The 144,179-nt window shown below is 40.2% G+C and overlaps 2 protein-coding genes across 3 annotated transcripts; one reads left to right on the top strand and one right to left on the bottom strand.

Annotated features, from left to right (window-relative positions):
• The first annotated feature begins 25,232 nt into the window (after positions 1 to 25,232).
• LOC308692999 (complement C2) lies at positions 25,233 to 82,550 on the top strand. Of its 2 annotated transcripts, none has more exons than XM_081369681.1 (19): positions 25,233 to 25,336; positions 55,779 to 56,006; positions 56,628 to 56,864; positions 63,855 to 64,040; positions 65,098 to 65,271; positions 67,148 to 67,246; positions 67,328 to 67,461; positions 68,538 to 68,676; positions 68,798 to 68,929; positions 70,438 to 70,542; positions 72,851 to 72,988; positions 73,174 to 73,277; positions 73,406 to 73,535; positions 73,795 to 73,942; positions 74,193 to 74,269; positions 74,418 to 74,509; positions 79,854 to 79,986; positions 80,065 to 80,114; positions 82,229 to 82,550. In XM_081369681.1, the coding sequence occupies exons 1-19, from the start codon at positions 25,270 to 25,272 to the stop codon at positions 82,385 to 82,387; spliced, it is 2,532 nt and encodes an 843-aa protein (XP_081225807.1). In that variant the 5' UTR covers positions 25,233 to 25,269; the 3' UTR covers positions 82,388 to 82,550. The 2 variants fall into 2 exon arrangements, with proteins under 2 accessions (XP_081225807.1, XP_081225808.1); XM_081369682.1 differs by having other exon boundaries at positions 72,947 to 72,988.
• A 45,313-nt stretch (positions 82,551 to 127,863) lies between these two features.
• LOC308693849 (zinc finger BED domain-containing protein 4-like) lies at positions 127,864 to 130,801 on the bottom strand (the record flags this gene model as incomplete). Its single annotated transcript, XM_081370941.1, has 2 exons — positions 127,864 to 128,954; positions 129,814 to 130,801. 2 exons carry the CDS (start codon positions 130,799 to 130,801, stop codon positions 127,864 to 127,866), a joined length of 2,079 nt encoding a protein of 692 aa, XP_081227067.1.
• Between the last annotated feature and the right edge of the window lie 13,378 nt (positions 130,802 to 144,179).

Here is a 144,179-nt window from a genome sequence, read left to right on the forward strand (position 1 = left end):
TAGGAAACATGCTGAGTTCACATACTCGTTTCTCTGAAATACACTTCTATAGCCAGGTGAAATGTGCGTTCTCACAGACTGCATCTTTAATGATTGGAGTAAACAAAAAATTTACTTTTATCCATCGTTTTTTATCATGTTTTTTTTTTCATATTAAGTTTAACTCATGTTAAAAATGTATCATAATTTGATACAACTGGTTTTTGAGGAACGTTTATTTGTACATCTCTCAATCATCATTGTATTGCATTGCATTACATGTTTTGACCCTCACAATTACAGAGCTTTGTTGACTAACAACATATTATCTGACTAAATACATATTATTGGGAGATATTGTCATGATCCTGTTTCTCTTATCTTTATCTGTCTCCATCTGCTGGCCTTTTTCGGTCATTACTTCCCCGCTCTTTCTCTTTGATGCATTATCTCCCTTTCATCTATCTCAGCTGTTTCTCATTTTCTCATCACACACCTGTTTCCCATCTCCTGTCGTTTGTCTCTCTATTTCTAGTTCTCTCTTTCTCTTCTGCTCTGTCGGATTATTTCCTACCGTCACGTATGTACTGACCATTGAGTTTACTCCAGGGGCGTAGCCAGAATTTTATTTTTGGGGGGGCCCATCTTAAAATGAGGGGGCAACTAATATATATATATATATATACACGACAGCATCAAACTTCTGTCACGCTGACACTTTGACCCCAGGGGATCTTTTGAAAAACTTTCAATTGTTTTACTCAAAGTCAACGAAAACCGAGCAGGACCAAGCCATTTTACAGCTGATCGCCGTCAAAAAAGTTCAGGAGGTATTTCTTAGCGATGGTGATTTAATGTCGGCTATTTTTAGTCCAGTGCCTGTAAGTTATATAAGATTAGTATTGGCCAAGTTCAGAGGCTGTCATATGTGGATCAACTTACTTTGTTGTGTATTTTCAACAGTTAAAATATGAAAAATAACTTTTATATTGATTCAATGGATTAATTGCATTTTGGAAAAAAAAGTGTCATGAATTTAGCCTTTTGCATTTTGGGGGGAAACTAATCCTTTCTTATAATAAATATTTGAAAATCAAAATCTGGTTTTAAATTTTTTTTATGTTATTATAACCTAAATATGCTATGTGAAAGTTTGAAACAAAAAATAGTGGTTTTCATCTTTCCACTCTCTTGGTAAAGAAAACACATTATTACTCAAATTAATCATAATGGATTTATCGCGTTTTGAAACCAAACTCTTCATATACAACAGATATAGGCTATACAGGAAATGTGGTCATCTCTGGTTGTGAAGGCGGTTCATCAATTGCAAACAAGTCATTGCCCATTGTGCCGATCTGAGTCGAAGTCTCACCGCTATTCCTGTGATGAAATATGTGCGTTTCTGTCTCCTAGCCGCTTCACTCGCTGTCGTCGTGTAGTAAGCTGAAACAAACTCAGATGTAGATGGCTTATTTTCTCCTTCTCGCTCATCTTTTCGTGCGTAATATTGTACTTTGCACAACGCTGCCATTCACCGCATGAACTCTCACGCGAAGATGACAGCGTAGGTTACGCACAACACGTCAAATTAAGTTTGAAAACAGTCGCATTTTACCGCGCAGTATTTTGATTGGTCAATCTATCAATTAGACTAACACATCAACAATTTCTTATTTTTATTATTTTAAGCAATCAGAAATCTGAGGGGGCCGGACATGTAAATGAGGGGGCCTAGGCCCACCCAGGCCCCCTCGTGGCTACGCCACTGGTTTACTCAGCTTAAAGAGTATTGTTTCTAGTCCCATCTTAGTCCAGTCCTGTCTTGTCCGGTCTGTTCGTTACCTGCTGTATTACCTGATCTGTGCTGTGCCCAGCTGCCTGCCGTGGAGAGTCGCAGAGTGTCCGACGCCTCACCAGTTTCCCTGGTCTCGCTGTGCACCAGTTATCCGGACCTGCCAGTTGAACTTCTCATAGTCTCTATCTGTGATCTCCTTATTTACGAACTGCCTTTGTTAACCGGCCATTGTTGGCTTTGACTTATTTCTATTAAAGAGAACCGTTTACCTGCCATTTCGCCTTTTGGATTCTCTCTGCATACCGTGACAGATATAGTGACAAATGACATTAAGGACATTTTTATGTAAGTAGACTGTTATGCTTTTATAAAAAAATATAATTGATTTACTGCATATTTTTACTTAGTTTTTTTCTCCTAAAGTTTAAAGCTCCATACTCTCACTATATCATGCTTATATAGGGCATAAAAGCAAACACATTTGCAAACTTTTTAAATAGACATTAATTATATTATATTTTGTCAAGGTTCAATAAACTGTTCTTTTAAAAAAAAGATTGTTCTTACCATTATTTCATATATCAGGCTTTACAGGGTTAAAAGCAAAACACAACCCCCCTCCCACTCTACTTTGGTTACTCGTCTCTTATGCTGCACTTAGAGAGACAAATGTTTGTTACAGCTTTCCTTCGGGAAACAGAGACCAGCTCCGTGACACAGTGAATAAACATTTGCTTACACAGACTCTTTTCTTACACGCCATTGTCTAACATAGCATTAGGTTCATTTTAATTAATAAAACAAAAAAGTAAGTTCTCGTTTATTGAATGATTACCAAATGCTTAAGTATTTGTTTATCTCTGTATTACCTTACTTTGTGACTGATGTTAGAAATGAATTGTCAAGAATTACTTACTTTTCTTTCTTGTCTATCTGTTGTTCTTGTCTCTGCCATTTTGTGAGGTTTAAGCAAATTATGATGCTGGTGGTCACTGTCTTTCATTCTAACACGCCTGTGAGGGCAGGGCTAGTTTTATAAAGAAACCTATTGTATAAAATAATATTGTGAGGGCAGGGCTAGTTTTTATAAAGAAACCTATTGTATGAAATTATATCGTGAGGGCAGGGCTAGTTTTATAAAAAAAATTATTGTATAAAATGATATTGTGACGGAAGGGCTGGTTTTATAAAGAAACCTATTGTATGAAATGAGATCGCATGGTTCAGCGAGGTCTGCAACAGGAGGTCACTCGCCAGTCAAGTGCAAATAACAAACACTTGTCTTGTTGCATTAATTGGCGTGACCGCTTAAAAGCCACAGGGAAAAAAGGGACTGGAGAGAAGGAATAGGCTATGTGCACGTAACTAAGGAGTTCTACTACTGCCGCCTTGAGTGTGCGGTCGACCATTTCCGGTTCGCGGGATTGCTATAGCAGCGAGACGGCAGGTTTTGATTGTGAAAAATGGCATATTTCACCCATTTCACCCGTTGTCTACAAGGCCTCCCGAAAATTGACGTGAACGACGTCCACAGGATTGTCGACCACTGTTCACCTGCACCCGGTTGCAAGCGTGAAAAAGGATTTAGATTGTACATATCAAGTTACATCCACAAATTTGAAAGTGAGTAGCGATACTTCAGATAGATCAGCTGTAAGCAGCTAGATCAGCTGTTAACGTTAGACATTGATTATCAACTGGTTGTGTGTATTTTTAATTTGGGGTTTGTATTTCCTCTCAGTGTCCAAGAAAGATCCAGTGACAGGAGTAGTGTTTGTGAGGGCGTTATGTCATCCGTCAATGGACAGATCTAAACCACCTCACAGTTTAAGTGTAGGATGAGTGTAGCGTTAAGATAGCGTTAAGATGGTTACCCATGTTCCTGGGTTAATCGTGTTCGTTTGGTTATTTGCTCTAGGTTAACCATGTTCATTTGGTTGACCATGTCCCCCATTCACGTTAAAAACGACCAGTGTACGCTTAGTGCTACGTTACTACTATGTTTTCAATAACAGCAATCAGTGGTGTAGTATAGTTTGTTTTTCCAGGTATGCTGAACATCCCAGGTGAAAGGGAAGTGAAACACATAAGATAGGTATAGAAGTTTATGTAAACCTGCTAAGTCTAAGTAGAAGTAGGCATACTGCAATCTTGGTACTTTTTAAGCGTACCTGCAAATCAAATAGACTGCTCCACTGACCACATTAAAAGAAAAAGATTATTAATCCCTTTACTAACAGTGTTTACAAGAAAAGTTTTTACTAGCTATTTTAACTAACAGTGTGCAAAAATAAATAGTAGCTTACTTGAGTAGTCCATATAAATATATGACAAATCAGTTATGCTACTCTTTTTTTTTAACATCTTGTTGCAGGTGGGGCTGAAGGACTCAATCCCTGTTGAGCTGGCCAATCACAGCTGTACATGTGTAGCTGGATCAGAGATCTGTAACCATTGTGTGGCTCTACTTTTCCAGTCTGCACATTATTCTCAGCTAGACATTCCAGTGTTTCCACCAGTGCTGAGCTGTACGGAAAGTGAACAACAGTGGCACAAGCCAAGAACCTTGGCAAGTCTTGGAATAATGTAACAATAATTTCAATACTACATCTACACACGCTCATCACTGCTTATGGCCTATATTCACAGGGTGTTAAACCAGGTCCCGTCGAGAAGATGGCTGTGATGTCTGCCAAATCAGAGGACCATGGCTGAGGGAGTAAGGTGAGAATTTGGCTAGTAGTTAGTAATCTATTAATTAATTTGTTAGGCGTACTTTTCTCAATCAAATCAAGAAAACTGTAGTTTTGTTACTTGTAGTTATGAAGTGATGTATCTTTTTCTCAATTTGTTTCAAATAGGTCTACACTGTACAAAGCCATCAGTGGAGAGTTGCTGGACCTCTCCATTCTCAGAGTGTCAGAGATCTACAAAGATATTCAAAGAATATACCGGGACAGTGGTGTGATGCAAAAAATAAGAGAGAGAGCAGACTTTTTTTCTACACATACCTACATAAATATCTGCTGTAATAAAATGAATGATCAGTAAACAATAACTTCTAAGAACTGTCTTGTTCTTGTTGATATCTCATTATAGTGTGAGGCCTTCAAGTGGGTTGTTTTAAGTTAATTTAAATGTGTCAAGTTACTAATCAGAAAATATGTGCTAAACAGAGTTGTAACACTTTTAGCATTGACCACTTGACTTAAAGTGTACACAGCAAAGGTGAACCCACACCAATGTATTGCTAGATGTTAAACTAATATTCAATGAATCAGGCCCACTTGAGGGGAAATTAAACAACACAAAGGGAGACCAAGTTAATATAGATTTCAAATAAATAATTGTGGTGTGAATCAGTATATTGTTTGTAAAAAGGAAAATGAGGAAGATGAGCAGCCAGCCATGAAGCAAACAGTCAGATTTCTACCTGGCTCTTATGTTCTCTCCAGTCTTTGAACAGAGGTCCATTTTGGTAGTTGCAAAAGATACAAGCTACAGTGAAAAGTTGGCTTATGCTCCCTGAAATAGACAAAGGGATTACAGTGTCAAAAAGTTTGTTCTCCTTAACAAATTAGTAAATAAATAAATAATCAAATTAGATTAAGCAAAGGGTGGCATAACTAGTATGGCATGAATTTCATCCAGTAGGTCTTTGATTAAAAACCCTTTGTCCACCATCACTGCATCGCCCTCTTGAAGAAGATCTAAAATGCCAGATGATTTGGTTATCTCTTTATCAGAAATGCATCCTGTGTAAAGACTGCTTACAGAAGTCATGCTTCCATCAGGTGAAATTCCAACCAGAGACTTGAGTGTTGTTGTGCCTTTGTAGTGTGAATAAGTTTCGGAGTTCAGTACCTTTGAGCTGTAGCCTGGATGCCAAACTTAGCCCCGCCCACAAATTTTTTAGGTCGGGAAGTTCGGTCTGGACTTGATCCGTTGAGGAGCTATTATGTCCGAACAAAAGCTGTTCGGACCAATCAAATTGTCAGGGCGGGCTTTATACGATGATGGACAGATGATCAACAGTAACGTAATCATCCACGTCACCAAAGAGCGCTTGGGTTGAATTCGTTTACAACAAAGATGACTGCCGCTGGAGAACTGAAATTTCACGAGTTCACACTTACAAATAAGTCAGATAGAATAAATGCATATTTGGCGTGCAGTCCGAGGAGAGGCTCCGGGATCGGTATTCGGCCCGAACCCAAAGTACTCCCCCCGTATTCCAGGCTGTGGAAGAACAGGCCAAGAGTGAGTGGAGGGATGCTGAAAGCTGTCAAGGAATGTTAGGTGAGGTGACAGAGTCAATAAATATATGCTTCCTCTCATGCTGATAGGGTAGACCTGGTAATTGTTTGATGACAAGTTGATTGGATTGATTATTTGAACGTGCTCCTCCCAAACTTTGTTTATGAAACATCGTGTAGATTCCGCCATCGCGTCTGTTATAGAAGATATCAACAGCGCATTCATTTTAAAAGAGGAACAGCGAACCGCGATCAAGGCATTTGTCGATCGGAAAGATGAATGAAGAACATACGTCACTTACTCCGTTGCTCTGATTGGTTGTAGGTCTATCCAATTGAGTGCAGAGGCATTTTCTTTCCTGGTTCGGTTGAAACACGCCCCATAATCACAGCCAAATGGAGCAGTATCAGACTCACATTCTGACTAGAATCTCAGTATGACGACGTCAGGCTATTTGAGCTGGCTGTTTGGACTCGAATTTCAGTACAGTCTAAGATGACTCTGGTTTTGGGGTAGAGAGTCTTAAAATGATCTGGCATTAGCTCATCAACTGCAGCTCTACTTGGCCATATTAGCAGACTCCCCAACATGATATACAAATAATTTGCCCACGTAACACAGGTTTGACTAACCTCAACTAAATAATATTAAGGTTTGTGAAACATTGAAATGCACAGCAAGATCTTGTTCAAGAAGGCCCTGTCTAATGTGGCAAAGAAACATGAAAAACTGATAAAACAGTGAGAGATGTTGTGCTTGGAATTCAAGCCTCAGTGTATGTTGGTTGGTTGCACTAATTCTTTGCACTTTAGCCCATGAGGCCATGCTCTCAGCTGTGGACTGTAGAGCCAAGAAAACAGCTTCCAAAGTCAGGGAATCCTGTGTAAAACTGGACGAGTTTTTGATTAAGCTGATAATGTTATATACCAAACTGTTGGTTTTTGAGCATTTCATTCAGCAGATAGACGAGAAATTTCCTCCCGTGCCGCCACAAGTTGCTCCTCAGAAGTCATGGGCTCCACAGAGTAGTCATGATCAGAGTGAGGCATCTCTGCCTATTAATAGCATGACTGTATATTGTTTTAATGCAGTTGTTTTGAGAGAGAGGGAGAGAGAGATGAAAGTTAAATCTAATCATCTAGACTATATATGAAGAGTTCAGATGCAAAAGCCTCTAAGTGCCATCTGAAATTTTCTTCTTGAATGATCATTTTTATCAAGCTTGTAGATTTAAGTTCAGTAATTTCACTTAAATAGCAATGAAAATTACCTATTAATTGTCATTTAAGTGAAATTACTGAACTTAAATATACGAGCTTGATAAAAATTATCATTCTAGAAGAAAATTCCAGATGGCACTTAGAGGCTTTTGCATCTGAAATCTTCATATGTCCAGTTTGTTGCTCACTTCATGGATTTATCTTAATTTTCTAGGATTCTAGGATTTGTGCTCACAAATCTTCATTGCTTGCAGTTCTTCTAATGATGGACCAGAGAATAGAAGAGAACATTAACCCTCTGGAGTCTGAGGTGTTTTCTGGGCACTGGAGGTGTTCTGACATGCTCTGACATTTGTGCTTTTTTCAGTTATTTATAAACATGTTAATGGCAAAGGTGTAAATTCACTCTATATAGCACAAACAGGGCTACCAAAATATGTGATCACCATGCATGTATATTTTTTTATTTTTAAGAGAATAATGCTTATGCGTGGTTATTGAAAAAATTAAAAATGAAAGTTGCTGAAAGAAGACCTCAAAACTCATAATAAATATGCATGAATAAGACTTTTGAGAAATGGATGTTCTTCCTTCGAGTTCTGGCTTCAAAATTATGTGAAAATAGTCTTGCTTTATCGTTCAGATAAAACAATACATTGATTTAAATTGATGTAAAACAGGTTTTGCTTGGAAATCCATTATGCGAGTGGGCGTGAACAAGGAGTGGTTTACACCTTGGAATACAAAATGTCCCACCCATTATGCATAATGACTCTGCATAATTAGCCATTCATTCAGGTGTGACTCTGACTGACTGAGCCACAATGCAAGGACAAAAAATTAGAAGAAGACTTATATTGACCATTTAAGATTTTGCTTACATCTATCTTGTAAATATGTTTTGCTATTTTATTAAAAAGGTTACAATTACAACAATAATTAAAATTTCAACAATATTTCAAGTGTACTCTTTCTTTGTAAAAAAAAAAAAGATTATAGGCCTACATTTTAGGCCTATGTATTCATTAGTTTGAATATAGCCAAAATTGGAACAGCTAACATCTTAGTTGATGACTTTATTTTATATATATATAAAAATTGCTAAACAAAAGCTTATTTGATATATATATTCAGTATATTCTACAGTAAAAACTGTAGCCTACTCAAATCTAGTCAACAAAATGTTGTCTTTCATATTTCGCCTGAGTGTAACGTTGTTTTTATGAAATATTAGGGCATATAAATGTTAATTTGCAGTTTAATACGTATTGCTTAAATACAAATAGCCTACATTTTATTTCAACATATTTCAGTCGATTTTTACTCATCTCAGTATAGTAATACAGTTTGCTAAAACATCATTCATTCACACACGCGATTTAAATTTCAACTGTCTTTTTGCGAGCTGTGGTAAACAGCGCGCATCTCTGCCGTTCATTCATCAAAAACAGAAACCCGATTCACGTGAGAAGAAAAAAAAACTTACAGTATTCCTCAGCTCGCTCCTCGATATACCCGCACTTCTGAGGTAGGCTACTTTTTTCATCAAAAGCTTATGTGGCAGTATATTCTACAGTAAAAACTGTACTCAAATCTAGTCAACAAAATGTTGTCTTTCATATTTCGCCTGACTGTAACGTTGTTTTTATGAAATATTAGGGCATATAAAATTGCAGTTTAATACGTATTGCTACGTACAAATAGCCTACATTTTATTTCAACATATTTCAGTCGATTTTTACTCATAGTAATACAGTTTGCTAAAACATCCTCATTCATTCACACACGCGATTTAAATTTAAACTGTCTTTTTGCGAGCTGTGGTAAACAGCGCGCATCTCTGCCGTTCATTCATCAAAAACAGAAACCCGATTCACGTGAGAAGAAAAAAAACTTACATTATTCCTCAGCTCGCTCCTCGATATACTGAGGTACTTTTTTCATTATTGTTATTGCTCACAGCGCTGCTGAGACGGTGTTAAAGTAATGATCTGAATAAACTGATAAGTGGGCGTTCACAGGTTTGCTTGGATTGCCTCATTCATTTGCGTTTGAATAGTGCGCGCTCTCCGTAGGCGGAGTCACATTACATTTGAATTAGCTCTAATGAGGTCGACTGGAATCGCTCTCTTTTAATACAGATTTCACAACATGAGAATATTTGTTTTTTATATAAATTACTTCATTTAAGAGAAGAGAATTCAAGCTTCATGCCTGTATGTCTGTTTGCCTGTTTGACTGAGTATTCGCAGAGTTATTGTTCATTTTCGGACGCGTTTCAGAATGGACGACACTGGCAGATAGAAGGCAGAACTCGCATCACGTTTATTTTTCTTTATTTGGCAAAAAGCACAACACTTTGTTTTTATTGTGAGTATACACAAAATAATACACATTTAACAGAATCGATTGATGTACAAAACAAGCATAAAAGATAAAAATTAGTATTTTTATTTTATTATTTTTTTGCACTCATACTACATACAATGGCCTGGTTTCACAGACAGGGTTTAGATTATACTGGGTTAGGCTTTAGTTCAGTTAGGACATATCTTTTTATAAAAAAGTATCTTTTATAAACGTGTCTTAGAAAAAAAAAAAAAAAAACAGCAGTAATTGCTGTGCATATTGAGATAAAACAATGGCACTGACATGTTTTAAGAGATACTTTCATTTAAAACAGTTCAAACATGCATTTTAGTCTGAGACTAGTGTGGCATGAGTTAGGCTGCAGCTTTTTATAATAGAATAACAGGCAGCTTTAAGAAAACCGACTACGCCACTCTGACATCACGCAGAGAATAATTGATACACTTTATCTTAAGGCACGCAAGTTGGTTGCATTAGGAAGGAGCAGAGACGTGAATATCATGCACAATAATTCTTTATTAACAATAAAAATCTCATTTAAAATCAACTGGACGTGCCAGGCAGGGCATGCCACAACAACTGATCATTTATGTGATCAGGGAAGGAAACATGGTCGTTTTAACAAACACTAAAACAAGGACATACAATGACACTACATTCAGAAGCTTTGGCTGAGGACTCAAGAGCAGGTAATACCTGGCTACACACGCACACACTCTGGGGCAACTCACACCACTGCACACAAAATCCGTGCGTCTCACTGCACACCACACCCTGTGTTCAAACCATCACCAATCCACAGAAAAGGAGAAGGAGGATTCCTGGCTGGAGCCCCCAGCATCTAGCAAAAGAAACACACTCAAACACACACACGCGCACACACACACACTTCCACAATAAAGAAATAATTTCAGAATATAAACAATAAATTACTAATATAACACTCGCCTGGGAACAATAGCTCCCACTAACAAATGATTTCCAAATAAAGAAAGAAACAAAACAAAAAAACAAATTATAACATCATCATTCCAATCATAAGACACAAACCATAACTATTAATCAAAGTGAACAGGCAAGGGAGAAATAGACTGTAGGACAACGGCGATTCCTCGCATTAAATAGGCCTTCTGAATCGAGGGCAAAAGATTTGCACAACAGATCTCAAACACCTTAAAAGGGGAAACACAATGGTTAATACCCACGAAAATGCTTAATGTCTCGACCCAATCAGGAAAAAGCTTACCAGACAATGAAGTCAGTCAATCGCTCGTAACGAACCACTTTTAGATGGTTTGGTTTCGCTTTGATCCTGTCACGTAAACTGGTCTGGATATCTCTGAAACAAGCTATAAAGCACCTCCTTTTAAAATAAATGCTCAAACACGCAGCGCCCATCACCTCCCTCGACCCAGACTTACCCGATGATGAAATCAGTCAAGCACCGAACCGCCCACCAGATTATTTGATCTCACTTTGATTCCGCAGTGTCGCATAAATAAGTTCACACATGCCTGCTACAAACTAAACGTCATACCCACAAGTCAGATTAATACCCAACCACAATTGTCATAAGACACTGCATTACAAGCTTACCGTAGACAATCGCCATTGTAAAAAGCACGCAACCGCTAGCGTAACACCACACTCGAAATGCCCGCACATGGGAGCGAAAAGGGAACCCCCGAGTCAACAGGAAGCAGCGTATCCTAACCGGCTGAAAGAGGCTATTTATGGCCAATCGGAAATGACGTGTCCCAATACTTAAAGGGAAATTGACGGCGGGAACCTCTAGCTTAATTTGCATAAGTGGGCAACATGGAAAAGAGAGCATTCGGTCACATCTACCCCCGACATTTTCATCGTCGACCCGACGATGAATACTTTGTTTTTATATATACTTTTTATCTGCGCCCCGACGATGACCCCAAGAAACTTACCTTTGCCATGGGACGCTAGTAAAGCGGAAGCCTTGTTACAAATCTTCTCGCCATACGGCTACACAAGAAACACAAGAGACACTTGCTACAAGTGCTCTGCCATGACGGCTACACAAACACAAGAGACACTTGCTACCAGTGCTCTGCCATGACGGCTACACAAACACAAGAGACACTTGCTACCAGTGCTCTGCCATGACGGCTACACAAACACAAGAGACACTTGCTACAAGTGCTCTGCCATGACGGCTACACAAACACAAGAGACACTTGCTACAAGTGCTCTGCCATGACGGCTACACAAACACAAGAGACACTTGCTACCAGTGCTCTGCCATGACGGCTACACAAACACAAGAGACACTTGCTACCAGTGCTCTGCCATGACGGCTACACAAACACAAGAGACACTTGCTACCAGTGCTCTGCCATGACGGCTACACAAACACAAGAGACACTTGCTACAAGTGCTCTGCCATGACGGCTACACAAACACAAGAGACACTTGCTACAAGTGCTCTGCCATGACGGCTACACAAACACAAGAGACACTTGCTACCAGTGCTCTGCCATGACGGCTACACAAACACAAGAGACACTTGCTACCAGTGCTCTTGGAACGGAATGGCTACGTCGCCTTACACCCCCCTGGAATATTACCGCCAGGCTGCGACTGTCCATGCACCCCATATTGTATAAAGTGTGCCGTTGGAACAGAATAGCTACGTCCCCTTGCGCCCCCGGGGGTCCCCTCTCGCTCCCAACGAATTGCCTCACTACGCACTTCAAGCAACGTACTATCGGGGCTACGTCGAACTAACTGTTTTAACTCACGTCTAAGTGTATTATCGCTAACATTTTCAACGAACTGATCTCGTAATAAGGCCCCAGTATTGGGCATTTCATGTGGCGCCTGTTCCTTAACCTTCTCCCATAAGCTCATCAGGACCAGGGAGAATTCCACAAGGGTCTCCCCTTCCTGCTGTCGCCTAGAGAAAAACAGTTCCTGTAACGCTACATATGATCGCGTACAACCATACAATTCGCGCAATGCTGCGATGATTTGGTCTGGATCTCGCCGCTCTACCCCCGAACGATAACGAAGCTCTTCACGTGCCTCGCCCTCCAAATGATCGATCAAAAAGAAGGCTTGGTCAACGGTAGCCATATGACGTGCCCTCATACAAGCACGTGCCTCCTCTAACCATTCATTAATATCAATGCCGGTCCTACCATTAAATTTTGGGCACTTATGATCCCTCGGAATAAACACAAATCGCTCGAGTGGGCCGGTATCAGGAAGTGAAAAACTACCTGCTGAAGTCGGTGCTGCAATAGATGGATTACTAGCTGAAGCATTAGGGGCTGGGAGCACTGCTGATGTCCCCTGGCGCAACTGCTCATTATCAGTCCGCAGCTGGGCCACCAGTGCCCGCAGCTCCTGCAATTCTTCCTCCATACCACAGGGTTACCTGAATGGGCCGAGACCAAATCCCCAAAAAAATAATGGCTACACCACCCGAGCACTACTGGCCGCACAGGGTCGCCGTTGTCCTATTCCTGTTCAACAAAGTAAAACAAAAACAAAAAAACAACAACACAAAATGAATATATAATTCACATCTCTGTCCCACACCAATGCGGTATCCTGCCGACTGCGCCACAATGTGGCATGAGTTAGGCTGCAGCTTTTTATAATAGAATAACAGGCAGCTTTAAGAAAACCGACTACGCCACTCTGACATCACGCAGAGAATAATTGATACACTTTATCTTAAGGCACGCAAGTTGGTTGCATTAGGAAGGAGCAGAGACGTGAATATCATGCACAATAATTCTTTATTAACAATAAAAATCTCATTTAAAATCAACTGGACGTGCCAGGCAGGGCATGCCACAACAACTGATCATTTATGTGATCAGGGAAGGAAACATGGTCGTTTTAACAAACACTCACAAGGACATACAATGACACTACATTCAGAAGCTTTGGCTGAGGACTAAAGAGCGGTAATACCTGTCTACACACGCACACACTCTGGGGCAACTCACACCACTGCACACAAAATCCGTGCGTCTCACTGCACACCACACCCTGTGTTCAAACCATCACCAATCCACAGAAAAGGAGAAGGAGGATTCCTGGCTGGAGCCCCCAGCATCTAGCAAAAGAAACACACTCAAACACACGCACGCACACACACACACACACACTTCCACAATAAAGAAATAATTTCGGAATATAAACAATAAATTACTAATATAACACTCGCCTGGGAACAATAGCTCCCACTAACAAATGATTTCCAAATAAAGAAAGAAACAAAACAAAAAACAAATTATAACATCATCATTCCAATCATAAGACACAAACCATAACTATTAATCAAAGTGAACAGGCAAGGGAGAAATAGACTGTAGGACAACGGCGATTCCTCGCATTAAATAGGCCTTCTGAATCGAGGGCAAAAGATTTGCACAACAGATCTCAAACACCTTAAAAGGGGAAACACAATGGTTAATACCCACGAAAATGCTTAATGTCTCGACCCAATCAGGAAAAAGCTTACCAGACAATGAAGTCAGTCAATCGCTCGTAACGAACCACTTTTAGATGGTTTGGTTTCGCTTTGATCCTGTCACGTAAACTGGTCTGGATATCTCTGAAACAAGCTATAAAGCACCTCCTTTTAAAATAAATGCTCAAACACGCAGCGCCCATCACCTCCCTCGACCCAGACTTACCCGATGATGAAATCAGTCAAGCACCGAACCGCCCACCAGATTATTTGATCTCACTTTGATTCCGCAGTGTCGCATAAATAAGTTCACACATGCCTGCAACAAACTAAACGTCATACCCACAAGTCAGATTAATACCCAACCACAATTGTCATAAGACACTGCATTACAAGCTTACCGTAGACAATCGCCATTGTAAAAAGCACGCAACCGCTAGCGTAACACCACACTCGAAATTCCCGCACATGGGAGCGAAAAGGGAACCCCCGAGTCAACAGGAAGCAGCGTATCCTAACCGGCTGAAAGAGGCTGTTTATGGCCAATCGGAAATGACGTGTCCCAATACTTAAAGGGAAATTGACGGCGGGAACCTCTAGCTTAATTTGCATAAGTGGGCAACATGGAAAAGAGAGCATTTGGTCACACTAGGTTTAAGCCTTGTCTGTAAAATCGGAGGAAAAACAATATTACACACATGACTTTTTTGTTTGTCTTTATTTGAAATTCACTGCTTACATATCACGTTTACTGACACAAAACTGATCAAAGAAATGCACTTACTGTTGTGGTTCAATTCTTTTCAGGGGAATGACTTCAAAGATATTTGACATCAGAAAAAATTAGACTTTATTAACAAACAAAGCCGAGTGTCCCTCTGCAGAAAAGACCCTCTCGAAAAATTGCCCAGCAAACGTATATACCCTCTCCTTGTCCCAAACATGGTAATACATTCTATAGGTATTTTGAGAAATAGTTTTGTACCATGTGACATTACTGAAATAGAATTTTCTGCTGCAACAACACCTTGTGCTTTCAGGTTCCAAAGTCAGCCAAAGTCACCCACAGACAAGGAAATAATAGTGTACAAAAAAACAGTTAAATTACTTATTTTCTAAATAATAAAATCTTCAACATTCCCTCCTCTGGGGCTTATTTAAGCCCCACATTCGCTATCCTTTCCAGAGTGTAGTTTCAAAATCCAGTCCCCTCAGTTATACTACCTTAGTGACTAAATTAAGTCACTCATTCTTATTTTCAATGACTGAAATTATGCCACCATACTCCGGAGGAGCAATCGAGCCAAACATCTTTCTCCATACATTTTCTTTCTTTCAGTTGTTTTTTCTTTTTCGATGGAGAAAGTAAAAGACTCGAATCCTCCCTAATCAAAAATCAAACATTGTTACAAGTGTGTGGATGAAATTGATTCAGCATTGTCTTATTGTCACAGTTATGTAGAACATGTCAAACACAAAAATCCCTTATACAGTTAAGAGTTCTCTTGCGGTGTAGATATCCTCTTCGACCCAGACACCCAGGATCTGGCTCATTCATTTTCTTCTTCATCCTTATCCGAGGTACTTCAATCAGCGTCCAATGATTGTAAATCTTAATTTGGTTTATAAGCTCAATCTTAATAATAAATTATTTATTTGCCCTCTAAAATTAGTTTTCATTATCTTCTTAATATGGGAAGTACACAACTGAATAATAACCCTCTTTTAATATTTCAACTCCAAAAAACATTTCTAATTTTTTTTTTAATCAAGCTTTCCTTAACTTTTTTTTATTCAATTGTAAAGTCATTCTACTTTTTTATGTAATTGTTTTCATTATTATAAAGTCAAATCATTATAATAAATCTCTGCTGATTATAATAGAATAAATGATTCAGTTTGCATGTTTATTTCGCATAATCCATATGAATTTTGATTTAAAATAGGGCTGGGTAAAAATAACTTTTTCTCTTTTTTTATTCGCTTCTTATTTTTATGAAGGAATATCAATTCTTAAATTTGAAGAATCCATCTTTTAGTCAGTCATGTTTAGTTGATTAACAACCATAACATTGTAGTGCAGCTACATTAAATCACAATTTTCTTCGTTATAACGTTTTACATTTCAAATTCTGTCTACTTTATTACCAAATTTAAACAATAAATATCTCACGTGTTGCAGCTTTTTCTCATTATAGTTCCTCAGTTCAAGCATACCTTAACTGAATACCTTTTCTTCCTTTCTACTAATTTCTAAATGAACTATCATGAATAAACTTAATTATGTCACATGTAATCACTCAAACTAAAAAAGCTTCAAGAGCAATGTTACATTTACTTCATAAAAGTCATTCAATGAACTCATTAGACAATTAGAAAAAATAACTCTCGAAAATAACTTTTTATACTATCCTACATATTCATTGTACGGTCATTTCTTTTTTCTGTATAACTAAATGAATCTATACGTTCTCAACCATTTCAAACATAAAGCATTATAACTTAATTATTGTTAAAACTTCCTTTCTGTAATTTACGTTTCTGCACACAATTAATGTTAATTTTCAATTTTTCTGGAATGACTGCTAAACCATTATTTAACTTAATTCTGATAGAATTTCAAATCTAAGAAATACTTCTTTGGTCTTAAATTTAATTACTTCTCTTGACCCTCCTCTGTTGATCTCATTGCTTTTACCCATCTCTATCTTGTTCATATAATTTATTACCAAGAGTTTTATTAGTCCTTCTGGTACTGATATATAGCCTTATTTGTGTTATTGTTCCTTTCCTACCTTTATTTTTGTCACAAATTTCTCTTGCGCACAGTCAAAAATTGCAAAAAATGCCTTTTATTTAATTTTCCTTATTCTTTTCCTTATTCTTAATTTAGCCTTTTAATTATTCTCCTTCCTTATTCTTTAATCCCTCCTTACTCCCCCCTTGCGCACTAGTTGAAAACTATGCGCGTTCAAAAAGTATGTTTTTGTGCAATAACCTGTCATTCTTACCCCCCTCTGGTACCATATAGATTGTTCATAAGGCAATAATCTACATGGTATTGGACAGTCTATATGCTATAACAATCTGTTTGTTATTGAATTTGAAAAATTTCCATCTGAGGTGGTCGTTCTATTAGCACCATAAATCAGTCAATAGCATATTGAATCAAATCATAAATCAAATCATAAATGAAATCAAATATTTGTTAATAGCCCGTGTTAATCTTTCTTTAATTTTCTTCTGTAGTCTTAAATTAATTTTGTATACCTGTTTTATTGACAAATTACATTCGAGTACCCATTATGATCTATTTTAAAATGTCATTTAGGCCTATTTGTATTTTCCTTCATGACTTGTCTTAATTCGCACTGTGCTATGACAGTTACTTGAATTAGTCGCTTATCATTCATTATTTTCATTTGTTTTCTGATTTTTCATTATCGTTTTTACGTTGTTTTTGATATATTCTTTAATTCAATAATTTTCTTTCTGGGGTTATTATTAAGTTGCTACTAGTATATTCAATGGCTTTAACATTACATTTAAAGACAGTTTGGTAGATTTTGACTATTGTTTGAACTTGTACTCATCTCTGTTGATTTTCTTCTTTGCACAACTCCTTGCAAGTTTCTTATTCTGCAACTTTTCATTTAAAGTTCTTCTTATCATTTGCTTCTTTTTCCATTCATGTTGATCATTCTGTTAGCCGTCTTAACAGTCATTACATGTTTCACCAGGGTGACTCTTTACGAGCCGTTGCATGGACTTCCCTCGGAGGTGAGGGGGCTGTTACTAGCACAAGCCCTCTTGATCCCTCACTTCCTGTTGTGGCGAGTAGAGGCTTGTTGGTCATTGTGAGTTGTTGCAATTCGCTTTTTCCTTTTCTCTCATTGGCAAGGGAAGGCCATCGTCAGCATGTCCTTGAACCCTCACTTGCTGTTGTGGGGGGTTCCTGGAGTCGTTTGGTGTATTTTAAGTTGAGAGCCATGGTCTCAAATGTCACTTTGCTGATCACTGGTTCTTTTTGTTTGAATCGTCCCAGAAACCTTCCTGGAACTGAACTGCTCTCATCTGCGAATGCAACCTTCATTATTTCTTTTTAGTTCAGTTAGTGACAACAACATATATTAGATCATCTGCTTATCTGCTCCATTGTCCTTCTTGGTGTCACCTGTAAAATGATCATGTGGGCTGAGTGGTGTTCTGGCCTCTTTTGTGTGTTTTCTGCTCATTAGCAGTAGGGCTTTACCCCTATCTTACTTTTTACAATTAGTCAATTCAGCTCAGTTATCTCATTGTTTTGAGTCCCACTATCAGCATACTAGTTATCAGGCATCTTGGACAACACTCAACCCACTTTGCAAAAAGACAAAAGTTACAAGACAATATTTCAGTCTTCTGACAAAACGTCAGCTCCATCATGATATGCTGAAAAGAAAATCAGATGTGTTATTCTCCATCATGATATTCTGAAAGGAAAGTCAGATGTGTTAGGCGCTGCGCAAAATATAGTACTGTTTTGTTTTCTTTTACAAATTTTTTCCCATTTTCTTTTTCTATTGTCACTACAGTTTCGACTTGGATATTAACCAAATCCATCCATGGTCATTATTTTATTGGGCAGAAAATGCCCTGTGGGCCCACATATGAAATTTAGATACAGCTGTAGGCAAAATAATTGATTTGCCTTAGTGTACAATCATTCATTCATAATCAGTCACTCATCGGCCGTCACACATTCTTCTTCCGCAGGTTGTGCTCTAAATGCGGAACTTACAAATTTAGCTGTGGAATTCCAAAGGTCTGACAGACAACGTCACAACAGCTATTCAAACACTATTCAGAAGTGTCAGTTATCTTAATGCTTAGTTTACCACTGTTGTTATAATCCCTTTTTTCTTTTTTTCTTTTCCCAAACTCTAATAGATTAAATATTTCAGAATAATAGGCCTTAGCATGGTGCAGTTGAGAGTAAGGCAGCCAATTGTAATTTCTCAAATGCATTTTGTCATTTGTTTGGTCTACTTATTCATATTCTTTTTGTTTTTGCTCATGAGCTTTCTTTAAGAATAAAATTGGAGATTTCTGTCTAATCTTGGATCCATGGCCAATAACATTTCCATCTCATTATCCCAGTTTTGACAGCATTTTTTAATTTCATAATTTTTGGACTTTTGGAGTTATTTCTTCTCCAATCTATCTCTAGAAAATTATTAAAACAAGATGGAGTGACCAGTATCTTTGTTTTGCAAACAAAAATAATAATTCTTTGACATTTTGTGTCTATCTTTTTCTTTGTCAGAGAATAATTCTATCATGTGTTTATCCCTATTGTTGTCTAATAGCCCTCTCTATTCCAAATCCAGCCTCAGTTTTAACTATTTGGTGAGTTGAGCACCCACTTCTCTGTTTTTTCTTTTCTAATAGAGCTGGACTTACCTATTGAAAGAGCAGAGAGGGTTAGTTTAGCAGAGAATATAAAGAATTGCCATGAGACCAGTGAATAATCAGAATGAATAATGCTAATATAATAATGAACTAAATTTGAAGCAGTCTCTAGAGTGTTCATAAGGTTTGTCACACCTGTGGTGCCGTAAGTGTCAGTTTCTTCTGTTTTTAGATCAGTGTTCGTTGACATGTTTTTCAGCCTTGCTGTCACTCAATGGTCATTGCAGAGTGGAATATAGGCTCTGCTGCTTCTCTGTCTCTTCTCAGTTTGGGATTTTGATCAATCCTTCTCCAGTTTTGCATCTCAGGATTTTTCTTTGTTTTCAGGAAAAGTCTCAAGTGAAAGATTCACCTTTTCCAGTCTTTCCATTAACTCAGTCTTTTTGGGTCTTTTTGAACTTCAGGAGGGGAGCTGAGAACCCCTCACCCACTCTCTTCTTCTCTGCGTCAGTGTCTCTGCATTCATGTCTTTGCCCTTTGCCCTCTTGTTGCTTCCACAGGGCTCTGTTTCCATCTGCAATTTGAACACTCAGAGATCTGTATGAGTCAAATTGAACTTTTACATATAAGCTATTAGCTCTTTATCTACATGCCACTTTTTTAACCTGCATCTTTTCACTATTTCTTTTATATAAAAATCTCACTGGTTGACCATAGCATTTCCCTTATTCTATTAGTAAGCAGTTCTTCATTGCAGGAAAAAGCAAGCTAGTTCTGTTTTTCTATGTCAGCAATAATATAACTCTGATGATCTGAGAATAATTCAATTAAATAATTTTCCCTATCATAAAATCAGACTTCTTCTATATTTGCATGCTGTGTTCACAATAATCTAGTATGTTTCTCAACAATCATCAAGGAATTCCTCTTATTTTTTACTCTCATCAACTTCTGTAAAGTATTTTTGACTTTTCAAACTTGGTCACTCAATCTCGCTAACCTTCAGCACACTGCACCAGTTATTTTTCTCTTAACACAAACTTATTAATCTGCAATGGAATACTTTTTCCACACTGTCTTCAGGGATAATGAGATACAAATTTTAGACGTCTTCAGATATAATATATTAAGCACGTGCAATCTTATTTATATTCATCTATTAATATTCATCATTACATTTATTGATTAACTATATATCTTATTATTTTAACTTATTTTATACTACAATATTCTGCTAAGCTAATATCTTGAAACAATTGTTTTCCCTTACTTTTCTTTCTTTTTTAATACACACCATTTCAGTCCCTTCATTCACAGGTCAGTCACACATTCTCTGTCCCTTCAAGCAACCAGGGTCAGAGGTCACTTATTTTCAACCACAGGCACAGTCACAGGATCCTACAGGCACACCAACATGATCTAACACACTTATTTTTTTCCCTTCTCTGTCAGATCTGAACAATACATTAAAATATTCACTAATCAACACAATGACACTTTTAACTATCCTATTCCATAAACCTCTGTGATTCACTTCCTCAACACAACAGAGTGAAATAAGACCTTAATTCCCCTGAGCAGACTCTTATTAGATTAATAAGGTACCCGGAAATTGACTTTATCTGCAATCATGCTCATTTGTATCCTTCAAGGCCCTCTTACAAATGTCTGCAGATCAACCATCTATAGGCTATAAGCTAAACTACACCTGTATCAATCAATGCCCACTTACAGGTATAACACATCAATAACTGATATCCTTATATCAGTACGCTTGTCATCCATCGAGGCCCTCTTGACAAGTAACACAAAACTTAACTGATATCCTTATCAGTGAATTCAAACCCTCTGTGTGCATGCTTTTTGCTCATCATCCATCCAGGCCCACTTGATGAACAGACACAGAACCTTACGTACGTACGTCAAAACTCTTTGCGCTAAATCAGCATCACCAGTAGTTATAGAATCCACTCAGGATTAAACAAGCACTAGCAAACACTATCGGGAGCTCCTTTACCAACTACTTGACATACAAAGACAATACATGCAATTTTTCTGATATCAAACACTCCTTTTCACTTTTTAAGTTCTTTAAATTTGGAGAAGCTTTTCTTACCACATCCGGGCCACTGGTGACTAACACACACCTTATTCAAAAGCAAAAACTGCTCACCTCAAAGTACAGCGGCCACTGTCTGTGTGAGTCACCAGCGATCCCCCTGTGGCTCCTTCAGCTCCTAAGCCAAGCCCCACGTTGGGCGCCATTTGTTGTGGTTCAATTCTTTTCAGGGGAATGACTTCAAAGATATTTGACATCAGAAAAAATTAGACTTTATTAACAAACAAAGCCGAGTGTCCCTCTGCAGAAAAGACCCTCTCGAAAAATTGCCCAGCAAACGTATATACCCTCTCCTTGTCCCAAACATGGTAATACATTCTATAGGTATTTTGAGAAATAGTTTTGTACCATGTGACATTACTGAAATAGAATTTTCTGCTGCAACAACACCTTGTGCTTTCAGGTTCCAAAGTCAGCCAAAGTCACCCACAGACAAGGAAATAATAGTGTACAAAAAAACAGTTAAATTACTTATTTTCTAAATAATAAAATCTTCAACATTACATGTTCATTTAAAACCACTTAGTTTAAACAGTATTCACTCATTTTCCCCATTTCTGCTCACCTTTCATCTTCGTCACGTTCTTCCTCTAAATGAAATTTTCCTTGTATAGAGCCGAACAGAAACAGAAGCAGGATTAATTCCTAACAAAATAATAACATCTTGTACATGATTATGAGATTTCAAACAGGGTTTTACCTCTGACAATGCGTACACAATAAGCTTTCACATTGATTATAAATTATGAACCAGCAATACGACCTTAACCCTGCTTAACTGTAAGGCCACAACTTAAACTGTTGTAAATATTGGATTACAGACCTAAACTTGGTCCCATGTTTATGGTTTTGGTAAAATGTTCATCTTAATTCAATAAAAGGTATGAACGTTGAATGTCATTGACGATTGTAGCTAAATACTCTTGTCACAAATTATTAAACAACTTTTGCTGTATAATATCTTTTGTAAAACATATCTTATCTACTTATGATCACATGGATGTCCTTTCACACGATTGTCAAGCCCACGTAAACACTGACGGGACTGAACCTTCTTTTAGCTTCCTGATCCCAGTCAACGTTCTTGAAAAACTTTCTAGAGGAAAATGTTTGGAACACACTCGTGTTCTTTGTAATCTATACTGTACGAATAGGATATATTAGCACTTAGTTGTTGTTGTTGTTGTTGTAAAATATCATGCTGTAGCAACTAGCAATGTATTAGTGTTTAAAGGAAGGTGAACTTGCTTAAAACATAGAAATTAGTGATTAGCCAACAGGCTAATATGCAGAACTGATATTATATAAACAATGCAGTACTCTTACCTGAAAATTAGGTCCAATGTCGCGTCTAATTTTAACAATCCATGTTTTCTGAAGTTCTTTGTCCTGTGGAATTTTGTGAAATGATGTATTTTATTTATTTTGATGGCTGAATGACCGCCATTCCGGTACACAACAGTACGCCATATGAACGCTCTATCCCTCACAGCCTCGTTCTGGAATCAAAATGGAGTCAGGCTGAATAAGGCGTATTGGCCAGCCAATCCATACTCCCAAACTAAACTAATCAGATGATAAAATTGCTTATTCTGCCACAATAATATTACATTATTAAGTAAAATAATAAGTACATTAGCAGTCAATTTCACATGATTTACAGTAGCCTTGTGATATTGTAGCATCAGTATTATGACAATCTGTTATTCAAAGTTGTTTTAAGTCATTATACAGAACATATTGTGACCTGTGTTTTTTTTTAGGCGCACAGAGACATCAAGAATCAACATTTGAATCTCAACAATGGTGACAATAAACAAAAAAAGTAAAAATAAAAATTTTATTGTCACCATTGTTGAGATTCATACGCTGATTTTTGATGTCTGTGTGAGTCTACATGACATTTGACAGAACATTTTCTGCATAATGACTACATAAAATCTTTCAGAGTATCACGGCACTGCATGAATTTCTGCAGTAGTACTGGCATGTGAAATTAACAATTCATATTAAACAATGTAATCAGAGACTCTGATATCAGTGAATCAGGCAACTAAAAGATTACTATACAATCACTAACAAGTGACCAACATCATCTGAGTTGCTCTTGCATTTTTTGCCATAACTAGAGGTGGACAAAGTACACAACTTCCTTGCTTGAGTGACAGTACAAATACTACTGGTCAAATATTACTCCATTACAAGTAAAAGTTGTAGAGACCAATTTTTACTTTCTGTACAAGTAAAAATACAAAAGTACTTGTTTGTAAAAGTACTTAAGCATCACAAGTAAAAAGTAAATGTCAGTGCATTGTATTATTATTGTTGTATGTAATACTAACAGTACCTTATGCTTCTGAATCTATGCCTGCCTACCTACCCTCATATCAATATCAGATTTATTTCTAGAACACAGTTCCTGTAGTGGGATTGAATGTAAGATTGAATAAGTGCACTCAATAACGTCCTCAATGGTTGAAAATGAAAAACGGGTTGACGTCAGAAACCAACATCAGTCGGGCGCTGACATCAACCTGACTTTCATTTCCAAACAAAAAATAACGTCTGTCTGACGTTGGATGTTGACGTCAATATGACGATGGTGTTCTGACGTCAGGCCGACGTCTAGTTCTGACATCAATCAGACGTCTAGTTCTGACGTCATGCCGATGCCGGGTTCTGATGTCAATCGGACTTTCATTTCCAACCAAAATGGAACCCCTGCAACTAAAATCAAGGACCTTGACAGAAATGTAGTGCAGTAAAAAGTACGATATTTCTCTTTCAAATGTAGTGAAGTTAAAGTAAAAAGTTTCCAGAAAAAATAATACTCAAGTAAAGTACAGATACTCAGAAAGTGTACCTAAGTACAGTACTCAAGTAAATGTACTTTGTTACTGCCCACCGCATTCGTGTATCAGAAATACACAGTTACAGCAGCTAGAGACAAACTAATGATAAGACGTCAAGGGTCAAGAGCCCAACTAAAGCAAACACGGATAACCATAATTTATTTTCAATAAAACATCAACATCTAAACCTCTATTAATTCTCAATAAGAACTTTAGGATAATAGAAGTAAAGTATAGATTGTAATAAGTGAATATGCTGATATCTTGAGAGATCTGTTAGTGTTTATTGTTCTTTTGGGATTTAAAGGGTTTCAGTATCGTCTGTTTTGTGTGAAATAACATAGCTGTAAAATAATAGTGTTTTCCATAAAAAGTTTAATAAACATTTCTCTCAAAGTTTTTTTTTTTTTTTTTGCACTTTATTTAAATTAGGACACTTTCATTTTACAGTGTTTTTTTGCAGCTGTAGCAGCCATTGACCGGTTTTGTAATAATTTTTTACAGTGTAGGTAAGGCTCAGGTGTGGCTCAGTTTTGGGATTTCTGGTTTACCTACGGCTGATAATTGGTACCAACACTAAAACCTATTCAGGCCCAGTGCAGGAGCATTTAAGGGTTAATAATTGGCTGAGACTCTGGCGACTTATGACCCATGTGTGGCCCTTGTCTTTAATCCAGATCTGACTCACCGAAATTGATTACTTTATAGAATTTACCAGAATTGCATTAAAATGTTAATGTTTAATCACTCCTCAAATACACGTTACAAAGGTTCATATTGGTATTTCACCCAAAGCGGAGAGTTAAAAGAAGCCAGCACTGATCATGTCAGCTATGCACTACACTACTACATGTATCATTACTTTTTTCTTGTACATCTCTGTATCTGAAGGTAAGTCCCCAATTATGACAAAGTTTGAGAATGATAATGTGTTCATCCGTGTTAGAAATATGAAGAAGGTCTGTAGCTGAAACTTCTGTTTTTTTTTTTTTTTTGTTTGTTTTTTTTATCATTATGTGGCTGTTATTATGCATTACATTTTTTCTCAGTCGCTTTGGTAAATATTTTGAATCACCCTTAAGATTTGCAAACCAGTAAGTGCATTTCTCAAAACAATTGACCCTGTTTGAATCCTTGTTCTTTCACGGTCAGAATTTGTAACCCTCTGTCTATATACGCTTGCCAAGATAAGCTTCATGAGAAGCACTCTAAGATATTTTAGATAACTAGTTAAACCATTTTGCATTTAATGACTTATGCAAGGAACTAATTCCTAGATGTTTTGAGGTTTAAGACTATTCACCAGGGAACCATATACAGAGGTGGGTACATTCTAAAAAGAGATATGTTAAAAATGACACATGTTGTGTCAGTTTTAACACATGTAGTGAGTGTGCTCAGGGACAACACATGTTGTGTCAAATTTAACAATAAATTTGTAAGTCATTTTAACACACAAAAAATAAAGCGAAAGGGCCAGATGCAAAAATATTAACCGTTTAATGCATTGCACATATGCATGTGCACACAAAGTAAGTACAAGACAATATTTCAAGCTCAATGACTGGACAGACTTACTGTACTGGACATTATTCAGTTATTCACACTTCAACCCCTAATTGATAATGCTGTTTTTGACAAAAGTTCATGAAGAGATAACAGTTAACAGAGTTTTCACTTTAAATTTAATTAAAATGTAGCAACTGACAAAATATTGTATATAAATATCATGTATTTACACTGGCCTGTTTGTTTGAGAACATCGCAAACACTGCATACCATTCACAGTGATGGTGAGTGTCAGCACGCTCTTATAAAATGATGAGTTGAAAACAACACAACCTCTAAAAAGAGATGTGTTAAAAAAATGACACATGTTGTGTCAGTTTTAACACATGTAGTGTGTGTGCTCAGGGACAACACATGTTGTGTCACATTTAACACACAACCTGTGTCGATTCTTAAAGGGGTCATATAATGTCATTTTTGTACAAGCTAATATGATTCTTTAGGGTCTAAATAAAAAGTTTGTAATATACTTTCATTTTAAGATCTAATTAAGAAAACACTCATTTTACCTGGTCAAAAACAGCTCTGTTTTCAGCACGCCGTTTAAGTGCATGCGTCTTTAAATGATAATGAGCTTTGCTCACCCCGCCCCTCTGTTCTGTGCGTACACCGTTTGTAACACAATAACCATAACACATTGTTCATTATAAACGTGGGATTATTAATTATATTGATAACGTCGTACATAGAAAACATGCAGTAATGTACCTGAGTGTAAAAATAGTCGCATTCATTGTGAAGCGTGCAAGCGATTTGCAAAGATTAATATAAAGATCAATAAAACGTTACACTCACTTCTTCTTCTGGAGGTGCAGCAGGAACACGAATAGTTGGTACTGATCCTTTTTTCAGGAGCAGCTTCTTAGCAAATAACCAGCTTTTTACTGATCCTCGTTTGTAAAGCAGTCTGGTGTGTGAAATGATTCGCGCAAACATGAAAGCATTGATGTTGATCGTGGGGAATATTCCCTTCGAAAACAAACTCAGCCACTGCGTCTTCAGTGGTTCGGATTTAGGAACATCAAAATGACTGCTGTGTTCGTTATTACACCCAAGAACAGAACACCACAATCGCTTAGACCGACGCCATTCTACTCGGGTCTGTGTTGAAACGCTGCTGTCAATCAACCATTGTGGGAGGGGCGTCCGACCGTGTGACGTCACACGGTCAAACGGCTTGATTTGAAATGGGAGGAAACATATAAGAAGATTAAAAAAAAACACTGGATGGATTTTTATCATTTTATGATGGTTGTGTACAGGCACTGCCAACACACATTTCAGTACAATAAACTTGTAAAAGTGCATGTACCATTATATGACCCCTTTAACACATCTGTGTTTATAAGGACTACACATTTTGTATTACCTTTAACACAGCTAATGTTTTATTCCTCTTACACAGAAGTGTGTTGAAACCTTTTACACACTAAAGTGTTATAGTTACACAACTTGTGTCAGATATGTGTCACATGTGACTGTAGTTGGTGTGTATTTGCCAGAGTTACTTCCTGTGTTTTTACAACTGAGTGTTTGGATGAAAACTGAAACGTATTGTTAAAGGAGCTATATGTAAGAAATGTATTTCAATTAATCATAAAATGGCCCTGATATGTCAGTAGACATTAAGAAATCATGTTCATTTCAAATACTTATATCACTGACAACAGTAGTCCGGCCAGAATATTGTCATTTAAAAGTGATAGTTGCAGCCCTCAACTGATGTTGATGTTGTCATGTTGTGTTTTGGCCTGATGCTCCACCCTCCACCTATCTACCAATCACGAAGTCAGTTGTGTTTCGGCATCTGGGTTGCCAGATCTGCTCTAGATACCACAGCTGCAGCTACAAACGTGTCAGCCTACGTTCCTGCTGGATCCTGCAGCTTATCTGGCAACCTTGAGTCAGGGGGGAGGGGGAGGGGATACACCGCTCTACAGTAATTTGAAAGTGATTGCAGTACCAGTTTTGGCCACAATCTTACATACAGTTTCTTTAACTTGTTTTTATGTAGTCCAGTGACGTTTAATAAAGAGTTTGTTTGAACATTTGGTGGTTTAGACATCATGAATCTACATAGACAATCTCTTATCGAGAATTAACTGAGTTTTAGATGTTGATGTTTCATTGAATGTTTTATTTGAAGTCACCAGAATCGTGATCAATGGCTCCTTTATTTGAGCTCTTGACCCTTTACTCTTCTTTTAGTTTTTCTCTGGCTGCTTTAACTGTATTTTAATAAAATACATTTGTTATGGTGAGAGAAAATATGATCAGATGTTTCTTGATGTCATAATCAGCAAGTGCTGATCTGATCAAGTTTATGAGTATATGGATGGTGCGCACTTTATTTATTTATGTGCTGTTAGTTATAACAATCTTGTGACACTACATCATGCTATCCAACAGTGCAGAATAAAAAAAATGTTTTCTGAAAATTTTAATCTGCAGCAGAAACTAGTCAAACACAGACCTCAAGAATCAGCGTATGAATCTCAACAATGGTGACAAACGAAAAGCTCAAGGATGAGATTTGTACTATGGTGGCACCCAGCATGCATTGCGGCATGAAGCTTTTCGTTTGTCACCATTGTTGAGATTCATGTGCTGATTCTTGATGTCTTTTTGATACCATAGTCTGTAAGGTTCTGTACAAACTGTGTATTTAAAATTTTATTTTAAGTTAATTGCAATATGCTAATCTTTTTAAAAATCATCTTTTATATATTACACTCATATTTCAAATATTAAACTCTTGCTGAGCTTAACACTCTTACATGTCCATGATGATAATATTATCATCTGAGCATATTTTTCTCATGACTATTTCTGCTGTTTCATATGTGTTAAAATAAATACACATTTACAGCAATCAGAGAAAACTAATGTTAAAGAGTCAAGGGTCAAGAGCCCAAATAAAGCTGACACTAATCACGATTCTGGTGAAACATTCAATGAATCGTCAACACCAAAACCTATTAATTCTCAATAAGAGCTTCTGTAGACATCTGACAGAAATAAAGTTAATCTGGTTATTAATAACAAGTGAAAGCAGCATTTGAAAAATACATTGAAAAAGAGGCGTGATGTGATTGGCTGCAAAAAAAACAAAAAAAAACACCCGTTAATCTTTAAGTTTTCATGAATTAAGAGTTAATTTATTTATCTGAATGTATTGCTTTATTTATTTTAGAGTATTTTATGGGATACCATATAAAATATACCTATATATTTTTTTCATAAACACAAACGGCCCTCCACCCATGTCTATTCTATCCAGAGTTACATTTTAACACACAATGTGTGCTAAAATCTACACGTGTCAAAATGCTATCTACACAGTCACATGTTGTTTTCTGACATCTCTTTTTGCAGTGTAGAGTATCCAAAAACTGTAATTATTAATAGTTAGTTGAGTAAGTGTAAAAAAAAAGTATCCAATGAAAAAACTACTCAAGTAGCTAGTTTACTAATATATATATATATATATATATATATATATATATATATATATATATATATATATATATATATATATATATATATATATATATATATGTGACCTTTGGTTTTCTTATTCGACCCGGTTTGTCCCACCCTTCATTAGCACACACACACACTGGAAATGTAGTTGACAGCCGACTTTATTCTCCTGCACACAGAGCAGTGAAAGAGAGAAGATGATGAATCGTAAAGTTGTATAAAGCTCCACAGCAGTTCTCTTTAGCTCTGCTGCTCTCAATATCACAGTATAGTGTACTTAACAAAACCGTAAACAAAAATAAAATAAATCTGAAGTGTAATAATCTCTCTAGGAAAATTACAGACTTTGTAAACAATTCAATACTGTCTTTTCTTTCTCAAACTTTGGTTTGTGATCGTATATAACTGATTACACAGCTTACATCATCCATTTTATGTTACTCTTAAATGTATGAAATTAATGGAAATAACATCTAGTATTTTTAGTAAAACCATGAATTAAGTACTTTATAAAACACAGTTCGTACCAAAAATTTCTTAACAATACAGAAAATACAACTTCATGAACAGAGTTAATTCTTAAACACTATATGATAAAAACATTTACCTGCACACAGAGCAGTGAAAGAGAGAAGATGGTGAATCGTAAAGTTGTATAAAGCTCCACCTATTCGAAATACATTTCACCGTTAGAAAGCACATGGAAAATGACGCAGTTAGAAAGATCGTTGAGTGCATCCAAACTGATATAAAACGATCAAAATACTCATAAATATAAACAGATAACACTCTCTACAAAGCAATCAGTGTCTATTGTGAGCAATCCTTGCATACAGTGTCAGACATCTTATATGAAATTACATATTTTTTACTTTTAGTGTGGAGCAAACACAGAACCAACTCACCCACAGCAGTTCTCTTTAGCTCTGCTGCAGATTACTCGAACACAGTGTCCTATAGCGCCACCGATGCAGCCAATAGGAAACGCAATCCCATTATTGCAGGATTTACTTAAAGGGACCTCAACTTACAATATTTATCTCGTTACATACACCCCCCTTAAATCCTGCTTAATGGGGACACACAATAAGAAGAAAAACCAACAGCAAATAAAGGGAAAGAGAGAGAAAAAAAAACGGGGTATTGAACTCCCACTTCATGTTTTCAATCAATAAAGAAGAGAAGAAAATGTACATGGAGTATGATTAACTGTCAATCAATTGATTCTCCCATAAGGAGTACGTAAAGACAAGGAAGGCGCCTACTCCCGATCTTACAGTAGACTAAAGAGATGCCTGTTACACCTCAAAATTTCATTATATACTAACTCCCATTTTGATTTCAAATCTCTGTATCAATATGTTCTCTTTATGTTCTCAACTATGCATGAAATCAAATGTCACTGTTTATGTGAAAATGCTTTTAACTAAATAAACAAAAGAACTCACTGTAGAGTCTGAACTTTCTATGTGTTGTTTGTTCATTTCATAAATCAGTCTTTTAGGAGGCTTAATGACTCTGCCAAGTCTTGTTTGAGTTACTACGGCATCAACATGTCTTGGCTGTGTGCACACCACAGGTTCCTTTGCAGCCTCATGCTCAAACTGTCCTCCTTGAGTCGAATCAGTGTCTTGACCATCCACTTCAGGTAAATTTATATCACTTGTTACATTTTCATCACTTCTTTCGACATCACTTTGCACTTTGACTTCACTCCTTTCATTCGGGTTCCCAGTGTCAACACTCACGGAGTCCAAGATTTCCGACACACAATCTGACACATCAGGTAAGCCTGTTCGGTTGGTATGACCATCTTCCTCAACAAATTCATCAGGATTACTCAATACCCAATTTGCAGTTCTGTTATCATGGTCAACATCTCCTTGAGCAATTTCATCATCATGCTGAACTTCGTCTCCTTGAGCCAGGTAATCATTCACGTCATTGCACCTTTGATCCTGCTCCTGAGGTTCATCAATCGGTAGGAAGTTCACAGGTAACAAAAGATTTCTATGGACTACCCTCACTTTGTCTGAGTTGATTGACCGGATCCTGTAAACATTGATGTCAGGGTAGACAATCATGACTTCATAAGGAGATGACTCCCATTTGTCAGAAACTTTTCTTCTCCCTTTTTCACCTCTGTTCGCAACCAGCACTCGATCACCAACAGCCAGTGGACATCCTTTCACCTTTCTGTTGTAAAGTCTGCCATGTCGTTCCTGTTCTTTCAAGGCGTGTACCTGTGCTATACGTGCTGCTTCACGCAAGTCATTCTTCAACTTAGACACAAAATCCTTTACAACCACCACATCCTCATTTAAAAGCACATTCTGAAACAGAACGTCAATTGGGAGACGAGGAACTCTGCCAAACATAAGAAAGAATGGTGCAAAACCTGTCGTCTCATGTTCTGTGCAGTTGTAACAGAAGGTAAGTTGCTGTAGCATCTGTGGCCATTTTGATTTTGCTTTAGGAGGCAATGTTCTGATCATGCTTCCAAGAGTCCTATTGAACCTCTCAGCAATACCATTACCCATGGGGTGGTATGGTGTTGTGTGTGACTTGTCAACACCCGCCATGGTCAATAGTTCCCTGATAAGCTTGCTTTCGAAATTAGCCCCCTGGTCAGAGTGAATTCTCTTGGGGAATCCATAAACTAGAAAGAAGTCATTCCAGAGTCTTTTTGCAACTTGTTTGGCTGACTGATTCTGGCATGGAAAAGCATGGGCCATTTTTGTAAAATGATCTGTCACAATCAGCACGTCCACAGACTTGACTTCTCTGAGCTCTGCAGACCAAAAGTCGATGCAGACCAGCTCCAGTGGCTCTGATGTTCGGATACTTTCTAACGGAGCACAGGCATTGGGTTCTGAGGTTTTACCAACCACACAGCGGCAGCAATTCTTCACATAATCATCAACATCTTTTCTCATTCCAATCCAGAAAAATCGTTGTCTCGCTAGTGACAGTGTTCTACTACGTCCTTGATGTCCTGTTGCATCATGGATTCCATGGAGAACTTGTGCTTTTAAGGAAGCAGGCACAACAAACAGGTACAGTTTCTTGTTCAGCTTCGGATCTCTTTTCACCTTGTACAGTACACCATTGCAGATGACAAGTTTATCGTGGTGCTTCAACAATCTACGCACACTTTTTGATTCTCTTGCTTGTTCTTTCTTAGATGGTTTCCGACATCTTTCAATATAGTACCGAATCCGACACAAGGTGCTGTCCTGCTCCTGCTCATTAACAATGTTGCTGTGCTGTAGCGGAGGGCTTAACTGTTGCGGTTGTGAGATGACTGGTACAGTCCCCATGACTTCACTCAAGCCGCCAGTAGAATGAGCTGCCAACACCGCAGAAACTTCCTGGCTCCCGGAAGAACCTGAAGGCAACAGTCCATCACTGTTTGGGTCACAAGAAGCTTTGTCACCCTTAAGCACCACCTGATGATTGCTTGTGCACTTGAAAGCATTTTGGACCGAATTGTCAACAACACCACTGACATCCTTCAAGAGAGACAGGTATGGTTCAGTGATAAGGCGATGTCCTATACAAGACTGGACAAATGGCTCACGACTCAGAGCATCCGCAACAACATTTTTCGATCCTGGGACATACTTAAGATCAAAACTGTAAGAGGCTAGTTTTGCCACCCACCTCTGCTCACATGCATCTAACCGTGGCTTAGTCAGAATATATGTAAGAGGGTTATTATCGGTCCACGCTGTAAAGTGTCTTCCTCTTAGCCAATGGCTAAACTTCTCACAGATAGCCCACTTTAAGGCAAAGAACTCTAATCTGTGAGCTGGATAGTTCATTTGTGAGCGAGACAGAGTTCTACTTGCAAAGGCTACAGGCCTGGCAATCTCTTCACCTGGCAGAACTTGCGACAAAACAGCTCCCACTCCATCAAAAGATGCATCTACAGCCAGAATGAAATGTTGGTCAAAGTCTGGATGAGCCAATGTCACATTTCTTGTCAGTTCTAGTTTTAGGGTGCGCAAAGCTTCCTCACAATGGCCCTCATTTATCAATCTTGCGTAGAAACGGGCGTATATATTGGCGTAAGATTATGCTTACACTCTTCTCATCGCCTGATTTATGAAGCTGTGCGTACCTTTGAAATTCTGGTGTACGCAATACCTTCCCTTGATAAATGCCGCGGCTGAAATCGATCGTCATTAGAATAACACGCCCCTATATATTCAAGTCTCCGCTTCCCCCACGCCCTCATTTTACGCCATGGACACACGGAAGACGGCAAAGAAGAGAAACTTCTTTGAGAAAGAGAAAGCGAAACCAGGGAAGTGGAAAGAAACAAAATTGATTTCTAGATTTTTATTATTAATGACGCTTATTGTTATTTAGAAGAAGAATGTCGTTATTATTATTATTTGTATTATTATTATTATTTAAAATAAGAAGAATGACATTTTTATTATTTTGTCAGTCTGAATTATTTTTTTGGTCATTGAAAGCCTTTCATTACTAAACCCAGTCCGTGCACACCTGCCGGGCCTAACCCTGGCCTAACCATCGTTTCAAAGGATGGTACAACGGCGAGCGCGTCGAGTATAAACACCTCGTTCGTTTGGGGAGGTGCGCGCGCAGTCTGCGGAGACTCGCGCTGCGGAGCCAGGCGAAAGTATGTAAGGCTTGAAACGTCAGGTATGCGCACAGTCTCGCAACTTAAGGAATACATATGCCTACAATTCAAATGCTTTGGTAAATTCACACAAATTAAACATTGAAGTCCATGTTGCACAAAAATAAACACTGAAGTTTATAATTACTATGTTGTTGTTTTTTTTACAGTGGGTCATAATATATTATATCTTTTAGTTTGTCAGTGCGTTTTGTGGTGTTAGGAATTGTTTTTCTGCGCATTCCCGCACTCAAAACGTGCGTACACCACCTCCTGAGCTGGCGTAGGATTTGAGCGTGCCGTACGCCAACGTCCATATTGATAAATCTCAAAGTCACCGTGGTTTTGGGTGTACGGCAGGTGTTCGCTGGAAATGTGGTGTACGCACTTTTGATAAATGAGGGCCAATCAGTTGTCCAATCAGCTGGAGAAAGTTTGAGGTAACTAATTTTCTTTCTTGGTTTGCGTCCTTTCGTGATAGGAGTCTGTTTGACTGAACCCGATGTTAACTTGAAAAGAGGCTTAGCTTTTGCTGAACATCCTTCAATAAAATGTTGATAATATAGAACCATTCCAAGAAAGGACCTTATCTTTTTCTGACATGGTGTTTTTCCATCGGGTTCCATCAAATCAGAAGCTTGTATGTTGTTAATTGCCTCAACTTTACCAGGATCAGTCTTAATCCCTTCTTCACATACAATGTGTCCAAGGAATTTCACATATCGTCTCAAGAAAAAACATTTTTTCGGAGCCAGCTTTAGATTGTGATGTGCCAACCACAAAAGGACCATCACAAGGCGTTGAAGGGCTACTGACTCAGAAGGAGCAAACACCATCAAATCATCAAGGTAACAGAGAACACTACTGAAATTCTCATCTCCGAAAATAGACATCATCATTCTCATGAAAGTGGCTGGGCTATTAGAGAGACCCTGAGGAAGCCTATTGTACTCATGGAGACCAAATGGCGAAGAGAAAGCAGTGTACTTTTTGTGTTCTTCCTCTAAGGGGACATTATAATACCCTGAGGTAAGATCCATGGTGGAAAAGAATATGTTGCCACCCAATGCCGCCAACACATCGGACTGGTGTGGTAATGGGTAGGCATCTCTGACAGTCCTCGCATTTAACCACCTGAAGTCAGTGCAGATCCTGAGATCGCCAGTCTTCTTCCAGACTAGTACGAGAGGGGACGCATAGTCACTATGTGACTTGCGGATGATACCTTTTTCCTCCATCTCATTTAATGCTGTCCTCAGTTTAGCATATTGGCTCGGTGGTATGCGTCTGTAAGGAAAACGGAAAGGTCTGTCATCTGTGAGGTTGATTCGATGGACAACGCCTTTGGCCTCTCCACAGTCCATTTTGTCTCTTGAGAAAACGGACTCATGCTTCTCAATAAGCTGCAACAACTTGTCTTTCCAGTGGGCAGATACTTCACATGACTCCAAGTCAAGTTCACCAAGGTTCAATTCACTCAAGACACGCTTCATCTCTTCACCGGATCTAGGTGGTAAGGGTTCCTCAATACACTGTAGATTTGACTGAATCTGTTTTGGTAGCAGCAAATCTTGCACTGCAATACAAGGCGACACGTCAGCTATTTTTGCATTTCTCTTCAACACAACTCTGTGATTAGTGGGGTTGATGACTTTCAAGGGTATAGAACCATCCCCCCATAGTGGTGTTATGACCCTACCGACCAATATTTGCCTTGGTCTCGATCTAGACTCTGTTGGTTCCACGATGACAGTGCTGCCAACTGACAAGACAGAAGACTGAGGTAGCTTACCCCAAACTAGATGTTCAGATTGTGGCTCTAACGTCACACTCCTCTGCAACTTTACAGTACCGACTTTCTCAGGTATGGATTCACCTCTCCACCTCTCGGCATTTGAGAAAAGGGATAGAAACATACAGCACTCATCACTCTCATTGTTACTTGACTTAGACATGAGCCTCCAGTAACCGTCAGTTTCTCTTAATTGCATCAGGACTCTCTTTATGACGTTCGTGCCCAAAATCATCTCTTCAGTCTGTCCAGGCACAACCAAAACAGGAATTGTCATGTAGCAGCCGTACACTGTAGCATTAAGATCATAGATTGCAGTAGGGGAAACATGATGGCCACCACAACCAACAATGACAATATCTTGTGCTGACTGTCTCGTCATATCTGGGTTACTTTTCAACAATCGTTCTTCCGCAGACTCACTAAGAGTACATGCCATTGATCCACTATCAATTAAAGCTTTGAAAATGAGATCAGTCTCAACTGAAACGGATGTGTAAAACAAGCTATCAGCTTTTTGAACTCTCTGAACACTCTGAACGATGACTGTTTTGTCTGAAGTTACATTACTGAACATTTCACATAAGGACTCATAATCTCTCATCTCACCAAAACTGGATAGGGGAGCTTCACTCTCAAGATCTACGTGATCCTCCCTCACACGTAGATCACTCAGTTTGACTGCTGATTGCCCAAGGGAGCACTCTTCCTTTCCTTTGGACACCGGCTTCTGGGATGGTCAGGTGAAAAACACTGGAAACAGAGCCTGTTGTCTTTACAGTGAATAAAAGCAGAATGTGAGGTGTCCTTGCACACCAAGCATGGCGCCTCATTCAAGCCTGGTATTCTAGACATGCTGCTTCTCTTCCTGTACTCCTTTCTTGCTAGTGCTTTACCACTATTATTCATCAGAACCCGTTCCAGCATATCGATCACCTTTTCCAAAGCCATATTTTCTGACTGTTTTGACTGAAGAGAATCCTGTTTAGGGTTGGGCGATGTCCCCTAAATTGGCAGTTGACAATGTTTACAGTAAAACATCGCGATGGACGATGATATCGTCGGGGGGGGGGGGTGCTGACGATCACGAAGAGACAGGGATAGTGCACATTAAGAGACAGGGATAGTGCACATTGTAGCTACTTACATCTACTGTGTTTACGCCACGGGAATACTCGGCTTGGCATTTTGAAATATTTCTATGTTTATTTGGCCGTTCAGGCGCGCAACCGAAGACAAAGACTACTTGACCATGTTGCGCTCGGAGCGCACGCGCACCATCCTGTCAGTAGAATTCAGTTCTCTTTCGCGACTTATCGTGCTTTTAATATTTCTTTTCAATAGCACATCCTGCTCTTTTCTTTCTCATTAATGTTTTGTTATGAACTTTACATAATCGTCAACTGAAATCTGTGCGGATTATCAACGATACATTTATGACATAAAGGTCTCTGCGGCAAAAGTGAAAGTACCAGCGGCCAACGGGTGAAATGTTTCTCTTTGCACAGCAAAGCACCCGTTTCAATAAAAGGATATATTAAAGTTTATAAAGCCTACTTTTACATTTTCATTGCTGTTTTAAAATGAATTTCGCCATCACCTTAAACAAGCTGTTCTGCTTGAATCCCAGTGCAGGAGCTGTAACTTTTAGGTTACCACAGAAACGTAAGCGTTTGGTTGATTACTGTGGTGACTCGTGACACTCGCGAACAGCACTGAACACACACGTCTTCATTTTTTTTATCGTTTGTTGGTAAAGGGTGAGAGACCTTGCGAGCCACACGAGCCATAGGTTCCCAACCACTGGTGTACACACGAAAACGAACTGCCGTGAGACTGGGCTGGTCTGACAGGGTGGGGGGCGTGGCATCACGATAGTGGCTCTCCATCGTGATGTCGGTCAGCCATCACGATGGACGATGATATCGTCCATCGGCACAACCCTAATCCTGTTCATCTTTTACCGTGCATGGGCCAGGACTTACACGCATCTCATTCATAGAAATTTTTCCACATTCATTCGGCCTATTTCCTTTTCCCGTGGCTCTGAGACTTTTCTCTGAATGATACTCGTTCAGGATCTCTTGCACTTCATAAGCCGTCCATTTGTCAATGGTTTTTGAACGAAATGTCAGCGCTAGATCTGAATCTGGACAATTTCTAATGAACATACGTGTAACCTCAATCAGTTGATTATCTAGAACCTTGCCTTGCTGTTTTAAACACTCAGCCGTAATGTCAGCAGTATGGTTCAGGCGCAACCAGTAATCAAAGGGATCCTCCTGAGGATCTGGAAGAGTTGTATAGAAATCTTGCAGTGGGATAGGAGAATACTGTTGGCAACTGAAATGCTTCCGTAAAATGGTGTAGATTGCATCAGGATCTGTTCTGATATTCAATCCGCTAGACAGCATACCCACTTTAACAACATCTTTGGCTTTGCCTCTCAGGTGGATTAAAATTTCTTCACCCTGCTCTTCAGTAGGCAGAAATCCCTTTCTTATGAAGTTTTTCATGAGCTCCACCCACTCATCAAGTGTAACAGTGTCTGATGCGTTGCCTCTGAAAATTGGAGGATCTTTAACTTCCCTCTGACGCACTACTTGAATCTGCGATGCACTTGACGTGGAACTCTGCTCAGGCATGTATCTACTATGGTGGCTATTTTGAGTATGCTTAGGTGTAACTTCTGACTGTGCAAATTCAAACGTTCAAGGATACTGTCCGCCAATTGTAGGCCTACTTGCTGCACTATGATACCCATCTGACTCATCATGTCACTGGTAAGGACTGGAGTTGATGTGCTAATTGGCTGCGTCGTTTCAGAACTGCTGCCATTTACACTAATAGGGTTCTCATTACCATTTGGAGCGGGACTCACATTAGCTTCTAACCCCATACCATCGCTAATGTTTGGGAAGGGAATTGGTGTTGTTAATAAACCTCTCCCTCGACCAACACTAACTGGAGTGCCCATGTAGCGAGATTCAGTTAACCTTGCGTTCTCCATAATCAATTAGAGCATAAAAGTAAGAAAAGAACGGTAAAAAAAATGCAAAATATATTCTATAATAGCAAATATTCCTGAACTCAATAATAAAATAAAATCACTTCAAAGTGTCTATTCAAAAGTCTCTTTTCATTTTTTTTCTTTGTCCCATGATAACTTTAAAGCTTAGCTGAAAGTCCTGTGTAGAGAAGAATGAAGACAAGCCCGCCGGTCCGATGTTTAGATGATCTTCGACCACCTTGACTGAAGTCCTGAGTCACGGCACCAATGTGACCTTTGGTTTTCTTATTCGACCCGGTTTGTCCCACCCTTCATTAGCACACACACACACTGGAAATGTAGTTGACAGCCGACTTTATTCTCCTGCACACAGAGCAGTGAAAGAGAGAAGATGGTGAATCGTAAAGTTGTATAAAGCTCCACAGCAGTTCTCTTTAGCTCTGCTGCTCTCAATATCACAGTATAGTGTACTTAACAAAACCGTAAACAAAAATAAAATAAATCTGAAGTGTAATAATCTCTCTAGGAAAATTACAGACTTTGTAAACAATTCAATACTGTCTTTTCTTTCTCAAACTTTGGTTTGTGATCGTATATAACTGATTACACAGCTTACATCATCCATTTTATGTTACTCTTAAATGTATGAAATTAATGGAAATAACATCTAGTATTTTTAGTAAAACCATGAATTAAGTACTTTATAAAACACAGTTCGTACCAAAAATTTCTTAACAATACAGAAAATACAACTTCATGAACAGAGTTAATTCTTAAACACTATATGATAAAAACATTTACCTGCACACAGAGCAGTGAAAGAGAGAAGATGGTGAATCGTAAAGTTGTATAAAGCTCCACCTATTCGAAATACATTTCACCGTTAGAAAGCACATGGAAAATGACGCAGTTAGAAAGATCGTTGAGTGCATTCAAACTGATATAAAACGATCAAAATACTCATAAATATAAACAGATAACACTCTCTACAAAGCAATCAGTGTCTATTGTGAGCAATCCTTGCATACAGTGTCAGACATCTTATATGAAATTACATATTTTTTACTTTTAGTGTGGAGCAAACACAGAACCAACTCACCCACAGCAGTTCTCTTTAGCTCTGCTGCAGATTACTCGAACACAGTGTCCTATAGCGCCACCGATGCAGCCAATAGGAAACGCAATCCCATTATTGCAGGATTTACTTAAAGGGACCTCAACTTACAATATTTATCTCGTTACATATATATATATATATATATACAGTTGTGTTCAAAATAATAGCAGTGTGTTTAAAAAAGTGAGTAAAGCTCAAAATCCTAATAATAACTTTTATTTCAATACACAAAAATGCATTGGGAACACTGCACATTCTATTCAAGATCAAAACATGAGGAAAAATGTATCAAATTTGTTATTACTTTATAGAAAGTGAAGAAAAGGGAATATTAGGCTGTTCAAAAAAATAGCAGTGTCTGCATTTTTCTTTACAAAGTCAAACATTTACTGTATAAACTGAAAAATGCTTGAAGATTTAGATTTCTTGTGAATCACTGAACTTATATTTAGTTGTATAACCACGGTTTCTTAGAACTGCTTCACATCTGTGTTGCATGGAGTCGACCAACTTCTGGCACCTGTGAACTGGTATTCCAGCCCAGGACGATCGCACTACAGACCACAGATCCTCTGCATTTCTTGGTTTTGCCTCAAAAACAGCATTTTTGATGTCGCCCCACAGGTTTTCTATTGGATTAAGGTCCGGGGATTGGGCTGGCCACTCCATAATGTTAATTTTGTTGGTCTGGAACCAAGATGCTGCTCGCTTACTGGTGTGTTTTGGGTCGTTGTCTTGTTGAAACACCCATTTCAAGGGCATTTCCTCTTCGGCATAAGGCAACATGACCTCTTTAAGTATTTTGATGTACTCAAACTGATCCATGATCCGTGGTGTACGATAAATAGGCCCAACACCATGGTATGAGAAACATCCCCATATCATGATGCTTGTGCCACCATGCTTCAGTCTTCACAGTGTACTGTGGCTTGAATTCAGTGTTTGGGGGTCTTCTGACAAACTGTCTGCGGCCCCTAGACCCAATTGTATCCTCTTTAGCACATGTCGTTTTTTCAACAATGGGACTTTGCGGGGGATTCTTGCCGAATAGCTTGGCTTCACATAGGCGTCTTCTAATTGTTGCAGTACTCACGGGTAACTTTAGATTTTCTTTGATCACCCTGGAGCTGATCATTGGCTGAGTCTTTGCCATTTTGGCTATTCTTCGATCCATTCGAATGGTACTTTTCCATTTTCTTTCACGTCTTTCTGGTTTTGGTTGCCATTTTAAAGCATTTGATATCATTTTAGCTGAGCAGCCTATCATTTTCTGCACTTCTTTATAAGTTTTCCCCTCTCCAATCAACTTTTTAATCAAAGTACGCTGTTCTTCTGAACAATGTTTGGAACGGCCCATTTTATTCAGATCTTCAGAGAGAAATGCACTATAACCACCAAGTACAGTCCAGTACTGCCTTCATCTTTAAATAAGGGCCACCTATTGACACTAGTTTTTTTCACAGAATGATTAACCTCACTAATTGAACTCCACACTGCTATTATTTTGAACACACCCCTTTTAATTAATGATTAAATTATACAGAATTAGCAGCATGCCATGTAGAAATATAATTTCTACCAAAAACAGTGATTGATCTGGTTAGTGATGTTGGACTGCTATTATTTTGAACACAACTGTATATATACAGTGAGGAAAATAAGTATTTGAACACCCTGCTATTTTGCAAGTTCTCCCACTTGGAAATCATGGAGGGGTCTGAAATTGTCATCGTAGGTGCATGTCCACTGTGAGAGACATAATCTAAAAAAAAAATCCAGAAATCACAATATATGATTTTTTAACTATTTATTTGTATGATACAGCTGCAAATACGTATTTGAACACCTGTCTATCAGCTAGAATTCTGACCCTCAAAGACCTGTTAGTCTGCCTTTAAAATGTCCACCTCCACTCCATTTATTATCCTAAATTAGATGCACCTGTTTGAGGTCGTTAGCTGCATAAAGACACCTGTCCACCCCATACAATCAGTAAGAATCCAACTACTAACATGGCCAAGACCAAAGAGCTGTCCAAAGACACTAGAGACAAAATTGTACACCTCCACAAGGCTGGAAAGGACTACGGGGAAATTGCCAAGCAGCTTGGTGAAAAAAGGTCCACTGTTGGAGCAATCATTAGAAAATGGAAGAAGCTAAACATGACTGTCAATCTCTCTTGGACTGGAGCTCCATGCAAGATCTCACCTCGTGGGGTCTCAATGATCCTAAGAAAGGTGAGAAATCAGCCCAGAACTACACGGGAGGAGCTGGTCAATGACCTGAAAAGAGCTGGGACCACCGTTTCCAAGGTTACTGTTGGTAATACACTAAGACGTCATGGTTTGAAATCATGCATGGCACGGAAGGTTCCCCTGCTTAAACCAGCACATGTCAAGGCCCGTCTTAAGTTTGCCAATGACCATTTGGATGATCCAGAGGAGTCATGGGAGAAAGTCATGTGGTCAGATGAAACCAAAATAGAACTTTTTGGTCATAATTCCACTAAACGTGTTTGGAGGAAGAAGAATGATGAGTATGGTACCCAAGAACACCATCCCTACTGTGAAGCATGGGGGTGGTAGCATCATGCTTTGGGGGTGTTTTTCTGCACATGGGACAGGGCGACTGCACTGTATTAAGGAGAGGATGACCGGGGCCATGTATTGCGAGATTTTGGGGAATCTCCTTCCTTCAGTTAGAGCATTGAAGATGGGTTGAGGCTGGGTCTTCCAACATGACAATGACCCGAAGCACACAGCCAGGATAACCAAGGAGTGGCTCTGTAAGAAGCATATCAAGGTTCTGGCGTGGCCTAGCCAGTCTCCAGACCTAAACCCAATAGAGAATCTTTGGAGGGAGCTCAAACTCTGTGTTTCTCAGCGACAGCCCAGAAACCTGACTGATCTAGAGAAGATCTGTGTGGAGGAGTGGGCCAAAATCCCTCCTGCAGTGTGTGCAAACCTGGTGAAAAACTACAGGAAACGTTTGACCTCTGTAATTGCAAACAAAGGCTACTGTACCAAATATTAACATTGATTTTCTCAGGTGTTCAAATACTTATTTGCAGCTATATCATACAAATAAATAGTAAAAAAATCATACATTGTGATTTCTGGATTTTTTTTTTTGATTATGTCTCTCACAGTGGACATGCACTTACGATGACAATTTCAGACCCCTCCATGATTTCCAAGAAGGAGAACTTGCAAAATAGCAGGGTGTTCATATACTTACTTTTCCTCACTGTATATACACAGGGCCTAAAATTAACACATGCCAAGTGCCAAATGTGAGTAAAAATCTGCTTTGGTGAGTATATGAAATGGTGTCAGTCACCAGTTGGACATTCAAATTTTTTTTTTAATTCAACAAAATGCATTGTTGTGACAACATAAACGTGAACAAACGTGAACCACGCTGTGTTCAGTTGATAGGTCAGTTGTGCATCATCACGAAAGTTTCAGCCTTTTCCATGTAAATATTCAAGCAATGGAACATGAGAAAGGGAATTTGTTACTCACGCACGCTGTGTGGGAAGTTTTAAGCTAGGTTTATACTCGCGGCATCCACACGTGCGCGAAGGTGCGTGCGGCAAAAATTACGTCATTGTGTTGGGTGCGCAAGACACCATTTCGCTTGGCGGTGTGCACGGCTTTTTTTGTAACAGCGCACACGGCGCTGCATCCGAAGATGCACAACTTCGAGCCGAATCTGGCTGAGCATGTACATCTCACCGTACCGGCACCCAATTTATGCGTCTTAAATTAGTTGCTTACATTTACAAAATGAGCCTATAGCAGACATAAGCCATTTTAATAAAAATAAAGGTCTATGTTTTATACAATGTCCACAAAACTTAATGAAATGTTTAGTGAAATTAGAAAATATTTAAGAGATTGTGCCACCTGTGGCTTAATCTCACGGAGATAAAGGACGCAGACAAGAATGCCTTCCTGGACTCCCCAGTTTCTACCACCGGCCTCATCGGTCCCGTGGTGAAGGGCTTCACTGAGTGTTTCACGGAAGCACAGAAGTCTTTGCAGGCCATGCAACACTTTCTGCTCAAACGCTCCAGTTCTGCTTCAGGTCACCCCAGGAACGTGTCGACCCAGCAGCCAGCCAAACCAGTGCCGCCGGTCTCTCAGCCCTGCCCAGCGGCTGAAGCAAAGCAGCGCCTGGCGCCAGCTAAGCACTTCCCATTCCCGAAACGCCAGGGCCCCCGGCCTAAAATTACGCTGGACCCTGAGCCTCAGAAGCCTTCCTAGTCCAAGGATAGAAAGGAAGAGGAGGGGGCTAAGTCTCGCTGCGGCCGGACCATCCGTAAAGAGAGCTTGCGTGCTTCTTCCAGCCCCCTTTTCAGTTCAGGCGGCTGGAAATGTTCTAATTGCAACCAAAGGGCCCATTCACGCACCCTTGCAAACAAATGCTGTTTCAACAGCGACAAAAATAAAGCACAAAAATTCCCCCAAGACTTTATTCAGCCACTAGTAACTCGGGCCAAGGCCTGGGAAGCCATCCCCGATGTGTCAAAATGGGTACTGAACACAATAAAACGAGGCTGCTTGCTCCAAGTCGCTCGCAGACCTCTGCGCTTTCATGCTGTGGTCAACACATCGGTAAGGAGCAACGTGGCTCATGTCCTCCGCACCGAAGTGTTAAACCTGCTAGCAAAGGGGGCTGTCGAGACAGTTCCCCCTTCACAGAGCGAGTCAGGCTTTTACAGCCTTTACTTCCTCGTGCCGAAAAAGGATGGTGGCCTCAGGCCTATTCTAGATCTCGGACACCTGAACAAGGCCCTCATGAGACGGCTATTCAGGATGTTAACTACCAAACAAATCCATTCAACAGCTAGCGGCTTCGTTCAAAGCGGGCTCTTACCTGCCACTCAGAACATTTCAAAGGGCACTGGGCCTTATGGCCTCCACATCGTCAGTACTCCAGTTAGGCCTACTGCGTATGCATCCCCTCCAGCGCTGGCTGAAGCCCTGAGTCCCGGCCCATGCGTGGCAGTTTGGCCACCTGCGTATCAGGGTTCTTTGCAAAGAACAGGGATGCGCTAGCCCACGAATGGCCCAGCCGCCCTCTTTATGCATTTCCTCCGGTCTCGATGCTCCCTCAGGTCATCAAACGGATCAGGGAGAACAAGTGTGCAATCTTCCTAATAGACTTGACTTTGTGAGTTCGTCGTGAACCTCAAGAAAGAAAGGTGCTGGCTTGTGATGTGCGGCCTTCTGGTGCCCTGGCAGAGACCATCCATCTAGTCGGCTCCTAGCAGGTCCGAAACGGCCACGGTGAGGATATGCAGCATCTCAGCGTCTGAGTTCATCCAAGTAGCAGTAGCCCTAGCACCTGACTGTGAGAGAAGGGTGGGGTCAGCTGAGCAATGGAGAGGCTGTCGTCGCGTTCTTTGTCTGATCTGCCGAAGGAGACGAGACTCGCCACTCGAAGGGAGGGGAGCTGGTCTGCCTGAGTGAACAGGACTGGCGAACTAGACTGTGATGGGGAAAGCAAGGCATGCAGGGACGTGGCCGGCGTAGGCTCGCTTATTTTCATCTGTTCGGGCTGCCGTTGGCTGCGGCGCTTCTTCTTCCTTCTAGTGCGGGAAAAGGAAGAATAGGAGAAGCAGTGTTGCCTTCTTGTTTAAAGAGAGCTAACCGCGTCCGCAGCACCGAGATTGGCAAACTCTCGCACTGAGAGCAACTCCCGGCAGAGAGTGGAGCTTCAGCGTGGGCGGCTCCCAGGCCCGTGGGGCACTCTGTATGCCCGTCCGCCTTGTGCAGAAGGGATCCGCATGAGGTGCAGGAAGAGCGAGGCATTTGAAACAACGCTCGCGAATTTGCTCTTTTAGAGAAACTGAGTGTTGCAGTGGTGAGCACACATAGGATATAGCGTGTTCGCCGGATTAACCTGTTCGTGGCCATGTTTTTTGAGATACGCCAATGTCCTCATAGACTATCGTGGCACGTCGTACAAAGACAGCGCATGCCAATTTTCTTTTTTTATAATTCAAATATTTATTGAGTTTTTGTATTTTCTAAAAAAAAAAAAAAAAAAAAAAAAACATAAAACAGTGAGGTTCAATGTAAATCTCTGTAAACAGCTGATGTCCAACTTACATTGTAGACATGTAGGTGCAGAAATTGTCCCATTGCTCCTCCATGGTTTCATTCGTACAATGTAGTCTTCCCAGCATCTTTTCACACGCAGCATTTTCAGTCATTCTTTCTTTCCACATTCTAAGTGTTGGGGCATGAGAGTCCTTCCAAAATTTCAAAATGAGTCGGGAACATGTTTCCAAAGCAGTATTTAACACTCTAAAAGTATGTTTATTTAACATTGGAACTTCTCTTTTGACTCCGAGTAAACACAGTCTAGGTGATTTGGGCAGATTACAGGGTAACCAACCCTGCATGTAACTTAAAACACCGCTCCAAAAAGCAGAAATCACTGGACATTCCCAAAGGGCATGCATCAAATTACCTTTAGCTATTTGGCATTTCCAACAAAGATCGTTTCTGCCAATACCCATTTTATAAAGCCTAGAAGGAGTATAATAATAGTAAGGATTTTGTATTGAATGAACTTGCCCCTAGCTTCTCTAATGTGCAACCCACTATTTGACAGAATTGAATCACATGTATCATCATCCATTGTACATCCTAAATCTCTTTCCCATATTACTTTCTGACTTTTACTTGTATTGTTTTTAACCCAGGGGCAAATATTATACCATTTTGAGGCTTTGCACAGTAGTGGAGGTTTAGGATTTTTCCCATTTAATAACTTAACACTTCCTTTCAAACAATCTCTGATTTGTAAATACTTCCAAAAGTGGTCAGGACCCTCCAAGTTAAATTTCCTTTTGATATCATCATATGACATAAATATGTCTCCCTCCAGTAGATCACCTATAGTTCTAATACCTTTTCTTAGCCATTGTGCCCAGTAAATAGTCTGTTTATTCATTTAAATTTTTGGGTTATGCCACAAGGGGGCGTATTTTTGCACAAATGTAACAAGCTTGTTTTTTTTATGTACCTCCAACCATACCATTTTAGAACATTTCAAGATAGGATTTTGCATTTTATTTCCTTTATTTGACTTTTGTGATAAAATATCTATTGGTGTGAACGGAGAGGCAAGCTCTCGTTCTATTAAAATCCAGTCCAGGCTGATTTTCCCTGCCCAATGTTTGGCCAGTCTAGACATTTCAAAAGAAATACTGTAATGTTCTATATTGGGCAGGGCCAACCCCCTTCTTTTCTTGGTCGGCAAAGCCGATTAATATTAATGCGAGGTTTACCACCATTCCAAAGAAAGTGTTTTATCATGTTATTGTAACTTATTAGTATTGTCTGTGGTATGCACATAGGTAACATTCCAGTATAATAATTGATAAGAGGGGCTTTGACCATTTTCACTGTGTTTACTTTCCCCCATAATGTTAAATTTAACTTACTCCATTTATCCAAGTTAGTCTTAATTTTGTTGAGCATTTTTCCCATATTGTCAGCCATAATATCATCAATATTTGGGTTCAATTCAATTCCAAGATATTTCATTCCTTTATCCAACCACCTAAAATTGAAACCAGTTAACAAACTATGAGTGTAAGCTTGTGAGACTGGCATCGCCTCAGACTTATGCCAATTAATTTTGTACTCAGAGAACAACGAATAGTTATCAATAACTTCAAGTAAGATTGTGATAGAGTTAGTGGGGTCTTGACTTAATACCAAAATGTCATCTGCGTCCAAAAACAATTTGAGTTCCCTGCCCCCAGCGAATACACCCTTAATTCTTGAGTTTTCTCTAATTTGAATAGCCAATGGCTCTAAAAAGATAGTGAATAACAGTGGACTTAAACTACACCCTTGGCGGGTTGATCTGGAAATATTAAAGGGGACATTTCATGCCAAATGCACTTTTTTAGCCCTTAAATGCATTTTGTTGTATATTTGGAGTGTTTAGAAGTACAGAAAATATGAAATTAGTCTCTTCAGGTGCTTCGTTGATATCTTTATATTCTGTTTTGGTCATATTTTTCAACCTGTTCCGATTTTTCTGTTATCTATAACGTTTTTTGAACTATTACGTCACAGTATTTGCAGCGGAACTGCCAAATAAGGACATTGACTTCCGGCCCAACACTTCGAGCAATCCGCCATTTTTATTTCTCACTGCAATTTTGTAGTCCAAGCTAAGGGATGCAGAAGTTACGAGAGGGTAAGTTAAAATGTTCGGTTGTTGGATGTAGTAACCCACACGCTTCATTACACCGTCTAATGTAGATGAACTGCCGCGCTTGTTACAGGACGCATGTTTAACTGAAAGAACGAGCAGAGAGAGAGACCCGGTCGCGCGCTCACTCTCTCTCTTCAGAGCCAGGCGAAAGTGTAAACAAGACATCACCGTCTCCAAACTAGACGCTGTCTTGCTCTCTCTCCCTCGCACAGATTAATCAAAATAAATCAACACGGTGGTAAAAGGTCGGAAGACCAAAGTTTCATGTGTAAATACAGTACACACCATTGCGATACATCCATATGAATACGTTGTTCTACAGGTTTGTCGTCTTCATTTTCATCTCGCTCCTGCTCCGACTCTGGCTCGAACATGTAAAGCTGGCTGGACAAGTCTTCCGTTGTTGACATTTTGTTAATAACGTGTGAATAAAAAGTTTCTGTGCCGCTAGATAATCGTATCTCTGCTATCAAACTACAAAAATGGCCGAACGGAGTGGAGTTGAACCGAGTGTGGGCGGGGTATGAAGTGTCTCAATTGTATTTAAAGAGACCGCACCAAAACGAGTTGCTCTCAGATGCACATCAGAAATGGGGTAGAAAAGGGGCCTGTGGAGCTATAATAATGAGGAATTCAGACCCAAGCATTGCAGTTCCGCTTTATATAGACTACAAATGTATGATTTGTAAGTAAAAAGGAACAATTTAAAAGCATGATATGTCTCCTTTAAAAAATGGAGAAAGTACCCCATTTGTAAACACAGCTGCCTTTGGTCCCGAATACAAGGTTCTAATCCATCTGCTAAATTTTTCACCTAGACCGAATTTCGCCAGGGCGGTAAACAAAAAACTCCACTCTACCCTGTCGAAAGCTTTCTGGGCATCCAGAGATATAGCTAACACAGGATTTACATTGTTTCTATTCATCCATAAGAGATGCAATAATCTTGTCATGTTATCTGACGCAGATCTGTTCTTGATAAAACCTACCTGGTCTTTATGAATAATTTGTGGCAGTACAAACTCTAACCTTGTTGCTAACACTTTGGATAATATTTTACAATCGACATTTATTAAGCTTATTGGTCTATAATTGGCTGGATCAGTTATATCTTTGTCGCCTTTTGGAATTAGAGATATTACTGCCGGGTTAAAACTTTCAGGAAGTGATCCATATTCAAACGCTTCATGAAATACTTCAGTCAAAAATGGGCAGAGTATGTCAATAATTTTTTGGTAAAATTCGGCTGGAAAGCCATCTATCCCAGGTGACTTTCCAGATTTCATTGCACCAATGGCTTTATTTACTTCAACCTCTGTTAAAGGAGTTTCCAATTTGTCCTTATCATTTTGTGAGATATTTGGTATTGTCATTTTGTCAAAAAATGCATCCATTTGATCCATACTATCCATGTTCTCAGATACAAGTCTTGATAAAACATTTTGAAAGCCATGTTAATATCTGAGGAAGATGTAACCAATGTATCATCCTTTTTGATTGCAGTAATTACATTCTGATTATCTATTTTTTTAAGTTGTCTTGCCAATAACCTTCCCGTTTTTTCCCCATTCTCATAGAAATTCATTTTAAGCCGAAAAAGAGCATACTCTGCCTTCTTGTTATAGATTTCATGGAGACTAAATTTAAGCTGACAAATCTCTTTAAATTTACTATCATCAATATCATTTGTTTTTCCAAAATACCTATATGTTCCTCCAAAGTCTGGATCTTTGCCTTATTTTCTTTAACTTTTTTACAGCTAAAAGCTAAGCATTTACCATGAACAAACGCTTTCAGAGCATCCCACACTGTAGCCAACCTGTTAGTAGACCCAACATTTATCTCTAGAAAATATTTGATGTCCTCCTTCAATGTTGACACAAATTGTTCATCCTGCAGTATGCTTGAATTCAGTCTCCATCTTCCTTTAAGTTTATATGTAGTTCCACAGGTGCATGATCCGTTAAAGCAATAACACCTATTTTACAGTTCAAGTCAACACATGAATTAGAGATCAGAAAATAGTCTATTCGGGAATAGGTTTTGTGGCAGTGAGAATAAAAGGTGTACTCCCTTTCCAGAGGATGTACAAGTCTCCAAATGTCCACCAAGCCAACATCTTCTTTTAGAGAACTTAATGCCAAACCTGTTTTAGTGATTGAAGTTACATTATTGGCACTCCTATCAATATATTAATCCAAAACATTATTAAAATCTCCACCTAATAAAACATGTCCCTGCATGCTTCTCAACATCTTATTAACCTTATGTATAAAATTAGGTTCATCCCTGTTTGGAGCATAAATGTTGCATAAAACGACCTGAACGCCATCAATAAGTGCCTGGAGAAATAAATAACGTCCAGTTTCGTCCTTAAATTGTTGTAATAAAACAAAATTAAGTCTTTTATTACTAAGTATCACAACACCGCGGCTTTTACTTGATACTAAATTATGAAATACTTTTCCAACCCAATCCCTTTTTAACTTCAAGGCTTCATTTTCATTTTCAAATTGTGTTTCTTGAATGCAACATCAGTGCTATGAAACTTAAGATAACTGAGTATTTTTTTCCTTTTAATTGGCGTACCGCACCCATTTATGTTTCATGATACAATATTAACATCTATATTGCCCATTGTTATACCATGGCAAGTTATATAGAAGCCCTGCATCTTCCAGTCTACAACAATTACCCACAGACAGCGATCTCCGCTCCTCTGGCTGTCCAGGCGATGCCCCAGCGATCCCGCCCCCGTCTTCTGAAAGAACTTGTTATCAGCTCTCCCCCATATGTGTAGTTAAACCTGTTAATCGATCACTCCATCTCATCTTGAATGTTATCACGTATACATTTCTCTGCTTCCTCAATGTCGTCAAAGCTCTTCCGCTCATCTTTCCATGTAAATCGTAGTGTTGCTGGATGTGCAAGTGTGTGCTTCACGTGATGCTGCCACAGCGTTTTCATTACCGGGGAGAATAGCTTCCTTTGCGCAGCGCGCTCGGCAGTCATGTCCTCATAAAATGACATGTGACAGTTCTCCCATATTATGCCTTTCTTCTGTTTTGCGGCAGCCAGAACTTTCTGTCGTTCAGAGTAACGAAGAAATCTCACAAGAATAATCCGAGGGGGCTGCCCAGGGTCCGGGCGAGGTCTCAAACTACGGTGGCATCTTTCAATTTCAAACTCGTCTCCACGTAACCCCAGGCCATCAGCGAGTATCTTCTTCACAAAATCACTCATATTGCCACCTCTTTCCATGCCTTCTTTCACACCAATAAGTTGAATATTCTTCCTGCGACTTCTATTTTCCTGGTCGTCAACACGAGCCCAGAGTTGCTTGAGTTGTTTAGCACATTTGCTGTTGTCTTTAGCCATGCTCTTCACCTTGTCTTCCACGTCCGAGATGCGGCCCTCGGCCTCGCTCATCCGTATTTGGGTCACAGTCACAACATTTTTTTAAAATTCCGTCATGTCTGACTTAATAAAAGATACATCTGCTGCAACACCATTCAAAATACAGTGCTATGCATAGGTTTAGACACCCACTAGATACTATGCATCCTGATAAAGTTCCCTTGGCCTTTGGAATTAAAATAGCCCCACATCATCACATAGCCTTCACCATACCTAGAGATTGGCATGGAGAACTTTCCATAAGATCATCTCTCAATCCAAATCAAACCAGCTATTAGGCTAACTGAAATAAAACCATGCCAATCTCTAGGTATGGTGAAGGCTATGTGATGATGTGGGGCTATTTTAATTCCAAAGGCCAAGGGAACTTTATCAGGATGCATAGTATCCTGGATCCATGAAGTAACTGGCCTTTAAAAATAAAAATCTGCCTGCCTCTATGGGAATTTAACATAGGGGTGTCCAAACTTATGCACCCTGTATTTTAAGGAAGAATATTTATTTATTTACGATACATTATTCATTCACAAAGAAAATTGGTGTCCTTAAAGGTTGGATTTTTCCTATTTTTTTTAATTAAGGCATTAAATTCAGTTTCCAAAAGATGATTTTTTATTCCTCTTTTTAGTCAACTTTAGTATGGGTGTCTAAACTTATGCATAGCACTGTAGCTCCCATTTTAGTCATTTCGGCAAACAGAACGCTTATGTCCATCTTCGGAGTTTCTTCTTGGTTAGCGTTGCTAGCTGTTGCAGAGCTAACATTAGCATCACCCACCGTAACTGTAGGCAATCGAGTTTGGACCCCATGGATATGTTTCACAGCGATTTCAAGTTTAGTGATTTAAGAAGTTACCACCGTCCAGTAACGTGTTGTTTGGGAGAGATTAAGTTGTTTAAAATCAGCATTAGGTTGACGGGGTTCGGAGCTCTGCTACGGCGCAGCCATTCCCTGGTACCTCACCACGTGACTCGCATGCCAATTTTCAAGTCATTTGGGCTAATGGTTGGGTGGTTATAGACATTTTTTATATTTTTTGGTGCCACCAAGTGACCAATAGTCGCGATTTTTTTTCATGTAACCTCAGATTGAGCTCATACACATGTGTCCCGAGTTTGGTGAAAATATCTAGTTCCATTCATGAGTTATTTTTTAATAAGTTAGCTATTTTTGTAAATATGGCCGCTGACATATAGAACATTTTGGCACCCCCTAGCGACTGTGCAGCGAAATTTCAAATTCTCTTGATAATTATTGAGAATCAGACTCCAGGGAATCTTGCTGCACTGTTTTGGTTCCGGTCGGGCCAAAAACCTAGGACTAGTTCGCAAAAGTAGTTTTTTGGAAAAAAAACAAAATACCCGAAAATTCAGGGTGACGAGCAAATCCGAGGCACATCAGTTGATCAGCTGCTAAATTCAAATGTGCTTTCACATGTTGGCTGGCGCTGAGACAGAACCACTCTTCACGCTTTTCACACATCACAACTATTCAGTGTTTTCAACCACATTTATTCATATCAGATACACGTGTAAATAACTACAATATTTACTCTATTCTTCGCCAACCCTCCAACACATGACCCTTTAAAGTCGCAGTTATCTTTTTAATTGTTTTCGACAGAATTTGAAACTTTTATTTTAATATTTTTGTATAAAATGTTAAAAATGACAGAGCACAGAGTTTAAGGTTGAGTGCGCTACAAATGTTTAGTGAAGTTTTTATCATGCATCAACAGAAAACAACACTAAAAGATTGATCTTGAGCAGGGGTGCCCAATCCTGCTCCTGCCATCGACTGTCTTGCACAGTTCATCTCCAACCCTAATCAAACACACCTGAAGCAACCAGTTAAGGTCTTCAGGATCACTTGAAAATTAAAGGCAGGTGTGTTTGATTAGGGTTGGAGATGAACTGTGCAGGACAGTCGATCGGCAGGAGCAGGATTGGGCACCCCTGATCTTGAGAATCACATTGATTACAAAAACAGAAAATCAACATGTTTGTGGTTTTATCCACGATGTGAACAAAATAGAACACAATCAAAACATGAGGAGAAGCTCTAATTAAACCTGGTAGTCAATAGGCGAATCTGCGACGGGGTCCATCACGCACCACGAGGGCTGCTGGGATGTCCCGTATGCCCATGACTGCAGGTTCAAGGCCACTTCATCAAATGCTCTTGAATTTCCTGTTACGACTTTGAGTGAGAAACCACTTCAGACAATCCAGTGCGTGCAGGAAATTGAATAAATAATTTAAACTGATTTTCGATTAAAATCTTTGAACAGAATCGACTGAAAAGAGTGGTTCTACACAAAAGCTTAAACACTAAAAATGAATCCTGTGGAAACCTTTCTCTTGTGGCACCTAGCAGCAAGTGTTGTCCTCTTTCTCTTTTTATTTTTTTGCATGGAAATCGTGTTTATCTTGTTTTGCAGCAAGTGTTTTTAAATGCTATATGAGATGGCACAAAAATTAAAGGGGTCCTTGATTATGATTTCACCTTTTTAACTGTGTTAGTGTGTAATGGTGCTGTTTGAGCATAAACAAAATCTGCAAAGTAACGATTCTCAAAGGTCAATGCAAAGGGAGATATTTTCTTTTACAGAAATCGCTTCTTAAGGACTACAACAAATGGCTGGTAGGGACTACAACAAGCTTCTTCCCAGGTTGGAGACATCATAAGTAAAAAAAAAAAAAAAAAAAACTCTGCCTCTGGTAACACACAACAAAGGGGGTTAGGCCATGTTAGGCTGCTTTAGAGAAGAGGAAGAGTTGTTGTAGTAGAGTGTTGTTGCCATGCTGTCGAAACGTTGTTATTTTCACCCTGATTGCAAGTCCTCTTTGTTCGGCTTTCCTAGGGACATTGGACTTTGGGAACAATGGCGAAGAAATTAGCTAAATTCTTATATGTTTGTGTGAATCATTGTACACTGGACTGCTTTGCAAACGAGGGTCAGTAAAATGCAGGATTTGCACAAAAGTTGCTTCTCCCAGATCGATCAATAGCAACTCGTGATTCAACTTCCTATCCATATCATTCACATACAGATCCGTAAGTACCGCACTTTATAATGTGTGTGTTTGCAAATCGCTTTTCTGAATGTGCTATTGTGGCTGAAGTTACCATTATCTCTGACTGTATTCACAAAGACCAGATCTTGTTATTTTTAACCCAAACATGCTCACTGCCTGTGCAATTCAGAAGCGCACTTTTATTACTTCTCTTAAAAATAAAACTAATGACATAGCTCTGATCTCTTTGAATTCAGTCAGAGACAGTGGTAATTTTAGCCACATTATCCGTACAGCGTGCTAACAAGTACATTCACAAAATATAACATGCGGTACATGTTCTGAATATGAAGTTGGACAAAAAGTTGGTATTGATCGATCTTTGAGAGTTCTTCTCTTTGTGTGAGGTTCTCCACACTCCAGTTGTTGATCCAAACTGGAAACAGCATGAGCTGTACAGGCTTCGTCGTCTTCTGAAAAGGGAGCGGGGAGCACCAGCTCATTTGCATTTAAAGAGACACACACGAAATCAGTGCAAAATGCGACTGGACTGTTTGTGAAGAAGCTATGAACAATATTGATGAATTCACTGAAGTTGTGTGTGGATATATCTCTTTTTGTACTGAATGTGTTCCTTATAAGGTGTTTAGGGTATTTCCAAACAACAGGCTAAGCCTTGGATCTCAAAGAGAACAAAATATACTTTGCACAAAATAAAAAGCTTTTCAGATCGGAGAATCCCACACAGTTAAGAGAGATCAGTAAAATGGTGAGAGCAGTAATAAAGAAGAATGGATTCAAATTTAAATATAAGGTGGAAGATTAGCTGGATGGAAGAAATATTAAGAGCAGCATGGCAGGAAATTAAAACCTTGGCAGGTATTGAGAGGAAAGATATCAAGAGGATTAAATTAGACCGTTTTAACACAGATATGGATTTTACTGATAAATTGAACGAGTATAATCATGATTTTAGTCATAAAAGGATCAAATATAAAGGTTAACAATATTCAATATTTCTCTGTTTCAGTGCAATCAGGATATGACTATGATTATGACTTAGGGGAGAATGAGTCCAAAAACTGCACCACATCTGAATCCATCATTGGAGGCACGGTGGAGTATTCAAATGGCGGTGTTGTGGGTAGTCGGATAATTTATCACTGCAGCGATGGATTTGAACCTTATCCAATCAGCCAGAAAGTCTGCAGCTCTGATGGAGAATGGGAGCCAAGAGTATCCAGGGTCAAATGTGAAGGTAAACTTTAAAGAGTGATCATATTTATTTACTATATCCCATACAAGTAAAATATTGGACACCACCACAGGCTTCATGAAATATGTATGGGGCTTGGAGACGGGAAACATGAGGCTTGTTACTTTCATAGTACCCTTATTTGGCCAAATCACATCAGACTTTACATGCAAAAGAATTGGGCCCAGATTTTTCTTTTGTTTTCTTTACATTTCACATATTTCATATTTCAACCATGCTTTTCACTGACACTTTTGTCTCTTTGGTAGCAAATTATAGTAACTTCGGAAAACTTTTGAAAAACTTTGTATTCTTCATTGTGGTGGAAATAATGGCACATCTATGGGTCTTTTATCATAAATAATCACTTAAATTCCTTTATTAACATTATCCTCATTTTTATGGTAAACTTGAAACTAAAAATGTAACATACTATCTACAGCATAATCAAGCTGACATTGACAATGGTAAAGGGAACGATGTCATGACTATATTGTAGTTAACATAGTCATTAGACTTAGACTACACTGTAAAAAGTTACTAAGTATACCTTCAATAAAAAAAATAAAAAATCCACTGTTATTTAATTCTAGGATTACTATTAACCAAATCTGTGTATTTTAGAAACCAGCGATTATGGAGATTATGAGGAACCACAGAAGAACTGCTCGTTGGAAGTGTCCATAAAGGGAGGTAGTGTGGTCTACTCCAATGAGGGATTGGAAGGGAGCGTGCTGACCTATCACTGCAAGGCAGGACACTACCCTTTCCCAGTAACGCAAAGAGTCTGTGACAGAGATGGCCAATGGTCAGCCATGAGATTCCCAAATGGAAAGATAACACTCAATGCTGTGTGCAAGGGTACCTTCTTCTTGCCTTTTTACTCCATGGGTTATCATTTTATTAAGTATTTTGAATGGGGATTAGCACCACTAATGCTATTAAGATGGGGTATAAAACCAAGCTCCACTGCAAAGGATCAGAAATATATAAATCCCACTGATGTGCAAGAGTTATTAATTAAATAGGCTGCATGCTCTCTTTGTCCAATCAATAATATTGACAAACATAAAAAAACAAAACAAAACACTAGTATTACATGAACACCTCTAGGTGTATATGAATCTCACCCACAGGTGTTAAAATCTAACCAATTAAGTTTCATTTACAAGTGATGACTGGCCTTTAGTGGCTACGTTTACATGCAACCAAATAATCTGTTAGTAATCGGATTGACGGCTCAATCGGACTGAAAAGCCTTCATGTAAACACCTTAATCGATCAGATTGAGCTCGATCCGAATGAAATTTCGATCGGATTATGCGACATATTATCCATATGCGACTCCACCGAGCAAGGACACCGACAAGGCACTTGAGTATTAATTTCTTGTTATTTATTTTATTTTCTTGTTGTTTCCTTTCTCTTCTACACACCTTTTCAACTGATCTTTCTGTTTGTGAGTTCTCTTACACTATGTGTTTTCAAATCCCTACTATTACAAACATACGTAAATCTGATGTCACACGTCGGAGGCAGTACAGTCCTAACAACCTGCGTACCTTTCCGGTGTCTTCTAGTACTATATTCTCTTTTCCTATTGGTCTCTGGAATTGCCAGTCCACTGTAAACAAAGCTGATTTCATTAAATCTATTTCTAGTCATTCAGGTCTCAGCCTACTGGCCCTGACTGAGACCTCTCCGCTAACTTCACTTTCTCACACCCCTCGCCTGACTGGTAGGGCTGGAGGTACTGGTCTGCTTATCTCAAACGATTGGAAATTTGATCCTTTACCAACTCTGTGTGACAACAGCTCATTTGAATCACATTCAATTACCATCACTAGCCCTATTAAAATCCATTTTGTAGTTGTATATCGTCCCCCATGTCAGCTTGGCAGCTTCTTGGAGGAGCTTGATGTGCTACTCTCATCCTTCCCTGAGGATGGTACTCCTCTCATAGTTCTTGGAGACTTCAACATCCACCTAGAAAAACCTCAGGCTGCTGATTTCCACACTCTGCTTGCCTCATTCGACCTCAAACAAGTATCTACTGCGGCTACTCACAAATCAGATAACAAATTGGACCTTATTTACAAGCGCTACTGCTCCATTGACCATACACTGGTCACTCCACTGCACACCTCAGATCACTCCCTCCTCACTCTCAACCTCAACCAGCCTCAGAACACAACATACACTCCTCCACAGGTCACCTTTCAGTGAAACCTACACTCACTCTCACCCTCTCGCCTATCCTCTTTGGTCTCATCCACACTTCCTCCACCTGATCAGCTTTCAACACTAGATACTAACAGTGCAACTGATACTCTTTTCTCCACTTTAACATCTTGCTTGGACAACTTTTGCCCCCTTTTTTTCTACAGGCAAGCCCGTGTCACACCCACTGGTTATCTGATGTTCTCCGTGAACATCGTTCTAAACTCAGGGGTGCAGAGAGGAAGTGGTGTAAATCGAAAGATCCTACTGACCTTGGTCTTTATTAATCCCTTCTCTCTTCCTTCTCTGCTAATATCTCTAATGCTAAAATGACTTACTATCACAACAAAATTAACAATTCTTCTGACTCTCGCATGCTTTTCAAAACCTTCTCCTCTCTTCTCAACCCTCCTCCTTCTCCTACTTCATCAACCCTAACAGCTGACGATTTTGCCACATTCTTAATAAATAAAACAACCACCATCAGCGGCCAATTTACCAATCCACAAACTGACACACACATTTTACCAGCTAACACACACATTCTACCCTCCTCTCTACTTTCAGAGGCAGAAGTCTCCAAACTCCTCCTTTCCAATCGCCCTACCACCTGTCCGCTTTATCCTATTCCCACTTACCTACTTCAAGCTATTTCATCCTCAGTTGTACCCGCACTCACGCACATCATAAACGCTTCTCTTCACACTGGCACCTTTTCCACAGCATTTAAGCAGGCTCAGGTAACCCCACTGCTTAAGAAACCCACTCTAAATCCATCACATCTGGATAATTACAGACCGGTATCTCTTCTTCCATTCATCACGAAAACACTTTAACGAGTTGTTTTCAACCAGATCTCTTCCTTCCTGACACTGAACAACCTCTTGGACAACAATCAGTCTGGTTTCAAAAGCGGACACTCAACTGAGACTGCCCTGCTCTCAGTAATTGAAGCTCTGAGACTGGCAAGAGCAGCTTCCAAATCCTCAGTTCTCATCCTGCTGGATCTGTCTGCTGCCTTTGACACAGCACTTGATCCAGTAATACTAACACTTTCTCTTCTATTCTATTCTACTATATATTTTTTTAACATGTACTGCATTAGATTAAACTGAGAAAGGTCATTGCACTTGCATATTGTTGTCCTACTGTTAGTTCTAACTGCGTCTATTGTTCTCATTTGTAAGTCACTTTGGATAAAAGCGTCTGCTATATAAATAAATGTAAATGTAAATGAAGGAGGAAGAACAAGAACAGAGACAGAGAACAAGACTGAAGCAGACTTATAGCCTCAATTGCAAATAAAATACATCTTTTGATGTAACTAATTAACTCTTAATTTCTATGAATATGATTAGTAGAGGTTAGCTTTATTGAGTGTTGTTTCATTGAACGTTTCATTTGAAGTCACCATTATGGTGTTCAGTGTTCTATTTGGTTGGGTACCATGACTTTGATTAATATTAAATTAATTATATTTCTGCCTGTGCAGCAGTGTTGTACCAATTAAGAGGATTAAATAGGGTGTAATTAAGTAGATTTGACCACTTGTAACACTGAGATGAATGAGTGGCTTAAATAATCTAGTAAATTATAGACCCATTTCAAATCTACCTTTTATGTCTAAAATACTAGAAAAAGTTGTGTCCGCTCAACTGGGCTCTTTCTTACAAGAAAATGACGTCTATGAAAAGTTTCAGTCTGGGTTCAGGCCGCATCATAGCACTGAAACTGCGCTCGTTAAAATCACAAATGATTTACTTTTAGCTTCTGACCAAGGCTGTATCTCAATATTAGTTTTACTTGATCTTAGTGCTGCGTTCGATACTATAGATCATACAATACTCTTAGATCGATTACAAAATTATACTGGTGTTCAAGGACAAGCATTAAGCTGGTTTAGATCGTATTTATCTGACCGCTACCATTTTGTTTATTTAAATGGAGAAAAATCTATCATAACTCCAGTAAACTATGGAGTGCCGCAGGGATCTGTGTTAGGCCCTCTATTATTCTCAATATATATGCTGCCACTTGGAAATATTATAAGGAAACATGGAATTAGTTTCCATTGTTATGCTGATGACACTCAAATCTATATTTCATCACGGCCGGATGAAAACGCTAAATTATCCAAATTGACAGAGTGTGTTAAAGATATAAAAGATTGGATGACGCGTAATTTTCTTTTATTAAATCCAGACAAGACAGAGGTACTACTTATCGGTTCAAAAAACCACCCACAAAACCTCTCACAATACAACTTTAACATAGTAGGATGTCCTGTTACTTCATCGTCTACAGCAGGGATCAGCAACTCCGGTCCTGGAGGGCCACTGTCCTGCAGAGTTTAGCTTCAGCCCTGATAAAAACTCACCTGCCTGTATCTATCTAGTAATCCTGAAAACACTGATTGCCTTGTTCAGGTGTGTTTAATTAGGGTTGGAGCTAAACTCTGCAGGACAGTGGCCCTCCAGGACCGGAGTTGCTGATCCCTGGTCTACAGTAAAAGACCTGGGTGTTATATTAGACTGCAACCTGTCTTTTGAAAATCATATTTCATATGTAACAAGAACAGCCTTTTTCCACCTTAGAAACATTGCTAAGCTACGTAATATGCTATCTGTTTCTGATGCAGAAAAGTTAGTTCATGCATTCATGACTTCGAGACTAGATTACTGTAATGCATTATTAGCCGGTTGTCCTGCATCCTCAATAAACAAGCTACAGTTAGTCCAAAATGCCGCCGCTAGAGTTCTAACTAGATCAAGAAAATATGATCATATAACACCGATTTTATCATCACTACATTGGTTACCTATAAAGTCCTGTATTAATTACAAGGTATTGCTACTGACTTATAAAGCCCTAAACGGCTTAGCTCCAGTCTATTTAACGGATCTTCTATCGCCCTATAATCCATCGCGCTCTTTAAGGTCACTAAATTCGAGGCTTTTGGTCATACCTAGGATATCCAGATCCACCAAAGGAGGGAGAGCATTTTCACATTTAGCACCAAAACTCTGGAATAGTCTTCCGGATACTGTTCGTTGCTCAGACTCGCTCTCCCAGTTTAAAACTAGATTAAAGTCGCATCTCTTCAGCCAGGCATTCATATAATACTTTTAATCTTACAGTTAAATCCGACCTCTAGTTCATAAACGCCAGAGGAGAACTGGCCCCCGACTGAGCCCGGGTTCTCCCAAGGTTTTTTTTTTCTCCATTAGGTCACCTGATGGAGTTTTTCGGTTCCTTGCCACTGTTGCCTTTGGCTTGCTCAGTTGGGGATATTTAATTTAATTAATCAATCAACGATACTATTGATCAGCATTACCAAACGTAGACGTTCCACTAGAAACAAACATTGATGTATTGTTCTAATTTATTGCTGTGAAGCTGCTTTGATACAGCCTGTGTTGTGAAAAGCGCTATATAAATAAACTTGACTTGACTTGACTTAATTAATTGCTGCCATCCTAATTGTAATAAGTGAATGTGAGTCAGATTGTAGTGTTGAATCTATGCTCATTGTAAGTATACAATTTGTGCTAATATGGTGTAACTACAGTGATGAAATACTGTTGTGATTAGTGTTTTTGGCATTTTCAAACCATGCTTCATGAAGCTTCACAACCTTTGTGAATCTTTTTTTTTTAAACCAGTGATTTAGAGCATGTATCATGCTGTCAAAGTCACATCATTTCAGGAAATGAGGATATGTTATGTCATAACTATTTTCGAAACATTTAAAAATGGCAATGGTTTACCGGAAGATCTCTTGTGAACCCATGATATTAACTTTTATTAATTTGTAGATATTTTTAATGACACATTTGTACAATAATAAATAAGAGTTTAATTAAATGCTGTCTTTTTGGCCTGATTAACCAAGCTATTCATTATACAAGTTTTACAATTGAACAAAATAACATATTAAACAGACACTCCATTTAATGGTATTAGATGATTTGTTAATTGCATTTAATAGATTATGATTTGATACAGTTGCATTTGGTTTACACTGTTTTGACTAGCAGGCATCATCAGTTTCGGAACAATGACATTTTGTGAGTTTCAAAAAACTTAATTGCTCACATCACTACTTATGAAGAAGTGGGCAGCCACTGCTTCTGAAGGACATAACATGTCACCAGATTTTTGCTTAGACATCAGCACTTGTCATACAAAACCTAACATTGTTTGAAGTCAAACATTTTCAAATCAAAAGACCCATGCCACAATGCATGCTGGACGACATTGTTGAGTTTAGCACTATGCTAGTACCCAGCATGCACTGCGGCCTGAATCTTTTGTTGACTGTCACCATTGCCAAGTTTTGATGTCTATGTGTGACAGTTAAAATTTTCCCAAACAAAATAATTTTTTAAAGACAATATTTGCTTATCGTAGTACTACAACACTACTGATTAACAAAACTAGTGAATTTGATTTCAGGTGAAGTCTACGGGTTTTACTCAGCTTCTTTGCCACAGTGCAAACAAATGTGTTTGTTTAAACACTGTTGCAATGACTGGACTAAAAATAATTTAACATACATCAATGTCGAAGTGCCCTACTGAAGGACACACTGATCATCATATTTTAAATGTTTCAAACTACCTGTAACTGGAGTTAAACTTCTAACTCTAAATGACTTGTACATCCAAACTTGCTTTTAGTAAGTGTCATCTCATCACTTAATGGCCAATCATCACTTGTAAAGTAAACCTAATTGATTTGTTAACTGCCTGGATAATTCAACATTTAAAGCTGCCGTCGGCAACCCTGGAAGATTGAGTGGACTTGGGCAAAATTTTGAATGTTTACGACTCTCATGCCCCTCCCCCACTATCAACTAATACCCTCCCATCGAGTTCGTGCTGGTCAGTGCGTGTGCACCAGATTTTCTGTGAACGCACCCGTCTCATCAGCATCGATCAACACCATGGAGTACTCATAAAGTAATGGTTGATAAAGCACAATTACCTGTCGAGAAGAAATGTTGCAAGCTCTGACCTCCTAGCTCTTGAGGTTAACCGAGGAAGTGGAATATTTTCCACCATCACTCTTCGTTACTGCACGAACTTCAGGCGTGTGCATGTGATTGTAACGTGCGCGAGGGGGGAGTGGGATCTGTGGCGTGTGCACGACCTGTGATTGACAGTCAGATCTCACACCCCCCTGCGCTGATTGGACCCGATGATCCGGGAGCGGTGGATGTTTGCAAAACAAATAACACGCTCCAGGTGGAGTTAGAAGCTCTGTTTTTTTTTTCTAAAACCACCTTATTTATGTTGTTCTGTCGGATTATAGTGTTGATTTCACTGAATATGATCAAAATTTTTTTGCCGACGGCAGCTTTAACACTACAAAGAGAAGATCCTACACTGCTTTTTAACACCTGTGGGTGAGGCTCATATTTATACCATTGGTGTACAGTACATTTAACACCACTGATTTTGCTGTGCATAAATCCTGAAAACCTAAGATTAATTCACACAAGATAAAGATTGAACAGTGTGAAACATGGAAAAGCGTAACCCAAAGATTAACAATTTTAAGTGTGAAAAGCCCTACAGATTACTTGTTTGGCTTCCACTTTAACCACCCATGTTTTTGTCTCACTATTAGAGATTCTTTGCCCTGCTCAACTTCAGCTTGACAATGGCCAGTTCTGGCCAAGGAAACAGTGGTTCAAGGTTGGAGAAAACCAGACCTTTTCATGTCATGAAGGATTTGATTTGATTGGATCTGCTGAGCGGAACTGCACTCAGTGGGGTGGATGGACTGGTGCAACACCAGTGTGTGATGACCAGTGTAAGCATTTATATTCCTTTGTTTCCAAACAAATGCAGAACATACAAATGAAGTTGTGATTTGTTTTCTCTTACTTTCTTTTATAATATGCTACTCCCTCATATTCTTAACTGAAACATTCTGTTAGAGATTCAGGGGCCGTTTACACAACACAGTTTCAACTAAAAACTGAAAACTTTTTATGCGTATTGGCTGTTCATTTATACGACAACGGTGTTTTGTAAGGTAATGTACTCATGTGTGTGCGGGTTGCGGGAGAATAAAACGAATCACGGGACTCCCGCAAAATTGAAATTATATATATATATATATATATATATATATATATATATAAAGGAAAAATCTAAAAACAATTAAATTGTTATTCATCTGTTGCACAAAAGCAGCAAGAACAACTAAAACGAAAATAAAAACAGAGTTACAGAGTTTATATTTATAACATGCATTGTGCATTATAATATTGCGTTACTCCCTAAAAAAGTAACTAATTGCTTTACTTAGTTACTTTTTTAGAAAAGTAATGTTACATTACTTTTGTGTTAATTTTTATTTTATTTTTATCAAAAAAAAAAAATATATATATATATATATATATATATAAATGTGAATTAAATGCAAAGACATTTAAATGTAAAGTAAATGTAAAGACCCTTTCACACCAAAAGTAAAAAAAAGTTTAACACTTCCTTTACCAATAAAAAACAACCAAATACAATAACTACAATAACCATCATGTTTACACACACACACACACACACCCACACCACCTCTGCACTTCGATTTGTCTCAATATGGGGACAAAAGAGCTGTCAGTCAATACATGGGAAAACAAAGTAACTTGTGTTACTTATTTGAAAAAGTAACTCAGATATTTTGTTGTAAATTTAAAAAAAAATAATGCGTTACATTACTAGTTACTTGAAAAAGTAATCTGATTACGTAACTCAAGTTACTTGTAATGAGTGATTTTTCATAATTATTGAACAATGCATCATTTACCAAAAAATGCATAGTATATAAATGATAAATATATGTATCATGTGTTTTATTATTCCAGCTGAGGACTGCAAAAACCCAGGGGCTCCTCCAGGGGCCTTACGTTTTGGAGAACGCTTCCGTATTGGAGACCGAGTGCGGTATCTGTGTCAGTTAGGTCTGGATTTGCTCGGCCCCTCTGAAAGGCATTGTTTGGATTCAAGGGAATGGAGTGGGGCAGAACCACGCTGCTATGGTCAGTCAAGGACACAAACGTTTATTTACACAGTGCAGTGGGACTGCGGTGTATTCCAGAAACCAGGTTATGTGACAAGGGTTTAAGGGTAAGCAAGCAGATAACCTCAACTTTCGGTTCCAAAAACGGAGTTAACTTTCAGGGTATGTAAGTTGCCATAGCAACCTACTCTCTGAACATAACCTGCTCCGGAGCAGCTCATGATCCAGGGTTAGTTGACTTCAGAGGTGTTCAGGGTTAGTTGACTTCAGAGGTGTTCAGGGTTAGTTGACTTCAGAGGTGCTCAGGGTTAGTTGACTTCAGAGGTGCTCAGGGTTAGTTGACTTCAGAGGTGTTCAGGGTTAGTTTACTTCAGTGGTGTTCAGAGTTAGTTTAATTCAGGGGTGTTCAGGGTTAGTTTACTTCAGAGGTGTTCAGGGTTAGTTGACTTCAGAGGTGTTCAGAGAGAGTTTACTTCAGAGGTGTTCAGGGTTAGTTGACTTCAGAGGTGTTCAGGGTTAGTTTACTTCAGTGGTGTTCAGGGTTAGTTTACTTCAGAGGTGTTCAGGGTTAGTTGACTTCAGAGGTGTTCAGGGTTAGTTTACTTCAGAGGTGTTCAGGGTTAGTTGACTTCAGAGGTGTTCAGGGTTAGTTGATTTCAGAGGTGTTAGCTTAAAGGAAGTTGGCGATATGCATGTAAATGTAAATTGATAAGTATGTAAATCAGCATTTAAAGAAGAAGAAAGTAGTAGTATGACACGCTTTTTCTTAGCATCCATTTCCATGGTGACTCGTCGATTCGTCGCTCTGTTGAGAATGTCTGGTGTGTTAACCATGAACATACTCTTACTTACACCCAGATGCGTTTTTGGAACCAGCATACCTCGAGTAAGCAAGGTTTGGTTTAATCAACCGAGAGTTCAGGGTATGTTTGACAGTGAGATAACCTTGCTTTCTGGAATACACCCCTGATTCAATGTAATCACAGAGAATGTCTAATATGGCGAGAAGTTTCACTCTCAGTAAACTTCCGGCTTCTGAACTGGTTGCAGTTCCTCTCTGATTCCACATGAGGGCGCTCACAGGACAGAATGAATGGAGATCTATGGCGCTATACCAATAAAAATCATACTTTTCTCAGGATATAATTTTTTGTCTAGTAATTTGAATGTTGTATTCAAAAGGAGATGCCAATAAGTTACACATTGCTGGGTGTTCGATTTTTTTGAGTCACTTATTTGCTTTAAAAGGTATTTTAAAGTGTCAATGACGTCATACACATCGTACGACCAGAGATGCTGCTTCACGGCAATCCTTCAGTCACTTTGGTGCGTTCGCGCTCTGCACTTTCTTTTCACTCGAGGCATGGACAACACAGCTGACACAGGTAAACACACAACACAGCTGACACAGGTAAACACACAACACAGCTGACACAGGTAAACACACGTGCTAGAAGAGTTTTTGTTTTGTTTGTTTCTGGTCCTGCTTCGGATGCCACGATGCCATCAAGCGGTATCTCTGGTCGTAATCAGTCCTTCACTGACCAATCAGCGTTCATTAGCAGAATGCTAGCGTGTTATGGGCAACAACAACTCAACCTGTAAGAAATCGAAAGGACATAAGTACTCGTTCATTCAACTTTCGACCTAAAACCCATGTTGAACTTGCAAAATCTACAATCAGATTTGAGATTTATCAACGGCAATCGGGTGAAAGAGACACATTTAGCTGTTCTAGCCCCATTGACTCCCATTCATTTTGCACTCATGGCGATCGCCCCCAGTGGAACTCTGGTGGTACTACAACCAAAATTCGGTACAATAGGACTTGATAGGGAGTGGACAGGCTCTCTGTAGACGGGCTCTGGTAAACATTAATTTTTTTTTTTTTTTAGCCCAGTACTCATTTGATCAACCAGATACCGTTGCTCAGGCCTTTGGAGGATCTCTGACCGCAGTTATGGATGTGTCACACCCTAACTTTAAAAAAAAAGGTGAAACCAGAACTTTTTGAAAACATCATTTTCTTGTACACAAGTAAGAAACATTAACCTTTACTACATTTTTTACTACAGGGCAAAATTTGGGTAGGACTGTCAGGGTTGAAGAAGGTCGGCTGAATGTCTTCATCCTTATGGACACATCAGGAAGCATTTCAAAGGATAATTTTCAGGCAGCAAAAACTGCCATTATTGAACTTGTCCGTAAGGTTTGTATTTCTATAACTTGGAAAAATTAAAAGGCAAAGCAAATTACAAAATTACAAAAATGTATTAAAAATGTTTTTACAATTACAAAAAGCTGTCAATTAAACATGTTAATATACTTATTTAAAATAAAACGTTTGACTCATTTAATAGGAATGTGTTCTCTAAAACAACTAGATGTAGATGGCCAAAGACCAAAGGCTCGTACCATAATGGTAGTTGAACAAACTCAGGGTTAGAGGAATAGTTTGATTTGACATAAGTCAGGCTTTATGCTGTCTTCACATGCTATTGGAATTATCGTAAATATAAGAGTTTCCTAGTCAGGAATTGGACATGAATGCCCTCTCAAGTCGTACTACTGGGAAATTGAAATCTGAGTTTCCGAGTTGGGCAGGCAATAAACTTTAAACATGGCAGAGAGAAGAACGACTGCTGCTGTGACTGGTATACTTTATTACTTTTTTCCACAACAGCTACACCGTCTTGTCTTGACGATAAGTTAGTGCATACTTACATTTATGAATAATCATTTAAAGCATATTGTATGTTTCATACATAGAAAAAAAATATATATATTTTTAATAAAAAAAATTCCAGCAAGCTGATTATCTAGATGTTGCAGTGATTGATGGTTGGCGCAGTGAATATAGTTGTCAATGAATGGGATGCATTTTATTAAAACTTAAATATCTTCAAAAAAATTTGACTTTAATAAGATTTCACCAATAAATAGACAAGAATACATTGGGTGTCCACCGTGATTTCTATTCTTTCAGACAACAAATCATATGAATGCGATGGGAATAACCCATTTATAGTCACCACTCAACAGACTGGTTTGTATGGTTGTGGTTTTCTATAAAATAAATAGTAACATAAACATGAATATACATAATAATAATGATAAATTACAACAATTTAACATATTAGCAATAATACAGCACAATAAAATAAGATTAATGATTAAATTAAATTAAATTACTAATTCTAAAGCATAAAACAGCCATCATGTGTTTGAATCAAAATAAATTCTTGTGCAAAAATAAATTGCTGTGCAATTTTGTTCATCTTCCAGCTGGATAGCTATGAAGTCCACATGAAGTTTGAGATAATCTCATATGCCAGTGAGCCCAAAGAAATAGTGTCCATTACAAGCTTCGAGAGTCAAGATGTGCAGTATATCTTGAGGAAATTAGAGGAGTTTAGCTACGAAAGTATGTTCATTGTACAAATGTTTGTTTTTAAAATTTTGAGCCATGTGTTTTACTACATCTTTATTGTAGCTTTCTAACTCCAGTTTCCAGTTTTATGTAATTAATTTAAATTTCATTTCAGGCCATGAAAGTAAGAGAGGCACCAATCTGTATAAAGCCCTAGAAAGGGTGTACAGTCAGCTTGCTTTCCTCAGGGAGACCAAAAGAAATCAGTTCAATGACACTCAGAACGTCGTTATCATTGCAACTGATGGTAAGACTGACCAATATGAGAAGAGTAAGGCTAAAGGGTGGCTTTACTTTTGTGTCTGACCTGGGACATTGACATACACACACACACACACACACACACACACACACACACACACACACACACACACACACACACATTTCTGTAGATGTGGCAGTCTATGGCAGTGCTTCTCTAGGAAGACAAAGCAAAATGCAGTAATGGGGGTCTACAAGGACCAGGGCTCATACATTTGTCAGCTACATACTGTGTCAACAAGGATGCCTCATTTCAGAAAAATAACCATTTCATTCAAATGTAAGAAATGTACGCCTCACAAGGAATAACAATCAGTTTTATAATGGTCATTTTTCTGAAATGAATCATCCTCAATGATGTATGTGACTGACAAATGTGACCATTGGAGGGCACAGCCTTTAAAATGAGACACAGCTGTAGGATATGTTGAACCCTAACGAATCATCCCGATAGCAAAGCGACAAATCTTGAGAGGATCACGATTTGCTTTACGGCACGATGTCACATACATCAACAACATATGAAGCAGCCTCTCTGGAAGACACTAGCACGCATTTCAGACGCGAATCATGGTAGAGTCGACAAAGAAAACGAAGAAAGCGCGGTCGGAAGACTGCAGAGACGACTCTGCATGAGTGGTATTTACGACAGTAACGTTAAATACAAGTACTCCACAGCGACTCTAGGGGGCGCTGTTTTAGAAAAACGGAAACTGAAGAATGTGTCTTTAAAGCTGCACTGTGTGATTTTTAGCGGCATCTAGTGGTGAGGTTGCGAATTGCACCCAACAGAAGTTACGGTGGTCGACAGGAAATGATGTCGTCGTCGGAGACAGTTAATCAATGAGGTTTCTTTACAAAGATAAAGTAAGAAATTAGGTTTACTTAATTACTCAGTAAAACGGTATGTTATTGCGAATATTATTGTTACTTGTTCATCATTGTGTCAGCGTTTTATTTGCTTACTTTAGCTCGCGTTTTTGCACGAAGAACAACATAGTGACGAAACGCGTTTGTCCGTTCCTGTAGAAACATGTCGATGTAAGGGGACCAGTGTGTGTAGATAGAAATGGCTTATTCTAAGGTAATAAAAACATAATGGTTCATTAAGTAAGGACTTTATACACCCTGTGACTTTCTTACTTATGGGAAACATAAAAAAGGGGGATTTCCAAACATCTATTGACTCCACTGACTTTTTATATATAACATTTTTCAAAATATCTCCTTTTTATTGTTTCACAAATCATTCATAAAATATCATATTTTGTGTTGTGAGTAAACGACAACAGAATTTTCATTTTAAATAAACTATAACATTGCATATTTAACCACTGTACAAGCCCTCAATATTCCTAAATATAAGCTCATCATTATTGCAGATACTGTATGTTAAAAAAGTAATAACCAGCATTTTAAGCTCAAAGGTTGTGAATAATTCTGAAGCTCATTTATTGATGTACTAATTTTGCTTTTGTTTTTGTGTATATCCAGGCCACTCGAATATGGGACCCAACCCACAAACCATGTTAGCTAAGATCCGGAACTTATTCGGCTACAAACCCAGCAGTGTAGACCACACACATGAGGAGCTCCTGGGTTCGTCTCGTAAAAGTTTACATGTCTTACCCTGTCAGACTCATTTTGATATTAACCCTGTTTTTCCTTTCATGTAATAATTGCTCAAATTTCAGTTTATTTCGAATCATTATAACTGGACAAATATCTTGTTGTCTGAGGAGGGGTGGGTTTTCAGTCCCACTCCCACAAAATTCTGTCCAGCTCCCATCCACTTCTTCAAAAGTATGTTAGAATTTATCCGCTCACATCATCAGCACAACAGCGCACGCTATGAGTGAAGTGATCAGTCTCTTAAAGGGCCCACCGCACAATAATGTGATGCATGCAAATACATAGTTTTGGCCTTTACACCACCCAGAAAAACCAACATGTACAGGACACGGATATTCATTTCTGCTCCCGTAGGATTCTGTCTTACTCCAGTGCCATATGCTATTCTTTTTCAAAACCTCTGACTCCACCCATTCATGTGGAGGGAGGGGGATGGGGGGAGGGGGGTATGGTACGACCGTTTGATTGACGAACTTACTGTCCAATGATTCTAGGTGGTCTTGGAAATGATTGGCTGGAGTTTTTCGAGTCCTGCCCGTTCCACAGATGATTAAATTGCTTAATTTTCATTTCAGTACTTCTAACTCAGTGGCTGTAAGTGGGTTAGGAATAGGATTTCAAGTGATTTTGAAAAAATCGACAAAAAAGAGAATCACATACCCCACCTTTAATCATATCAGGTGTTTACATGAAGGATTTTCAATCAGATTGAGCAATTGGCAGATTGGATCACATTGTGAAATAAGTTTATTTCTCCAAAAAACGTTGGACACAATTATTGGCACTCCTAGATTTTTTTTTATGAGTAAAATATCTCTGAAGTATATTCCCATTATTATATTTACATTTTTGCAACACCAGGGTGGCTATGAGCATGAAATTGTCTAGCTATGACATCTTGTTTCATAGGAGTTTACATATGAGGAAACACAAAGGCCAAATTCCCTTAATCATCCATCACAATGAGTAAAACCAAAGAATATAGTTCTGATGTGCAGCAAAAGATTGTTGAGCTTCACAAAATAGAAAGTGGCTGTAAGAAAATAGGAAATTCTCATTTCCACCATCAGGGCAATAATTAAGAAGTTCCAATCAACTAAAGATTTTACAAATCTGCCTGGAAAAGGACGTGTGTCTATATCATCCTAATGCAAGAGTTTGAGTGGCCAAAGACTGAATTCCAGAAATTAGTTAAGTCTTGGGGTCAGAAAGCCTAAAAAAATGATCAAACAACCCCTACATCCCCACATGTTGATTGAGAGGGTTTAAAAAAAAAAAAAAAAAAAAAAATCCTCCTCGCTCATCAAAAAACAAACTCTAGCATATTCATTTGTCAGACACGACTGGAACTTCAAAAGTGACCAGATTCTATGGTCAGATGAAACTGAAAAAGATATATAGTTTTTTGGAAGCAAACCCACCAGATGGGTTTGGTGAAAACAGGAATAAAAAGTACCCCATGTCCACAGTTAAATATAAATATAAATATACTGTTGGATCTTTTGAGGGCCTTTTTTTTTTTTTTTTAGCTGGAGGTCCTGGACATCTTGTTCAGAATGATACATGGTATCATGGATTCTAGCAAATACCAACAGATAAAAAAATCTAAACCTAACTGCCTCTGCTGCAAATCTTATAACGGGTCGTGGTTGGATCTTTGATCAGGATAATAATCCAAAATAAACATCAACATCAACACAGAACTGTGTCATTGAGCATAATATGAAGCTTCTGTCAAAACCATCCCAATCCCCTGACCTGATCACTATAGAAAATTAGTGGGGTGAACGGAAGAGTAGAAACAACAACATGGAGCCGGGAATCTGAAGGATCTGGAGAGATTCTTTATGGAGGAGCTGTTATCTTGGCAAAAGGATGTTACATAAAATAAAAAGATTTATTGGAAACAATAAAAGGTTGCCAATAATTATAGCCAACTTGTTTTGGAGAAAATAATTTACTTCATAATATGATTTACTCCTCACTTTCAATTATTTTCCTGCAATGAAATGTTAGATTTTTTGCCTATTTTTTTTTAATGAAATATCAAATGGATAAACAATGCAGATTTATTTTTACAGCCATATTTGATCATATTTACCAGGGGTGCCAATAATTCTGACCACAAATGTAGGTAGTGTAAGCAAGCCAGTTAATCATACGTTATTTCCTTGTGGGTGTATTTTGTGAAGGCCTTGATCCAAGGTGTCAAAAAATACAGCCTAATGATTTTTTTCTTAGTTTCACCAGTTGTGTGCATTTATATGTTTCACAGATGTGTATGTGTTTGCTGTCCAAGGAAATGTTAACAAGAAAGATCTTTCAAGCATTGCCTCTTCCAAAAAAGATGAGCTGCATATTTTTATTTTAGAGGACTATAAACATCTGGGATCTGTGTTCAACCGAATGATCAGTAAGTAATCAGATATCAGAGAACCTCTAGGGTTCCCCAGTTGAAATCGTTGTCCAGAGACTCTGACAAATTAATATGTTTATTTTCAGTTTCAATCTGAATATCTTTCTCCAGATACATTGTTTCAAAGCAGCTTTACTGATAATAGTGTCGTACTGATATTAGTGCCTTACTGTACAATTCAGGTGATTCTGCTGTGACTAAGTGTGGAGTGGCACGAGAGCAAGAGGGAGAGGAAAAGAAGCCTGAAACCACTTACACCAGACCTTGGCATGTCGATGTTCTCTGGGTTGGTAAATTCATATCAAGAGTTTAACAATTTAATAAAACTTGAGATAAAAACTTCTATAAAAGCACTGCTTTCAGATGGTAGATCATATTTTACTTTTTTTTTTTTTTTTTTTTTTTGTCATCCAGGGAGCTAAAACATGCAGAGGGACTCTAGTGACTAAGAGCATGGTATTGACAGCTGCACACTGCTTTATAAAGGTGAATACAGATGAATCTGTATCAACTGCCAGTTCTGCTGACATAACAGTTCACCATGGTAAGAATTGTTGCTTTTGTCAACAATGTTATGGAATAATGTTATGGACTCATGCTACTCAGAGAGAATCTCTTATAAAGTCAGCTAAAAATCAAAGCCAAATCGAAGAAAGTTTATGAAAGAATAATTTTTTATTTATTATGTGCATCAATGAATTAGACCAGGAACAGTAAATTGGGTCAATTGAATTTATGTTGATTTTATCTTGTCATGCACAGACGCTAAACTACATGTACTTTGCTTCAATTCTCCTACAAAGGTAATGGTGAAGTTAAAGCCATGGAGTTGATTCTTCATCCACTGTTTAATGTGAAAGGCCTTAAGCACAAGAATGTAAATGAGTTTTATGATTACGACATTGCTCTGGTTAGGATGAGAGAAAACATTACGATATCTTTGAAGGCAAGGTAAGATTCAAATACCCTTTCCCTTGGATATATATTCTGTTTTTTTTTTTTTTTTTTTTTTTTTATCTTAAATATGTGCTATGAATAAATAGAGAGTGCTTATAAACAGCTGCTGAGATGGTATTCTCAGTTGAAACGGAGTAAAGACTTGGACCAGAAACAGTATTAAATATGTCATGGCTTAACAAGCAGACTACCTTGGAGTTCTGTCTTGCCAATTAATGCATTACATCTATACCTTTCTACACAGGCCCATTTGTTTACCTTGTACCAAATCATCAAACCGGGCTCTCAGAATGGATCCAGACTCTACATGTGACGCGCACAGTGAGTATTTATGAAATTCAATTCATATATTGTTATGAAGATCTACAGTGAATAACATCAAAGTTAAAAACATACTCAAACACATAATCTTTAGCTAAAAGATAAAAAATGATTCTATGGTGAAATGAATGTTTGTGTGCATGACCAGAGAGATCCCTGCTCCACCTGGAAGAGACTCCGGCTCACTTCATCAGACAGGGAACTCGTCGATCAGACACCCACATACATAGTGGTGCAAAGGTGAGTGCTGTCCTTACAAAATTACAACACTTTAATATGTGCTGTGCCTTTATTAGATAATGCAGTGTATATGAGTCAGAAAACAACAGGGAGGAGGAGAGAGGGGGGGGGGGGACCTTGAGCCGGGACTCAAACTCAGGTCATCTAAGATATATATGCATTATACACTCACAGGCCACTTCATTAAGTACATCAAGTAAACATTCCTCAGAGACTTTGGTTCATATTGACATGATCACATCACACAGTTGCTGATTTGTCGGCTGCAAATCCATGATGCAAATCTTCCGTGTCAGCACATGCCAAAAGGCCTCTTTTGGATTGAGATCTGGTGACTGTGGGGGCCATTCGAGTTGAGTGAACTCATTTTCGTGTTCAAGAAACCAGTTTCCCTCACACCACAGCCTGAACCGTTGATACAAGGCAGGATGAATCTATGCTTTCATGTTGTTGACACCAAATTCTGACCCTACTATCTAAATGTTGCAGCAGAAATCGAGATTAGCAGACCAGGCAACGGTTTTCCAATCTTCCATTCTCAGGTTTTATTCAGTGAATTGTAGCCTCAGTTTCCTGTTCTCATCTGGCACCAGTTTGCCTTCTGCTGCTTTAGTCCATCTGCTTCAAGGTTCCACATGTTGTGCGTTCAGAGCGGATCTTCTGCAGACCTTGGTTGTAATGAGTGTTACTATTGTAACTCAAATCAGTCAGGCCATTCACCTCTGACCTCTGGCATCAACAAAGCATTTTCACCCACAGAACTGCTGCTCACTATTTTCTCTCTCTGTAAACCCTAGAGATGGTTGTGCATAAAAATCCCAGTAGATCAGCAGTTTCTGAAATACTCAGATCAGCCCATCTGGCACCAACAACCATGCCACGTTCAAAGTCGCAGCACCAGGTCAGAAGGAGATTATAGTTTCAGTGAGGTTAGGGTTAGGCATCCAACAGCTCTGAAACTGCTTGCCTGGGGCTGCCAGTCTGAAAAGGCTATGGCTCTGCAGATGATATGTCTTAGAGCGGTTTTATTGGCAAAAACATTCAACATATGCAAAGAATATGTGTTGACCCTTCTTCTTCGTAACCTCTGCAATTCGCTCTGGTGTGCTGGATATCATCTTCTAGGCCAAATCCTGACTTATGGTGATCAATTCTTACATTATTAGTGCTTGAAGTTGATCACAATTTATGTACTTCTACTTGTCCAGTCACCTTTTGAGGATTGACCACAGGTTCTCTATGTGTTACGATCTCCCCTTTTTACGTCTAGGTATTAAGGGAAAATGTAACAAAGAGATGAGAGAGACCATGGGAAACTTCTCATCTCCAGCCCCAGCTCAGGAAAGAACACTGCCAACCAAAGGTCAAACTGAAGCGTAATTTATTAAAACAGGGAAAAAAAGGGAACAAAAGCTCCAGGAGGGCGCAAGGCCAAAATAATAAACAAAAAGATTCTAACTAAATTTTAATCTTCTAAATGACCAATAAAAACAAGAAAATGAAAAGAAAAACAGCAAAAATTTCCTGTCTCCCTCTTACTCAGAAAAACAGGAGAAAAAGATAATTACAAAGAAAAATGGCACCCACTTCCCTACAGGTTTCCAAATAACTCAACTAACAAAAGACTTAACAACTTGAACTGTCAGCACAAAAAAAAAGGTATACCAGTGCAGGTTCTTAGCAAAAACTAGTGATGGCAATTTCAAAATACTGCTTCATGAAGCTTTGAAGCCTTTAAAAATCTTTTGCTCCGAATCAATGGTCCGGAGCATGTATCAAACTGCCAGAGTCACGTGATTTCAGTAAACAAGGCTTCATTACATCATAACTGTTTCGAAACACTTTGAAATTTCAATGGTTCACAGCTGGGGGCGATGATCTCTGTCAACCCATTAATAAGAGGAGTCACTGAGAACAAATTAACAAGTGTCTGTGGGTTTTACCTGATCTCTGATTGGTTTTATACATTTTTAGACGTTTTAATTAGACTTTTATTTTAATTAAAATGAATAATGGTAGTTAATAGTCTTATTGGCCTGTTTAGCTGAGCCATTAATAGAACAAACAAAACAAACTCTGACAATTGATAAAATAACATAGACACTTGACAATCTTATTAGATGATTAGATAATTGCATTTGAAAGATTTTACTTTCAATAAAAAAATTGCAATATATTTGTAAAAGGTGTTTTTATGCATGTTCGGCCCTGTTTTTTGTTGCATTTACACTGTTCTGACCACTAGGGGTTACCGTGGAGACGGGTGTCAGATTGTTTCGAAGCCTTAACATAATTCGGCATATTTGCTTCAACTGTTTCAGTGTTTCACTAAGCCTTGATCTGCCCACCACTAGCAAAAACCAGTCCAATACCTTCAATTCAATTAACAGTTAATATTAACTGATTTAAAAGAAACAAAAAAACAACATTGGCAAATGATCTGGGGCAGAAGAGAAGAGGTCCACATGGGGAGGGGAAAAACCTCCAAGTCTCTCTGCTTGCTGTGTGGCTTTAGGGTGCTTTTAGTGCTGGCCCTCTTCTTGCAGGAACCAATGAATGCCAGATGACCATCAGTAAATGAGGTACAGGTGTCAGCACCTGAAGAGCATAAGCATAGAGAGAAAATAGAGAGGGAAAAATGCAAAAGCAACAATACACAAATATACATAGCAATGACCTTAACATATGCACAATACGAAAAACAATACGTCCTTAGACGTAACATATAGGATGAAGATCCCAGGGAGTTGCCAGGAACTCTGAGCCACTTCATTATCACTTTTGCCTTGTGACATGATGCTCCATCATGCTGGAAAATGCACGGATCATCACCAAATTTCTTCTGAGTCAAGTCAAGTCAAGTCAAGTTTATTTATATAGCGCTTTTCACAACACAGGTTGTATCAAAGCAGCTTCACAGTAATAAATTAGAACAATACATCAATGTTTGTTTCTAGTGGAACGTCTACGTTTGGTAATGCTGATCAATAGTATCGTTGATTGATTAATTCAATTAAATATCCCCAAATATCCCCAACTGAGCAAGCCAAAGGCAACAGTGGCAAGGAACCGAAAAACTCCATCAGGTGACCTAATGGAGAAAAAAAAACCTTGGGAGAACCCGGGCTCAGTCGGGGGCCAGTTCTCCTCTGGCGTTTATGAACTAGAGGTCAGATTTAACTGTAGGATTAAAAGTATTATATGAATGCCTGGCTGAAGAGATGCGTCTTTAATCTAGTTTTAAACTGGGAGAGCGAGTCTGAGCAACGAACAGTATCCGGAAGACTATTCCAGAGTTTTGGTGCTAAATGTGAAAATGCTCTCCCTCCTTTGGTGGACCTAGATATCCTAGGTATGACCAAAAGCCTCGAATTTAGTGACCTTAAAGAGCGCGATGGATTATAGGGCGATAGAAGATCCGTTAAATAGACTGGAGCTAAGCCGTTTAGGGCTTTATAAGTCAGTAGCAATACCTTGTAATTAATACGGGACTTTATAGGTAACCAATGTAGAGATGATAAAATCGGTGTTATATGATCATATTTTCTTGATCTAGTTAGAACTCTAGCGGCGGCATTTTGGACTAACTGTAGCTTGTTTATTGAGGATGCAGGACAACCGGCTAATAACGCATTACAGTAATCTAGTCTCGAGGTCATGAATGCATGAACTAACTTTTCTGCATCAGAAACAGATAGCATATTACGTAGCTTAGCAATGTTTCTAAGGTGGAAAAAGGCTGTTCTTGTAACATATGAAATATGATTTTCAAAAGACAGGTTGCAGTCTAATATAACACCCAGGTCTTTTACTGTAGAGGATGAAGTAACAGGACATCCTACTATGTTAAAGTTGTATTGTGAGAGGTTTTGTGGGTGGTTTTTTGAACCGATAAGTAGTACCTCTGTCTTGTCTGGATTTAATAAAAGAAAATTATGCGTCATCCAATCTTTTATATCTTTAACACACTCTGTCAATTTGGATAATTTAGCGTTTTCATCTGGCCGTGATGAAATATAGATTTGAGTGTCATCAGCATAACAATGGAAACTAATTCCATGTTTCCTTATAATATTTCCAAGTGGCAGCATATATATTGAGAATAATAGAGGGCCTAACACAGATCCCTGCGGCACTCCATAGTTTACTGGAGTTATGATAGATTTTTCTCCATTTAAATAAACAAATCGGGTCACTGGGAGAAGTTTCTCTTACAGGACGTTTTGATACCATTCTTTATTAAACAGCGTTTTTGGGTAGAATTGTGAAAGCGCCCACTCCCTCAGATGAAAAGCAACCCAACACATGGATGGCCTAAGGATTTTTCGCTGTTGGAATGACACGGGACTCATGGTAGCATTCACCTTTTCTTCTCCAGACAATCTATTTTCCACATGTCCCAAACAAAGTGAGCTTCATCTTAGAAAATAACTTTAGTCTTCTGCTGTCCAAACCTTGTACCTCCTGCAGAATTTCAGTCTGTTCTTGATGTTTGTTATGGAGAAAAGTTGCTTCTTTGCTGATCTTCTGGACACCAGGCCGTGACACGATTCCGTAGCCATTTACTCTTTCTGGACACTCTGGGACATCCCGAAACATTCTTCACTACAGTCTCTCCTTGAAGTTCTCGATGATCCGGTAAATGGTTCTTTCAGGTGCAATATTTTTTGCAGCAATTTCCTTGCATGTGAGGCCATATTGATGCAAAGCGATGATGGCTACAAGTCTTTTTTTTTGGAGGCAACCATTGCTTACACAAGAACACAATGATTAGAAACACTTCTTTCCTTCCTTTAATGCAATCAGTTTGCTCTCATAATTCAATCAGAATGATAGACGGATTTTACCTGACTTGTACATGTTCACACTTTCTCATGAGCTATTGATATGATTAGTGAAATGATGTTAGATGCCAGGGTCAAAAAAACAAACAGACATATTTTGTTTTTTTTGTGATAAAGTGAAGCTTTTTGTAGTTATTTGAAATGCATCTGATCCCTCCGCACAATAATCTAGAAACAATGTTCATCAAAACAGCAAAAACTGAAGCAGCAAACTTCAGTTTTGCAGTGAATTCTTTGCTCAGAAATTGTCACTGCCCAATCTTCTGGTCACAGCTGTACATAAACCAACAATTAAAACAGGAAGACAGGAAGAACACATCCTTTGTGAATAGACTTGTTGGACTGAAGGACAGTGATAGACTTGTATTCAATAAAATGGAAATAAAACAAACAATAATTCACTTGTAATGTGATTACTTGTGATCCATTTGATTAATTAATCAGTGCATCCTATAATTTAGTCGATTATGTATATCATGATTTAAAACTTTCTTCCACAGAGAGGTGAATGCTTAAAGAAAGCAAGATCCACCTTCCCTGCAAACAGCAGTGCATCACTGTCAGAAGTGATAACAGACCGGTTCATGTGCACTGGAGGAACAGAGACAATCAGACATGAAATGACTTGCAAAGGTTTGATTGAAGAAAATGTTATATATATCTTCATATCTGCACACTGAGATGACACATAATGAGTGCAATTCTTTGCAGGGGATTCTGGAGGAGCTCTCTTTCTGCGTAAGAGGATGCGATATTTTCAAGTGAGTGCTTTGTAGTTTATTTTCAAGTTTCTTTCGCCTTGATAAAGAGAGAGATCCCGAGGTGGAAGTTAAAGTGCACAGCAAAAAACAAAAGTTATTCTTTTTTTTTTTTTTGGTCTTAATAATGCTTTTTCTTGAGTCCGAATAATGTAAGATAATATTACGTGTTTTTAAAGAATATGTCTTGATATCACTGGCAAATAATAAGACATTTCTAGGATGAATTTCCACCTCATATTTAAATACTTCCAATATTACAATATACACAATATTTATCACCAGGATAAGTGAATTAGAGAGATCAATGTCCATAAGTGTGAATATGTACAGTAGTGGCAAAAAGTGATGTCTGGAGCAGATATTTGTTTTTAATGACCCTACAAGTTTGTTTAAACCATCAAAATATGAGAAGGAAAAAAATTAATTATATATATGTGTGTGTGTGTATATGTATATATATGTATGTATATGTTTTATTTTTTAAATATGAGGGAAGAGCAAATAACTAAACTTTAAGGTATTTATCTGACAAAAGTTTTTGGCAAAAAAGGCAAACTTCAGCTACGGGTTTTATTTTGATATGCAAAAATGCATAGAAAAAAAAAAGCTCTTGTGGAAATGCTTACACTGACTACAACATAACCAATTATTAATATTTCTTTGGTTCTCACTTGTTTTTGCATGCGTTCATAATTTCTTTGTATGACAGTCTGGCAAAAAAATTATGTTATATTTTGAATAAGTACTTACTGTGTAACTATTTAAAAAGTATGTTCTATATAGTATGAATGTAATCCAGACTGACTTCATCCCCCATGTTGTCATGTGACCTGCCAGCGTCAGTTGCGTCGTTTTACTGCCACTCATAAATCTTCTCCTGTGGCCTCAATCTCACCGGAACTAGTAGGTCATCAGGGTACTTTTTGCCTAATCTTTTATGAGTACTGTGAGTTCGGACATAGGCTACTTTTGTCAAATACTATTTTTTTGCTTACTATATAGAAGGGAAGTATGCTATTTGCTATGCACTGGTATGCAAACCCTAACCCTAAGCACTGATTTTTCTCGTCATTACAGTTCAGTGCAGGCGTCTTCTTGCAGCATATCTTTGTGTGACAGAGGAAACTCTGTTTTGACTCTTTTGCACATTTTCTAAGCTCTTCACTAGTGTCAGCTAGAAAAATACCATCATATGCACATACATACGATGAGCACATTAAGCCCGGTTCACAGCATTGTTTTGAATGTTTTGCTTTTATGACACGCAAAATGTCATAAAAGCTTTTCCTTTTTGTTTTGTCTTTAAGTTTGCCGTTAAAAATGACAGTGTGAACGCTAAGAGAACCAGGACTAAATGTATATATAAAAAAAAAAATTATTCGTCCAGACCAAAAGTTCCAAGAGAACCAAACTACAATTGCGAACAAACCCTAAAACTAAACAGGGGTGCGTTTCCTGAAAGCATTGTTAGCCAACTATGGCCGCAAGTTCCGTCATTATCAGCATAGTTCAACAAGTCTGTGTTTCCCGAAACTATATTTATGACGCACACTAGGAAGCAGCATCGCAAAGTTGTGTGTTTGGATGACAGCTCTCAACCTGTGGTAAGAAGCAGAGTTTCTTGTTTACATGATATGTGGACTTAACCTAAAAAATCCTTATCTTGAGCAAAATAAGCAAGCTGACATTCAGTATATATCGATTTTATTTAGAATATATACAAATGTAATTTTCATCTTTTAGTTTGCCGAGATTTAAAGCATCGTTTTTGAAGAGTGAGCATGTGCATGCTCTAGTCTAGTACGTAAGAACTATGATTGAATCTGGAAATAACAAAGCAAAATAACTAGAGACATAGTTCTCAGATGTAATTTATAGCAAAACTTTTAGCATTAATTCGATCTCAAATGGATTCATTAAAATAAGTTATTACTGAACAACAAATTTGCGACAATACGGTTTTGGGAAACAGTCGTGACTAGCAAGTTGATTTCTTCAACGATGCATCATACTATGGTAAGTTAAGCAGCGAGTTACATCGTTGTTCAGGAAACACACCCCAGAGCAAAACTCTTGACTTCTCAAATCATTTGACTTCTGTTATTCTCCCACAGGTGGCAGTCATTAGCTGGGGCACTAAGCAGACATGTGACTCAAGGACCGCTGTCAGAGATAACCGGCCTCTAGACGCCCGGGACTTCCACATCAGTGTGTTCACAGTGATGCCCTGGCTCAAGCAGCACCTTTACAAGGAGCTGGAATTTCGTCCTTAGCATAGCGGAGCCGACTGAAACATAGGAATGCATAAGAAACTATGCAGATTTGACAGATTCCTGAATGTTTTCAGAGTGCATGGTCTGTGAGTGAGATGACATTGCAGACATGCTTTTGTCAAAGGATTTTATCGGTTCAAGATAAATAAAAACAGATTATCTCATTTATGACTTTTTTTTTATAATCCCAATTGGAAGATTGTTTGTATTAGGTAAATGGTTGAAAGGAGACAATACTAATTTAATGTTCCATCGGGACCATTACCATTAAAGATGATTGACATTTAGCATAGAGTTTGGGTTGGTGGTATAGATCTGTTCTGGGCAAGAACTCCCAGTCCATCAATGCAGTGTAGAATGGATAAGAACAGCGATAAAACCCCTGCTAAACAACCCAAACAACAAAAAGTATTACAGATATCATTAGTGCTATTGATGACAATAATGTAATGGCATTAAGGAATGGCAAGGCCAAGTACTGACTGCGGACAAGAGGAAGAGCTGGGGATGGTGGAGGTAATAGCTCCTGAGCAACACAATGAAGCCAATGAAGAATAACTGAAAAGGTAACTTAAATAGGAATGCTGTGATAGGCGTTGTATTCCTATAGGTAGACGTGGATCAGCTGAGCGCCAGCTGATGCTATACGATTGATTTATTAAACTGACTTTAGGCCATGTTCAGTACAGCATAGAACTATACAAATCATTATTTCTTTAGTGTACAGTATGCAAACAAGTCAGACAAAGGGGAAGATAACAAATCACAATATCATTCAACACAATGAACTGACAATGTATATGCTATCAGAACATACAACAACAAGAAGGGTATTCGGTCTTTTAAACCACACTGTAAAAAATTGTGCTGTTAAAAAAAAATCTGACAGTAAATACTGTTTTCCATCAAAACAGTAAAGTACTGTAGAAAACATTGCATTCTGGGCAATAGGGCTGGGCGATATATCACTTGACAAGCTGAGCCATATCGCATTAATTATCACGGACGTATCGCCTGCAATAATTAATGTGATATGGCTCAGCTTGTCAGTGAACTACGGCTCTGTGTTGTAAATGCCGCTCCATCTGAAAGCGAGTGATGGCGATTTACTACTAATCAAGGAACCGACTTTACTGACGAGATGCGCATAACAATGTCATGCGATTTATCGCCCAGCCCTACTGGGCAATATTTTGTATAAGAAATTGCTGTTAATTTACAGACAATTCTTAACAGTACTCTGCTGTATTTAAGTAATAAGTTTTTTTTACTATTTGCAATGCATTATGGGCTGTATTAAATTACAGTACAATGCAGTATTTTTTTTATTTGGTGTTGGAGTGCGAAGTTAGAGTTTGGTCAAAGTGCATAACTGTTTTGCCAATTAGGTTCATTTAAAATTTTCGAACATCCAAAATAATTTTCAGTCGGGTAGGCCTACTGCATACGGGTAACTCTGAGCATCACTTTGAGCACAGAGTAAGTCATGATCTCCTGTTTTAATGTTAAAACAAATTCACAAGTTGTTTGACACAAATAGTGACAACTGAACTGCTGTTAGAGAATGTTTCCCAGATAATTAGCATCAGTTTTTCATGAGTGTCTGTAACTTAGCCAACAGTTTTACAGCCTGTTCACTGACAACACCTGCTCAGAACAAGTCGTCTAGGCCTAGTCATATTTTCGTTATCACACGATGACTGACATATTGTCACATTATAAACATCTCTCTCTCCAAATAGGCTTAATAATTTTATTAGCACTAAATAAATTAAAGAGTATTGCATAGTTTATGTTATAGGTCACTTTTAAACTCCTGTCATATTTTATAACTATATCCTGGCCATGGATGCATTCAGTGTTGCCAGATTGGGCTCCTTTTGGTCACGTCCGACCGGATCTTTAAAATTTGGGCTGGTTTTTGATGCAACGGGCGGGTTTTTATTTTTAACTAAAAAACAGTATTTTTTTATATTTTTCATGAAAACAAACTGTAAAATAAATTATATAATGTAGGATGACGTTTAAATTAGGTATGGTTCAGGTTAGCCAATAAGGTTCAGGGGAATCCTGTCCAATCAGACTTCAAGCTTAATTGGCGGGTTGTTGTAGGCTAATCGTTATATCGTCAAAACTGCATTTATCATCATCATTCATCATCATCATGCCAAAGTGGGGTAAATATAAAAAGTCCTACAGAAAGGAATGGGAGAGCGACCCATCTCTGAAAACATGGATGGCACCCATGGTAGGCGATGAGTCAAAGGCATTTTGTAAATACTGTCAATCAGAAATCAGAGCACAGTTAAACGATTTGAAACAGCATGCTAACACAAAAAAACACAAATCACGCTGTGCACCAAGTGTAAAAACTTTTATTGTGCCAGCGGGAGCAGCAGGGCAGTGTCCGATCAAAGATGACCAAAAGCGCCGTGAAATTAGAATCGCTGCCTACATTGCTTGTCAAAGTTCAATAAATGCGGTGGGCGATTTGTCAGACATTTTGAAAGATGAGATGGGAACATTCCAAATGCACCGGACAAAGTGCACAGCTATTATCAAATTTGTCCTCGCGCCACACTTCAGAGAAGAACTTGTGGAGGATATTGGTGAGTCTCCATATTCCCTGTATCTCGATGAAAGCACGGACATATCCGTGAACAAACTTCTTTGCATTTGTGTGAAATACCACTCAAAAAAACACAGCAAGTTTGTCAGTACATATCTTGGACTTGTGGAGCTGACAGATGCTGATGCTAAAGCCAAATCAGACACTGTTGTTGCTTTTCTATTAAAGAACGGCCTGCAGATTAAAAACATGATGGGCATTGCCACAGATGGTGCCAGCATAATGGTTGGAAAAAAACACTCGGTTTCCACCCTACTTAAACAAATACAGCCAAACCTGCAGCTTATTCGCTGTGTTTGCCACTCACTTGCCATTGTTGCAAATAAAGCAATGCAGCTTCTTCCGAGCAACATAGAATACATGGTTAGAGAAACCTACAACTGGTTTGCTCATTCAGCAAAGCGGCAGTATGGATACAAGAACATATACTAGACTATTAATAACGGGGGCTGCCCCTTGAAATCTGCCCCAAGCTGTACCCGTTGGCTTGTGATGGCTGACTGCATTAACCGCATTGTGGATCAAAAAGATGCCCTCACATTGCACTTTATCATGGCTTCAAGAACAGAACACTGTTATACTGCTCGGCTTTTAAAGGGGGGGTACAATGGTGTTTCATGTATTCAGAGTTGTTTACAGTGTTAAAGAGATGGATTCTCATGCTAAACATGGGCAAAGTTTAAAAAATATATTTTGGACGAATAACGGAGAATTTCTGTGCCGAAAATCTTACTTCCGGGTTGGTACAAGTTTCGGCTGTTTTTTTTTCGATCGTGGATCTAATGACGTAGATGAGAGTGGAACTCCTTATATGAGCATTTCTCCCGGAAAAGCGCGCCCGCGCACACGTCTACCAGAGGAGAGCGAGACCGCGCACATCAACGCGCTTCAACAGGAAATCATCGGCAGCCAGCGCTGCATAGGATTTGTTCAAGAATGTCTCCAAAAAAGTGTGTTTTTGGATGTGAGGGAAAGCTTACCGTGTTCAGCTTTCCAAAGAACCCAGTGTTACAGGAACAGTGGATGCAGTTTGTTTTTCCGGGGCAGCAACGGAGTGTACCAAGTGCGGTTGTGTGTTCTGGCCATTTCAGTGACGAATGTTTTATTAACAAGGCCCAGGTCGACGCTGGATTTGCAAATCGTTTGCTATTAAAACGTGGAGCGGTCCCAGTGATAAAAGACCCCATTCATGTAAGTACAATTGGATCAGATTTCTGTATTTTGCTGGAAATCAAGCACTACCGCTTGACTCTATAGCTCCGCCTCCAGGACCTCGGCTTTTTCCGGAGAGAATCGGAAAGCTGTATTTTTCTTTAATAAATATAATAAAACTAAACACTTTTTGGAGATATTAAGGATGCACTACTACTCTATAGGTACTCAAGATTAACCTGAGATTAGGTGAAACTGTGCATGTTATGTACCCTTTAAAGGAAATGTACAATGACAAAAGTAATCTCCTTTACATGTACTTTCTTCAACCTGTTCTGATGGAAATCAAAGCTGTAAATAAATGCTTTCAATTAGAAACAGGAAACACTCTCAGTGTGTTTAGAAACTTGGAAAGGCCGTACATGACAACTGTTAGACGCATTCTCAAACCGAGCGTCTTGCGTAATCACAAGCAGCTCCGTGAACTTGACCTCACACAGTCTGGCATATTCCTATCCCCTCTGGATGCGGACCTGGGTACCACATTTATAGACAAACTGGAGGAAAGTAGGTTAGCCCCAGACATGAAGGAGAGAATTGCTTTGCGTTGTATGGATTTTTTGAAAGAACTTGTAAAGCAGTACCAATTGCGTTTACCTGCTTCAATGGAATTCCTGCGCAAACTGGAGCTCATCTGCCCGAAATCTGTTATGTCCACTATAAATAGGCTTGGAGTAAAGGACTTGCCAGCTGATCTTTTCTCGTGCCCCATTGGTACATTATTTATTTTTTATTTTATTTATTTATTTATTTGATATGGACATAACAACAGCATTGGACAAACCAGATACATTGTTTTTAGTGTTATAGCAAAACTGCTAATTTGCAACACTTGTCCATAGAAGACACATTTCACAAAACACAACACAATACAGTATGCAAAACAGTACACAGTACAATATTTAAGAAGGTAAAAAATACACATCATCAATATACATTTCATACAGCATTACCATGTGTGCAGCTTTGACTTGACTTCAGCCATTGTTTCAGACCTCTGTTAAAGCTGATCATGTCTGTCTGCAGTTTTAAGTCAGTGGGCAGAGAGTTCCATAGTCTCGATCCATTAAATGAGAAACTGGACTGACCAAAAGATTTTGTAAATCTTGGAAGAACACAGTCCCCACTGACTGAGGCTCTGGTGGAGGGTCTAAGTGAACCCTGACGCCTAATAATGAGATCAGAAAACAGCGGCGACACATGACTGTTCAAACATTTAAAAACCAATTTCAGAGTACTAAAATGTATAAAGTTTTCAAAAGTAAAAAGATTATGTCTATGAATGATGTCACAGTGATGCGATCTCATGGGTTTTCTATCAAATACCTTGACTGCCTGCTTGTACACTGAAACAGCCGGCTTGCCGCTTGAGTGTGGACGGGGAGGTTTGTGACCAGGATGTGACGCAGTAAGACAGATGTGAGAAAATCATTGCATGCATGTATAACAGGGCGGCCTGATGAGACAGATCCCTCCTGATAAAACGTAAACAGTTAAAGTTGGATTTGACCTTTTTACAAACATTTTTGACTTGACTTTGAAATTTAAGGTTGTTGTCAAGAATAATTCCAAGATATTTGGTCTCTTTTACTTCTTGAATAATTTCATTGTTTATACTTACTTCAAATGTGCTGTCAGAAGGTCTTTAGAATCGCAGTGGAGGAATGTGACAACCGCAAGCTTCTCTGATGATCAGGACATTGACAAGATTTGGCTCTAAGTCAAAGCGTTTAAAGATGCAGGGGGGCACAAGTGTTTCCAGGAATTGGCACAAGGTGCCATAAAACTTCTTGTTCTGCCTGTTTCCAATGCCCATGTTGAGCGAGCATTTTCCCTCGTCTCGCTTTTAAAAGATGAAACTAGGAATCTTATGAGGCTACTGCTACTCTCCAGCATCATGGATGTGCGCACTGGCCTGGTCAGAAATGGCTTTACCTCGGCAATGTTCAAACCTCCCAGGCAGTTTCTGGAGAGATTTGACTCAACGATCTATTAATCTATCTGGTTGTGACTGTACAAAGTTGGTTCTATAATTTCATAGTTCTATAATTGTTCTATAATAGAGATGTTTTCGTCAGTTCTGCGTAGATTCTCTACGTTAACTCCATTAATTAACTCCATATTAAAAAGCGTAGGTAAGCGTGTTTATGCTATTATAGCACACTTTTATTTTGCTGTTCAATTCTGATGTCATGTTTGATCATTTCTTAAACCTAATAACATATAGGCTACAGGTAGCTGATGTAGTGTCTAGTGATGATTCAGTGTATCATTCAGTCATTATTTTATTTAAAATTAAAAGAAGGAAAAAAACGAGAATTCATCTTGATTCGCCCAGTGGTCTATAAGTTAAATAATAATAATAATAATAATAATAATAATAATAATAATTTTAATAATAATATAAAAAATTAAATTAGTTGTAAATAAAGCACACATTTTTAAGCACTAATACAAAAAGTAAAGTGTAATGAAATGATTTGAGAACTGGCCTATTAGAGAAGCTGTAGTTCTGACAATAGTAGCACAAGAACATTAAACAATGTTGTCCCCTTCTGAGGTTTCCGATGTAGAAAAGATGTTTCATGTTTTCATGTTTCACATGTAGATGTGTTTTATTAAAATTATTATTTATATTTTAAAAAAGATGCACTGGAAATATGGCGCGAGCATGGTGCTCTGCGATTTGTTAGTCTGGTTGTTTAATAAGAAAATAAATTATGTGTGTTTTATTGTATAACAGTTTTAATAACAGTATGTATTTTGGGCTGATATTTTTTTAAATGGGCGGGTTTTAAGCTGTAGTTGGGCTGGAAATCTTTGGATGCATTAATCATTGCATCTGTCTTTCAAAGATGTCAGGTAAAAAGCAATTAAGCATCCTCTCATTCGCCCTGAGAGGAAAGCCCCCTAAAAAGGCCAGGTTAGAGGATGCTGGCCCAGAGAAGGTGGCGAAAAGGGGTAGGCCCATTAGAGGAAGAGACCAAAAAGGCAAAAAACAACACCAGTCATAATCTCTCTCTCTCTCTCTCTCTCTCTCTCTCTCTCTCTCTCTCTCTCTCTCTCTCTCTCTCTCTCTCTTCGGTTGTCCATCGAAATCCGATGATGACGTCCACGCCTTTAACAGTGAGATCTTTGATGGCTGAACAGTTCTATCCTGGACCCACAAGCTCTATTGCAGGTGGGGCATATGTATGTGATGGTGGTCACAGTGGCAGCTATGGCTGCATTTCTCCTGGCTCGCTTCTGCTGTCTTCTGGTTGTCCTCTCCATCTCTAGTGTACAAACCCCATCTCCACATAGCTGTCGCCAGATGGTGCGGTCAGCAGCAACATCCTCCAGATCCTCAGTTCTGATCTTACACTTTCTCAAGGCGTTCTTCATCTGCAGTTGGCGCTGGGTAATAATGGCCTCAATACTTCTGCAGTTCGTCTTTTTAAGTATTTCAGTATGAGGCACATTATTACGCCAGGTAATTCCCAGAATGCGCTGAAGGCAGCTTATGTGGAAGTGCTCTAAAGACTTGATGTGACGAGATTAGGTTATCCATGCTTCACAGCTACTGTATAGAGGAGGGTGGTGACACAGACCGCTTGGTACACGGCGACCTTTGTGGAGGGATGAAGGTTCTTATTATGAAATCGAAGTCTCCCAAAGGCAGCTGATGCCTGTTTAATTCGGCTCTGGATTTCATTGTCGATGCCGCTATCCTCAGAGAGAAAACTCCCCAGATATTTGAAAGATGACACTACTGACAGCTGTTCATCTCCAACAGTGAAGGCAGGAGATGTGGGTGGGACATTGGTACTCCATTGGCAGACCACTTCTGTCTTGGTGGTGTTGACAGTCAGCCCCATCCTGTTGTACGCCCTGTAATGGAAAAATTAGATTTTCATTGATTTACAGTGTTGATTTTCATTATTTTCATTATTAAGACATTGAAATGATCTTTGCTGGACTGTACGTAGTCTGCCAACATATGACTAATGTGTGTGTGTTTTTAAACACTGGGAAACAGGTGAGACATCAGGAGGAGGCAGATTGAAAAGGGGCTCTGACCCCTAGGGTCAGAGGCCGTCCAATTTAGAACTTGTGAGTTTGTAAGAATAAACTCAGCAGGATTAGATGACTAGCAGAGAAACCTTCCCTTGTTTAGATAAGGGCCTGTAAGCAGGAGACTTTGAAAGCAGTATAAAGGCTCCTCTGCCCTCCCTCTTGTCGTCGCACTTGCTTCACAGACTGTACTGGTGACTTCTGTGTGGCAACTGGGCCTTCTTGCAAGAATAAAATACTTTTTAATGATCATTTGAATTTCAGAGTGTCTCTTACGCAGTTGATGATTGTTTAAAGGGACACTCCACCCATTTGCTAGCCTAGAAATCTAGACGCACCCTAGCGGCAGCAAAATGTATTTCGCAGCCAGGTACGTCTAGCAACTCTCAATAAACCTTCTCGCTGCAAAAACCCAGATTGGGTCAGGCCAATCACGTTGTGTATAGAGTAGGCGGGGGCGGGCTTAACATACACGACAGAGTTGCGACGGTTACCTGGCTGCTGCTACTTGAAAACAAAGAATGGCGGCTGCTGATGGAGAACAACGGTCTTTCGAATCGGCTTTGGCCGCGACTCTGGAGGACTTGGAGTTAATTTTTTCTTTGAGAAAAGAGCAAAGAACGGCACTTAAGTCATTCTTAAAAAGAGGAAGATGTGTTCGTCGTTTTGCCGGCCAGATATGGCAAAAGTTGAATCTATCAACTAAGCTCCGCTGTTGGGAAAACGCTCTGGTTGGTTGAAGCGCTGTCCTATTGCGTGCAGAGGGAATTTGAAAGACAGCCGTTTATCCCGCCCCTCGGATTAGGTCGCGTTAGGTCCGAACTACAGGCACGCGGCGTTAATAGATAACGCGTGAAGGTCTCCCACACGTTTGACTGAAGACAGAGCTATCAGAAAAATAGCAATTTTGAGCGTGAGGTATTTCATATCCACAGTTTCCAAGGGTTCAAAGGGATGCGTTTTCAGGGCCTCCAAGACCAGTGAAAGATCCCACATAGGAACCGAGGGGGGTCGCGGGGGGTTCATCTTCCTGGCTCCTCTAAGGAAGCGGTTGACGAACTCGTTCCTTCCTAATGCGCGGCCCAGCTCTGAGACCGTTAAAGCTGAAATGGCCGCAACGTAGACTTTGAGCGTGGAGGGGGACCTGCCCGCGTCCAGCAGCTCTTGAAGGAAACACAATACTTGCGATACCCCACATGTCTGTGGATCGAGCCCCTTGGCAGTGCACCATTTGCTAAACACAGACCATTTTGACGTGTAGAGCCGCCTCGTAGAGGGGGCTCTAGATTGTATGATCGTGTTCATAACCCCTCTTGGCAGACCAACGGGTAACCGTTGAGGCTCCATGCATGCAGAGACCAGCGCTCTGGATGGGGATGCCAGATCGAGCCGCGGGCTTGAGAGAGAAGGTCTCTCCTCACCGGTATCGGCCAGGGGACTGTGTCTGCCAGCTGTATCAGTTCCGGGAAACAAGCTTGGTTCTCCCAGTATGGGGCTATGAGGAGCACTGTGTGGCACGCTTTCCTGACTCTCCTGATGACCTGAGGCAGCAGAGAGACCGGGGGGAAAAGCATATAGCGGGCCGCTGGGCCAGGTCTGGGCCAGCTCGTCCTCGTTCTTCGTAAAGAACTCTGGGCAGTGAGCGTTGTCTTTTGATGCAAAAAGGTCGACTTTCGCTTTGCCGAAACGGCGCCACAGTGACTGGACTGTTTGGGGGTGTAGAGACCACTCCCCAGGTGGAACGTTGTCCCTGGACAGTCTGTCGGGGCCCTCGTTCAGGTGGCCAGGCACATGCGCGGCTCTCAGCGAGCGCAGAGAGTGCTGAGCCCACACGAGGAGGCATTCCGCCAGGGTACAGAGCGTCTTTGATCTGACACCACCCTGGCGATTCACATAGGCCACTACCGATGTATTGTCCGTGCGGACTAGAACATGGTGACCTAGGAGGAATGGGAGGAAGTGTTTGAGCGCTTTCTCGACCGCGAGCATCTCTAGACAGTTTATGTGTAAGAGATTCTCCTGGTCTGACCAGCGGCCATAGACCGGTCTGCCTTCGAAGAGCGCTCCCCAACCTAGGTTGGAAGCGTCTGTTGAGACAACTTTCCGGTGTGAGATCACCCCCATAGTCACTCCTGTGTGATACCTTTCGGCTGCCAGCCAGGGCTGCAGGGCTGAAATGCAGCCCTGATTCACTCTGACTCGCGAGTCGCCGGCCGCCCAGGCTCGGTGGGGCACGCGCGCTTTCAGCCAGCGTTGAAGCGGGCGCATGCGTAATAAGCCCAGCTGGAGCACTGCTGCAGCTGAGGCCATATGCCCCAGGATACGCTGGAATGTCCTCAGCGGAACCTGGCTGCCTATTTGGAAGGATGCGGCGAGGTGACGGATGCGGCGCGCACGCTGCTCCGACAATCTGGCCGTCATAGCCACCGAGTCCAAAGGAAATTGACTGACGGGGCGATAGCGAGCTCTTGGTCCAGTTGACCGAGAGACCCAGACTTTCCAGATGGCTGAGAAGCGCTGTTCTGTGAGACACAAGTTCCGTCTCTGACTGCGCTAGAATAAGCCAATCGTCCAGATAGTTCAGTATCCGCATTCCCTGTCTTCTCAGGGGAGCGAGAGCCGTGTCCATGCATTTCGTAAATGTACGGGGTGCTAAAGACAGGCCGAACGGCAGGACTGTGTATTGATATACTCGACCGTCAAAGGCGAATCTCAAGAATGGCCTGTGACGGGGAGTTATCTGGATCTGAAAGTACGCATCCTTTAGATCGAGAGAGATAAACAAGTCTCCTGGGCGAATCTGCGCGAGGATTTGTCTGGTTGTAATAATTTTGAACGGCCGTCTCATGAGGGATTTTGTTCAGATGTCTCAGATCTAAAATAGGTCTTAACGCTCCGTCCTTCTTGGGTATGAGGAAGTAACGGCTGTAAAAGCCCGACTCGCTCAGAGAAGGATGAACCTGTTCTATAGCCCCTTTGCGCAGCAGCTTCGCTATTTCTGCTTGAAGCAGGTGCGCTGCTTTTAAACTCACTTTCGTCTCCGTCTGCGCCAGAAGCACGGGGGGCGACGAGCGAATTGAAGTGAATAGGCATGTTTTATAGTATTCAGCACCCATTCTGACGCGCCCTGAATAGCTTCTCATGCTTTGCACGCATAGCTAGGGGTCGAATGGTCTCTGGGTTCAGATCGCCGCGCTGCGCGGGATGGGGAACCTGTATCAGAGAGGAACAGTGCTCGAACACGGGGGCTGGTAAACAGTGCTGGCCGGCTGTACAGCGTACGGTAGCTCGGTCCCTAAGGATGGAGCACGTTTTGCTGTCAAACACCCCTGGCGCGAGAGCGGCATGGGGGTTATCGTGTCTAAAAGTGAGTGCGCGTGCTCGTGAGTGGGCGCAGAGTTTACACTTATAACACGGCCAGTGTTTGGGAGCTTTAGAGGGTCTGTAACCCGGGGTAACTGAGTGGCAGAGCGAGCAGCGGGTAGGTGTGAGCACAGAGTTGTGGGCACATTTACTACACTTAGTACTCAAGCGGCGTGTGTCCGCTTTATGAGAGTGCGCTCTGTGAGCGTTACCGGGGAGACCGTGTTTGTGTGTAGCAGTGAGCACGTGGGAGTGGGCACATTTTCTACACTTATAACATCATCGGCATTATAGGAAACTGATAAGCGAAATGCTTTGATGGCTCATATGTTTAGACGCTCATAAATACTCAAGCACCATCCTGTGAACGGGAGGGTGCGAGATGCGGGTTCGCTTTCTGTATGTAAGAAAGCTGGCCGCGAGCTCGGAGAAGCCAGCAGAAAAAAATATTTATCTGCCGCCATCGTTTGTTTGCAGGCGTGCGTGCATAAAAACAGGCTTGTTTACTGCAATATAGATATTTGTAGTCGCCTGAGCTTAGGAGGGGACTGAGAAATATGTGAGAAACGGAGGTGGCCGGTGAGCGCGACCGAGACGCGGGGTAGCTTTCTTATAACGTAAAGGAAGCCAGCCCGTGACCGTCTACTTCTGACATCCCTTGTGAGCGGCGCGTTTGCGCGGCTTGAACAGAGGGGGAGAGCGCAGGGAGGGGCGTGCGTCATCCGGGGGGGTAGCTTTCTTGTAACGTAAAGGAAGCTATAGCCCGAGACCGTCCGTTTCTGACATCCCTTGTGAGCGGCGCCGTTTGCGCAGCTTGACAGAGGGGAGTAAGCAGCTGTCTATGATAGCAGCGCTGTCTGCTTCATCCCCTGAGGCGACTGCAGTGCGGGCGAAGCCGGCCGCTGCGCGTCGGGAGGTGGGGGGGAGAAGGAGATAGCGAGGCTCGCGGAGACCTGCCTGCCGCGGACGAGGAGCCCGGACTGGCTCGAGTTAGGGCGGACTGGTGGCGCCGGTGATCTCACTATGCAACTCATAGACTGTAAGATGCAACTACGAACACAGAGATAGAGTCCGTCTGCGGCAAGACATTTCAATGATGACAATTTCTCCTGGACGAAATCTCTGAATCAGACGAGGACACGGACGTTTGTGTTGTGAACTATCCTAGTTTCGCACCGCATATGTTCTGACTGAACATCCCGGTACCATGCAATAATTCACCTTTTCGAAAGAAATACAAACGAGGAGTAATGCACTAATGAGTTCGCCAACTAACTAGACATTTTGTGTGAAATAAATTTCAAGCTCTGGTGGTAGCTAGCCTTGTAGACGGAAGAGTGATTTCTCTTATAGGCAGATATGCGCTATTCTGGATTAGTGGGAGTGGCTTGCGGAGCTGTGCAATGTGGTGCATTGTGGGAGTTGTTGTCTTTCATACAAATGCGTCCTGAAGTTATTTTTTGTCTTTCCTCGGTCACGAAGGCACCAAATTCAAAATTTATTTTACATTTCGACTACATATATGACCCACTTTCAATAAAAAACAATGTTCCTATGGGTGGAATGCCCCTTTAATGAATATTTTTTGCCACAACAGCCCTCACCGCCACAGCAAGGACAGTTTGAAGATCCTCCGGAGTATGGGCCACAAAAGCACAATCGTCTGCATACTGTAGCTCCAGGACCTGCTCTCTACTGATTTTTGTTGTTGCATGTAGCCTCCTAATGTTAAAGAGGTTGCCATCTAATCTCAGAGCTGAAGTCCACTGCCACACCACTGCTGTTTTCAATCTCATTGTGGAGAAGCTTGGTGACACACAGGAGGAAGATGTTAAAGAGCACTGGCGCTAACACACACCCCTGCCTCACCCCTGTGCGTACAGGGAAGGGCTCGGACTCTTGTCCGCCTATGGTCACCCGAGCAGTCATCCCATCATGGAATTGGCGGAGGATGTTAACAAACTTATCTGGACATCCAAACATGAGGAGGACAGCCCATAAGAGCTCTCTTTGCACAGTGTTGAATGCTTTCGAGAGATCGATAAAGGCCATAAACATGTCCTGATGTTGCTCCCGGCACTTTTCCTGAAAAGTGCTCCTGTTCTTTCTAAACCCACACTGTGATTCTGGCAGCATTGACTCAGTGATGTTGTAAATAAGTCTCTGATGCAGCACTTTGGCCATGACCTTACCACCAACAGAAAGGAGTGATATGCCCCTGCTATTGCCGCATACGGCCTTGTCACCCTTGTTCTTATAGATGACTACAATGTTTGCATCTCTCCATTGCTGTGGGATGTTCTCATCAGTCCAGGCCTTGGTGATGTACTCTCTCTCTCTCTCTCTCTCTCTCTCTCTCTCTCTCTCTCTCTCTCTCTCTCTCTCTCACACACACACACACACACACACACACACACACACACACACACACACACACACACACACACACACACACACACACACATGCGGAAATTGAATAAATACTTTGTATTTGGTATTTGAGCAATTATTAATAACAATAACAAAAACACTAATAATAATATTATTAATGAAACACCCCCATTCCCGCGACCCGTCCAACCCTCCCCCCTTTGACCCCCTGACAAACTGGGTTTTGGGGGGGAATGTCACTCTTCCCTATCTTCAAAACTTGAGAGCCCTGTAATATATATGATTATACATATGCATAAAAATTTAATATTAATAATATATAATTGTACGTAATAGTGAATACATGATCTTGTGTAATATATATGGTTATACATATGCATAAAAATTTACTAATTGTATATATATATATATTTATATTGTGTGAAATAACAATGATCATGTTAAGGCAAAGATCCAATGAAGACGATGAATATAGAAAAGTAACAAAGATTCTTTACATAAGTAACTCAGAATACACCCATTAGGTAAGACAGCGTGCAAGCCACAAACAATAACCAACAATGACACGGGACATGAAGGGAATTTAAATACACAGATGAATAATGATGGCAACAGCTGAAGACAATGATTGATGATGACGAGATGACTGGCAGGTGCGGGTAATGGTGAAGAACGTACAGGTGTGGGCCAAGGAGGATGCTGGGAACTGTAGTGCAGACGGTGACTAACAGATGACAGTGATGATGACAGTGATGGTGACAATAGGCTTGTTCGACTTCATGCAGCTCTGCGCAGACCGATCGGCAGCTGACTTGAAGCAGTGCATGCCGGTTAGAAATTTTGTCCGACTTGATCCAGCGCCGACGCCACGTGACTGTGACGTATGCCATCAAAGTACCGCGAGAGCGATTCGAGAGTAGCCGGAGAACTCATCCAGCGCAGCTTCTCAAGAGCGGCTGCACTGGGCTGCAGGAGCTCTGACGACACAGCTGTTCCACGATTGGCCGGATCCATTGCATGACAACGATCACATGTGTAGCCGGGTGGTATCTGAATTTATAAGCTAGAGAGTACTTCCCCTTTAAGAAAAGCGAGCCCTTATGATGACGTCATAATAGCGCGATACCGAGAAAGACGGCTAAAGCAGTGCATGAGAGACGCATTCAGTTGTGTGCAAAGATGATTATCATCCTTGATTTAATCGATGTTCTATAGTTCGAGATGGCTGGAGATGTTTGATTGATGCACGTTTGATTGATGCACGTGACCAGCATTACAAAGTCTTTATAAAAGAGTTTGGTAAGTTGTTAATGTAATGTGTATGTGCTAAACAAATGTGAATGAGGTGCATAATGTCGTGTGTATGTTATATTTGATTTTTTTTGGCTTTAATGCACATGATGAAAATGCTGACAGTGGTTTTGTGTTTTTGTAGGGTGCCACTACCGTGTTTGTTTGCTTTCAAAGTGTATTGTTTCGCCCCGAAAGTGTGCCCTAACATTTGTAATAATTTGTACTTCAAGAAATTGACACTTTATAAGGCTTTACTGGTATTTCTGTAAAGATATTGTTTTGTATTAATTTTGAGTTTCTACACTTGAATAGTGTAATCTAGTATTTGAGGTTGAGTGATACCAAACAATCACCTGTTATTTGTTAAACCATTCACTTCAGAGCATTAAAGAACTTAAAGGAAATTTAAACAATTTATTAAAATAATAGAAGAATAAAGCCAATCTAAAATGCGGTTCAGTGTCAATTGATTTATTTTGTAAACTGGCAACAAAATTTGGTACCAGGAGTGGGGTCCTTTTTATAAATCGATTTGCCAGTGTCATTTAAGTGTTAGTGGCACACGGGTGAGCAAACACGGTAGTGGTGAAGAGAAGCGTCTTGCATAGAAGGAGCCAGCGATCACAGGACGGAGTGTTCGACGCAGAATAGTGACGGGTCGTGGGAATTGGCCAGGTCGTGACGGAGCAGACGGAGTGGTGACGTGCGTTTCCCTTGGATTGAAGGTCCCTTTTAGTTGCCACGCTCAAGACTTTGACTTTCAACATGTCTGACCCTTCAGATGGGGAAGAGGACGACATTCGTCTAAGGTTAAGAGAACTTAGTCAAAAGCACGATGAAGCAATGGCCACACTTGAGTCTTTGAAGGGTGGGATTAATAAGACTTATGTGTATGTGCCTCGAGAACGTCACATCAGCCCATTTACAGGGGACATTGAAGAGGATGGGAGAACAGTAGATGAGTTTGTAGATAAGGTTGGGCGTGCTTTAAGAGCCAGAAACTTAACACCAAATGATGAGTGTGATTTTGTTATGTCTTTGCTGCGAGTGTTGAAGATTTTATTATTTAGAAAATAAGTAATTTAACTACACATTGTACACTATTATTTCCTTTCTGTCTGTGTATGACTTTGGGTAACTTTGGAACCTGCGAGATGTGTTGTTACAGCAGAGAATTCTATTTCAGTAATGTCACATGGTACAAAACTATTTCTCAAAATACCTATAGAATGTATTACCATGTTTGGGACAAGGAGAGGGTATATACGTTTGCTGGGCAATCTTTCTGGAGGGTCTTTTCTGCAGAGGGGCACTCGGCTTTGTTTTGTTAATAAAGTCTAATTTTTTTCTGATGTCAAATATCTTTGAAGTCATTCCCCTGAAAAGAATTTAACCACAACAAATGGCGCCCCAGAGCTGAAGGAGCCACGAAGGGATCGCTGGTGACTGACACAGACAACAGTGGCCGCTGTACTTTGAGGTGAGCAGTTTTTGCTTTTGAATAAGGTATGTGTTAGTCACCAGTGGCCCGGATGTGGTAAGACAAGCTTCTCCAAATTTAAAGAACTTAAAAAATGGGATGTTTGATGTCAGAAAAAATTACATGTATTGTCTTTGTATGTCAAGTAGTTGGTAAAAGTGCGGGGGAGCTCCCAATAGTGTTTGTCAGTGCTTGTTTAATCCTGAGTGGATTCTATAACCACTGGTGATGCTGATTTAGCGCTAAGAGTTTTGACGTACGTACGTAAAGTTCTGTGTTTGTTCATCAAGAGGGCCTCGACGGATGATGAGCAAAAAGCATGCAAACAGGGGGTTTGAATTCACTGATAAGGATATCAGTTAAGTTTTGTGTTACTTGTCAAGAGGGCCTCGATGGATGACAAGCGTACTGATATAAGGATATCAGTTATTGATGTGTTATACCTGTAAGTGGGCATTGATTGATACAGGTGTAGTTTAGCTTATATAGATGGTTGATCTGCAGACATTTGTAAGAGGGCCTTGAAGGATACAAATGAGCATGATTGCAGATAAAGTCAATTTCCGGGTACCTTATTAATCTAATAAGAGTCTGCTCAGGGGAATTAAGGTCTTATTTCACTCTGTTGTGTTGAGGAAGTGAATCACAGAGGTTTATGGAATAGGATAGTTAAAAGTGTCATTGTGTTGAGGAGTGAATATTTTAATGTATTGTTCAGATCTGACAGGGAGTACAGAATAGTGTGTGTGTGAGTGTTTATGGGATCCTGTGTCTTGTGTGACTGTGCCTGTGGTTGAAAATAAGTGACCTCTGACCCTGGTTGCTTGAAGGGACAGAGAACGTGTGAATGACCTGTGAATGAAGGGACTGAAATGGTGTGTGTTAGAAAAAAAAAAGAAAGAAAAGTAAGGGAAAACAATTGTTTCAAGATATTAGCTTAGTATAAAATAAGTTAAAATAATAAGATATATAGTTAATCAATAAATGTAATGATAAATATTAATAGATGAATATAAATAAGATTGCACGTGCTTAATATATATTATATCTGAAGACGTCTAAAATTTGTATCTCGTTATCCCTGAAGACAGAAAAGTATTCCATTGCAGATTAATAAGTTTGTGTTAAGAGAAAAATAACTGGTGCAGTGTGCTGAAGGTTAGCAAGATTGAGTGACCAAGTTTCAAAAGTCAAAAATACTTTACAGAAGTTGATGAGAGTAATAAATAAGAGGAATTCCTTGATGTTTGTTGAGAAACATACTAGATTATTTTGAACACAGCATGTAAATATAGAAGAAAGATTGAAGTCTGATTTTATGATAGGGAAGATTATTTAATTATATTATTTTCAGATAATCTCAGAGTTATATTATTGCTGATATAGAAAAACAGAACTAGCTTGCTTTTCCCTGCAATGAAGAACTGCTTACTAATAGAATAAGGGAACTGCTATGGTCAACCAGTGAGATTTTTAATATAAAAGAACCAGTGAAAAGATGCAGGTTAACAAAGTAGAATGTAGATAAAGAGCTAGAGAGTAAGAGTTCGATTTGATTCATGCAGATCTCTGAGTGTTCAAATTGCAGATGGCTTCAGTGTCCTGTGGAAGCAACAAGAGGGCAAAGGGCAAAGACATGAATGCAGAGACACGAATGCAGAGAGAAGAAGAGAGTGGGTGAGGGGTTCTCAGCTCCCCACCTGAAGTTCAAAAAGACTCAGAAAGACTGAAATAATGTTGGAAAAGGTGAATCTTTCACTTGAGACTTTTCCTGAGGACAAAGAAAAATCCTGAGATGCAAAACTGTTACAGGATCGATCAAAAGCCCAAACTGAGAAGAGACAGAGAAACAGCAGAGCCTATTCTCCACTCTGCAATGGCCTTTGAGTGACAGCAAGGCTGAAAAACATGTCAACGAACACTGATCTAAAAACAGAAGAACAGACCCTTACGGCACCACAGGTGTGACAAACCTTATGAACACTCTAGAGACTGCTTCAAATTTAGTTCATTATTATATTAACATTATTCATTCTTATTATTCACTGGTCTCATGGCAATTCTTTATATTCTCTGCTAAACTAACCCTCTCTGCTTTTTCAATAGGTACAAGTCCAGCTCTATAAGAAAAGAAAATACAGAGAAGTGGGTGCTCAACTCACAAAATAGTTAAAACTGAGGCTGGATTTGGTATAGTGAGGCTATTAAATTAGACAACTATAGGGCTAAAAGCATGATAGAATTATTCTCTGGCAAAGAAAAAGATAGACACAAAATGTCAAAGAATTATTATTTTTGCTTGCAAAACAAAGATACTGGTCACTCCATCTTGTTTTAATATTTTTTATAGAGATAGATTGGAGAAGGATAAATAACTCCAAAAGTCCAAAAATATTAAATAAACAATGCTGTCAAAACTGGGATAATGAGATGGAAATGTTATTGGCCATGGATCCAAGATTGAGTAAAGATCTCCAGTTTTCTTCTTAAAGCAGCTCATGAGCAAAAACAAAAAGAATATGAAAAAGTAGACCAAACAAATGACAAAATGCATTTGAGAAATTACAATTGGCTGTCTTACTCTCAACTGCACCATGCTTAGGCCTATTATTCTGAAATATTTAATCTATTAGAGTTTGAAAAAAAAGAAAAAGAAAAAAGGGATTATAACAACAGTGGTAAACTAAGCATTAAGATAACTGACACTTCTGAATAGTGTTTGAATAGCTGTTGTGATGTTGTCTGTCAGACCTTTGGAATTCCACAGCTAAAATTATAAGTTCCGCATTTAGAGCAGAAACTGCGGAAGAAGAATGTGTGATGGCCGATGAGTGACTGATTATGAATGGAGAGAGAGATGGTGTACACCAAGGCAAATCAATTATTTTGCCTACAGCTGTATCTAAATTTCATATGTGGGCCCACAGGGCATATTCTGCCCAATAAAATAATGACCATGGATGGATTTGGTTAATTTCCTGGTCGAAACTGTAGTGACAATAGAAAAAGAAAATGGAAAAAAAAAACATTGTAAAAGAAAACAAAACGATACTATATTTTGCGCAGCGCCTAACACATCTGACTTTCCTTTCAGAATATCATGATGGAGCATAACACATCTGACTTTCTTTTCAGAATATCATGAAGGAGCTGACGTTTTGTCAAAAGACTAAATATTGTCTTGTAACTTTTGTCTTTTAGTAAAGTGGGTTGAGTGTTGTCCAAGATGCCTGATAACTAGTATGCTGATAGTGGGACTCAAAACAATGAGATAACTGAGCTGAATTGACTAATTGTAAAAAGTAATATAGGGGTAAAGCCCTACTGCTAATGAGCAGAAAACACACAAAAGAGGCCAGAACACCGCTCAGCCCACATGATCATTTTACAGATGACACCAAGAAGGACAATGGAGCAGATGAGCAGATGATTTAATATATGTTGTTGTCACTAACAGAACTAAAAAGAAATAATGAAGGTTGCATTCGCAGATGAGAGCAATTCAATCCCAGAAGGTTTCTGAGACGATTCAAACAACAACAACAAAAAAGAACCAGTGACTGTGCTTTGTCATCTCCGAAGAGGCTTGAACCTTGATCAGCAAAGTGACATTTGAGTCCATGGCTCTCAACTTAAAATACACCAAACGACTCCAGGAACCCCCCACAACAGCAAGTGAGGGTTCAAGGACATGCTGGCAATGACCTTCCCTTGCCAATGAGATAAAAGGAAAAAGCCAATTACAACTCACAATGACCAACATGAATGGAAAAAGAAGACAAATGACCAGAAACTCATGAATGAAAAGTTGCAGAATGTGGAAACTTACAAGGAGTTGTGCAAAGAAGAAAGAATCAACAGAGATGAGTACAAGTTCAAACAAGTCAACATCTACCAAACTTTCTTTAAATTTAATGTTAAAGCCATTGAATATACTAGTAGCAACTTAATAATAACCCCACAGTAAGGAAAAAATTATTGAATTAAAGAATATATCAAAAACAATGTAAACGATAATGAAAAATCAGAAAAGTAATAAAAATAGTGAATGATAAGCGACTAATTCAAGTAATTGTCATAGCACAGTGTGAATTAAGACAAGTCATGAAGGAAAATACAAATCGACCTAAATGACATTTTAAAACAGATAATAATGGGTACTCGGACGCAATTTGTCAATAAAACGGGTATACATAATTAATTTAAGGCTACAGTTGAAAATTAAAGAAAAGATTAACACTGACTATTAACAAATATTTGCTTTCATTTATGATTTGAATTATGATTTGATTCATGCTATTGATTGATTTATGGTGCTAATGGAACGACCACCACAATTGTAAGTTGTTCGAACTCAATAACAAACAGGCCCTATGAACAATTTATATGGTATCAGAGGAGGGTAAGAATGACAGGTTATTGCACAAAAACATACTTTTTGAATATTCTCAAACCAGATGCGCAAGGTAATCACCTGCGCAAGGGGGGAGTTAGGAGAGATTAAAAGAATAAGGAAGGAGAATAATTAAAAGGCTAAATTAAGAATAAGGAAAATTAAAGGCAATTTTTGACTGTACACAAGAGAAATTTGTGACAAAAATAAAGGTAGGAAAGGAACAGTGACACAAATAGGCCATATATCAGTACCAGAAGGACTAATAAAACTCTTGGTAATGGATTATATGAACAAGATAGAGATGGGTAAAGGCAATGAAATCAGCAGAGGAGGGTCAGGAGAAGTAATTAACATTGCCAGAGAAGTATTCCTTAGATTTGAAATTCTATCAGAAACTAGATCTACCGCATCGCGGTACAAAATATGACCGCCGCTCAGGCCTGCACTGGCTTTCCACAAAAATAAATGACGTGGAGTAATTTGGCTGTATTGCGTGTTTATGTATATACCTAAAAAAAGTAATAGTATGTGCATGTCTGTCTGTGTGTGTGTGTGTGTGTGTGTGTGTGTATGTGTGTGTCTGTGTGTGTGTGTGTGTGTGTGTGTCTGTGCGTGTATGTATGTGTGCGTACATGTGTGCGCGTGTGTGTTTGTGTGTCTGTGCATGTGGATTTGTATGTGTGTGTGTATGGGTGTGTGTCTGTGCGTGTGGATGTCAGTGTGTGTGCATGCTTGCGTTTGTTTGTATTCCTGCATGTGTGTGTGTGACAGTATCATCCTAAACCAGCAACCCTTCGCTCAACAGCACCATCTACAGGCCGATGAGTGTACAGTCACTAAATGTGCACATAAATGAATTTATTTTATACCCCCCCATGGATGAAATTCTACAAAACTTAGCAGAGGATACCCCCAGAGGATGTCAAGTTAATCATACACATGAAATATGGTGCAGTTCTGAACATCTCCACTGAAGATAGGGGCGATCAAAGCAGAATAATATTGCATTTTCATTTTTTATGGGAGGGGCGCAAATCACAAATGAGTGATTATGGGCTAGGTTGATGTGGGCCCTTAAGAGCAACATACCATAACAATTACAAATGTTTACAATTACAAATTACAAAGCAATAACAAATGCATTTTTTTGGGTTTGGGGGGGCCCAGCGCGGGGGGGTGGGGGGTGGGGGGGTGAGTGGCCCCCGGGGACCAAACGAAATTTTTCCGTAGAAGTCTAGTGGGGCTACATGCTCACCAAATTTCATGTTCCCCGGTGTTTCGGTGTCCCTGGTATCGTTGACGAAAAATTTACGGGGGCCCCAGCGCAGGGGGGGGGAAGTGGCCCCCGGGGACCAAACGAAATTTTTCCATAAAAGTCTAGTAGACCAACATACCATAAAAATTTCTTCATCCTCGGTGCCACGGTTCAGGTAGTTATTTAGGAAAAACTGCATTTTTTGGGGTTTGGGGGGGCGCGGGGGGGGGGGAGTGGCCCCCGGGGACCAAACGAAATTTTTCCGTAGAAGTGTAGTGGGGCTACATGCCCACCAAATTTCATATTCCCCGGTGCTTCGGTGTCCCTGGTATCGTTGACGAAAAATTTACGGGGGCCCCAGCGCGGGGGGGGAAGTGGCCCCCGGGGACCAAACAAAAATTTTCCGTAAAAGTCTAGTAGACCAACATACCATAAAAATTTCTTCATCCTCGGTGCCACGGTTCAGGTAGTTATTTAGGAAAAACTGCATTTTTTTGGTTTTGGGGGGGCCCAGCGCGGGGGGGGAGTGGCCCCCGGGACCAAACGAAATTTTTCCGTAGAAGTCTAGTGGGGCTACATGCCCACCAAATTTCATGTTCCCCGGTGCTTCGGTGTCCCTGGTATCGTTGACGAAAAATTTACGGGGGCCCCAGCGCGGGGGGGGGGAGTGGCCCCCGGGGACCAAACGAAATTTTTCCGTAAAAGTCTAGTAGACGAACATACCATAAAAATTTCTTCATCCTCGGTGCCACGGTTCAGGTAGTTATTTAGGAAAAACTGCATTTTTTGGGGTTAAGGGGGGCCCAGCGCGGGGGGGGGGGGGGGAGTGGCCCCCGGGGACCAAACGAAATTTTTCCGTAGAAGTCTAGTGGGGCTACATGCCCACCAAATTTCATGTTCCCCGGTGTTTCGGTGTCCCTGGTATCGTTGACGAAAAATTTACGGGGGCCCCAGCGCGGGGGGGGAAGTGGCCTCCGGGGACCAAACGAAATTTTTCCGTAAAAGTCTAGTAGACCAACATACCATAAAAATTTCTTCATCCTCGGTGCCACGGTTCAGGTAGTTATTTAGGAAAAACTGCATTTTTTGGTTTTGGGGGGGGCCAGCGCGGGGGGGGAGTGGCCCCCGGGGACCAAACGAAATTTTTCCGTAGAAGTCTAGTGGGGCTACATGCCCACCAAATTTCATGTTCCCCGGTGCTTCGGTGTCCCTGGTATCGTTGACGAAAAATTTACGGGGGCCCCAGCGCGGGGGGGGGGAGTGGCCCCCGGGGACCAAACGAAATTTTTCCGTAAAAGTCTAGTAGACAAACATACCATAAAAATTTCTTCATCCTCGGTGCCACGGTTCAGGTAGTTATTTAGGAAAAACTGCATTTTTTTTGGGTTAAGGGGGGCCCAGCGCGGGGGGGGGGGAGTGGCCCCCGGGGACCAAATGAAATTTTTCCGTAGAAGTCTAGTGGGGCTACATGCCCACCAAATTTCATGTTCCCCGGTGTTTCGGTGTCCCTGGTATCGTTGACGAAAAATTTACGGGGGCCCCAGCGCGGGGGGGGGAAGTGGCCTCCGGGGACCAAACGAAATTTTTCCGTAAAAGTCTAGTAGACCAACATACCATAAAAATTTCTTCATCCTCGGTGCCACGGTTCAGGTAGTTATTTAGGAAAAACTGAATTTTTGGGGGTTTGGGGGGGCCCAGCGCTGGGGGGGAGTGGCCCCCGGGGACCAAACGAAATTTTTCCGTAGAAGTCTAGTGGGGCTACATGCCCACCAAATTTCATGTTCCCCGGTGCTTCGGTGTCCCTGGTATCGTTGACGAAAAATTTACGGGGGCCCCAGCGCGGGGGGGGAAGTGGCCCCCGGGGACCAAACGAAATTTTTCCGTAAAAGTCTAGTAGACCAACATACCATAAAAATTTCTTCATCCTCGGTGCCACGGTTCAGGTAGTTATTTAGGAAAAACTGCATTTTTTGGGGTTTGGGGGGGCCCAGCGCGGGGGGGGGAGTGGCCCCCGGGGACCAAACGAAATTTTTCCTTAGAAGTCTAGTGGGGCTACATGCCCATCAAATTTCATGTTCCCCGGTGTTTCGGTGTCCCTGGTATCGTTGACGAAAAATTTAAGGGGGCCCCAGCGCGGGGGGGGAAGTGGCCCCCGGGGACCAAACGAAATTTTTCCGTAAAAGTCTAGTAGACCAACATACCAGAAAAATTTCTTCATCCTCGGTGCCACGGTTCAGGTAGTTATTTAGGAAAAACTGCATTTTTTGGGGTTTGGGGGGGCCCAGCGCGGGGGGGAGTGGCCCCCGGGGACCAAACGAAATTTTTCCTTAGAAGTCTAGTGGGGCTACATGCCCACCAAATTTCATGTTCCCCGGTGTTTCGGTGTCCCTGGTATCGTTGACGAAAAATTTACGGGGGCCCCAGCGCGGGGGGGGGAAGTGGCCCCCGGGGACCAAACGAAATTTTTCCGTAAAAGTCTAGTAGACCAACATACCACAAAAATTTCTTCATCCTCTGTGCCACGGTTCAGGTAGTTATTTAGGAAAAACTGCATTTTTTGGGGTTTGGGGGGGCCCAGCGCGGGGGGGAGTGGCCCCCGGGGACCAAACGAAATTTTTCCTTAGAAGTCTAGTGGGGCTACATGCCCACCAAATTTCATGTTCCCCGGTGCTTCGGTGTCCCTGGTATCGTTGACGAAAAATTTACGGGGCCCCAGCGCGGGGGGGGGAAGTGGCCCCCGGGGACCAAACAAAATTTTTCCGTAAAAGTCTAGTAGACCAACATACCATAAAAATTTCTTCATCCTCGGTGCCACGGTTCAGGTAGTTATTTAGGAAAAACTGCATTTTTGGGGGTTTGGGGGGGCCCAGCGCGGGGGGGGAGTGGCCCCCGGGGACCAAACGAAATTTTTCCTTAGAAGTCTAGTGGGGCTACATGCCCATCAAATTTCATGTTCCCCGGTGTTTCGGTGTCCCTGGTATCGTTGACGAAAAATTTAAGGGGGCCCCAGCGCGGGGGGGGGAAGTGGCCCCTGGGGACCAAACGAAATTTTTCCGTAAAAGTCTAGTAGACCAACATACCATAAAAATTTCTTCATCCTCGGTGCCACGGTTCAGGTAGTTATTTAGGAAAAACTGCATTTTTTGGGGTTTGGGGGGGCCCAGCGCGGGGGGGGAGTGGCCCCCGGGGACCAAACGAAATTTTTCCTTAGAAGTCTAGTGGGGCTACATGCCCACCAAATTTCATGTTCCCCGGTGCTTCGGTGTCCCTGGTATCGTTGACGAAAAATTCAGTAAGGTGACGGGAAAAAAAAAAAAAAAAAACTTTGACAATCCCTATATGACCGCTTTCGCTAGCTACGCTAGCGGCGGTCATAATAAGTTTAGGTAATGGTTTAGCAGACATTCCAGAAAAATTGAAGATTAAAATTATTTGTATGCAAAAACGTAAATTACAGAAAAGGAAGTTTTAACAATAATTAAGTTATAATGCTTTATGTTCTAAATGGTTAAGGAAAAAACTTAGATATACAGAAAAAGAAATGACCATACAATAAATATATAAGATAGTATAAAAAGTTATTTTCGAGAGTTATTTTTTCTAATTGTCTAATGAGTTCATTGAATGACTTTTATGAAGTAAATGTAACATTGCTCTTAACGCTTTCTTTGTTTGAGTGATTACATGTGACATAATTAAGTTTATTCATGATAGTTAATTTAGAAATTAGTAGAAAGGAAGAAAAGGTATTCAGTTAAGGTATGCTTGAACTGAGGAACTATAATGAGAAAGAGCTGCAACGCGTGAGATTAAACATTTTAAAATGGTATTTATTGTTAAATTTGGTAATAAAGTAGACAGAATTTGAAATGTAAAACGTTATAACGAAGAAAATTGTGATTTAATGTCGCTGCACTACAGTGTTATGGTTGTTCATCAACTAAAAATGACTGACTAAAAGATTGATTCTTCAAATTTAAGAATTGATATTCCTTCATAAAAATAAGAAGCAAATAAAAAAAGAGAGAAAGTTATTTTTACCCAGCCCTATTTTAAATCAAAATTCTTATGGATTATGCGAAATAAAAACGCAAACTGGATCAATTATTCTACTATAATCAGCAGAGATTTATTATAATGATTTGCCTTTATTATAATGAAAACAGTTACATGAAAAAAAGTAGAATGACTTATGTTTGGAGATTAGTGTGCACTTTAAAAATTATTAAATAAAATAAATACTGCACAGGGGAGAAAAATGATCAAATACGATTAAGTAAAAAATTAAGGAAAACCTGATTTTGGAGAATTATGGTTTGCTAAATAAGAAATATTTTTGGAGTTGCAATATTGAAAGGGGGTTATTATTCTGTTGTGTACTTCCCATATTAAGAAGATAATGAAAACTAATATTAGAGGGCAACTAAATCATATATTATTAAGATTGAGCTTATAAACCAAATTGAGATTTACAATCATTGGACATTGATTGAAGTACCTCGAATAAGGATGAAGAAGAAAATAAATAAGCCAGATCCTGGGTGTCTGGGTCGAAGAGGATATCTACATCGCAAGAGAACTTTTAATTGAATAAGGGATTTTTGTGTTTGACATATTCTACATAACTGTGACAATAAGACAATGCTGAACCAATTTCATCAACACACATGTAACAATGTTTGATGGTTGATTAGGGAGGATTCGAGTCTTTTACTTTCTCCATTGAAAAAGAAAAAACAACTGAAAGAAAGAAAAATGTATGGAGAAAGATGTTTGGCTCGATTGCTCCTCCGGAGTGTGGTGGCATAATTTCAGTCATTGGAAATAAGAATGAGTGACATAATTTAGTCACTAAGGTAGTATAACGGAGGGGACTGGATTTTGAAACTACACTCTGGAAAAGGATAGCGAATGTGGGGCTTAAATAAGCCCCAGAGGAGGGAATGTTGAAGATTTTATTATTTAGAAAATAAGTAATTTAACTACACATTGTACACTATTATTTCCTTTCTGTCTGTGTATGACTTTGGGTAACTTTGGAACCTGAGAGATGTGTTGTTACAGCAGAGAATTCTATTTCAGTAATGTCACATGGTACAAAACTATTTCTCAAAATACCTATAGAATGTTTTACCATGTTTGGGACAAGGAGAGGGTATATACGTTTGCTGGGCAATCTTTCTGGAGGGTCTTTTCTGCAGAGGGGCACTCGGCTTTGTTTTGTTAATAAAGTCTAATTTTTTTCTGATGTCAAATATCTTTGAAGTCATTCCCCTGAAAAGAATTTAACCACAACACGAGGTGCTGCATTAGAAGAGGTTCGACTGCGAAGCGATGTAGACACAGATGCACCCACTGATATGCTTACTTACCTTAGAGAGGCTTTCACTGATAGGCGTAGCAGTGCCCAACTCCTCCAGGACTTTTATAGTCGTAAGCAGAAAGAGGGGGAGGAGGTTCGTGATTTCTCTCATGCACTCGCTCAAGCTCTCAGTCAGATTACTAAGCGTGCACCAGAGTCCGTGGGAGATGAAAAGGCGATGTTAAGAGACCAGTTTGTAGAGGGCATCCGAGACCCCGCACTCAGACGGGAACTTCGACGGTATGTAAGAGACAAGCCTGAGTCTTCTATGGTGGAAGTGAGGGAGGAAGCTTATCTATGGATCTGGGAGGAGCAGTCTGGAAGGGTTCGGACCCCTAAAAGTCGAAGTGGTACTTATGGCTCCTATAGTGAAAGTGCACACTGTGCAGAAGTGAAAGCCATGGGCCACAAACCAGTCACTTTATCCAAGATAATGTATGTACTCACTGAACAGGGCAGGCAGATCCTTGAGTTAACCCAGGCCGTTAATAGCTTGATGACACAACAACAGGGGGCTGGGGGCCTGCGGGTGAATAACACGCGAGCCCAGTTACGATTCACTGAGGATGGTAAGCCCATATGCCTGAAATGTCAAGAAGCCGGGCATATTGCAAGAAATTGTCCCCAGAAACGGAACTCTAAGAAACCTGCAACCCGTTCCATCGAGTCGGGAAATGTGACGCCCGGGTTGCTGTGAGTCGAGCAATCCAGGGGCAACCTGTAGACTCAAATCAAGAACAACTGTTGAAACGGGCAGTGGGGACATGTCCTCAAGTAAATATTAAGGTTCTGGGCGTAGAAGTATCCTGTCTCTTGGACACAGGCAGCCAAGTGAGTACGATATCTGAAAGTTTCTTTCGACAGCATTTGGGGGGTGATGATGAAGACATGCTTTCGACTGCTGGATGGCTCAAGCTTACTGGAGCAAACGGGCTGGACATCCCGTACTTAGGATACCTCGAGTTAGAGGTAGAAACGATGGGCAGGAAAATTCCAAATTGCGGTTTCTTAGTGGTAAAGGATCCTCCTCTCACTTCAAAAGCTGTTTCCTGTATTGTGGGGATGAACATCATTAGTCAGTGCCGGCAGATAGTGCAGTCTGAATTCGAGGCTCCATTGGAAGGGGGGCTAGAGACTGATTGGAGGAATGTGTTCCAGCAAGCACAGACCTGTGATGTTCCTAAGAGTCGGCTGGCCCGGGTAGCAGGGAGAAGTATGGTGCATGTGCCAGCGGGCTCTATATCGACAGTGACGGCAAAAGGTTGGTCAGTGAGTGCGAAAGGTGAAAGCGAGTGGCTGTTAGAGCCAGCACACTTAGCTTTGCCAGGAGGTGTGCTGGTTATGCCGACTGTGTTAAACTCACACCATCACGAGGGCTCAGTCCAAGTTATTAACCTGTCTGATGAAGATGTGTGGTTACACCCTAGGACTCGCATTGGAGTTTTGTCGAAGGTGAAGTTGGTGGATAATGATCCAGGACATGAGGTAACATTCCAACGTATTTCTGCAAATGCAGAAGAGATTTCTATGGGCGCCAAATCACCATCAAGGCAAGAGCAGTGGTCTAAAGTGATATCCCAGCTGGACATTGGAGGTACGGCGGAGCAGCAAGCCGAGTTAAAAGCATTACTCGCCGAATATGCCGATGTGTTTGCCATAGGGGATGAGGAGCTCGGATTTACAGACAGAGTACAACATGAGATTAACCTGGTGTATGATGTGCCAATCAACCTGTGCCAAGTTGATGTGCCAAGTTCCGCCAAACCAGTACAAAGAGGTCAGGGAACATATAGCGCAGCTATTGAGAAAGGGTGTTATCCGGGAGAGTTCAAGCGCCTATGCATCTCCAGTGGTGCTGGTGAGAAAAACCGACGGTAGTATTAGGTTGTGCGTGGACTACCGCAAGCTAAATCTGAAAACCAAATGGGACGCTTTTCCACTGCCACGAGTGGATGAGCATCGACCTAGCCAGTGGTTATCACCAGGTGGCTGTTGCAGAAAAGGATCGGCCTAAGACAGCCTTTACCACACCATTTGGGCTGTACGAACATCTGAGAATGCCGATGGGGGTGTGCAATGGTCCCGCCACTTTCCAAAGGTTAATGCAAACCACCATGAGTGATCTAATTTTTCAGATTATGCTCGTATATTTGGATGACATCTTGGTGTTCTCAAAAACGTTTCCCGAGCATTTGGAGAGGTTGCGGACTGTGTTGTTAAGGCTGCAGGAGACCGGACTTAAAGTCAAAGTAGGGAAATGTCACTTCCTACAGTCTACAGTGACGTTTTTGGGACATCAGATATCTGCTGAGGGTATAGCCACCGACCCTAACAAGATCTCTGCTGTGAAGCAGTGGGCGGTACCCACTACTCTGAAAGCTCTGAGGTCATTCCTCGGTTTTTGTGGGTACTATAGGAGATTTGTCTCTAGCTTCTCAAAAATTGCAGGGCCGCTGCATGATTTAGTCAACCAGTGTCTGCACGAGGGACCTCCTGCTAAAGTTAACCAAAAGGTCGTCAATGGTTGGAGTCCTGAGTGTCAGGCATCCTTTGATGCTTTGAAGGAGAAACTGCGCCCGTGCTCGGATTTGCTGATTTCTCTGCCCCATTTATCCTTGAGACTGACGCAAGCAATCAGGGCTTAGGAGCCGTTCTTCTGCAGCAGCAAGAGGGAAAGAAAAGAGTGATCTCTTATGCGAGCCGAAGATTGCGGAATGCTGAAAGGAATGACAAAAATTATAGCAGCATGAAGTTGGAGCTGCTGAGCCTCAAGTGGGCAGTAACTGATAAATTCAGAGGCTACTTGTTGGGTTCCAAATTTACTGTAATTACGGATAATAATCCACTATGTCACCTAAACTGCCAAATTAGGAGCACTGGAACAGAGATAGGTTGCACAGTTAGCAGCATTTGATTTTGATGTCCAATACCGACCTGGTCGATGTAATCAAGCCGCGGATGCATTGTCTAGGCAGCCCTTGGCAGGGGAGCCCGTGGTAGACAAGGAAGATGCAGAGTATGATGACTGTGTGACTATTTGTAGCCTGGCACAACGTGGGACTGCTCTTGATGTTGAATTGATTCAAGCTGGAATAGAGAGGTGCGAGGTCCGTCAAATGTGCGCCGTGGAAACTCGTGGGCTGGCGAGCACTGAGGCTCAGGGAAGTACTGCTATTTGGCCTGGTTATTCTAAAGAGCAGTTGGCCACGTTTCAGACTCAAGATCCAGTGCTGAAGGAGTTCAAGATCTTTTGGGACCAGAAACGTAAACCTGCAGGCTTGGAAGTAAAAGCCCTGTCGAAATCCGTACGAGCGTTGCTGAAGCAGTGGAGCCGTCTAAGGGAAAATGAAGGATTGTTGTACCGTGTTGTGGAGGATGTGCGTCATGGAGAGTGCTTCCAACTGTTAGTCCCCACCTGCTTGAAAATCCAGGTGCTTGAGGCCGTGCATGCTGGTATGGGGCATCAGGCAATTGAAAGGACACTGCAACTGCTGAAGCCAATATGTTACTGGGTGGGAATGTATGGGGATGTTGAGCAGTGGATAAAGAACTGTCAGCGCTGTGTTCTCACTAAAATGCCTCAGCCTAAAGTACACCCACCTATGAAGTCATTCCTTGCTACCCGGCCTTTAGAGGTGGTGGCTGTAGATTTCACTTTACTGGAGCCAGCCACTGATGGAAGGGAGAACATTTTAGTTGTCACTGATGTGTTCACCAAGTTCACGCAAGCTTTTGCAACGCGGGACCAGAAAGCGGACACCACAACTAAAGTTCTCCTGAGGGAGTGGTTCATGAAATTCGGAGTCCCAGAACGGCTACATGCAGACCAGGGGCGCAATTTTGAAAGTGAGGTAATCGCAGAATTGTGCAAGCTGCATGGAGTTAAGAAAAGCCGTACCATGCCTTATCATCCGACTGGAAACGCCCAGTGCGAGCGTTTTAATCGCACTCTACATGAGCTGCTACGAACACTTCCTCCCGAGACCAAAAGACGGTGGCCTGAACATCTTGCCGAGCTGGTCTATGCGTACAACGTTACCCCGCATTCCACAACAGGGTATTCTCCTTTCTATCTGTTGTTCGGCGTGGACCCTCATTTGCCTGTGGATGCACTGTTGGGAAGAGAATCGGGAGCTAAGCCGACTCATGACTGGTTAGTGGTGCATCAGAGGCGGCTGAAGGAGGCTCATGAACGTGCCAAGGTCTATGCTGAGAAAAAAGCAGCAGAGCGAATTGCACATTCTCAGGATAAAGTGTATTGTCCATCCATTGAGGTTGGCCAGATCGTATACTTGAGGAATCGACCACTGGGAAGGAATAAAATCCAGGACGCTTGGCATTCGACCCAATACCGGGTGATAGAGATTCAAGGGACCACCCATACGGTGGAGCCTGTGGAAGGAGGGCCCATCAAAAGAGTGAATCGGGTGGATCTCAGACCCTGTGAGCATGTCCCTACTCCAGTGGCCCGCAAGGGGAATGTTGAGCCTAATGTGGAAGTGGATGAGGCTTCAACAGTGGATGTGGATGATGAGAGTTTGGAGGAGGGCGTAGTGCTTGTGGAATGTACTGGCCCAAGTGTGGTTGAAAGTCTTGTACGGACTGAAACTGAAGCCTAAAACAAGATGGAAGCTCCAGAGGTGTCTCCTTGTGATCCCGAGGTTCCTGCTGGAATAGAACTTGGGGGAGGGTTTCAGGAGGAAGGTGGGGTTTCTAGTTTGCCCACACTTCGAAGGAGTACCAGATCTAATGTGGGTCAACATTCAAATCCACACCATGAGCCTAGATCAGCCCTAAATCATAATGCTGTTTCTCAAATGATAGCTAATTTGGGTACCGTATTCTTCCGAGAAGCAGTTAAAGAGCTGAGAAATTCTTACGCTGTCACCGAGGGCGTTGACATGTCAGCAGGGGAGAATGTAGCCGGGTGGTATCTGAATTTATAAGCTAGAGAGTACTTCCCCTTAACGCCTGAATTTATATAGCTGTATATATAAAAAAAATGTATGTGTGTTTTTGCCTTTAAGTAGATGGTAAATAATGTTGAGATTATCAATTTCACTTTTGCACAACAAATAAATAGAAATTTTGGTATGTTGCAAATTTGCGACAACAGGCATTTAGGGTATTTTTTTTTACAAAATGGTAAAATTGATAAAACAAATTTTCCCATCTCAGGTATGTAGATTTTATTCATGGCACAAAGTTGTTAGAACTTATAAACTTTAATTGACAAATTAATGAATCTTGACAACAGCAAGAAACAAAACACTCTCCTACTACCTAACATTGACAGTAGTTTTTATACATTCCATGTTACACTCTGTTTAACTCTTTCCTTGTTTCTCCAGTGCATACATTATATATTCTTATAGTGTTATATCCTAACATGCTATTTTTTGTGAAAAATAAAAAAATAAAAAAAAAAATTTTTGGCTGAAACCATCTAAATACAGCATTATTCTAATATGTAGCCATTAGCCTAATCCAGCCGTTATGGACCAATGTCGCAAATTTGCTACAAACAGAAATCTACAAAGTACGTAAAAAATATTCGTCACATGAAGCCTATATGAATAACATAGCTATAGAAGCAATCAATAAGCTGGTACATATTTTTATCTTAGCACAACTTAACTCATTTTGGGCAATTTCTCCACATTTGCGCCCTTGATATGCGGATTTTGCAAACCAAAATATTAGCTTCGGTGAACCGGATGTAGTTCCCACTCCGACCGCTCCTACGAGAAACCAGTGTGTGCAAAATGTTCCTAGGTAACACCCATAGCAGCAATGCAAATAGAGATAAATGAAATGCCACTTAGTATTAGAAGACAACAGTTAATGGCTGTGTATTGGACAAATCTTAATAGTCAGAATGAGGTACATCCAACAAGGAAAATATTAGGAAAATGTTGGGAACAAGGAATGAAGAAACATAAGAGTTTTGGGTGGGTGGTAGAAGAAGATATTAAGGAGATAGAGATAGACAATTATAGATGTGTACCAAGAGTAATATATCCGCATACTCCTATATGGATTATTCCTCAGCCTGTAGTAGATCTAACATTACTGAAGATAAGACAGAATGAAGGAAATAATGAGATGGAAGTAATGAGAGCAAATGAGTATTTAAGAATAACGTATGGAGATAATATACAGATTTACACAGATGCTTCTAAAAAAGGAAGTAGAATAGGAGTGGCAGTCAATGTGCCAAAGTTAATGGTGAAGAAAAAAGCTAGAATTAGTGATCATTTGTCGGTATATACAGGTGAGTTGATGGCTATCCTGCTAGGAGTACAAATAATTAAGGAAAGGAAAATTAAAAATGCAGTCATATGTTCAGATTCTTATTCAGCAATAATTAGTATTGATAATCAAAAGTCAGAATCAAGACCAGATTTAATCATGGAAATTCTTCAAAATCTCTTTGAATTGAACCAAATTAAAATAGAGGTACAGTTTATGTGGGTCCCAGCTCATGTGGGAATTAAAGGCAATGAGGAAGCAGATAAATTAGCTAAACAAGCAGTAGATGAAGAGATGGTAGAAACTGAGTTGCTATATAGTTTAAAAGAAATTAAATCAGTAATAAAAGAGAAAATGAGTAAAAAGTGGCAACAATATTGGGATAATGAGAGTAAAGGGAGACATTTATATGCAATACAAAAGAAAGTGGGAAAAGGTAGAAAAAGATTGCTTAGGAATGTTTCTGATCCAAGCTCCAAGCTACCGGGTGATGGCAGTAATGCACTGTTAAGTGTGGTTGCCAATAAAAAAAAAGAAGAAGAAGAAGAAGAATGTACCTAGGTATGTATCGAATGTGCACAAACAGGCATTGGGGGAAAACACACGCTATCTCGCCTGCAGTCTGAATGGAAGGGGTTTGTTGCAAATTCGCGACAGTGGGCGTTAAGGGGTTAAGAAAAGCGAGCCCTTATGATGACGTCATAATAGCGCGATACCGAGAAAGACGGCTAAAGCAGTGCATGAGAGACGCATTCAGTTGTGTGCAAAGATGATTATCATCCTTGATTTAATCGATGTTCTATAGTTCGAGATGGCTGGAGATGTTTGATTGATGCACGTGACCAGCATTACAAAGTCTTTATAAAAGAGTTTGGTAAGTTGTTAATGTAATGTGTATGTGCTAAACAAATGTGAATGAGGTGCATAATGTCGTGTGTATGTTATATTTGATTTTTTTTGGCTTTAATGCACATGATGAAAATGCTGACAGTGGTTTTGTGTTTTTGTAGGGTGCCACTACCGTGTTTGTTTGTTTTCAAAGTGTATTGTTTCACCCCGAAAGTGTGCCCTAACATTTGTAATAATTTGTACTTCAAGAAATTGACACTTTATCAGGCTTTACTGGTATTTCTGTAAAGATATTGTTTTGTATTAATTTTGAGTTTCTACACTTGAATAGTGTAATCTAGTATTTGAGGTTGAGTGATACCAAACAATCACCTGTTATTTGTTGAACCATTCACTTCAGAGCATTAAAGAACTTAAAGGAAATTTAAACAATTGATTAAAATAATAGAAGAATAAAGCCAATCTAAAATGCGGTTCAGTGTCAATTGATTTATTTTGTTAACTGGCAACACATGTGTTGCGTGTTTATTCAAACACCTTTAGTTCCTCTAAAGCGCACAAATCAGTTTTTTATAACAGTAAACACTCTTTCATGTAGTTGCGATGTTATATTGTGTCATGTTTATCGAAATAAAACTGATTAAAAAACGTAGACTCCACTTCATTGATAGTAGCTTATGTTGAACTTTAATCTTGTTCAAACAGACGCTGTGTGAAGCAATACATAAAGTATTGAATCAAAATGTCTCTGAAACATTATTTGGCAAATATTGCATTTATTTCACTTCAGCTGTGGTAAAGTATGCAAACACCACGTGAGCGGTCACTACGGGAACCAGAAAGTGTCCGACTTCACATCTCCTTTGCAGCTCCTCCCCGCCTGCACGCGGCTACTCTCGCTGATCGGGTTCATCCAGCCGCAGCCGATGTCGAACACACCTGGGGCCTGTACCATGAAGCCGGATTAGGTGGCTAGCCAGCTATGTTTCAGCTTAGTTTCCACCAACCCTGGGTTTTAGGTACTATGAAAGTAGCTCGGCTTTAATCGGTGTTCGTTGCCATGGTATCTTACGCTGCACGGCTAACCTGCTCCGGGGCAGGTTATGTTCTGGATTCAAGATCTCAGACTGAAGTTTGACCAATCAGCTGAGAGCAAAGAAACATATAGGTGACGTAACTTATTCCCAGTGTCTGTTACAATGACTTCACCTTTTCTTCCAAATCCGGTGGACATTTCAGCGCAAATTGTTTGACGAGCACTTCGTAGAGAAAGAGTTTATAGCCTGACAAAATCCCCTTGCCTTAACTGATAGTTACTTGTATGGAAGATACAGATTTTCCGCGGAAGGAAATTCTTATCTTTGCGAACTTCTTGAGCCGCACATAAAGAATTTAACACGTCGAATTCATGCACTTACTGTACCGCAAATGGTATTGCGTTGCGTTTTTTTTTTTTTTTTTGCAAGTGGTAGGCTACATTCTTGCACGTTGGGTGGCGCACAGAAGCTAGGGGAAAACACGGTTTGTCAAACCATTCGCAAGGTGGTCCTCGCTCTGCAGGAGTGAAAAGTTTCATTAATAGTGTTCCCCGGACATTTATCGACCATGTCCATAAAAGAGGGCTTTTATAAAATTGCCAGTAAGATATATTGATAGGGTGACATCACACGAACACTTGTTTTTAAGCAAATTTCACAAGTGTACTATACAATATAATACATGTTAAGAATTATTTTGAATCTTTTTTTTTATTATTCTTCTGTTAATCTTATGATAGGATTCCCAAGTCATTGCAACATGTATGCAGTCTATTGCTCCAATCTCCACTGCTCTAGGGGAACATGAGGCAGATTATGTTAAAAGGAAGTCCTATCACAGCCATAATGTTCAGGTAGAGATGATGTGAATATGTGAGATGATTATTTTCTGTGAGATGAATCTTTAAATTAATAGTAACATTAACAGATATAACAATGATTTAATAAACATTTCATCTGCAGACGATTTGTGGTCATGAACATATATGATCAAGTTTGGATGCCAAATGGCCTGGCTCCAGTGCTTGTCTCACAAATTGTCCATGAGTCTGTGTTGTGTCAGCACTTTGAGGAAAGCAAGTTAAATTTGGTACAGTACAAAACACTGTTAATTTGAACTGAGATAGAAAAACCTACACAATAACCCCCTATTATGACCCTCAGACAGGGCCACAGCACCGCTTCAGTGTGGCCCCCAGTAAAACCAGAGTAAAGATAGAGATGACCTTTGGCATCCTAAATGCACGTTTCAATGGTGTTCGGCCCTTAAGAGTCACCAGAGCGGGCATCACAGATAGTGGTTGCATGTGCCATTCTGCACAATATATTAGCCACCAGTAGAACGGAGCGAGAAACACCACAAAACCAGCTTCTCCCCGATGAAACTGACCCGATCACACTTGACCACCCAGCTGGTGCAGATGTAGATGCAATCACCATACAATATTACACTTAATAAAAGCACATTGAAACTGCAGATATGTCTCAAATTGTTTATTGGTTTTGTGGGATGGGAGGAAGAAAGAGAGCAAGAGAAAGTTGCATTAATAAATATTCATACTAAAGTGTTACTTGGTTAAATAAGTTATACTATATATATACATATACAGTATATAACTATATACATACTGAGATCAGTTTTATCTAGCTGTTTGATTTTGTTTGGAGCCTCCTCAGCTCACAGTCAGCTCCTTTAGTGTGCAGTCTAGTTCAAGACTCCTTTAGTGGACAGTCTAGTTCAAGACTCGTTTTGCACAGGGCCCTGACTGAGTCTTTTTCCACCTGAAACATAATTCCACCACAAACATGATCATTACAAGTTTTCTGGAGGCTCATCAAAATCACAAAAAGTTCCTTGACTTCCTACAAACACAGGACTGACTGTAATTTATGTCAAGGATTTTAAATCCTTACACATTTCTTCTGAAGCCCATTGAGGTAGAGGCCTCAGTTTCTGGGGCAGGTTGTGAAAAATCCTACAATAAAAGAGATGTGTAAGGGCCAGAGTCCCTTTTTTATGCCACACATTCAAATGTTTGCCACAATAAAAAGCCCAGTGCATTCACCTCAGCAACTGTCTGACACAGACACACAGACACAGACACAGTGTCTTCATCATTTCCTCCACCCTAATAAATAAAAATAGGCCAATGTAAAGCATAACTGTTGAAAAGCAGGTTATGTTTGGTAATTCTGTCTGCTGCATACTGACCTCTGTGTGGGAGACTGTGTGTATGTGTGCTGGCTTCAACAGGGACACTGTATTTCCCTCTACTGCAGAACATACAGTCAGCCATATTTACAACTTAAAAAAAGTAGTAATGTATTGCACACCTACCCAGTGTTACTTGCTTAGAGGAGCCAGCACCAGAGCCAGATTGTACAGCACCTGTAATCACATCCATAATCGGCCGTCCCTATTGCCTACTCAGAGCCAACTACTCTGCCAGTGTATTCTGGTTTTCTGAATTTAATTCTTTATTTCTGTTTTCTGGAAACAAGTGTTTGTGATAAAATGTTCACAAAAGTAATAAAAGGTTGTGGTAAATACTCACCACTTTGAATTATATTTTTATATTTTGTCTTTTTCTGCTGCCAAGAACATTTGGAGTTGGGGTTGCATCTAAAAATCAATGAATATTAATTTTTCTTAGTACCGGTACATGCACATTTTTATATATTATAAAAATAGGCTATAGGCTATATTACACGTATAGGCTACACATACATACATAATTTTACATAAATATAGAACGTATTTGTTTAACTTGCACATTAACAATAAGCAATCTTTATCCAACAGTCTTCTCTTGCTTTGGCCGCAGAAACCGTATTGTTTCGAGCTTGAAATACATATTTAAATTCATCGTAATTATGAATGATTATCTCTTACTCCTCCGCGGAAAAATCGCGACCCGCGATTGGTTGTCCAGTGTCGACGTCACTCTTTTATGTGCACGCGCGCGTGGAGTAATCATAGCTTGAGGATCAAAGCCTGAGTTGACAGAGAAAGTTGATGAGCTGCATCATGGTACCAATAAAGCCTGATTGCATCGGTTTGGTTTTGTCAACTCAAAACTTATCCTGTAACCCCGAGTTTGTTCAACTACCTTCATGGTACAGGCCCCTGATGACAATGACAGTGACGAATGACAGTGATGGTGACAGAACACCAGAACTGAGTTGACACATTTATTTTTTTCATGAATTCCAATTAAAAAAGGGTATTTTGCTGTCAACTATTTCATTGTGTCTCTCAAATTATTTTCAGGAAACTTAGTATAAATAATGACAATATACATTTGATCAAATGTTACAGTACAAAGCAAAAAATATATATATATATTATAAATATATACATTCACTGCTCAAGAAACATTGGTCCCTGGTAATTAACCATAAAACAGCAATAATGCCAGATCTGATTGATGCTTCCTGACAAGGTGAGTGGTATGGTAAAATGCTGACTGCAGACATACGTGCTACCTCTCCGAATGACAAACATAGACCCTTCGTCCCGTCTAATAGCGATGACTCATTTCTTTTTTGGTCTTCGTTCAAAGGATACCCGTGAAAACTTAAATAAGGTTGGTTTTGCTTAGAATTGCTGCACTGAGGGACGCTACAGCAACACTTATTCTTGGACTCGGCCATTGTTGTTGTCACCGGAAGTAAGTTTACCCGGCGTTGGTGAGCACCGGAAACACAAAACTTGGAAGTGTGAAAAAGGCTCATAGGAGGGAAGATGCATAGCAACCTGAGGTGTGGAACAGCGGGGCTGCATTCCAGTCCAAAATTGGCATGCCCTTCACTCGGCTAACTTCCCTCCATCTTGTTCACTCGGATGTACGTCATTGCTTACTGTGGTCGGATAAGTGATTTGGCCTGCCGATTGGTCCTCGTTGAGTGGGGCTTTGATACTCCAATAAGGGGGAAGCGGCCGTAATATTTAAGGGCCCTTATTTTGACGGGTTTACGGGTCCTCGTAGGTCTGGGTTCTTCCCTTCCTGGCGTTTTTGTTTTGGCTCTCGGTCCCCTTTAAGGTATGTTTACACTCTCTTTCTGCTGTGTAAATACACAGATTATTTTAGTAATGTGCTTCATTTATAGTTTATTATGACCGCCGCTAGCGTAGCTAGCGAAAGCGGTCATATAGGGATTGTCAAAGTTTTTTTTTCGTCACCTTACTGAATTTTTCGTCAACGATACCAGGGACACCGAAGCACCGGGGAACATGAAATTTGGTGGGCATGTAGCCCCACTAGACTTCTAAGGAAAAATTTCGTTTGGTCCCCGGGGGCCACTCCCCCCCCGCGCTGGGCCCCCCCAAACCCAAAAAAATGCAGTTTTTCCTAAATAACTACCTGAACCGTGGCACCGAGGATGAAGAAATTTTTATGGTATGTTGGTCTACAAGACTTTTACGGAAAAATTTCGTTTGGTCCCCGGGGGCCACTTCCCCCCCGCGCTGGGGCCCCCGTAAATTTTTCGTCAACGATACCAGGGACACCGAAACACCGAGGAACATGAAATTTGGTGGGCATGTAGCCCCACTAGACTTCTACGGAAAAATTTCGTTTGGTCCCCGGGGGCCACTCCCCCCCCGCACTGGGCCCCCCCAAACCCCAAAAAATGCAGTTTTTCCTAAATACCTACCTGAACCGTGGCACCGAGGATGAAGAAATTTTTATGGTATGTTGGTCTACTAGACTTTTACGGAAAAATTTCGTTTGGTCCCCGGGGGCCACTTCCCCCCCCCCCCCCCCCCTGCGCTGGGGCCCCCGTAAATTTTTCGTCAACGATACCAGGGACACCGAAACACCGGGGAACATGAAATTTGGTGGGCATGTAGCCCCACTAGACTTCTACGGAAAAATTTCGTTTGGTCCCCGGGGGCCACTCCCCCCCCCCCCCCCCGCGCGCTGGGCCCCCCCCAAACCCAAAAAAATGCAGTTTTTCCTAAATAACTACCTGAACCGTGGCACCGAGGATGAAGAAATTTTTATGGTATGTTGCTCTTAAGGGCCCACATCAACCTAGCCCATAATCACTCATTTGTGATTTGCGCCCCTCCCATAAAAAATGAAAATGCAATATTATTCTGCTTTAATCGCCCCTATCTTCAGTGGAGATGTTCAGAACTGCACCCTATTTCATGTGTAGGGTTAACTTGACATCCTCTGGGGGTATCCTCTGCTAAGTTTTGTAGAATTTCATCCATGGGGGGGTATAAAATTAATTCATTTATGTGCACATTTAGTGACTGTACACTCATCGGCCTGTATGGTGCTGTTGAGCGAAGGGTTGCTGGTTTAGGATGATACTGTCACACACACACATGCAGGAATACAAACAAACGCAAGCATGCACACACACTGACATCCACACGCACAGACACACACCCATACACACACACATACAAATCCACATGCACAGACACACACACACAAACACACACGCGCACACATGTACGCACACATACATACACGCACAGACACACACACACACACACACACACACAGACACACACAAACACACACACACATGTCTGGTGCACTATCTTTGTGAGGACTCTCCATAGACGTAATGGTTTTTATACTGTACAAACTGTATATTCTATCCCCTTACACTGCCCCTATCCCTAAACCTACCCATCACAGGAGACATTCTGCATTTTTACATTTTCAAAAAAACTAATTCTGTATGATTTATAAGCTTTTGTACCCATGGGGACCTCAATTTAGGTCCCCACGGTGACACGAGTCCCCATGAGTCTGTGTGCATTCAGGTTTAAGTCCCCACCGGTGTAGAAAAACATGTCCACATATACACACACACACACACACACACACACACACAGACAGACATGCACATACTATTACTTTTTTTAGGTATATACATAAACACGCAATACAGCCAAATTACTCCACGTCATTTATTTTTGTGGAAAGCCAGTGCAGGCCTGAGCGGCGGTCATATTTTGTACCGCGATGCGGTACATCTAGTTTATAGCGGGGCTGGTGGTGATGGCATTGTAACAGGTTTCTGGCGGAGTTGCTTTCAGGTACGTTGATATATACATCTAAAGCTCAATCGCTGGTGTTTGGGGTAATTATTATGTCACGTTTAGCAGTAAGAACGCGTTGGCAGATGCGAGTGAACGCTGTCCGGTAAACAGAGCCGCAGCACCGGTTGTGAGTAACCATACAGCGCTGCGTTTGATCGTGATTCTACCTAAACCGTAAGTAACCTCTCACTTGTTCACATTCGGGGTTCGGGACATTTAGGTTGACTTGTGTCTCGTTGTTGAAGGTGAATGGAGAATGGATCATCGCGGTCTCTAAGCCATAGTGGAGAACGCTGCACGTGACGCCGCTGCCGTTTTGCTTCCCGGCAACGTTTTTGAGTATGTTCTGTGAAGGAAATAAACACTTGTCATCTGGCTGAATTTTAGTACAGATAAAGACAAACAAACAGCCTTTCACAGCAGTTTTGAGTTTGGCTCAGCGCTCCAAAGGAGGGAGCCAACTGGCTGCTTGTTCTGAAACTGCTGGGCTCGTCCAGGATTTGAACCCGGGGCCTCTCGCACCCAAAGCGAGAATCATACCCCTAGACCAACAAGCATGGCTGATGAAGGATCGGGTTACTTGCGTACACTTGTACAGTCACCGAACGCTGGCCTCTAGCAGAATGGGCGGGCACTAGTTTTAATAGAAAGCGTTTGTCGTTAGGGAGCCGCACTCCCTGGCAGACAGCGATTCTGAGTACGTTCTGTGCAAGGAAATAAACGCTTGTCGTCTGGCTGAATCTTGGCTCTGTTGTAGTACAGATGAACTCAAGCAGCAGTAAGGATTTCAAAACCACGACAGTTTTGAGTTTGGCTCAGTGCTGCAAAAGGATGGAGCCAACTGGCTGCTAGTTTTCACTACCGATGAAAACTAGCCTTCGGGCTAATTTGGGTACATTTACATTCATGAATGTCGATTGATATACAATGTCCCTTTTCTAAATAAATAAAATCTTGGCTAAGTTATAGTACAAATGAACACAAGCAGCAGTAAGGATTTCAAAACCACGACAGTTTTGAGTTTGGCTCAGTGCTGCAAAAGGATGGAGCCAACTGGCTGCTAGTTCTGAAACTGCTGGGCTCGTCTGGGATTTGAACCCGGGACCTCTCGCACCCAAAGCGAGAATCATACCCCTAGACCAACGAGCCCTGTCGGAAGGAAGCCTTTTGGGAGGGCGCCACAAATTCTGTGAAGTTCACCTCAAAGACGGAACCCGACCTGGCGTCGAGATACTAAAGTGTAGTTGTTTGAGATTCAGAAACCACTTGAAGTCATATTACAGATCAAAGGCAGAGCTTGCCAGATAAGGCCTAGTGGCCTAATGGATAAGGCATCAGCCTCCGGAGCTAGAGATTGTGGGTTCAAGTCCCACCTGGGTCGTCTTTGATGGGCTTTGTTTAAGTTGGCCGTTGGGCCAATTCAAGGATGGTTTGTTCAAAGCAACGCTGTAGCCATGATGAGCGCAAGATCTGAATTAGCATAGAACCCACAAACTTCTGATAGCTGTGCTGGGTGTTTGTGTGCATCATTCTGTCCTGCCTGTGCATGTGCCCTATCAGGCTGAAATTACACAAAGCACCCTGCGCAAGAGGCCCAGTGGCTTAAGGGGAAAAGGCCACTTTTTGCTTTTGCACCGGACCTACGACGGAGGCTTTGCGTACGAAAGCAGAGAGGCAGATTACACACAAAACAGGTGGGAAAGAGTCATGAACTATAAATGAATCTAGACATACAAAAACATCATTGATTCGTTTGTTTTGACCATAGAACCAAAATGGCGGGCTCTAAATGTAAACAGCCTCATAGAGGCTATGTCGTAGGCTTGACTTTGAACCATAGGACATCAGCCCCCCACCTAGGGCGTGCTTGTTGAGCTAGCTCTAAGCCGATGCTGCAAAAAGTCAATGATAATTTGTTCAAAGAAACTCCACAGAACAACAAGTATACCTGTGCTTAAGCGTTTCTGCAAAAGAGCCACGGTGATTCAATTAAGAGCGATATAAAATGGTTTGAATCCCACTACGGCAGGGGTGCCCAACCCTGCTCCTGCCGATCGACTGTCCTGCACAGTTTATCTCCAACCCTAATCAAACACACCTGAAGCAACCATTTAACGTCTTCAGGATCGCTTGAAAATTAAAGGCAGGTGTGTTTGATTAGGGTTGGAGATGAACTGTGCAGGACAGTCGATCGGCAGGAGCAGGGTTGGGCACCCCTGCACTACGGCATCTACAGGCCTGCAAAAAGTTCAGTTTGGCCGAAGCATCAGCCTCTGATGCTGCAGAACGTGACGTCAAGTACTATGTGGGTTGCAGTAAATGGCCAGATATGAAGTGGTTGATAAAGAAAAGCAGCAGAAGCAAACAGAGTCAGAGAACCCTTGAACTCATACTAAAGGTGAGAGGGCTCTTCCGGGATTTGAACCCGGGACCTCTCGCACCCGAAGCGAGAATCATACCCCTAGACCCACGAGCCTGACAAATGAAGGTTTGGGCTACTTGCGTACAGTCACTGAACGCTGGCCTTTAACAGAATGGGCAGGCACCAGTTTTAATACAACACGTTTGTCGTTAGGGAGCCGTACTCCCTGGCGGGCAACGGTTTTGAGTATGTTCTGTGAAGGAAATAAACACTTGTCATCTGGCTGAATTTTAGTACAGATGAAGACAAACAGCCTTTCACAGCAGTTTTGAGTTTGGCTCAGCGCTCCAAAGGAGGGAGCCAACCAGCTGCTTGTTCTGAAACTGCTGGGCTCATCCAGGATTTGAACCCGGGACCTCTCGCACCCAAAGCGAGAATCATACCCCTAGACCAACGAGCCTGGCTGATGAAGGTTCGGGTTACTTGCGTACACTTGTACAGTCACCGAATGCTGGCCTCTAGCAGAATGGCCTAATGGATAAGGCATCAGCCTCCGGAGCTGGAGATTGTGGGTTTTCAAGTTCCACCTGGGTCGTCTTTGATGGGCTTTGTTTAAGTTGGCCGTTGGGCGAATTCAAGGATGGTTTGTTCAAAGCAACGCTGTAGCCATGATGAGCGCAAGATCTGAATTAGCATAGAACCCACAAACTTCTGATAGCTGTGCTGGGTGTTTGTGTGCATCATTCTGTCCTGCATGTGCATGTGCCCTATCCAGGGTTATTATAGTTTTGCATTTTTCATTAGTTTTTATTTTTATTTAGTTTTGACTTTTTGTTTTCAAATTCAGTTCAGTTTTAATTAGTTTTTAAAGTGGGTTTGCTAGTTTAGTTTAGTTATTATTTTTTGAAAATGCTTAGTTTTAGTTTTTTTTTTTTTTTTTTTTAGTCTTTTTTTTGTAATTTGGATTATTTGTCAGCGGCAAGATTCAAAAAGGTCAGAAAAAGTATTGTGTAGTAATAACTCAACAAAAACATTATATTTATTCAACAATAACACCAGTACATAAAATGTACATATGGGCACAAATATGTATGCAAACAGTCTCAAGACTCCGCAATAAGTGCAAAATGTGTAAATGACGTGTGCCAAGAAAAAAACTAAATAGCCAACAGACTAAAGAGGACATACATGAACCGCATGTATTCAACCAATTTTTTGAGCCACACAAGACTTTTCTGTCAGATTGTCAGGGAGCTCATTCTGAGAAAAGAACATGACAAATAAAAATAAAAAAACTTTTGTCCCGACAAGTTCCAACTTCCAACATAGTAAACAAAATAATGTAAGTCCCTTGCATTAATGAATCAGCAGTTTAAAATAAAATAGCTTTTCAATTTTTTTTGTGTGTGTGTATGTGCCATGGGTGTGTGCGTGAGTGAGTGTGCATGGGTGAGAAACAGAGAGATGGCTTTACTTCAGTCAAGCAATAATTTCTTATTGATCTTGAGAAAAACTCGTTGCTCCAGAGATGTAGTTGTTCTGTTTCTCAGGCCAGATGACAGCAGTCCACACAAAGAGAAGATGCGCTCCACAAAGGCTTGTGAGGCAGGGGCACTAACGAGATCCAATGCCACAGGGGCAAGTTTTGGATACACAGCTTCTCTAGATCTCCAGAACTGCAATGGTGTCTCATTAAACACTCCCTGTTTAACTTCACAGAAATACTTCTCCATTTCAATCAACAGACTATCGGTCAGATTAGGCTGATTTGTGGAGGACACGTTGACCTCTATACGGGATGCAACGAAGCGGTATTTCTGAAGGACAGCAAGAGGGGATCCTGTTGGAGTTTGAGTGGCCCTTGCAGTAGCACCATCATACTGAGAAGCAACTGGTTGATACTGAGCTGCCAGGTTCTGCACAAAGGACTGTGCTGCCCTCTTCAGTGGCACTGTGTCTGGTGATTGAAGAACCAGCGAAACACTTGGATCCATTAGGCAGGCTCCTGCTGGTGTTGCATCAAACTGTACGGAATCAGGGCTAAGAATGCCAGCAAAACGTTCTCGCAAGGACTTCAGCAGTACTTGAGCTAATTGCTTTCCAACAGCAGTCATCAGCAAGTGTGCCTCAAGGTTGAGCAGGCATGGCACTACTTGTGACAGTGACTGACTGTCACTCTGAAGCTGGTTTGTGTGAACAGCAAAAGGCTCAAGCAGCTTGACAAGGTTCTCTAGCTTAGCCCAATCACTTATGAGGAGAGTGTCCATGCCAAAATTCTCAAGTAGTTGGTTTAGTTCTGTTCTAGTCTCCAGCAGTCTTTTCAGCATATCAATTGTGCTGTTCCAGCGTGTGCTACAATCTCGAACCAGAGTTTTGCCACATCTTTTGATCAATTCTTCATTAGCCGCTGACGATTTCCTCACACTGTGTACTAGTTTTCTTGCTTTTGTTATGACTGAGTGAACACTTGTGTGCTTCATGGCATCTTTAAGTGTGAGCTGAAGAGTGTGGGCTAGGCATGGCATTCTCTGGAACTTGTTCTCCCCATCTTCTGGCAGGTCAAGTTCTTAGCAAAGCAAAAAGAGAAAACAATTACATAATTAAGCATTAAATATAAAATTCACAAAAAATAGTCGTACATTTTTGTAATGATCCAACTTAGCAGTTAAACACAATTGTTTTTCTCAATCACTTTAGTAAATTTCTTGAATCATTAACATTTGCAAAGCAGTAAGTGCATTTCTGTTTCTCTCAAATGTAAATCTGAATGTCAGTTAACATGTCAGTGCATCAGAATGACAAGTCCTTGTGTCATAGTTTCCAAACAGTCAATATGTTCAGCATGTTGTAACACTGTATTTTGTAAGTATTTTCTGATATAAACCAGGGCTAAGATTTTAATGACAATGATTAAAAATGCACAATGTTGCACTTTTTTCTGTATATCAATTTCAACAGTACAAAGTTATATAGTGCAAGAGATTGGACATGTCACATTACACTTTTATTGTTTGTACTGTAATTTGTTGACAGAGCATGCCATTGTGATGCAGAAAAGAAAAACACAATGGATATCTTAATCCATTTTAGACGTGTATAGAAAATGAATTTCAACCATTTTGCATGTAGTGATTTAGTAAGATTATTCAACAGAGAGAGAACCAGTAGAATACATTATGATCAACATGATAAGCAACTGATAATGCAGGAATCAGAAATGCAAATGATTATGTACAATGATTAATTGTACATAATAATTTGCATAAATGTGTCAAAGCATTTGATGTGTTTTATAAAGAATGAGAACATTGCTTTTATTATGTGCTCAAATGACTACATGGTGTGGAAGTTGAACAAGTAGTTAATTTCAATTCAGATCTGAGAAATGCACGAAAGTGATTGAGAAAAACTGCCAATTTACTCACCAACGCCAATGTCAGTCTCCTCTTCATCCTCCTCCTCCTCGTCTGACCCATCCGAATCCATCCACAGTTCGTTCTGCTCATCTCCTACACCTCTTGGCTGTGCCTGAGAGACAACACCATCTGACTCACGGCTCTGCTCTCGCTTTTTATCCCTGAGAAGCCGCACAGCCTTGACAATGTTGGAGCCGTTATCTGTCACAATGAGCAGCACCTTGTCTTCTTTTATACCCCATGCATCTAATGTCTGATCAATGCAGCGAGCAATGGACTCCCCTGTGTGAGGGTGCTCTAAGTGGTGCAAGTTAAGCAGGGCATGGTGAACCTGGCCTCCGGGCGGATAGTAAAAACAAGCTGACACACCCATAAAAGATGATGTTAATCCTTTCTTGCTCCAACCATCTACACATAGGGTCAGCTTCCTCACATCCTTAATGATCTCTTTTAATTTCTGTTTTGCTGTATCCATCTTAGCCCCAATAAGGCTGTTGACTCTTGCAGCTCCAGGTGTTTTGAACTTTGGTTCGAGTACATTGGCAAACTTTTTGAAGGCAATCGACTCACAGAGTCGTGTAGACATCCCAGTATCAATAAACATATTAACCAATGCTTCTTCCCGCTTGTGGTGTTCCTGCGTATTAACTAACCAGTAGCTATCAGGTCGCCGGTGAAAGCTCTCATGTAGTGTTCTCTGTACTGCGGCTGTCTCCGTCATGCTGCCTGGCCCTGTAACGTTACCGGGGTTAGGTTCTGTTTCAGGGGAGGGGTTCTCGGTGTTCTCCTTGACCTTGTTGAGGTAAGCTAGGTTAGCCTCCTTATGCGCGCTTCTCAAATGTACTTTCAAATTCGTAGGATTTTTCCCTTTCAAAAATTGTCCACATATTTTACCACCTTCCACTGCAAGGCACTTGCTTTTATCTGACACACAGTCATATTCAAAGTAATCCCAAATAGGACTCTGCCGCTTTCTTCCAACTTTTGGTAACGCCATGATGCCATGAAATGTCAGAATTTCTGGTTTAGGGGGGGAGAGGGGGTGAGTGGGTAAATAATTCCTTTGTTAATAATTCGTTACTCAGAACTTTATTATATTAAATATGATTCACACCTTCACAAAATACACATTTAACACCCTATACAAAATTCACATCCCATTTAAATTCCTTTACCTCTTACAAAATCCACACGCCATACCAAAAATCTACACATCGTCTATACAGAATCACACTCTATACAAATACCACAGCTGTCCAATTTTCACACCCTATACTAAATTTACCCCATAGGCTACAGTCAATAGCCTACTCATCTGGATTGAAGCAGCAACATTCAGTGTAAAAGTAAAAAAATGACATAACATTATTTAATTTTTGATTTGCAGCTTGTATAACATGTTTTGACATCGACAACCACAACCAAAAAGTGCATTTTACCTCAAACATGCGACTAGTTAACTTTCTAAAGAAGGCGCAATCGCTTCTCGGGTCGACAATAACACACTGTCCAAATTATATTCAGAATTTAAAATATTTTTATACCACTTTTTAATGTGTGATTGTGTAAAGGTGTTCACGAGATACCAACCTTTCTCAAACTTGCTTTCAATGCCGAACTCGTTCTCATGGAGACGCGGTGTGTACGGAGGGGAGGGGCTGTGTGTGTTTGTGTGTGTGTGTGTGTGTGTGTGTGTGTGTGTGTGCGCGAGCGCGCACACGTGAGAGACGCATGAGTGACAGAGAGACGGAGGGAGAGAGCAGGGAAAGGAAATGCAGCTGAACGAATAAGCTGCGTGTTTTAAATAGCGCGTTATAAAATGAAAGACCTTGACAAAGACGAAAACTAAGGACATTTACTCTTTAATTTTATTTTATTTTAGTTAGTTTTGCCAAACACACATTACAGTTTTAGTTAGTTATCGTTTTTTTGTAATGCCTCGTTTTTATTTTTATTTCAGTTAACGTCAATGTTTTTTCACACCTAGTTTTCGTTTTTTCGTTCGTTTTCGTTAACGATTATAACCCTGGCCCTATCAGCCTGAAATTACACAAAGCACCCTGCGCAAGAGGCCCAGTGGCTTAAGGGGAAAAGGCCACTTTTTGCTTTTGCACCGGACCTACGACGGAGGCTTTGCGTACAAAAGCAGAGAGGCAGATTACACACAAAACAGGTGGGAAAGAGTCATGAACTATAAATGAATCTAGACATACAAAAACATCATTGATACGTTTGTTTTGACCATAGAACAAAATGGCGGGCTCTAAATGTAAACAGCCTCATAGAGGCTATGTCGTAGGCTTGACTTTGAACCATAGGACATCAGCCCCCCACCTAGGGCGTGCTTGTTAGGCTAGCTCTAAGCCGATGCTGCAAAAAGTCAATGATAATTTGTTCAAAGAAACTCCACAGAACAACAAGTATACCTGTGCTTAAGCGTTTCTGCAAAAGAGCCACGGTGATTCAATTAAGAGCGATATAAAATGGTTTGAATCCCACTACGGCAGGGGTGCCCAACCCTGCTCCTGCCGATCGACTGTCCTGCACAGTTTATCTCCAACCCTAATCAAACACACCTGAAGCAACCATTTAACGTCTTCAGGATCGCTTGAAAATTAAAGGCAGGTGTGTTTGATTAGGGTTGGAGATGAACTGTGCAGGACAGTCGATCGGCAGGAGCAGGGTTGGGCACCCCTGCACTACGGCATCTACAGGCCTGCAAAAAGTTCAGTTTGGCCGAAGCATCAGCCTCTGATGCTGCAGAACGTGACGTCAAGTACTATGTGGGTTGCAGTAAATGGCCAGATATGAAGTGGTTGATAAAGAAAAGCAGCAGAAGCAAACAGAGTCAGAGAACCCTTGAACTCATACTAAAGGTGAGAGAACTCATCCGGGATTTGAACCCGGGACCTCTCGCACCCAAAGCGAGAATCATACCCCTAGACCAACGAGCCTGATAAACGAAGGTTTGGGCTACTTGCATACAGTCACTGAACGCTGGCCTTTAACAGAATGGGCAGGCACCAGTTTTAATACAACACGTTTGTCGTTAGGGAGCCGTACTCCCTGGCGGGCAACGGTTTTGAGTACGTTCTGTGAAGGAAATAAACACTTGTCATCTGGCTGAATTTTAGTACAGATGAAGACAAACAGCCTTTCACAGCAGTTTTGAGTTTGGCTCAGCGCTCCAAAGGAGGGAGCCAACTGGCTGCTAGTTCTGAAACTGCTGGGCTCGTCCAGGATTTGAACCCGGGACCTCTCGCACCCAAAGCGAGAATCATACCCCTAGACCAACGAGCCTGGCTGATGAAGGATCGGGTTACTTGCGTACACTTGTACAGTCACCGAACGCTGGCCTCTAGCAGAATGGGCGGGCACTAGTTTTAATAGAAAGCGTTTGTCGTTAGGGAGCCGCACTCCCTGGCAGACAGCGATTCTGAGTACGTTCTGTGCAAGGAAATAAACGCTTGTCGTCTGGCTGAATCTTGGCTCTTTTGTAGTACAGATGAAATCAAGCAGCAGTAAGGATTTCAAAACCACGACAGTTTTGAGTTTGGCTCAGTGCTGCAAAAGGATGGAGCCAACTGGCTGCTAGTTTTCACTACCGATGAAAACTAGCCTTCGGGCTAATTTGGGTACATTTACATTCATGAATGTCGATTGATATACAATGTCCCTTTTCTAATTAAATAAAATCTTGGCTAAGTTATAGTACAAATGAACACAAGCAGCAGTAAGGATTTCAAAACCACGACAGTTTTGAGTTTGGCTCAGTGCTGCAAAAGGATGGAGCCAACTGGCTGCTAGTTCTGAAACTGTTGGGCTCGTCCGGGATTTGAACCCGGGACCTCTCGCACCCAAAGCGAGAATCATACCCCTAGACCAACGAGCCTTGTCGGAAGGAAGCCTTTCAGGAGGGCGCCACAAATTCTGTGAAGTTCACCTCAAAGACGGAACCCGACCTGGCGTCGAGATACTAAAATGTGTAGTTGTTTGAGCGTCAGAAACCACTTGAAGTCATATTACAGATCAAAGGCAGAGCTTGCCAGACAAGGCCTAGTGGCCTAGTGGCATAATGGATAAGGCCTCCGGAGCCTCCGGAGCTGGAGATTTTGGGTTCAAGTCCCACCTGGGTCGTCTTTGATGGGCTTTGTTTAAGTTGGCCGTTGGGCGAATTCAAGGATGGTTTGTTCAAAGCAACGCTGTAGCCATGATGAGCGCAAGATCTGAATTAGCATAGAACCCACAAACTTCTGATAGCTGTGCTGGGTGTTTGTGTGCATCATTCTGTCCTGCCTGTGCATGTGCCCTATCAGGCTGAAATTACACAAAGCACCCTGCGCAAGAGGCCCAGTGGCTTAAGGGGAAAAGGACACTTTTTGCTTTTGCACCGGACCTACGACGGAGGCTTTGCGTACGAAAGCAGAGAGGCAGATTACACACAAAACAGGTGGGAAAGAGTCATGAACTATAAATGAATCTAGACATACAAAAACATCATTGATACGTTTGTTTTGACCATAGAACCAAAATGGCGGGCTCTAAATGTAAACAGCCTCATAGAGGCTATGTCGTAGGCTTGACTTTGAACCATAGGACATCAGCCCCCCACCTAGGGCGTGCTTGTTGAGCTAGCTCTAAGCCGATGCTGCAAAAAGTCAATGATAATTTGTTCAAAGAAACTCCACAGAACAACAAGTATACCTGTGCTTAAGCGTTTCTGCAAAAGAGCCACGGTGATTCAATTAAGAGCGATATAAAATGGTTTGAATCCCACTACGGCAGGGGTGCCCAACCCTGCTCCTGCCGATCGACTGTCCTGCACAGTTTATCTCCAACCCTAATCAAACACACCTGAAGCAACCATTTAACGTCTTCAGGATCGCTTGAAAATTAAAGGCAGGTGTGTTTGATTAGGGTTGGAGATGAACTGTGCAGGACAGTCGATCGGCAGGAGCAGGGTTGGGCACCCCTGCACTACGGCATCTACAGGCCTGAAAAAAGTTCAGTTTGGCCGAAGCATCAGCCTCTGATGCTGCAGAACGTGACGTCAAGTACTATGTGGGTTGCAGTAAATGGCCAGATATGAAGTGGTTGATAAAGAAAAGCAGCAGAAGCAAACAGAGTCAGAGAACCCTTGAACTCATACTAAAGGTGAGAGGGCTCGTTCGGGATTTGAACCCGGGACCTCTCGCACCCGAAGCGAGAATCATACCCCTAGACCAACGAGCCTGACAAACGAAGGTTTGGGCAACTTGCGTACAGTCACTGAACGCTGGCCTTTAACAGAATGGGCAGGAACCAGTTTTAATACAACACGTTTGTCGTTAGGGAGCCGTACTCCCTGGCGGGCAACGGTTTTGAGTATGTTCTGTGAAGGAAATAAACACTTGTCATCTGGCTGAATTTTAGTACAGATGAAGACAAACAGCCTTTCACAGCAGTTTTGAGTTTGGCTCAGCGCTCCAAAGGAGGGAGCCAACCAGCTGCTTGTTCTGAAACTGCTGGGCTCGTCCGGGATTTGAACCCGGGACCTCTCGCACCCAAAGCGAGAATCATACCAAGGAGATCATAGACCAACCAATCATAGACCAACGAGCCTGGCTGATGAAGGATCGGGTTACTTGCGTACACTTGTACAGTCACCGAACGCAGGCCTCTAGCAGAATGGGCAGGCACTAGTTTTAATAGAAAGCGTTTGTCGTTAGGGAGCCGCACTCCCTGGCAGACAGCGATTCTGAGTACGTTCTGTGCAAGGAAATAAACGCTTGTCGTCTGGCTGAATCTTGGCTCTGTTGTAGTACAGATGAACTCAAGCAGCAGTAAGGATTTCAAAACCACGACAGTTTTGAGTTTGGCTCAGTGCTGCAAAAGGATGGAGCCAACTGGCTGCTAGTTTTCACTACCGATGAAAACTAGCCTTCGGGCTAATTTGGGTACATTTACATTCATGAATGTCGATTGATATACAATGTCCCTTTTCTAAATAAATAAAATCTTGGCTAAGTTATAGTACAAATGAACACAAGCAGCAGTAAGGATTTCAAAACCACGACAGTTTTGAGTTTGGCTCAGTGCTGCAAAAGTATGGAGCCAACTGGCTGCTAGTTCTGAAACTGCTGGGCTCGTCCGGGATTTGAACCCAGGACCTCTCGCACCCAAAGCAAGAATCATACCCCTAGACCAACGAGCCCTGTCGGAAGGAAGCCTTTCGGGAGGGCGCCACAAATTCGGTTCACCTCAAAGACGAAACCCGACCTGGCGTCGAGATACTAAAGTGTAGTTGTGTAGTTGTTTACACAAGATACGGCAGATGAAGATGGCGCCAGTGTGTGTGGCCGGCCGTCCGTCGCTGTCAAACTTGTTTGTATTTTTTTTGTTTTTGTCACTGTTAATACAAAATATTGACTCTCTGCTGGTCTACGATCGCCAAACGCTGTTTGATCTCCGACTATCTGTGGGATCATTGATCAAATATGATCAGGGTGGACAGAAAACCTCTCTTCCTCCTTTACTGTCAGAGATACCTTCTCGTCTCCTGTACAATCCGCCATCCCGGCCTCGGAGAAGTCGCTTCAAGCGGCGGGGAAAGCGCAGTGGACAGCTGGTAAGGCTTAAAGCATACCTGGTGCTCTATCCTGGATCGGTCGGATCGGGTCGGACTCCTCGAAGCTTCTTGTCAGAATATAGATCAAGGTATGGTCGTAATATCTCGCTTCGAGTTTTGGACCCTGCGGACACCTGGCTGGTACTTGTTGTCGTCGGCACGGATGTGAAGGCTCGGCCTGCTCGCAGAGTTTCGCCCCGACTCCGCAGAGGTGGCGTCAACCATGGATATCTTCAGCCGCTGAGTCGAGTACCTAGGACGGCCAGTCCGGCGACACAGGCTGCTCCTGTCAGAGCTGCCTTGGTCAATGCCAGATCGCTGGCGAATAAGACTTTTATCCTGAATGACTTTTTTACCTGTCATGAATTGGATTTCTTATTCGTGACTGAAACCTGGCTAAACGTTGGTGAGTCGAGTGTGTTTTCTGAACTTTTACCGGCTGATTGCTCTTATTTTAACTCTCCGAGGACTACTGGTCGAGGAGGTGGACTTGTTACTATCTTCAAGAAAAAGTACAGCTGTAGACAGCTGTTACCGGTCTCCTTCTCAAGTTTTGAACTAACCATGTTTGAATACTGCGGTCAAGCTCAGCCAGTACTATGTGCAGTTATATATCGTCCTCCTAAGTACAATAAGGACTTCATCAGTGATTTTTCTGATTTCCTGTCTGAAATTATGCCGAAATATGATCGGATTTTAATTCTAGGTGACATGAATATTCATGTGTGTTGTCCTACGAACCCGCTGGTAAAAGACTTTTTAAATCTTATCGATGTTTTTAATCTTACACAGTTTGTTTCTGGTCCGACACAGGTCCATGGTCACACATTAGACCTGGTTCTTTCATACGGTGTACCTATTTGTAATGTAGAGGTATTAGAAGCTGTTTTCTCTGATCACGCGCCTGTTTTATTTGATGTTTCTCTTCCCTATCAAACCGCTAAGCAATACGTTCCACCTCGTATCTGCAGGATGATCAAACCCACCACTGCTGCCCAATTCTCTGGTGCTTTTAATATTGCTAGGGAGGCTATGGGATCCTCTGCCTGTCAAAACACAGCGGAGTTAATCCCTTCTTTTCTATCCACTTGTTGCAATATTCTTGACACCATTGCCCCATTTAAATCCATGTGTTCTAAACCTAAATCTGAACCTTGGATAAATGATTTTACTCGGGCTGCTAGACAAAAGTGTAGAAAAGCGGAGCGCAAGTGGAAAAAAGATCATTTGCAGGTTTCTTATGAGATTCTTAGAGAAAGTTTGCATAGTTATCAGAGAACTGTTAAAGCTGAGAAGACCAAGTATCTCTCAGATTTTATTTTAAATAATTGCCATAAACCTCATGTTCTTTTTAAAACAATTTACTCTGTTCTGAATACCCCCCAAACCGTTTATCATGTAGAATCTTCTGAGGCCCGTGAAAAATTTCTCCATTTCTTTGTGGATAAGGTTGCCTCAATTAGAGCAAGCATTTCACTTCCTGCTTTAGACCCCTCCATTTCCATAGAGTGTGCAGCTGTTTTCACCCGATTTGAGTCTGTATCCCTCGCTACACTTACAAACATTGTTACACATTTGAAACCCTCAGTGTGTCCCACTGATATTGTCTCACCTCGCCTTTTTAAAGAGGTGTGGGACACTATTGGACCTAATATTCAAGAAATTATAAATAGCAGCCTTGATTCAGGCTTTGTACCAGTCTATTTAAAACAAGCGGTGGTGCAGACACTCATTAAAAAAACTAATTTGGACAAATCGGTACTCTCAAACTATCGCCCTATCTCTAAACTTCCATTTGTCTCGAAGATTTTAGAGAAGGCAGTTCTATTACAGTTACAGTCCTTTTTAGACACACATGGTGTTCTTGAAGTTTTCCAATCGGGTTTTAAGACATTTCATAGCACTGAATCCGCACTTTTGAGAGTTTTTAATGATCTTTTAATTTCAACTGACTCTGGAGATTGTGCAATTCTTATGCTTTTAGATCTCACAGCAGCATTTGACACAGTTGACCACAGTATCCTTATATCTCGCCTCGAGCATGCCGTAGGGATTAAGGGTACTGCCTTAGAATGGTTTAGGTCATACTTGTCAGACAGAGATTTTAAAGTCAGTTTTGGTGGCTCTATTTCACCTTCTGTGTCTCTCACATGTGGAGTTCCCCAGGGTTCGATTCTCGGGCCAATTCTCTTTTCACTCTATTTGCTCCCCCTTGGATTAATATTAAAAAGACACAACGTCAGTTTCTATCTCTATGCAGATGATTTGCAAATCTATCTGCCCATCAAAAGAAATGATGGTAATTCTTTAACAGGATTGGTTGACTGTTTTAATGATATTAAAGCCTGGATGGCTATACATTTTTTAAACTTTAATGAGAGTAAAACTGAGGCCATGATTTTTAAACCCAGTGCCACTTCTGATGTCTCACAAATAAATCTGGCCATTTTGCAACCTTATGTTAAGTCTGTTGTAATAAACTTGGGAGTTAAAATGGATTGTGATTTTAAAATGGAGAAGCAGATCAACTCTGTTGTGAAAGCCAGTTTTTTTCAACTTAGGCTTCTCACTAAGCTTAAGCCCTTTTTGCTTGCCAGACAAGGCCTAGTGGCCTAATGGATAAGGCATCAGCCTCCGGAGCTGGAGATTGTGGGTTCAAGTCCCACCTGGGTCGTCTTTGATGGGCTTTGTTTAAGTTGGCCGTTGGGCGAATTCAAGGATGGTTTGTTCAAAGCAACGCTGTAGCCATGATGAGCGCAAGATCTGAATTAGCATAGAACCAACAAACTTCTGATAGCTGTGCTGGGTGTTTGTGTGCATCATTCTGTCCTGCCTGTGTGTTGTGGTTAAATTCTTTTCAGGGGAATGACTTCAAAGATATTTGACATCAGAAAAAATTAGACTTTATTAACAAACAAAGCCGAGTGTCCCTCTGCAGACAAGACCCTCCAGAAAAATTGCCCAGCAAACGTATATACCCTCTCCTTGTCCCAAACATGGTAATACATTCTATAGGTATTTTGAGAAATAGTTTTGTACCATGTGACATTACTGAAATAGAATTTTCTGCTGTGACAACACCTTGTGCTCTCAGGTTCCAAAGTCAGCCAAAGTCACCCACAGACAAGGAAATAATAGTGTACAAAAAACAGTTAAATTACTTATTTTCTAATAATAAAATCTTCAAAATTCCCTCCTCTGGGGCTTATTTAAGCCCCACATTCGCTATCCTTTTCCAGAGTGTAGTTTCAAAATCCAGTCCCCTCAGTTATACTACCTTAGTGACTAAATTAAGTCACTCATTCTTATTTTCAATGACTGAAATTATGCCACCATACTCCGGAGGAGCAATCGAGCCAAACATCTTTCTCCATACATTTTCTTTCTTTCAGTTGTTTTTTTCTTTTTCAATGGAGAAAGTAAAAGACTCGAATCCTCCCTAATCAAAAATCAAACATTGTTACAAGCGTGTGGATGAAATTGGTTCAGCATTGTCTTATTGTCACAGTTATGTAGAATATGTCAAACACAAAAATCCCTTATACAGTTAAGAGTTCTCTTGCGGTGTAGATATCCTCTTCGACCCAGACACCCAGGATCTGGCTTATTCATTTTCTTCTTCATCCTTATTCGAGGTACTTCAATCAGCGTCCAATGATTGTAAATCTCAATTTGGTTTATAAGCTCAATCTTAATAATATATGATTTTTTTGCCCTTTAAAATTAGTTTTCATTATCTTCTTAATATGTGAAGTACACAACAGAATAATAACCCTCTTTCAATATTGCAACTCCAAAAAACATTTCTAATCTTTTAAATCAAGCTTTCCTTAACTTTTTTTATTCAATTGTAAAGTCATTCTACTTTTTTCATGTAATTGTTTTCATTATTATAAAGTCAAATCATTATAATAAATCTCTGCTGATTATAGAAGAATAAATGATTTAGTTTGCATGTTTATTTCGCATAATCCATATGAATTTTGATTTAAAATAGGGCTGGGTAAAAAATAACTTTTTCTCTTTTTTATTCGCTTCTTATTTTTATGAAGGAACGTCAATTCACTTATTTTTAAAGAATCAATTTTTTAGTCAGTCATGTTTTAGTTGATGTACAACCATAACACTCACAATTTTCTTTGTTATAATGTTTTACATTTCAAATTCTGTCTACTTCATTATCAAATTTAAACAATAAATATCTCACGTGTTGCAGCTTTTTCTCATTATAGCTCCTCAGTTCAAGCATACCTTAACTGAATACCTTTTCCTTCCTTTCTAATAATTTCTAAATGAACTATCATGAATTAACTTAATTATGTCACATGTAATCACTCAAACTAAGAAAACTTCAAGAGCAATGTTACATTTACTTCATAAAAGTAATTCAATGACCTCATTAGACAATTAGAAAAAATACCTCTCGAAAATATCTTACATATTCATTGTACGGTCATTTCTTTTTCTGTATATCTAAGTTTTTTCCTTAACCTTTTCAAACATAAAGCATTATAACTTAATTATTGTTAAAACTTCCTTTTCTGTAATTTAAGTTTTTGCATACAATTAATGTTAATCTTCAATTTTTCTGGAATGACTGCTAAACCATTATCTAAACTTATTTCTGATATAATTTCAAATCTAAGGAATAATTCTTTGGTCTTAAATGTAATTACTTCTCTTGACCCTCCTCTGTTGATCTCATTGCCTTTACCCATCTCTATCTTGTTCATATAATCCATTACCAAGAGTTTTATTAGTCCTTCTGGTACTGATATATGGCCTATTTTTGTCACTGTTCCTTTCCTACCTTTATTTTTGTCGCAAATTTCTCTTGTATACAGTCAACAATTGCAAAAAATGCCTTTTATTTAATTTTCCTTATTCTTTTTCCTTATTCTTAATTTAGCCTTTTAATTATTGTCCTTCCTTATTCTTTTAATCCCTCCCCCCTTGCGCAGGTGAATACCTGTGCATCTGGTTTGAGAATATTCAAAAGTATGTTTTTGTGCAATAACCTGTCATTCTTACCCCCCTCTGGTACCACCATATAGATTGTTCATAAGGCAATAATCTACATGGTATTGAACAGTCTATATGCTATAACAATTTGTTTGTTATTGAATTTGAACAATTTCCATCTGAGGTGGTCGTTCTATTAGCACCATTTAAAATACATTTAATTAGTCAAATAGCATATTGAATCAAATCATAATTCAAATCATAAATGAAATCAAATATTTGTTAATAGCCAGTGTTAATCTTTCTTTAATTTTCAACTGTAGTCTTAAATTAATTATGTATACCTGTTTTATTGACAAATTACATTCGAGTACCCATTATGATCTTTTTTTAAAATGTTATTTAGGTCTATTTGTATTTTCCTTCATGACTTGTCTTAATTCGCACTGTGCTATGACAGTTACTTGAATTAGTCGCTTATCATTCATTATTTTCATTTGTTTTCTGATTTTTCATTATCGTTTTTACGTTGTTTTTGATATATTCTTTAATTCAATAATTTTTCTCTTGTTGGGTTATTATTAAGTTGTTACTAGTGTATTCAAGGGCTTTAACATTAAATTTAAAGACAGTTTGGTTGATGTTGACTATTGTTTGAACTTGTACTCATCTCTGTTGATTCTCTCTTCCTTGCACAACTCCTTGAAAGTTTCTTATTCTGCAACTTTTCATTTAAAGTTCTTCTTTTTCCATTCATGTTTATCATTGTGAGTTGTTGTAATTGGCTTTTTCCTTTTCTCTCATTGGCAAGGGAAGGTCATTGCCAGCATGTCTTTGAAACCTCACTCGCTGTTGTGGGGGTTTCCTGGAGTCGTTTGGTGTATTTTAAGTTGAGAGCCATGGACTCAAATGTCAGTTTGCTGATCAATGTTCAAGCTTCTTCTGAGATGACAAAGCACAGTCACTGGTTCTTTTTTTTTGAATCGTCCCAGAAACCTTCCTGGAACTGAACTGTTCTTATCTGTGAATGAAACCTTCATTATTTCTGTTAGTTCAGTTAGTGACAACAACATATATTAGATCATCTGCTCATCTGGCCCATTGTCCTTCTTGGTGTCATCTGTAAAATGATCATGTGGGCTGAGTGGTGTTCTGGCCTCTTTTGTGTGTTTTCTGCTCATTAGCAGTAGGGCTTTACCCCTATATTACTTTTTACAATTAGTCAATTCAGCTCAGTTATCTCTTTGTTTTGAGTCCCACTATCAGCATACTAGTTATCAGGCATCTTGGACAACACTCAACCCACTTTGCAACAAGACAAAAGTTACAAGACAATATTTCATACTTTTGACAAAACGTCAGCTCCTTCATGATATGCTGAAAAGAAAGTCAGATGTGTTATGCTCCATCATGATATTCTGAAAGGAAAGTCAGATTTGTTAGGCGCTGCGCAAAATGTAGTATCATTTTGTTTTCTTTTACAATTTTTTTTCCCATTTTCTTTTTCTATTGTCACTATAGTTTCGACCAGGAAATTAACCAAATCCATCCATGGTCATTATTTTATTGGGCAGAATATGCCCTGTGGGCCCACATATGAAATTTAGATACAGCTGTAGGCAAAATAATTGATTTGCCTTAGTGTACACTCATTCATTCATAATCAGTCACTCATCGGCCGTCACACATTCTTCTTCCGCAGGTTGTGCTCTAAATGCGGAACTTACAAATTTAGCTGTGGAATTCCAAAGGTCTGACAGACAACATCACAGCACAGCTACGCAACACTATTCAGAAGTGTCAATTATCTTAATGCTTAGTTTACTACTGTTATTATAATTTTTTCCCAAACTCTAATAGATTAAATATTTCAGAATAATAGGCCTTAGTATGGTGCAGTTGAGAGTAAGACAGCCAATTGTAATTTCTCAAATGCATTTTGTCATTTGTTTGGTCTACTTTTTCATATTCCTTTTGTTTTTGCTCATGAGCTTCTTTAAGAATAAAATTGGAGATCTCTGCCTAATCTTGGATCCATGGCCAATAACATTTCCATCTCATTATCCCAGTTTTGACAGCATTTTTAATTTCATAATTTTTGGACTTTTGGAGTTATTTATCCTTCTCCAATTTATCTCTATAAAAAATATTAAAACAAGATGGAGTGACCAGTGTTTTTGTTTTGCAAACAAAAATAATCATTCTCTGACATTTTGTGTCTATCTTTTTCTTTGCCAGAGAATAATTCTATCATGCTTTTAGCCATATAGTCTAATATAATAGCCCTCACTATACCAAATCCAGCCTCAGTTTTAACTATTTTGTGAGTTGAGCACCCACTTCTCTGTATTTTCTTTTTTCTATAGAGCTGGACTTGTACCTATTGAAAAAGCAGAGAGGGTTAGTTTAGCAGAGAATATAAAGAATTGCCATGAGACCAGTGAATAATCAGAATGAATTAAGTTAATATAATAATGAACTAAATTTGAAGCAGTCTCTAGAGTGTTCATTAGGTCTGTCACACCTGTGGTGCCGTAAGGGTCAGATCTTCTTCTTTTAGATCAGTGTCTGTTGACATGTTTTTCAGCCTTGCTGTCACTCAATGGCCATTGCAGAGTGGAATATAGGCTCTGCTGCTTCTCTGTCTCTTCTCAGTTTGGGATTTTGATCAATCCTGTAACAGTTTTGCATCTGAGGATTTGTCTTTGTTTTCAGGAAAAGTCTCAAGTGAAAGATTCACCTTTTCCAGTCTTAATTCAGTCTTTCTGAGTCTTTTTGAACTTCAGGAGGGGAGCTGAGAACCCCT

Source organism: Scardinius erythrophthalmus (assembly GCF_964197995.2).
Source record: "Scardinius erythrophthalmus genome assembly, chromosome: 7".
Taxonomy (NCBI): Eukaryota; Metazoa; Chordata; class Actinopteri; order Cypriniformes; family Leuciscidae; genus Scardinius; species Scardinius erythrophthalmus.

What these genes read in the sequence shown, in the direction of transcription:
- LOC308692999 (XM_081369681.1), top strand. Translation starts at nt 25,270, where the DNA reads ATGTCAGCTATGCACTACACTACTACATGTATCATTACTTTTTTCTTG. An exon ending in CACACATGAGGAGCTCCTGG is followed by an intron (nt 70,543 to 72,850) that starts GTTCGTCTCGTA and finishes TATGTTTCACAG; the next exon opens with ATGTGTATGTGTTTGCTGTC. An exon ending in GGCATGTCGATGTTCTCTGG is followed by an intron (nt 73,278 to 73,405) that starts GTTGGTAAATTC and finishes TTTGTCATCCAG; the next exon opens with GGAGCTAAAACATGCAGAGG.